The sequence below is a fragment of the Sarcophilus harrisii genome, chromosome 1 (assembly GCF_902635505.1).
Source record: "Sarcophilus harrisii chromosome 1, mSarHar1.11, whole genome shotgun sequence".
In the NCBI taxonomy this organism is placed as follows: domain Eukaryota; kingdom Metazoa; phylum Chordata; class Mammalia; order Dasyuromorphia; family Dasyuridae; genus Sarcophilus; species Sarcophilus harrisii.
Window position 1 is genome coordinate 260,639,407 of NC_045426.1, and position 111,552 is coordinate 260,750,958.

Sequence of the window (111,552 nt, forward strand, 5' to 3'; positions counted from 1 at the left end):
AACCAATCAGTAGCAGCTGATAAATGTACCTGTCTAACTTCAGCTACTTAGCCAAATCTAGGAGAATCCAGACTACCATGAAGCACTTCATTCATACCCCTGAAATACTATTGCTCTCTTTCCTGCTCCTCCTCCTCTGGCATAGATTCATGAAATCCCAGTTTCTTTTCTATGATCTTGTACTCCTGATTGGTGCAATGCCTCTAAGCACTCCTAGATCTATCAGGCTGCACTCTGGGCATTTCCCAATTATAATAGCCTTGTACATCTACCTGTTATTTTGGAAGCAATAACCAAGCAATGCTACCAATATATGACCCCACTTGTCATTCCTGTGATTTGCCTGACAAAAACATCTCTTCAGCCACCATTCTGCTGTATGCTGGGACTATCTTGCTTTTTTGGATTTATACTCCTAGAACTTAGCATAGTGCCTGGCATATAGTAAGTGCTGCATAAATGCTTTTGCAACCCTTTCTCCTTTCCTTTCTCTCGCATTCCCTCCTTTTCTTTCTTATTTTTTCCTTCCTTCATCTAAGTCTCTTCCCTTCCTGATTTCCTTCCTTCCTTTTTTCCTTCTTTTCTTTCCCCACATTAGTCTCTTCTGAACACCAACTGTCTCCTCAAGTCATCCTCTACTCTCTTCCCTCACCCAGGAAGAGTAGTGATGAAGGAATATTAGCTCAAAATATTACATCAAAAATTAGGTACAAATATTTTTCCATAACCCCTAATTAATACAATCACACAAATAACACAAAAACAACACAATGCTTTAAAGAGAAAAAAATAATTGGTAACTAACAAGAGATAGGAGAGCATGGATTCTTTTGCCATATGTCTTCCTCATCAGATTATAAAGACACAATGGGATAGTTGGTTGAAATGAACCAACCTGGGCTTCCTCTTTAGATCAAGCTGTGAATGACATCACAGGGAGGCATCTAGGTGGTTCAGTGGATATATTGAGAGTTGGGCCTTAAGTCAAATTTGACCTCAGATATTTACTCACTGTGTGATCCTGAGCAAATTACTTAACCTTTCTATTTGCAGTTCCCTCAACTGTTAAAGAGGGATAATAGATGTGGAACCAATATGGTGGATTGAAGCCAGGAAACTGCTTGAGTTCTCCCAGTTTCCCTCAAAAACCACATGAAACCAAGCCTCTGAACAGAGTCTAAGGGAATGAAACCATTCTCCAACTCAAGATAGATTGGAAAAACTTCAAGAAAGGTCATTCTCACTGGGGTGAAAAGAGTGTTCAGCTCAACTCAGACAGAATCTAGGAAAGCCAGTGAGTGGGTCTTAATCACAACAGATCAGCCACTGAACCCTAGACCCTCATTTAGTAGTGAAACAAACTAGTGGGGCAGCCTTCAGTCCCCACTCAGAAAGCAAATTCTTGGAAACCAGACTGTTTCCTGGAAAGAGTAGGCAAAGCTACCCCCTGCAAACCCAAGGGACCCTATGCTCAAAGCCATGGCTCAGAGTTGCACAGAAAGCTTGGGATACTATCTCCTTTACTCTAGGAGCAGAGCTGGACCATAAAAGTAAGCAAAAAAAGAAGAAATACCAAAAAGAAAGAAAGAAAGAAAGAAAATGAGAAAAAAACAGAAAAGAACCTTGGCCATAGAAAGCTGCCATAGTGACAAGGAAGACCAAAACATCAACTCAGATGAGAGTGATATGAACTGGTCTCAACCCCAAAGAAACTTCTTGGAAGTACTCACCAAAAAAACTTTAAAAGGCAAATAAGTAAGGTAAAAGAAAAAATGAGAAAAGAATTGAGAGATATGCAAGAAAAAGTCAACAGCTTGGAAAAGGGAGGCAATTCCTTAAAAAAATACAATAGACCAAATGCAAAAAAATCTACTGAAGAAAACAGCACCTTGAAAAATAAAATTAATCAAATGGAAAAACAGATACAAAAACTAACTGAAACAATCACACATTAAAAATTAGAATGGGGCAAATGGAAGCTAATGATTCTATGAGACATTGAGAATCAATCAAATTAAAAAGACTGAAAAAGTGAAAGAAAATGTAAAATACCTCATTGCAAAAACAGCAAACCTGGAAACTAGATCCAGGAAAGACAAGTTAAAAATCATTGGTCTACCTGAAAGCCATGACCAAAAATAAAAGAGCCTGTATATCATTCTTCAAGAATCATCAAGGTTTCTATACTAGAAACCAAGGGAGAAATAGTCATTGAAAAAATCCATAGATTATCTCCAGAAAGAGATCTCACAAGGAAAACTCCAAGGAATATTGTGGCAAAACTCTGGAATTATAATCTCAAGGAAAAAAATATTGCAAGCAGCCAGACAAAAGCAATCCAAGTATCAAGGAGCAACAGTCAGGATTTCCCAAGATCTGGCAGCATCTACAATTAAGGGCCTGGAATACCACATTCCAGAAGGTGAAGAACTTGGAGCTACAGCAGAGGATTAATTACCTAACTAGACTGAGCATCATCTTTCAGGGGAGGAGTTGTATCTTCAATGAAATTAAGGGGGATAATAATAGCACCCACCTACCAAGGCTGTGAGAATTAAATGAAATATTTGTACATCATTTAGCACAGATATCAGGTGTTAATTGGCACATATTAGATGATTAACAAATGCTTATTTTTCTTTCTTCCATCTATCAAGGCTGTCACCCACTCTTAACTATTTATGGTTTTAGATATAGTTGCTCAGCATCTAAATTGAAGCCTTAGAAGTGACAGCCTTAAAAGATTAGCTTTTCAGCACCTTTGGTATTCTGCATCGCTATCTATTTGTTATTTATTATTGATAAATGTAAGCTTCTTGAAAAAGGGATGTTTCCTTTTAATTTTTTGTACCAATATCTAATGTAGGGACTGACACATGATAGGCACTTGATAAATACGTGCCAATTGATTCCTCCTGATTGGAGATCTCTGAGCAAAAACTAAATGAGCACATGTTGGCTATATTGTAGAAAAGATCTATTGGTTGAACTAGATGGTCCCTGAGATCCCTTCTAACTCTAAAATTCTGTGACTCCTCTTGACTTTCATTCCTATCTAATCATTTTTCAATCTCTGATGGTTCATCCTTCTCTTCTACTACAGAACCACTTCTATGGCTTCAATTATCACCTCTATGCAAATGCTTCCCAAATCTATGTACTGAGCTCTAACCTCTTCTCTGAACTTTATTCCACAATTGCCTACAAAACATCATCTCATTCCTGCCATAACTTCAAATCCATCATGTTCAAAATTAAATATCTCCCCTTTTCTCTTCAAACCTCTTTCTCCTCCCCTTTTTTTGTGGAAAGGAGACGCTGTGATTGGAATTGGCGGGCATAAGGGGAGTTATCACAGCAGCAGTTACGGATCTCTTAGAGACAGCAGGGAGAGAGAGGTTGGAATTGTTTCAGGTGCCATTTAATCTCCTGCAATCAAGAGAAGAATCTGGGGACCGACTTAGAACATTCTTCAGAGCGCCCTCAAGAGAAGGTACGAGGCTTCTCTCTTGAGGTAGAGGTTTTTGGAACCATGGCTGGGGATGATGGAATTGGGTAGCGCTCAGCTTTAGTGGAAGGAAGAGGGAGCTGTCCTTTCAGTACTAGCTGTTCCCGTTTGACTCCCGCCCAACTAAGTGGATTTCTCCGAGGGAGGGGGCCGGGACCTCAGGGAGAGTGTCGGTGAATGGCGAAAGGAGAAACATTTTGGGAGCCTTCGAAGCAGTTCCTTCCACCCTTATTTCTGGCTAGTGGAGAGGGCAGTGAATATAGGTCTTCATCAGCGGCTCCACCCATTAAAGCTGCGGACCACTGGAATAAAAATTGTCCCCACCCTACCACTCTTCCAGAAGGCGGGTAAGGACAACAGAAGCTCAGACTTCCGCAAGGAATCCAAGTTTCACCTTCTGAGACAAAGCTCTGTCCCCCCTTAGGAGCTACTGGAATGAATAGGTAAGCGGTTAACCCTTGAGAAGACCGGGGTTGGGAAGGAGGCAGATAAAAGAATAACTCCCTCATCTAGGAACTTTGCGAATGGGTAGAAGTCAGGAAAGATTGGGAAAAGACAACGCCTAAGGAGACGGAGGTGGTGTAGTCGCAGCAGCCCAGGACAGGGAGTATCGTAGGGAGAACAGTTTGGAAAAAAAAAAATAGTCGTAGGAGATGGAAATGGATTGTACGCCGAGATGGAAATGGATTGTACGCCTGTCCCGAGCAGAAAAAAGAAGGATCTGGAACCACACCCTTTTGGTGTGAGGGTGGAGGAAGGAAGATCTAGTGATATTTCCATCTGAAATGAAGAACGATAAGGAGGGATGGGAAAATAAACCGTTCGAGGCAAGAAACGTGCCCGCCCCAACCCATCTCCATGTCCATAGATGATCACCAGCAAATAGATAGAGAGACTTAGGGCATCTGAGGAGAGGGGTTACGGGGACGAGAAAATCCAGAGCTATTCAGAATAAGTTGAGGTTCTGTTTCCCAGGGGAGTTTCTTGGGGTGCCAGATTTCTGATCTTCATCCTTTCCTAGGCTCGAATCAAACTCCACTGGACCCTGGAGAACACCCTGTATCTCCTAAATCCACCAAGTTTATGATGGACAGCACCTACCTGATCTCTCCCGACGAAGGGGAGAACACCACCCTGCACGGGGTGACTGCAGGCAACCACAGTTTGGGAGAACTGAACTGGAAGGAGTTGGAAGAGCTGTTCTTCCTTTTCGCCAAGGAGCCTGTGACCATCAGCCTCACAGCACTCTACCTGCTCTCTTTTTCCGTTGGGTTAGCTGGCAACACCGCTTCGCTATGGTTTCTGCTGTCTGGGGAGAGGCGCAGGGCTGGACGCTCCGGGACAGCTCCGGAAGGTCCCAGTCCCACTCGCCGCCTGCTAGCCAACCTAGCGGTGTGTGATCTACTGGTGGTGTGCATCTGCATGCCTATGACCGTGGGCAACTTGCTCTACAAAGCCTGGGTCTTCGGGGACTTCCTGTGCCGCGCTGCACCCTTCGTGCAAGCGCTAACGGTGGCCGCCAGCGCCCTGAGCCTCACCGCCATCAGTCTGCACCGATACTACGGCGTCCGGCGGCCTCTGCGAGCCCGAGCTTTTTGCACCCGCGGCCGCGCCCTCGCCACAATCCTCTCGGTCTGGGTAGTGTCGGCGGCTATCTGTCTGCCCTTGGCCTTTGCCAACCGGCGGGATGAGATCCGGCTGGAGAAGGGACTGCCGCTGGCCTTCCCCATCTGTCGCGAGGTGTGGCCTAGGGCGCTGCTGAAGCAGGTCTATAGTTGCGTCCTCTTTGGATTGCTCTACTGCCTGCCTGTGATCTTCAACCTGGCCTTGGGCTGGCTGACAGTGAAGAGACTCCAAGATCCCCCTGGAGCCTGGGCTCGACGCCCCAGGGAGGGTTCGGAGCCCTGGCCAGAGCCACCGGCCCTGCCGGCTTCGAGGCTAAAGGTGAGGCAGCGAGTGGCCCACATGGTAATTGCTCTGGTGGCTCTGTTCGCTGTAACCTGGCTGCCAATCTACCTGCTGGACATCTGGATCGATTTCCACATGCCGGATTTGTCCCCCGAGAAGCCTACTGCACCCTGGGTTCTGCAGCTCAGGCCTTTTGCCCAGTGGCTGGGCCTCACCAACTCCAGCCTGAATCCATTCTGCTACTGCTTCGTGGGGAACCTGGCCCGCACGGCCCGCCAGGTGAGGCACCAGTACCGCAAGAGACTCAGCTCCCTGTTCCGACCTTCGATCTCAGAGGGAACTCCCTTGAGGGAAGGGGGTAGAGAGGCAGCAGGCAGGGATACAGCTCCCTCCCCCGGGTTTTCCCAGCAAGAGGCTACTGGGGGAATGAAGGAGCAAGTTCCCTTTTGACAGTTCCCCCTTCCTACCAAAACCCTTAGACTAGAAGAGAGAGTGAGGCTGCTGATCTTGGGGAGTTCTCGACTCTGCCTGGAGATGACATGGAGGGGAGCTACCCTCAAGGTTTTACCCTCTCCACAATCTCATACTATTTCTACCGGTTTCTCTCCTCTAGCCATCCTTTCCATCTGGTAAATTTATTCTATGTCTGAATCTATACTTGTGTTCTTAACTAGCTAGAGTTTCAAGGAAGTGTGACATTTAGTTGAAGTTGAGGTTTGATGGTCTTTGGGATTAAGAAAATGTGGGAGAGATGTGTAGAATACTTCCATTTTGGATAGTGTTGGAATCTCTTACCACTTTATCCATGTTACCCACACCCCAAGGTTCATGGGACCTCTGATCACAGGACCTTCAAGCAGCTCTCTGAGAGATTAAGACCCATAGAAAGGGGAAAGGGGAAGTTGGAAGGATTGTCCTATGCTCCTTCCTCTTGTGGTAGGAGTCTCTTATGAAGCCCCAGTCAACCAGAGGATTTGGGAAAGCTGAGAGGGAGGAAATGTCTATCATTATCAACTCATCAAAGAGGTGAATCTAATAGGATCCCAAAACAATGGTACAATCAATTAATAAAAGATCCTTTGTAGTCAGTGACTCTTTGCCCAAGCATTGAAGCTAGGAAGATTAAGACTGAGCAATACAAGAGTGATTATTCTATCCTACAGGAGTGTGTATTGGGGTGGGAGGGAAGACAATGGCCAGGGGATAAAGTGAAAGAAGCTTTGGACTCAGAAAAGGTGTTGTCAAGCCCCTACACTTCCACTTACTAGCTTATGATTATAAATAAGTTAAGTCCCTGGGCCTTAGTTTGTTCATCTGTAAAAATTGGAATGCCTTCCTCACAGGGTTATTAAAAGGAGAATGCTTTATAAAATCTGAAAGATCATAGAAATATGAATCACTATTATTAAGAGCAAACCCCAAAGGATAAGTTGTCCCTTAAGAACTGAGATGGGTAGGCTGTTCTTTGCAAGATGCTTGTTAACCTAGTCCCTAAATCCTTGACCAGTTGTAAAAAGTCCCATGGCAGTTCCAAGAGCCTTTCAGATTGATTTCAAAACCCTGCAGTCTTATTAGCATGCATTAATGTAATTATTAGTCCTGGATGTTAATGCTGGAAAAAAAACTTGGAGATTATTTAGTCCAGGGGTTCTTAAATTTTTCCCACTCTCAACTCCTTTTCATCCAATAAATTTTTACATGACTCTAGATGTAGAGATACATAAAGTAAGTATGATATCAAACATTTATTGTTATAAATCATAATTTCATGATGCCCACATTCAATCATGAGATCTATATGGATTTTGAACCATAATTTAAAAAGCTAGGATCTGTTCAAAGTGTTCTTAACCTTTTTTGGGTCATGGATCACTTTGGTCATTTGGTGAAGTCTATGAACCCTTTCTCAGAATCTTTTTTAAAAACCATAATTGAAGAAAATGCTGGATTTCAGTTTAATGTTAGCAAAAATAAAGATGTCATTTTTTCCCGATCTAAATTCACAGACTGCTCGTTAAGAAACCCGGATCTATTCACATCTTTGCATTTTAAAGAGGATATGGAGATCTAGGAAGAAATAACTCATTTAAGGTCTCACAACTAGTTATTGGTATATCTAAGACTAGAGTACAGTTCTCCTGACTTCTAATCCAAGGCTCCTTCCTTTATACCAACAGCTTTTCAAATTCAATTCAATTCCACAAGTATTTTTTGAATGCTTGACTAGGAGCTGGAGGAGGAAAAGGGAGAGCGCAGAGGTACAAAAGCTCTATTATTCATCACTCCCATGTATAACCAAATGCATCTGGGGCTCACCTAAGTCCAAACACTTGTAGAACAAAGACTGCTATTTCCTTTCTTCTTTTTTTCCTTTCAGCTTTTTGTCCATTGCTTCTACTGTCATTTCTTCTTCCTTCCCTTCCTGTTCCCCCTCCTGTTCTTTATCCTCTATTCCTTTCTTTTCCTCCCTCCACCTCCTCCTGCTCCAAGGAAATCTTGCCAGATTGCTTCCACACTGCTAACCCTCGGTGTCCAAAAAAGAAAAAAACACCAAGTTGGAGTCCTTTGTAATATGATATACATAAACTTCACATATGAAAAGGTCACTCCTGTATCGGACAATAAGATTTTAAGAGGGCTGCTTGACTTGTACTAAGCTATATTCATACTTCTCTAACTATCACCACTTTGATCAATGAAGTTTATTTGCAAGTCTTCGGGCATATATCTGGGGGAATGGAGGAACCAATATGGATAGAAATAGATATAAATCTCCTTTAGAGAGAGCTCCAAGACTAGGTGTTGAGGATAACATGTAAGATAACACAATTATGTTTCTACATGACTTTTTATAAATTCACACTCTAGAAAATGCTGTTTCTTTTAACAAAGAGGTATTTATTTTGCTAATAGTCAAAGAATAGGTACACTAATTTTTTAAACAAAATTATTTATTTTTATTGTTTTCTCAAATTTATTTTATTTTAATAAAACAGAATAAGAAAAAACAGAAAAGGAACATAAAACAAAACAAAAGAGAACATTTTCATGTGCCTAGTAGAACATCAGGGAGGATTCAAAATATATAACAAATTACCAGTTAAAGTAGAAGAAATTATATTCATGAGTATCCATCTTTTCTTTATTTCTTTGTAAATAGGTGTTACCTTAAAGGCTCCAAAGAGCTCATTTTAAAATCATGTCTAGATGATACACACAGTTTCTTTTTGCAGGTTCAGTGCCTTCTCTTTAAACAAAAAAGATGTTTTACACACACACACAAACACATCCTCCCTATCAGTCTCACACACTTCCTCCCTATCAGTCTGAGAATCAGAAAAGAGTCTCTTTCAGATGTCGCAGTTAACTTCCTAACTTGGGAAGGCTTCTTAGCAAGTATCATGGACTGCTTGTGTGCAGCTGGCTGCCCCTCCAACCAAATGACTCAGTGAGCCAGAGGTAAGAAGGCTGGGCTGGGAGCTCCAACGTAGGGGTCCTTTGACTATTTAGACATTCACTCCAGGTTGTCGAAGTAATTCAGTCACCTAGAAAGATTTCAACCTCTGTGATTCCCAGCAAATTTCATCTCCCTGTTGTTATTTTCTCATTGCTTTCTCCTCTCTCTGCCATCCTCCTCCCTGCCCCATCCTTTGCCCTCATTACCACAGCTCAGGAGTGTGTGTATTTGTGTGCACGTGTCTGTCAGGTTGACATGAGCTTCACCGTGGAAGAGAGCAGAGAATTAGGATTAGAATTGCTCCTCTTCCCCATAGGAAATTGATCTGTCTCCCTCCCCCATTCCATTCCCATTGTCAGTCCCACTCTCCTACTAACCGGCTACTACAAAAAGATTAGCTGAGGAAAGGCAAAGAGGATTATATGGGGGAGGATGAAGAGGGGGAACATAAAATTTTTGAGGAATTATCTTGTACCCATTTCATGCACCCATCACCAGCCTTATGTTTCCTGCTAATGGGCCACCTATGAGAAGAAAAGATGCTAATAGAAGGAAATGTGTGTGTGTGTGTGTGTGTGTGTGTGTGTGTGTGTGTGTGTAGGGATAGGGATGAGAGTGGCCATAAAAACCCTTGAGCAATGGTCTTGCATCCATTTCATGCAACTAGAAACATCTCTGGGTGGGTTTTTTGGTATAATGGCAAGAATCTTGGAATCATAGAGAGGGACCTGAGTTAAGGTTCCATTATTAAGTGACTCATCACTTAGCTCTATGACCTCAAATGAGTTTCTCTACTACTCACTTTCCTCACCTGTTTAAAAAAAAACCAGAGCTAAGAATATTTTAAAATGTTGCATAAATGTGAAGTATAATTATTGTCATCAGTGCTCAACCCCCCTTCTTCCCCCGGGGTCCCTCAAGAGAGAAGCTATTGGGTAGAAGGACATGGACTGCAGTTAATGGTTTCCAGGACAACCTCCTAGCTATCCTGCCGTGCTTCCAGCAAACGTATCAATGGGCCCCAATCATTAACTGGCTGTGAGCTTCAGGGTAATCCTGGGTGGGGGTTAGGGATGGAGGATGCATGAAGGGGTTTGGGAACTCTTTTGTCTCCAGGGCCAGGGAAGGAGAGGCTCATCTGATTCTTACACAAATCACCCTCTCCCCATTTCCCTATCATCACCATTAGAAATTAGGGATCTGCTTCCCAATCATTTCTGTTGCCTCCCAGACTCTCTCTGACTTTGAAAAGTTGGAGTCAAAATAGGCAAAGAGATACTACTGTATAAAGAAATGGAGAGAGTGCTGGCTTTATAAGTTCCAGGATCTGAATCCACAGGGACTTTAGAGATTTAGTCCAGCTCCTTCATTTTACGCATGAAGAAAATGAAGTTCAAATTGAGTGTTGTTTTGAATCTCAAAAAATTACAGAAGCAATAAATGGAAGAGTAAGGATTGGCAAGTTAGATTTAGAAATGGAAGAGATCTTCAAACTCAGCCAAGCCAAGCCCTTATTGTGACTTGCCCAAGATCATGTAGGTGACTGCACCCTGGCTTTATTCCTATTTGTGGGTGGGACTTTGACCTTCCCTTTCCAGGATCTTTTCTCTTAGCTATAAAATGAAGTAGCTGCACTATATGGGAACTAAGGTCCCTTTAAGCTCTACATACTTTTGACCCATCTCCACTTTTGTCATTTGTCCTAATTTCTCAAAGAGGACCATGATATCAGGGAAGTGATGGCCATGACATGCAAGTGAGTTAGATTTGAGTGAGGGAGGGCTGAACAAGATCACCTGCCTCACTTTCCCCTCCAAAGTCATCTGGGTCCAGAGATGAGACATAGATCAAGATGACTGAGATAGCTCTGGATGAAATGGGAGATTTTGGCCTTTTTAAACTAAGGTCTTCAACAGATCCCATTTTGACTGAGGCAGCATCCATTCAGTGATTAAGGCTAAGTAGCAATTGAGGCAAAAAATCTTCCCTTTCACCTAGTCCCCCCCCCAATATCTAAATAAATAAATTAACTTGGAAGGGGAATACCCTCAGAGTTTCTGGTCAAAGCAGAAATGATTTCTAAATTGCATTCAATCAGAATCAATCAGGACCCAAAATGACCAAATGGAGCTTGGCCTAGGACCTATTAGTGGCCAATTAGAATCAGATTGGTTTGGTTTCAAGATTCACAAAGCCAAAGGCAAGGTGGATTGGTCTAGTGAAAAGAATATTATACTTCAGTGAGGCAACCTCTGTGTATGGGGGAAAAAGAGAAAGCAACATTCCTCTTTCCCCCATTAAGGGAAATATGCTGCTGGGAAAGACAAAGAAAGAAGGGGATTCTCAGTCATACCCCACTTTTTATTCCTTCCTGCTTCTCTAATCTTACCCTCATAAGGAGAGAACTGACATTCTACAGGAATTTCCTCAGTTCTCTTCAGTAGTCTCTCTACTCTTCACCCTTTAGTCTTAGACTTCATGGCTTTCTTTCTTTGCCTATCCTCCTCCTTTCTAGTCCCCTGAAATCTCCTTCCTAGAAGTCATAATCTCTTTATCTTTCCCTTGTTATCCAATCCTTTCATCCTTTTATAAAGTCCTATGAAAATCCTCTCTTCCTCCATCCCTGTCTCCCTCCTCTCCATTCTATTTTCCTAGCCTCCAACCTCTCCTGTTTTTTTCCTTCTCTCTCTCTCTCTCTCTCTGTCTCTCTCTTTCCTTCTTTAATTCTCTTATCTCTCTCTTTCCTTCTTTAATTCTCTTATCTACCCTTCCTTACCATCTTGTCTCTCCTTACATACTTCTCCTTTATCTTTTTTTCTATTTTATTCTTTTCTTCCTTCTACCTTTTCCTAACCCTCTCCCTCATCTTTCTCCCAGCCTGAGTTCTCCTTTCTTTCTCTTTTCTTTCTTGGCTTTCTTAATTCTTACCTTTGCCTCTTCATCATTTTCCTTCCCTCTTTCTCTTCCCTCCTTCCCATCATTAACCTTATTACTACTAACCTCAGCATATGGACTTTGCTAAATGATTTGATGCCCATAGATTCCTATTGCCAGGTGTCATTTTTTTTTCCTTCCACAATTTTGTTGCCAAGAATCAGGGGTAGATGAAGAACTTAGAACCTTCAGGAAAGGGGCTCCAAGTCTTTGTACATTTGACTATAGTTTAACACTTATTGAACCCTCTTCCAGGTAAATACCAGGGATCACTCCTTGCTGTTGAATTTTCAAACATTTAAAAATTTTCTAAATCCTAAAAGGGAAGGAGTTAACCACAGGCAGGTTCTGTGCTTCTCCTCAAAAGACCTCTGTGTAAAGGCCCAAGGAAAGGTAACTTGAAGAAGACAAATCAGTATCTTTACAAAAGGTTCATTTCATCACTAGCAATTTGGAGATCAAAGCTGAAGGGAGAGTGCTTTGTAAACCTGGAAGGATTATACAAATGAGTGATTAGAATAATTATGATTAAAGGTCACCTAATCTGACCCCTCATTTTTCAGAAGGGGAAACTGAAGCCCAGGTTAGGGGAAGTCACTCACCTATGTTCACACCCCTGATAAATACAAAGCTAAAATCTAATCCAAATGTAGTCCTCTGCCCAAATTAAAGACACCATGGTTCCCACTTCTTTTGTTTCCATCACCAGTTTTGTTTCCCAAAACAAGAAGTACTTTCTCATCCTGCCTTGGAGTCCTAGTTTGTTATTGACTCTGACATTAGTCAGTAAAGGTCACAATAATATCATGGTTTTCAATAGAACTTTGAAAAAAAGAATGAAGCACTGTGCCAATATGGATTATTTTAAGCAATACTTGAATATTTGTCAGGGGCTACTGATAAAACTGGCACTGTAGTTACCATCTTCCTCTTCACCATGATTAAGTTTCTCTGCATTATTTTACAACATCATACAGGGATGAGAAATTGAGGCCTAAAGAAGAACGATGACTCACTCATAGTCACACAGTAATTCTTATTCCTCATCTAAATTTGATGTGATCATAAGGGACTCCACAGGACATCTAATCCCTTTTGGGAGCCAGGGTAAAGGATTTGCCAAGAAAATTCATTCTCAGAGTGTTAGTCTTATAGAACTTTTAGGGCTGAAAAGGGATGCCTATCTCCCTCTCATTCTTAAGATCCACATTTAAAAATATTTTTAATTGATGCAAACATTTTATTTTTTTTCCTAACTTAAAAGTTTTAATTTTTTCAATTCTATGTAAAATAGTTTTCAATGTTTATTTTTATAAGATTTTAATTTTCTTTTTCTTCCCCTTCTTTCCTTCCCTTTCCTCCTCCATAAGACACCAAACAATCTGATACAGGTGATACATGTACAATCTTACACATATTTTATAGACTAGGCTACCTAAGCCCAGAGAATAAATCAACTTGCATAAGGTCACAGATCTATTTAATGGAGCCAAAACTGAACCCTGATTTCTTATAGCCCAATATCCTTTCTATTATGCTAAGGCATAAAGTCATAGAGTCATAAACTCTTAGGCCTAAAAAGACCCAAGAGTTTATAGGATCTTAGGGGGATCTCAAAAACCATTAGATCAAAGGAATCCAACCCTTCATTTTTTGATAAGGAAACTGAGGCCATAGAACATAAGTGACTTACCCAAAACCATACAGCTGGTTATCTCAGACTATCTTGTCCAATTGCTTTCTTTTACAGATGAGGAAAATGCAGCCCAGAGTTACTATACCAAGTGTCTTGTTTAAGATCACACATCATTATTTCAGACCAAATTCCAATTCAGACTTAGACACAACCATATTTTTTCCTAGACGGGAAACACTATATTTAATTTGTCTGGTTTTCAAAGGCAGGAGCTAAAGGTGAGGTTAATATAGCTGTCAGTTCAAAGAGCAGATGTTTCTGGGAACTTCAGGCCTTTTTTCCCAGCACAAAATGGCTATACATCCCAGTCCCTTCTCCATATCGTGGAGATTCTTAGCTCCAAGGCAATAAAACAAAAGATCTTCCAGAATTCAATTATCTCCAAATCACAGGATCATAAATTTAGAGACAGAATCCAATCCCCACTCCATTTTACAGATAAGGAAATTGAAGCTCAGAACTATTAAGTGAATTGCCCAGTGGCACATCACTAGTAAATGTCTGAGGATGGATAATCCTTTTCTTTGGTTTTTCTCATCAATTATAAGTAATTAATGTCAAACACCTTGACCTAGATCGACACAGTTGGGAAAATTGAGGGAAAGTCAGGAGGGGAAAGGGTAGAATATGGAGCTGAGGAGTCTGATTCACAGCTGAAGTAGAAAAATTAAAGTGAACCCTGGAAGTCCTATTGGAGGATACATAAACCCCTATCTTAGTATAATTGAAACAAAAAAGTGTTGTATAAACCTTAAACACTAAGTGCATGTCTTGAAGACTTGGAGCTGGAGGACCTGGATTTGCTACTAACTCTGCAAGTTTGAACAAATTCTATCCTCTCTGGAGTTCATCCTCACTTGAGGGGGTGGGACTAGGAAGAACTTTGAGGTCTTGTCCAGAAATAAAACTATGATCCTCTAAGTTCCCACCCCCATGCTGGATTGCCCTGTGAGTTTCACTCTGCTCCATCCAAACAAAAAGTAGTGGAAGATTTTAGTCACCAGTCACTGCTTTGGATAACAGAGCCTGCCCTCTGAGGAGTGCCTACTGTAGCCACTAGGTGATCTGGGGAAAGATGAGTATTCTGGGAGATGGGGTCGACTTTTCCCAATAGCATCTTTGCAACTGCTGCTGCTGTGGGTGCTGGCGTAGACCTGAGAGTCCAATTCCCAGCACAAAATGGAGTGGAGCGACTTTGCACAAAAGAGGGAGCAGGCAGAGAAGTGGAACATTGGGAGATAAGGGCAGGAGAGAACAAGCCCCAGATTAACTGTTCAGTCATTTCCAGTCATGTCTGACTCTTCATAACCCCATTTTCTTGGCCCAGATTGACTGTTCTGTTGTTTTTCAGTCATGAAAAACGGACTCTTCTAGTCCTTTTCCTTGGCAAAGATGCTAGAGTTGTTTGCCATTTCCTTCTCTGACGAAACTGAAGCAAACAAGGTTAAATGACTAGTCCAGTGACTTGCATCAGCTACTCTGAAGTCAGATTTGACTCCAGGTCTTGTGCTCTATTCACTTCGACACCTGCTTGTCCTCCATATTGGCCACTGAAGGCTATTAATTGATCATATAAAATTAGTGTCAAGCCTCAACCTTTCACCTTCCCTGCCCTCCACTACAAAGAGTGCAGAGCTATATCATTCTGCTCCTCATTTTAAAGAATTAATGTGAATTATCAATGAACAATCCTTGATTCTTGTCCTATCTGCTTACCTGAGCACAAAACCTTCTCTAATTTCCCTGAGCAAAGAAGAAAAATTCTCATCAAAACCTAAAGGCAGTCTACAGTATGAAAAAGAAGAAAACTATCTGGATTTGGAGCCAGAGGACCTGAGATCTAATTCTGGTTTTATCACTAACTATTGTACTTTGGGCAGATCACTTCATTTCAACTATTAAAAGAGGGTGTTGATACCTTCCAGTTCTGAATCCTAGGATCAAATAGTCCAAAGAGGCCAAACTCTCCAATGCCTTCCCTGAATTGTTTTTCATGCACATGATTTCCTTCTGAAACGACCATTTGACTTGAACTACTAGCTTCACATAAAGACAGAAATTTGTCCTGAAGTCAGCATCAGGACTGGGAGTAGGCAATGTAGGCCTCTGCTGAGTGCTACCTACAGAGACCAGAAGAAAAATTTTTATGTTCTTTTTTTTAATGCACATTTAAAAAGGAATTTGGCTGATGATTTCACCCATTTGGATGAATCCCTGTATCAGAGGCCACCTGCTCTCCAACTTAGTTTGGGATACAGAAAGGTTAAATGACTTGCCTAACATCATACAGTAATATATGTCAGAGGCAGGATATGAACCCAGTTCTTTGAGGCTGCCTCTCTTTCAATTATATCATGCTATATTTTGTACATAGATATATAAAATGCAGAAAATCCTGCTCTCCATGGCAGGCAGTATTTTGTTTGTGATCAGTCATGTCTCGTGTATTACAGTAAATCTTCTGGCAGATGAGAACACATGCTCCTAGACACACTACAATCAAGGAAAATGGATTGTCAAGAATCTCTTTGTCCATTGTACACTTCTGTAAATTATGCTTTGTTGTTATGTACTGGGGGGGGGGCAGGGAAGGGATATGAATAGCAGAGTTCAATACAGAATGCCAAGTACAGATCACAATGCTGGAGTTAACTACTGTACCTTAGTTAAGTACAATACATTGATTTTGAGATGGTGATCAATGGCTCTGCAGCCAAAGAAGCAAGAATTCAATATGAAATGTGCAATGTTGCGTATAGGTAATGATTCTGTGATGTCTTGCTTCTGCTCTAAAATAAATAAAATAAATTTTTCTCTTATGATGTAAAATTGTGTCCATATGTAAAATTGTGTTCATACTTACCAGAGAGAATCAATTCACCTATCTTGCTTAGGGCACACAAATGCCTTAATCAGGCTTTTGACTACTGCCATCTTATCTCCTCAGAACCTCCAGGAACCAAACTTGCTCTCAACTTCTTCATCTTCAAAATGTTAATACATCTTATAGTTTTAGTTTTTATTGATATCTTTTGTCTTCACATCATCATTTATCTTCTTTCTATTTTTTCCTTCCTTCCTTCCTTCTCTCCTTCACTTCTTCCTTTCTTCTCTCTCTCCCTTTTTCTTTCCTACCCTCCCTCTCTCCCTCCTTCTTTTCTTCCTTTCTTTACTCATTTTTTCTTTTTCTCTCTTTCTTCCTTTCTATTTTCTTTTCCTTTCTTTCTCAAAGGCTGGGCCTTTTTATATTGCCCAGGCTGGAAGTACAGGGACCACTCACAGACTGAGTCCCATGCCAATCAGCTCAATTGTTTTGACCTGCTCTATTTCCATTCTGGGCCAGTTTGCCTCTCCTTAGATAACCTAATAGCCGCCCATTCCCAGGGGGTTTAGCATGTTAATACTAAACTCATTTTATATATCTAATCAGCATAGTCAGCCCTCTGCAGTTCAGAATTACCAAGCGCTCAAAAAGATCTGCCTGTCTCAGCCTTCTCAGTAGCAGAGATTATAGGCCTATGCTGCCATTCCTCCCCTATTCACTGAGACTTCCCTTTTAGGAAAAAAAAAAAAAAAAAAAAAGGAAGTCAGAAAAACTAACCAACGCATCAACCAAATTTGACAGCATACACAGAGTTATAGACCCACAGTTTCCTACCTTTGTGAGAGACAGAGGAAGGTGCATTCCTTTGATTCTTCTTCAGGGCCAAGCTAGATTATTATAACCATTCAGTTTCAGGGTGCGGAGAGATTTTTGTTATTATATTCATATTGTTATAATGATTATGTGTATTGTTTTCCTTGTTCTGCTCATTTCCCTGTGTTTGAATTCATAAAAGTCTTCCCATGCATATCTGAATTCTTCATATTCACAATTTCTTGTGGCACAGTAAGAGTTCATTACATGCATGAACCACACAATTTGTTCATTTCTCAATCAATGGACATTTATTTTGTTTCTTCTTTGCTACCACAAAAAAGTCTTGGAAGAATATTTTTAAAACAAAACTCTCATACAGATCATTTGCATGCATAATATAATTTGAACCTTGAGGGAGGCAATGTCACAGGATTACTATTCTCTCCATTTAAATAGAGAAGCTGTCTTAGAAAGTGATGTGACCATAATCAAATAGTAATAGATATGACCCTGGAATCCAGATCTCTTCCCTTACTCCTGAGATTTTTTTTCCAATAGAACCCTTCAGCCATATTCTATATGGTATCTATGGCACAAATAATTAGTCATCTTTCAATGGTTTTGTAAGAAAGACAGTAAAAACCTAAGTATCAGGTGTTGGTCTGTTGGCTGATTTCATTTATCATGCATCATTCTTTGACAAACATCCCTCCCTTCCCTTATGTCCACCGAGGGATAAAAACATCAAGTGTGTATGTGTCTATTAGCCTATTATCCAGCAGAGTTGTACTTTCTTCCTCCCTATTCCACCCCTTAGCATCTCCATGGCCTCCAGACCTGCTAAGCCATCTGGCTGACAAGCACTGTTCCTTTTGCTCCCTCCACATTCAAAACAGACATTGTCTGCTCTTTTCAAATAGATTATCTATGGACAACTATTCTAGAACTTGCTCCAAGAAATGGACTCCCACTGACAGATGGGCACCTAGCCTGTGGATTGGATGTTGCCTGGATAAGAACATCTTGAAGTCCCCCATGGAACAGGTTAAGGAGGAGTTTTCTGGCAAGGACAGAGAAACAATTCTTATCTCCAGTCTCACTTCATTAAGAATGTGTGATTAAGAGTGTCCCCACAGAGGAAGGGGATTCAGTGAGTAGGCACAGACTGTTCTCGAGACTGACAGAAGCCCCCTTCAGAAGTCTCATCTCAGCTGGGTAACAGCCAAAAGCACACGGGAAGAGGTTGAAGAGATGCTTCCATGAGCATAGGGACTAGGAACAATTTTGATCATTAGTAGTTGATTGATGTAATCTGAGGCTACCTCCTCTCTCTTCCCATTTTTTTTTTCTGCAACGTATCTACCTGCCTAAAAAAAACCCTAAACAAACAAAAACAAACAAAACCAGTGTCCTCCACAGGTTCACATTCTAATGGGGGAATACAACATGCAAACAATTATGTATATAAAAGATGTCCATAGAGCAAATTAGAGGAAGTGTCAGAGAAAAACCATTAACATTGGGGATGGAGGAGTGAGGGGAGTGGAAGCAAGGTAAATATTCTCAGGGTAAAATCTTGCCCTCTTCCTACCAATTCTCTTTTCTTTATTTACTCATTCAACAAGCATTTACTAAATACCTCTGCTTATTTCTGGGGATACAAAGATGAAGAAGAACTGCTCTCTGCCCTCCAAGACCTTACAATTTAACAGGGAACATGAGACATAGATTCAAATGAATATAATACAAAGGATGCAAGATAAATAAAAAGTCAGAGAGTTTCTGGGTAATTATTAATCAATTTATTGATTAGACTAGCAAGTAATAAATTGATGGTCAATTCTTTTTCTCAAAAAAAAAAAAAAGAAGATGAAATCATAGAGAGACTGAAAGACTATTTAATATACTTTTGGAAAAGGGGGTGCCCCAAAAAGTGAAAACTAATATAGATTGGTGGTCATTTAGATGAGAGGTGGGCTAGAAATTGTCTTGATCACTTGACTCAGCCTCCTCTGGCAATTTGGACAAAGAAATTCATTTTCACCTAGGCCAGTTTGGTAGGTTTTCTCCTTCATGAAATGGATTGCCCTAAATTCCAATGGGGTAAGCAGGTGTGAAGACATGAACTTAATGCTTTGGGACTGGAATTCACCTAGATTAGATTCTATTTACATTCTAAACAGAAGTAAGGTCTTCAAGTTAGGTGGAATTTGGTCTAAGATCTAAGAGCATATACTTAGTGGATTTGAACAATCTCATCTATCAACCATATCCTTCAGAGACTGACTGACTTACAGGGGCTGATCCTTGAATGAGGAAATGGAAAAAATGCCTTAATCTTAATTTAATAATCAGTTATTAACATTATAGAAAAATGATTTCCTTCAGATGTCTCTTTCAACCTTAAGACTTTAGAATTCTTGGAAATGTTTAGGACACTTGGGTGCTTCTGATCCAGGAATATTAGTGAAAATGGTTCAGAAATAAACCAAAATGCAAGAGATGAAAGGACTAACTGTGTTTATTTCACCCTTTGGAACATAGACAAAGCTTCCTGTTCCCAACTTGAGTAGCTCAGGGGGATGAGTAGTTCAGGGGAGATATGAGTCTGCAAGTAAGGTGAGTCTAGTTACCTATAAGATCTCTTCAAGTCAAAAATTCAACTTTATAAAAGTTAGAGTAAATTTATGGGATTTATAATTTATGGGATTTTAATGTGGCCCCTCACTTAGAAGTCAAATATCTTACTTAAAATTGTACAGATGGCATTACAGTCAGGATGTATTCATTGGATTTTAGAATCTCTTCTCTTTCCTCAGTACCACATTATCTTCTTCTCCCTTTTTGAGAGACAATTGGGGTTAAGCGACTTGCCCAAGGTCACATAAGTAGGAAGTGTTAAGTGTCTGAGATCAAATTTGAACTCAGGTTCTCCTGATTTTAGGACTAGTGCTCTATTCACTGCGCCATCTAGCTGCCTCGACATTGCCTTCTTAAGGCAAGCCCCTTCTTCAAGTTTCTGCCTTACCAAGGAACTAGAAATGAAGTGGATGCCCATCAGTTAGGGAATGGCTGAATAAGTTATGGTAAAGGAATGTAATGGAATATTATTGTTCTGTAAGAAATGACCAGCAGGATTATTTCAGAGAGGCCTGGAGAGACTTACATGAACTATGCTAAGTGAAGTGAGCAGAACCAAGAGAACATTGTACATAGCAATAACAAGTTTATGTAATAATTAACTCTGATAGACATGGTACTTTTTACAAATGAGGTGATTCAGGCCAATTCCAATAGACTTGTGATGGAGAGAGCCATTTGTCCAGAGAGAGGACTATTGGGACTGAATGTGGATCACAACTTTTTGCTTTTTTTTCTTTCTCATTTTTTTCCCTTTTTGATCTGACTTTTCTTGTGCAACATGATAAATATGGAAATATGTTTAGAAGAATTGCACTTTAACCTCTATTGGATTACTTGTCTAGAAGAAGAGAGTGGTGGAAAGGGAGGGAGGAAAATTTGGAACACAAGATTTCATAAGGGCGAATGTCAAAAACTATTTTTGCATGCATTTTGAAAAATAAAAAGCTATTATTTTTTTAATTTAAAAAAGTTTCTGCCTTACAAAGGATTCCTCTAGAAATGCTCACCTGCAGAGTACGTACTCAAGACTCAGATCCAAAGGACAGCCTGAATGCCAGGTGTTCATCTTGGTAGAGTAAAAAGAAAGCTGGCTCTGGAAAGAGAGAACCTAGGTCAGATCTTGCCTGTGTGATTTTGGGCAAATCAATGGGTCTCAGTTTCCCCACTGTAAAAACAGGGAGTTGGATTAAGATAGTCTCTAAGATCCTTTCCAACTATAGATCTTTGATCTTTTGGCATATGGCCTGGGTTTGAATCCTTTGTTATTTACAACTTATATGACATTGAGCAAGTTACTTCTCTTCTCCATGGCCTCCAGATGAATTTTAAATCTATGATCCTATGAGCTCAGGAAATAACAGAAGCAAGAAGCAAGAAAAAGCCTTAGATCTCATTTTACAGATGAGGAAGCTGAGTACCAGAAAGAAAAACTGATTTGCTTGAAATTACAAGTAAATTCATATTTAGTGGGAGGTCCCAATTAAGTGAGGAAAGAGAAAAGGGTAGTTTCTCTTTTCATGCAGAACTAATAATTTAAAGAGCCCCTGGGTCTACCTCCCAGCTCTACTACTTCCTATCAGCTTCCTTCAGCAGCCTACAGACAAGGGGGGTAGGCCCCCAGGTTTGGTTCCTTTCCTAGATGAAAGGCAAGATAACATAGTAGGCCCAGGGGAGTCCCTGAACTAATATTGGACAAAATCATCTGACTTTCTCAGACTTCAGCTTCCCCACCTATACAACTGTGACAATAATCCCTGCTCTGCTTACCTCATAGAGTTTCTGGGAGGATCAGCTGAGATCCGTATGTGAAAGTCCTTGATGATATAAAGTTCTGTGCAGATGCAATGAATTATGGTCTAATTCTCCCTCGCATAGCACTGGTCCCATAGAAATGCTCAATAAATCTCTGCTAAATAAAAATGGATTAAACTGAATTAAATTTCAAGTTCCAGGTATTTTTCTGTGCCCTGGCTAATAGGTGAATCCAATGCTGCCAAGCACAACAAATGTGTCACTGTCTCTGATGGCCTTGATTTGACCTCTTGGGCTAGGAGCACAAGTTAGAGCTTTAGAACCAGGATAGCCTCTAGAACCCAAACCTATTGAGAACATTCCATTAGGTATCTTCTCCAGACTTTGGGCTCCCCATCTGCCAAATGGACAAACTCCAAACTGCTCTTTCCTTCAAATTTTAGAATTCTTAGAGCTAGAAGGGACCTTGGAGACAATCTATTATAGATCCTTAAAGTTTAATTAAAAGAACTGAGACCCAGGTAGAGAACGTCAAATGACCAATAGGCCCACAACTATCCTAGTTGCATCTGCATCTTCTCAGCTATTTAGTTAGATTAGCCTTTATCAAATGTTCTTATATATAAATTCCTGGATTTCCTTTAGGAGATAAGCTTCCCTAAGTCAGAGTATGTCATCTATACTGTATACATATAAATACCAATATTCAGTTATTCAGGAAGGAACTCAGAGGTCTTCCAGTCCAATGTACTCACTTTCCAGTTGTGGAAACTGAGGTACAGAGCAATTGGTCACACTAGGTCTTCTAATCACAGAGCCAGCATGCTTTCTATTCTCCCATAGAGCTAATATAGAAAGAAAAAAAAAACCTTGGAAAATAACACATGTGAGTGGATCAGCACATCATGAGTGGAAAGTGCCTTCAACTTACATGAACTAATGCATTAGGAAATGAATAAAATCAGGAGAATGTTATAAACAGTAATATCAATATTGTACAGTGAAGAAATGTGAATGGCTTAGCTATTCTCAGGCATATCCAAGACAATCCCAAAGGACTAATGATGAAGCACTCTAGTCTTCTCCAGAAAAAGAACTGATTGTTTGGATACATATTGAAACATGTAATTCTTCATTTTCTTTTTTTCCCTTTTATTTGAGTTTTCTTACACAAAATGACTAATGTAGAAATGTTTTACATAATTGTATATGTGGGAGAGAAAAAAGAAAGAAAGTGCCTTAAACTAACTAGCGGTTAGATGGTCAGTGGTTTTCAGTGTTGAACTTTCAAAGCATATACTTATTTCAGATCCCCATGGCTGAAGAAGAGAAGGTAATGGTTTTCAGTTGTCCAGTAGAATTTTGCGCAGCCCTCCCTCACTTAAATCCAATTCACTTTCAAGTCATGGTATCACCTTCCTAATGCCATGGTCCTCTTCAAGAACAAAGGCCAAACAACAATATGATAGTAGTACAAGCTGTCCCACTGAGGATTCTACTGGTTCCTTCCCTTCCCTAAACACAAATCACTCTGACTCTCATTGATTGGACCAAAATAGGTCCTAGCCCAAGACCCAGCTAGTCTTTGTTAGAATCCTGATTGCTCATAATAAATGCTAATTGTTACTTTTTCTATTTTGGCCAAAAACTCCGAGGGGCTTACCTTCTCAGATTGGGGTGTGTGTTGGTGTGTGTGTGTGTGTGTGTGTGTGTGTGTGTGTGTGTGTGTGGTAGGTAAGAGAAGCCATTCTCTGCCTCATTTCTTTTTTCTTTTTTTGGAGACATAATTTTTTTATTGAACATTTGTAAGACTCACTTCTCCATTATTACAAATACCTTACAATTTAAAAAAATCAGCTTTAAAAAAAAGGAACATTTTCCTGGATTTATTATTGTATAGTTTAAGCAAAAGAATATGATATCTATATATGAATGTCATTTTCCAAGTTTCAATGCAGAATATTCATTTCCACAGAACAATCAAATACAATAACTATGAAGTGCCCTGCTCATATAAAATCCTACCAACATTTATTGGCAAGATATTTCTGAGTTTTTATAATAGAAGGTAACCACAAAAATCTGGAAACAAAGTATACATTTTCCATAGAATTTAAGTCTTTTGCCAACTTTACTCTCTAGGGAAAGTGGCCTAAGACCAGCCAAATATTTATTTTATGCTTCCTGTGTCATCTTGGAAAATCCCATACCTTAGGGGACTTTCCTAGGGTGTCTTTTAAAGTAGTTTACTATATGTTCATTTCATTAGTGCATTTTAAAAGATTTAATACATCGTAAGTACAAACTGAAGTTAGTACCTGAAAACTTATTTGGACACAGTGTGCCAGGTCTGATAATAAGATTCTTGTCAAAAATTAACAATTAACAATCATTGTGTCAATTGAATAAACAAAAATTAACATTCAATAAAGTACCTTTTCTTCCCATACTAAGCTATTGAGTTATGCACAATATCTCTTCAACATTAGGGCAGAAGAAAATCATAACCAAATTAGTGACTCCACATGAAGCACCTTCCTACAGAAAAGGTACTGTACACATTTATTCCTTGATATGTTTCATTTTTTACCTAGCCTTAATCATTGAATAATGATGCCTTGGTCATACTGAAATCAGGGAAAGACCTTAGTTTTAAAAGACCAAGATCTTTCATTGCATCTGGGGCCATCTCCAATCATTTTGATCGATTTCTTGCCACTGGATCCAGATGGTTTTGGAGGAGAAAGTAAGACTTTGCACAGCTCTCTCTCACTTAAATGCAATTCATTTGCAAGTAATGGCATCACCTTCTTGATGCCAATGGGGTCTTCTTCAAGAATGATGGACAAATAACAAGAAGAATTTTTACCAATTTGAATGCAGCTACAAGCACATAACACAGAGTCAAAGTCATAGTAGGCATATAAGAAATACTTGTTGATTAATTGCTTTAAGGGATTTCTGGGGTCTCAGAGTAACTTATTCAGAGGTAATCGGTGACTTCAACTAGTTGGAGACTGCATGATCTCATATTTGGAAATATATTGGAAGAACATAAAGAAAAGTCAATGAAAGTGTTTGTTAGAATATTGAATGAGACAGAAGAGAATTGTCAATTGCTATCAATTCTGCAGAGGGTGTATTAATACCAGGAGTTACAAACTGCCTCCACAGAGAGGCATAAGACAGAAGCATTTGTTTTTGGACATATTCATATTTTTCATATTGCTAAAGACTTTTCTTGGTTCTAGTGGTTAATTCCAGAAATTTGAAAAGAACACGGTTATCACCGTGAAAGCTCTTGGTAATCTTCCTTATGGTTATAAAATTAAGGAGATTTGGAAATATAAGGCTTGAACCCTCTGATTCGATACATAGATTATTGCTATGAGACAAAGAAGAAGGCCTTAGTAACTTAGTCAACTGTAAATACAAATCTTGGAGGAATCATAGATTTATATATTTTTGAGAAACATTTTCAGGTTATTTTACTTAATCCAATTATGAGATTTATGTACATCCTTAATAATGCACACAAGGAAGGTTTATGATTCATAAGTTTTTGCCAGTAGAATGGAGATTAAAAATGAGCACACCCAGTATTATTTCTTCCCAATTATTTTCCTCATAAGTTATATTTATAATAAAGTCATAAGGCAATCTGCATTACACTGGTTTATTACATACCAAAGAACAAAGCAGGGATGCTCAAGGGTTGATCAGAGGCCCAGCACCCATTTTATTGGGTTTATATAGTTCTCATAAAACAAGCTGCCTATCCTATATATCCTCCATATGTATAGTAAGAATAAAACATTTTCCAGGAAGACTCAAAGAGACTAGAAAGCTTATGAAATACAGGCTTCTTTAGGAATAATACCTACTGGAGGGGGGTGGGGTAAGCATTCCACAGTCTCTTTTCAATGGGTTTTGGTGCAAGAAACTCAGCAGGAGAATCATATTTTGGGGAAGTCCAAGACTCTTAAGGCCTGTGAAAGTGAGCAATAGGCGAAAAACCATGTCTTTAAGAAAAAGGCAAGTAGGTGGTATAGTAGTGCATAGAGCACCAAGTCTGGAGTCAGGAAGACTCATCTTGAGTTATGTTTCTGACTATATAGTGTGGCCAAAAAATCCTAATGTATTTTAAGCTATTAGCTATTTAAGCTAAACAAGCTTTAAAAGGTACTAAGACTTTTGGGACACCCCTGCATTTGGTGATTTTTCTAGAGCAATGACATTGGATGCCACTGTTGATGTCCCACCAGATCGATTAAATTTCTTCTACTAAGTTGCCACAAAAGTAAAGTGGAAAAAGACTGCACAGATGGAGTTGGCCAACTCCCATCCTGCCCTCCAAGGTTTGTCACACTCTCTTGCAATTCTTTTGAAAACACTTTACTTGAATCTTTTAACCATTTATCTACTGTGAATGGCTCTTAGTCTGATCATTTCCAACACAAATTAAAGATGGTTAATAAAATTTTGTCTCATGATGTCTCATGAAAAGACTTTTCCCCCATTCTATAATTTCTCTTTTTATTCTACACTGATTTATTTCATGTAAAAACTTTTCAGATTTTTTATGATAGAAATTTTCCACTTTTGATAAGCCTCTATTATTGATTGGTTACAAGTTAGCCTCACATAAGCACCATTGTGAAAAGTTAGTTTTCCTTAGATCTGTCTCTAAGTTTTTAAGTCACCATTTATATTTAGGTTTCTTTCTTTCAGTTGGAGCTCCGATGGTACAAGTTGATAGTTTAATCAAAGGTTTTATTATGATGCTTTTCAGTTTACTGAACCATTCTCGTCATATCCCAAATACTTTTCCAGTAGTTTGTGGTTTGGGGTTTCATCTAATCATAGAATTGTAGAGTTCTCTGGGACTTTGGTAGCTATATACTTTAATCTGTACCTACAAAGCTGCTCTGGAGGACATCTACTTTTGTCATTCAAGGGCTTCTCCTTTCTCAAAGGAGAAACTGACCAGTTCTATCTGGATTAAAAAGGGCAAAACCTAGGCAGATGAAGTCCTTATGGTTCTTAAGAATCATCTCCTGGTACAGCCCTTTCTGAAAAAGGGCTACATGTCCCAACTCTTCTAAAGGACAGTCTACTGTCACATTGATGGATGTTACCGATTCCTGGGTGGCTGCAGTCAGTTGGAAGATGGGGAAAGTGGGGAAGAGCCATCTTCCCTGCCTACCTTCTAAGTAAGCCCAGCTATCTAGAAGAGGAGTGGAGGGAAAGAGAGAGAGGATGGAACCAGGAATGGATGCCTACCCATAGATTTAGTGTATGATGGGATTATAGAAAGCTAATCTTTCACTTTTTAGATGAGGAAATTGAGATTCAAGTAGCAGAATTGAGGTTTGGTACCACATTGCCTCTCAAGAAGAATGTTTAATTTTTAATTTTTTAATTTTTATTTTTTTTTGCTGAGGCAACTGAGATTAAGTGACTAGCCCAGGGTCAGACAGCTAGGAGGTGTTAAGTGTCTGAGGCCAAATTTGAACTCAGGTCCTCCTGACTTCAGGGCTGGTGCTCTAGCCACTGTGCCACCTAACTGCCCCAAATATTTAATTTTTAAAATCTATTCCTACCATGCAACATATTTCCTGGATCATAGCGGGCACATATATTTATTGAATTTAATTATAATACGTATATGTACTAGTTCTGGTTTACAGAGATCCAAGTACACTATTTGTGTACTTGATACTAACTTAGAATGTTGTAGGGCAGATTTATTTCATGAAAACAACTGTCATAAGAAACCTGGATTTTTCTAGTAGAAGGCTCATTGACAATGAAACTTTTGATTCCATACATAAATTGAAATTTTCTTCTTTGAATTGGGTTATTCCTGATAGTTCCAAGATAATGTATATGAGGCTTAGCTTCAATTTTGGATGAACAGAATGCCACTGATAGGTTTTGACGATGGCTAAGTTGGATATTGACTGGCAGAGGATGATTTGAGGCACTAGCCAATTCTGAATTCAGTTTTGGACAGGGACTATTAGTATGGATGCAGATGTTTCATCTTAGAATATCTGTGGGTTCAAAGTCATGGTAATATTCATAGAAATGATGAAGACAAAGAGAGTCAAGCCATTACCACACAAAATGCAGTTAAGACTAAGTCTGAGTTTTCTATTAGAGTACACCATTAGAAAATGGCATTTCCAAGCACTTGAGTCCTTCAACTTTGAACCACAAATAGTCAGTGGTCCAGGTAGCTCTGTTCTATACGTTAAAAAAAAAACTATATTTTCCCATATGTATTCCAGGACCTGTTTTGTTCCTTGAGTTCAGAAATATATCACACAATCTTTAATAATCCATCTCCCTTCTCTTTCCACTGCTCATACATACCTGGTATCTTTTTTCCCTAAGCATTTTCTATTCTTACTCCTTCTACTACATATTCTAGACTACTAAAGTAGGCTTCTTATGATTTATTTACACAGGAAAAGAGAAAACACAAATTCTGAAAGAATACACCAAAGTAGCATAATTATAATTGAGTGCATGTGTGTGCGTGTGTGTGTGTGTGTGTGTAAAGCCAATTTCTTCATCTCTGAGTAGGAAGATGTACAGGATGTTTCAAAAATCTTAGTGCAATTTGAGAGAAATTGTTATTTTGTTATTATGTTAACAACTAATTATTAAATTGGTTTTAAGTATTAAGGCTTTTTCTCCTTTATTTCCTCATTTAGGGACCAGTCTCTGTAAGGCAATCAGTCAGTTTTCAGATTGGTGAGATGTCCCTCAACCCTCTGGAAATATGCTCCTTGATCTTGGGTTAGATACTACCCAACTGGGATACCTTAATGTAAACAGAGTCTAGTCTTGGTGAATTCTCACTCCAAGGAGAATACCCTGTCTCTGGAGTTGTGGTTTAGATCTTAGGAGTCCAAGATTATGAAGGAGAAAACCAATCAGAGTGGTATGGATGGAGATAGATTTCTTCTGTCCGAATGATCAAGTCACATTCTCAGGAGGAGGAGCTGAAGATTTCAAATCCACCTCCTCAATTAAATGGCCACCAATAAAGGTTGATTTTTACTTGTCAGGGGCACCCGGTTTTCTAAAAGTATATTAAAACTTTCAGCTTCTCCATGATTTTATCTTTGGTTACCAAGAGAAACCACTAACAATCAATTTGATTATTAGCTAGTCTAATTAATAAGTTGATTGTTAATTATTCAAAAGTTCTGTCTCAGGTTTGTTTTTTATTCATTATAAATTTTATATTTTAGTAGTTTAAGTAGCTTTAATGATGTGCAAAATATAAAAATACTTAAGTGGCTTAAAATTGCACAAAGCATTTGGACCATCTGGTATACATTTTAGGCCATTCTATCTAGATTTCATCAATAGCCTGACCTAATGTTATTCCCTCTGGACTGTTAAGAATGATGTCTTTCTGGAGCGACTAGATGGCTCAGCAAATAGAGGATCAGCTTGGAGTTAGGAAAAACCAGCCTTAGCATCAGTTCACCTAGGTGAACATCTGCCAGTTCTGGCTCTAAAATCCAAGATTCACTTCCAATCCCAGAAATCTCCTGGCACCCTACACTTCATAGTTAAGAATCTGAGAAAGCTCTACAACTAATGGCAAAGGTTCTCCAGACTAGTTCTCAAGAAGCTTTGATATTCACCTAAGATACATCTTTTGGGGTGACAGCAATAAGATTCTCCTGTCCCTGAGCTACAAAATATTTAAAAATAATAACAAGAGACATTCATAGCTCACAACCCTTTTTTCTGGCATTGGTCCAACAAGAGGATTCCACCACTTCAATCCAATCTAACCCACCCATATATATTGAGTGTCCTTTATTTTACAACATGTACAAAGTTCTGTAGGAAGTGCTCCATTCCCTAACTGGGTTCTCTGCTGTTCAAAGGGAAACTGCCAAGGACCCTGTCTGCCTGCCTCAACTAAAGAAGAACAGAGAAAAGGCACTGCTTTAATTGGCTTCTGGCTTGCTTTTGAGCCAGGCAGCATAGCAGTCTCTCTCCTACTGTTCTTTTAATAAGTCATATGTCTGGATACCAGTAGCTCTAATTGAAGAGAAGACAACAGATTCCTGCCTCTGTATACTCTCTTTCTTCTTCCCTATGTGGAAGGAAAAAAGGAAGTATGTCTAGTGCAGTTCTTTCTTTAAAAGTCACCTTACCCCAAATTCAAATCTTGACCAATTATTTTCTATATAACCTTGGGGAAACTGCTTAACCCTTGGAAACTGCTTCCACATTTGTAAAATTAGTTCAGACTAGATTAGTTCAGTAAAGATTCTTTCTAATAATAAATCTATAATTCTATGATTTTATGACTAAAGACTCTCACTCCCCTTCCACATTTATGGGGAAAGGTGGAAATTATTGGTCTGGTTTTGGTTTTCAAATTTTATTTTATTTTCAATTCCAAACTCTTTCCTTTCCCTTCTCCTTTTCTCCCAACCATTCAGAAGGCAAGAAAAATTAAAATCCATTATAAATATATTTAGTTATTCAAAACATTTTCTACAACAATGTAAAGTTGGAAAAATAATCACAAAACAATCAAAACTGAATGTTGGGAGATTATAAAATTTAAGCTTGGTTCCAAAGAAGAGATAAGAAAAGATGTTTCCTCTTGTTTCTTGGCAGGGGTCAAAATCTACAAGATTAATTGAATTTAAACATAATTTCTTTTATTTGTTAATCAGGTTTACTAATTTTCCCCTAGTCTTCCTATTTTTCTTTCTTTAAAAAAAATCCTTTTTCTTTTAAAGCATGACTGAGTGTGGAGAGATATAGGAGGGAATCTAGGTAATATAAAAACAAAAAAATTAATAAAAGTCTATTTTAAAAATTGACTCACCCTAATTTAGCTAACAAAATGAGTTAAAGAATCAATCAAAGGTTTTAAAGAGATATGGACAATTGTTCACTTTTAGTAAATCAATCAAAAGCATAAACTAGATGAGAAAGAGTCTTAATTAATTTGGAAGGACTGAATTCCTTTGAGTCATTGGACAAAATTATATGAAGCTCCACAGGAAGTATATAAGGACTGGAAGAGACTCATTCATACCCTATAGATCTTTTATAAAAGAGAAAAACATTTTGGAATCCAGTATTTCAATATCAGGCCAATTGAATGGTAAAAATAAGTTTACCCAAGTCCCTGAAAAGAAACCGATTGAGAGAGCAGAAGAAAGAATATCTGTCTTCTTTCCATCCTTTAGCCCAGAGAAAAATTTTGTGACTTCAAAAGGTTAGAAGAGTTGGGCTTCCCATTAGTTATATTAGCACTACAGAACCCAAAACTGCAGCCTTTGCATCTAAAACAGACGACAAATTAGAAACACTGAGAGCAGACAGCACGAACTCTACAATGACCCTAACCTCAGGGCTCACCAAGTTGCTATATATACCTTTTGAGGAAGTTCATGTGTGAAGGTTTTCTGGAGGCAGCCTTAGTCTCAGTTGAAATAAATAATTACTCCAATATCGCAACCAACTGGTAAAAATGCAAACGTTTATCTCTCCTTCCAAAATAGCCGGGTTAGTTGAGGCCTAACTCTCTGCTTGAGCTCGTGCAGCTTTGTCCTTGGCTTCTGCCTCTGCTTTCTTCAGCCTCCAGCCAGCACCAAGTTGGAAGATGCAATGAATCTCTTGCCTCAAAGATAGGGCTTGTAGGCTTTCTTCCAGAGTCTCTCTCTCCTAAGTCCCACAAGAAGAACTAAGTTCAAGCTTCAAAAGCTCCTTATATATGTGATCTCCCAAAGGTTAACTCCGCCTTCTGGAGGGAGAGGGATTCTGGGTTATCTACCAGAGTGCTCTCTGGCCATAAGGGAGGTATGAATTTGGACTAAGCCCTACTAAGCCCTGCATCTTCCCACACGTGTGAACTCCATTGAGTACTTAGATACTTATGAACTCTCTAAAGGTGTGAACACAAGCATTGTTCAATCAGTTCCACTTAGTACCTTCTTTCAAGTTCTGGCCCAAAATAACTCTAAGATTAAATCAACTCCAATGGCTTAACACTTTGTAAAGATTCTAACATTCATGAGAACTCCACAAATAGAGAAAAGGATTTCCATGCAAACAGAAGCTGTTAGACCCTCACCATGCATGTCTTCTAAGTTTCCCTTGAATTCTGTGTGTACTTATGAAAAACTGTGCCAAAGTTTTGGGAGACTGTTTTTACATAAGTTTTTACTGATATTTTACCCTATTATTTTTACTATATATGTGATACTATAATGTAAGTGATACTATGTATGTGGCACTATACATGTTAAGAGATAATATATATCTGATACCATGTATGCAATACCATTATGTGGGTGATACTATGTAACTAAGTGATACTATGTATACAATACTATGTAAGTGAAACTATGTATGTGATACTATATATGTGATACTACACATATAAGTGATACTATGCATGTATGCTATGTAATACTATGTATGTAAATGATGCTATGTATGTGATACTATACATGTAAATGATACTATGCATGTATACTATGTATGTAAGTGGTGCTATCCATGTGATACTAATACTATATATATAAGTGATTCTATGTATGTGGCACTATACATGTAATAGTATGTATCTGATACTATGTATGCAATATCATGTATGTGAGTGATATCATGTGATACTATGTATCTGATACCACGTGTGTGATACCATGTATGTGGGTGATACCATGTATGTGGGTGATACCATGTATGTGGGTGATACCATGTGTGTGGTACTATACATGTAAGTGATATTATATATATGATACTATGTATGTGGTACTATGTATATATGTGATACTATATATGTGAGTGATACTATGTATGTGATACTACACATAGGTGATGCTATGTATATAAGTGATATCACTTATATACACTAATGGGGAACAAGTGGTTAGGGTTCATGAGCAGCAGTATTGGGGGAAAATACCCAGAGCCTCATGGTTACCCTATGACTCTAACAAAAGAAATAGCTGAGTTTCCATTTAGCTCTGGAAATATTTCCATTTATTTTCCATTCCATCTGGACAACCTTCCATTTCCCCCTATTCCATAGCATGACTGTGATGACTTTCACTTTGCCTCTCTCAAAGATGGGAGATGATATCCAATGTGTATATGGATGGAAGGGGAGAAAGATGTTTTGGAAAGAGAAAAGACATGTAACTTTCTTTTTTAAATTAAAGTTTCTTATTTTCAAAACACGCATGGATAATTTTTCAATGTTGACCCTTGCAAAACCTTGGGTTCCAAATTTTCTCCTCCTTCCCCCCATCCCCTCCCCTAGATGGCATGTAATACAATATGACATGTAACTTTTTGACCCATGAGGTAATGCAGAGAATACCCATAGCTACTCATAGTTGGGAGAGAATATTGATGAACATGTAGAAGGAAGGAGAGAAAAAGGATTTGGAAAGAGGAAAGACATATAACTTCCTGGCCCATGAGAAAATGCAGAGAATAGCCATAATGAATGGACCAAGAGGTCTTTGACATTCTTCCCCACTTTTTCCTTCTCTATAAACAGATATAGAGGCAAAAACATAGCTATACTTGGAGAGATAGGTATTCCTTTCCAAAGAATAAAACATCATGCCTGAGCATGATGAAGTGATGGAGACAGCTAAATGGCATTCTGAAGCTGACAATTAAAACCAAGCTGAATAAGATTGGGCAAGATTGAGTTGATGATCTAGAGAGCTTTTGTCTGTGCTTCTCAACAAAACATTTGGGGACCCTGGGAGGAGCTTTTCTGGTAGCTCTTCCCAAAGCAATCAGCCACCACTACTAGCATTTTTTATAAGCTTTAATAGGCTGCTGCCAGTCTAAAGTGAATTCTGTGATCAGTGCAACAAACCTTTCCTTGAATTTAGCTTACAGTCTCTTTCCCCAACCCACGTGTACCCTTCTTATACACACAGACATGCTCATATCACATGGGCTCTGACCTAGCTCATACACATTAACGTTGCTATCTATTAGGAACTCCTGTCAATGCACAAACACAATCACACAGGAATAATCACACTCAGCTCAAAACAGACATTAAAGATTTTCTCTCAGCCTCTCTCCCTGCAATGCATGAGAGGTCCATCTTGTAAACACTTGACAGTTTCTATGACCTGACAATGTGAAGACGTATAGAACTCTGAGGGATATCTAATCTAGTAAAATAACCAGGCAAAAAATAGTATGAAACCATAAACACTAGAACACAAAGAAATCAGGCTTAATAAAAAGGAAAACATTTAATTCCTAGGACTGGAATTGTCTTTCAGGGGACAAATTCAATTCATTAAGTATGCTTTGAATAGTTATTGATGCCAATACTGTACTGGACACTGAGGAGCGGGGGGGGGGGGGAATATAAAGAAAAACCAAACATAGATTCTGTCTTCCAGAAGCCCCCAGTTTAATTAAGGAGATAAGACAACTGCTACAGCTACCAAAGAAGTAGAGAGGTTGAACCTTAAGTTGAGTCATCCAATGCTTTCAGCAGCCTAATGAGGATACCTACTTTTTATTCTGAGACGAGTAAATAATAGAAAAAGCAAGATGACCTAGAATTTTGGGGCTAGTACTCCTAAAAGGACCCTTATACATTATATTTTTACATCTGATTTTGTTAATGGGGGGGGGGGAACAAGAGGATCAGGTGGGATTTTTATGGGTGAGTTATGCAATTTTGAAGGATCTATTGTCCTAGGAGTCTTCCTTTTAGTGTCTGTGCTATCTTTGTTCTTGATGTCCCCGGGGAAAGTATCATGCACCAGACTGTGCTGCACATGGCTTGAGATCTTGACCACAGAAAACACTAAGGGATTTAGTCAGTACTAATCCTTTATTTCAAGTTTAACAAAAACTGCTTCCTTGATAGCACTTCCTGAGTTTTGTGTTGCATCAGGGGTTGTAGGTTCTAGCCATTATGAACTATAGCACCGTATTAACTCCCATGAAACAGAGGATAATACAAAACAGTATGTCATCAAATATGCCATATAGATACAAAGTACAATAAAAGTTTAAGTGAGGAAGAGATTAGAGTGGGTCAGAGTTGTTAGGGAAGACTTCCTAGTAGAGGTAGGCTAAGTAGGCTTTGCATAAGGGAGAGGTATGAGAAGTAGAACACCTAACATGATCAGAAAACAATAGAGGAGTACTTTGTCTAACAGTGCAAACAGAAAGAAGAATTGAGAGAAATTAGATAATGAGAAGAATTTGTCACAAAGCCAAAATCTAGCAAAATTGAGAGAACAAAAGTCTCAGAGATATATTAATTTTAAAAGCTGGAATAATTATAAGTATATAAATTGCTTTTGCTTCTAAAATTTAAGCATATAATAATTTAAAATAAGTAGAAGTACTAGGAAAAGGCCACTCCCTCAATGGGAAATATTTTCATACCATGAAAGTACACTGTGAAAATTCAATATATGCAAATTTGAAATTTCTAGCAATAAGAAATCAGAGACAATTATTTGCATTATTTTTCAAGATATTTTTGCCTATATAATTGCATTTTTCCTCATAACTCTCTGCATGTAAAGGTTGTATAGGTATCCATTAGTATTCAATGCAAACTCAGTCAACAAATTTTACCATGTGCCAAATTTCAATCTCCTATGTGTCAGGAACTGTGCTAAGCCCTGGAGATATAGTGTTTGTGTGTGTGTGTGTGTGTGTGTGTGTGTGTGTGTGCATATACTCATTTGAAAGGTCCTTTCTCTCAAGACATTTATAATATATTGGAGTGACAGGTATAGGAAATAAGCAAATAAAAGGTAATTTATATCGTGAGAGCATTAAAAACTAGAGCAATCAGAAAAGGCTTCCTACAGGAGGGGGTACCTGCATGGAATCTTTAGGGAATCTAAGCATCCAAGATATTGAACTAAGGAAGTATTACATTCCAAGAGGGAAGAAAGGAAGGAGTTAAAGTGATTGACCTATACAGGAAATTGAGTAGCTTCAGCTCAACTACACAAAACAATAAAAAAGAAGCTCCTACCTCCTCTTCTCAGCAATGGAGTGAACTAGATTAGATATGGGATTACTTGTGTTATGATGTATATAATCCTAAAATGTAGACCCATGTGATGCAGGGATCATTTCATGAGGTCAAATCCTCTTTGATTGGATGGAAAAGGGAACAGGTAGTTGGCTAACCATACCTTTGGGAACTTTAAATAGCTAAAGGAATTCCAACAGTTGGCCAGTCCAATGGTGAGGCAGTTCAGTGGTGAAGGATTTCACTTTGGAAGTTAGGAATTCCAGTTCAACAGTAGAAGGGAGTCTAAGAGGGTATCACTTTGGGATGGAAGGATAGGAAGAGAAGGTATCTATCTCTTCTTTTCCACCTCTACTGATCATGTCATCAGAGACAGGACCAATAAAAAAACAATATCTCTTCTAGGAGCAGAAATATACACTGAAGACAAACATATGGAAAAGTCTTTCCAAGGGGAGTTGTGTAAAGACTCTTTAAAGAGAGAAAGGACCTCCAGTATTAGGAATTATAAAATAGAAAGTTTCAGGAAGTGTGACTTTATAGTGGGGTCCATAATTATGGACTCTAAATAAAGTCACAGATCTTCATGGGATTCCATGAAAGACTCTCAGTATCAGAAATTATGAGTTATTCTTTTGCTAGGAATGTTCACATATACCCCCACTATATTATACTTTAAATTTGAGCCTATTCTCCTCTTGGATGCTGCATATATTAGTAGAGGAATACATACTAGACATGAGGAGCAGGAGCATAATGTTTTTATAATTGTTCTTACTATGCCATCTAAGTGTCTTTGATAAAATGCTTTTCCAAAGACTAAATCTGTAAGATGACAGTTAGTGAAAAGTATACCAGTAGGGGCTCATAGACAATAATGTTAGCAATATATATTCCCCATCCCCAATCTCCAGAATATCTTAAGAGTTGTGACAGTAAGTAATTACTTTTTGAGAACCAGAGTTAGAGCGTTAGATTTCAGGGAGTAGCTTAGGAAGAAGTGTTGATATTTCAAAACAGAATAGCATGAAACAAAATTGAGAATGTTAAAATGTATCTTTGGTGCCTCTTTTCCCACTCTATCCATTCTCCAAGTCCTTATTAATATTTTAATTCATGAGACATAAGCTTTCAAGGCAGTTCTGAAAAGGAAAAGATCTCAGCTCACTTTTAGCAGTAATTGGCATCCACCCATATTGGGCAAGATTGGGAATTCCTGACAGCTCAGGATTAGAGCAATCATACATTCAGAGGATCCTGAGTTTTAAAGTTGGAATGAATTTTAGAAGTCATCTAGTGCAACTTCTTCATTTTACAGATGAGGAAATTAGAGGACAAGAGATCAAGTCACTTGTACAAGGACACACAGGTGTTGACTAAGACAAGATTTGAATTCAGGTCTTCTCCAAAATCAATGCTCTTTCCACCTTAACATACCTGCCTCTGAGTCCTAGAACTATAGAATGTCAGCATTAAGGACCCTCAGAGATCACTGAATTTATTCTCTTCTTTGCATATTAGGAAACTGAGGCAAAGAAAAGGGAAATTTTTTCTATTTTCTTCACCCATCACTGTTTTTTTTAATTCCACTATATTTTTTCAAATAAGAAAAATAATTTTCTCTCCCTCTTACCTTTCTCTTACACACACACACACACACACACACACACACACACACCCTTGTAACAAACAAAGCTAAACAAAGCAAATTCCCACATTGGTCAAATCCCCAAAAAATTATGTCTTTTGCATCTTAACTCTAACATCTCTCTGTTAGAAGGAAAACAATATGCTTCATTCATTGGTACTCTGGAATCATGGTTTGTCATTGAGATAAGAGTTCTTCATGCTATTTGTCTTCACAATGTTGTCATTGCTGACTCTGTGCACTTTGCTCTATCAGTTTATAAAAATCTTCCCATGTCTTTCCAAAACCATTCTTTGCATTATATTTTATAGCACAATATATTCCATTACATCCATATGCCCTCATATATGTTCATCCTGAACTGATAGTCATTCCCTCAATTTCTAGTTCCTTCCTCCTGAGGGAAAAAGATCTGCTGTAAATAATTTTGTGCATTTGGATACTTTTTCTTTCTCTTTGATCTCTTTGGGGTATAGACTCACTGAGTAGTAAGTAGTACTTGATCAAAGAATAGTATGCAATTCAGTAACTTTGAGGGATTTTCAAATTTCTTTCCAGAAAATGTACAGCTTCATCAACAATGTATTTGTGTGCTTGTCTTCTGAATCCCTCCTCCCCGCATAACAACAATAACAACAACTACCATATTCTTTTTAATCATTTTTACTAATCTGATAGGTATGAGATGGAACTTCAGAGTTGCTTTCATTTGCATTTCTCTAATTATTAGTGATTTGGAGCATTCTTAACAACTATAGATAGCTTGAATTTCACTTGAAAACCATCTGATTGCAGTGCATGCAAGAAGGGTAAGGGAGAGGGGGTGCTATGACCCTGTATCAATTAGGGAATGACTTCTAATCCCTAATTACAAGTCACAGATTGCAAATGAGAAGGCTTATTAAATATAGCCAATTCTTGGTTTATTTATGCTTAAATCAGGGAAGAAGCAACATAGATAATCCCAAAGACATTTAAAAGATCAGTTCTGGAAGGGACCTTAAAGATCAACTTAATTCAAGATCTTTATTTTCCTGAGGAGGAAACAAAATCAACCCGATGGAAAGTTTATTAAATCAGTTTTAGTATCAGGCATTTTTCCTGGGCAAACACTGCCCTCTGGTGGCTATGTCACTGTAGCCAAGACAACACAAAGTAGTCCTTTTAATCTGTCAAAAATTTCTTTCCTTCTTTCTCCTCAGGCATTAGTGAGCCAAAGGTTGCTTTGGTCTTTTATTCCTTTCTTTTCCTTTCTTTTCTCTTCTTTCCTCCTTTTTGAATAAGAAGGTTCATAGATAAGGGAACCTGGAGTCTGAAGGCTGGAATAAGGTGGTTCATTTCTTTTTAGCTTCTCAAAGCAACACTTCAATGGGGCAATAGTGCAAAATTGGAAGTAAGGTCATACACCTTAGGACTAAAAAGGGACCTTTAAACCCCTTGTTCCTATCAGGAAAGACATCCACATCTTTATTTTATTTTTAGTTGTTATATTTATTTTTTTATTTTTTTCTCAATTACATGTAAACGAAAAATTTTAACATTCATTTTTTTAAAATTTGAATTCTATATTCTCTCCTCCTCCCCCCTTCTTAAAAAGACAAGCATAGATTATACATGTCCAGTCACGCAAAACATTTCAATTTTATCCATGATGCAAAAAAAATAGAACAAAAAATAAAAAATTAAAGTTTAAAAAGTATGCTTTAATACCCTTTGATCAAGCAGTGTCTCTACTGGGCCTGTATCTCAAAGAAATCATAAAGAAAACACAAGGACCCACAAGTGCAAAAAATGTGTATAGCAGATTTTTTGTAGTGGCAAGGAACTGGAAACTGAGTAGATGCCCATCAGTTGGGGAATGGCTGAATAAATTGTAGTATATGAATGTTATGGAATAATTATTGTTCTATAAGAAACAATCAGCAGGATGATTTCAGAAAGACTTACGTGAACTGATGCTAAGTGAAGTGAGTAGAACCAGGAGATCACTGTACACAGCAACAACAATATTATGTGATGATCAACTCTGACCAACATGGCTTTTTTCAACAATGAGGTGTAGTCCCCTGAGACTTGTTGCCTATGGGAGAGTGGAAGTATAGATGCAGGGAGAAAATTTTGGAATGCAAGGTTTTGCAAGGGTGAATGTTTAAAACTATCTCTGTATGTATTTCAAAAAATAAAAGGCTACTTAAAATATCCAAGTTATCAGTTATAATTATGCAATAATCTGTATGTTGCTATGTAATTATAATGATGAAATTTGGCTCCAATGGATTGAGAAAATGTGCCTCCCTCCTGTCTTTACATAGGGATATGTAGTATGTAATATTGCACATACATGATTGGTGTGTTGGTGGGATTTGCTGAATTCTATCTTTTTTTCTTTCTTTTGTCTTTTTTATTCATTGTATTCATTAGAAGGGCAAGTAGAAAAGGTAAAAAAAAAAAAGTGAGAAATGAAAGTGATGTAAAAAGAAGAGATATAAATCAAAAGGTTAAAAACAAGAAGAGCATGATAATAGTCTGATTCCATGAGAACATTTTTCCTCTATTGTTTTCCAATCAATGTTTTTGTAAGAAATAACATCAAAAGCAAAACATAACTACAAAGAAGATTCTAAACTGAAAAGGAATTGATATAGTACATATTCTAGAATTCCTAACCAGAGAGTTATAAGACATTTCCATTTCATTTTTTTAAACTGGTTTTTTTTTTTTTTTGGTATGGGTGAGGGGAAGACTAGGAAGTCCCCTTTCCAGGTCCCAGGTAATTGTGTATTTCATTACAGGTCTTCTGAGAACAACATCCTACCTTTATTATTTAATCCATTAGTAACTCTAATATTGTCTCACATTTTTACTTGATGTGCGACCCTGACCAAGTCACTTAACCACTCTATGCTTGTTTTCTCATCAAAAATGAGGGGATTAGACTTAGTGGCATCTAAGTTCCCTCCCAGGTTGAAATCTATGATCCCATGTTGAAAATTGCATTTTGAGAACTTCGAGTGGCCAAGGCAAATAGAGAGGCAGTTGAGCTGGAAGCATACATAACGTTTTGGGGAACAGAAAGAAGGAAGAGCACAATAAAGAGTGGTCAAATCAAATTAACAAGCATTTATTACATGCTTGTTTATATGATGGGCACTATCCTAAGAGGATCAAGCAAAAAATTAGCCCTTTTCCTTCAAAAGCTTACAATCTAATGGGGGAACCTTCCAATTAAAAGAGAGCTGAAAATCTCTGTATGGTTACCTGAAAAGCCTTCTTTGATGGCCCCCTCCCTCTTGGACCTCATAAAGAACATGATTTTTACTTTATAATTTATGAGTGAATATTATAATTTTCTTTATTTGGATCTATTCCCCTTACTAGACTATAAGCTACATGAGGGTATGAACTGTTCCTTCCCCACCTTCCAACTAGGGCCAATCATAAGGCCCTCCATTCAGTAATTGTTTAATCAATGTTTAAATGAATGGATGAATACAGACATGAGTGAATCACATGCATTCTGGCCTTGACCATTATTATTCATAATCGGAAATAATGACCCTTGCCTGGAGAAATCTACAATTCAAGAGAATGCTTTTGACAAGCTCCCCAGAGTTCATATTACTCCCTGAGAGTTGGGCTCTGCCAACTTCTAAATGGTGGCACAAAGATGCTTTTGAGTTATTTGAGTACAAAACTGATTCAAAACAAAGTACTCCTCACAAACACAAAATACGCCATTTTCCTTCCAGCTGAGTTCATTCAAAAGTGGCAAAGACTCTGCCAAAACTACAGAGAAGAACTTGGCATTGGGCTGCAGTGAAAGCATGACTCACAGGAAGCCAGAGAATGGAATTTCCTTTGTTGGAAATTTGAAGCACCTGAAAAGGTTTGGGAATACTTTGTTGGTGTTGTTCTGATGTGACACTCTTGATGACCCCATTTGGAGTTTTCTTGGCAAAGACACTGGAATAATTTCCTATTTCCTTCTTTAGTTAATTTTACAGATGAGGAGACCAAGGCAAACAGGATTAAGTGACTTGCCTAGGATCATACAGCTAGAAAGTGTCTGGGACCACACATGAAGTCAGAAAGATGAGTCTTCCTGACTTTAGGTCCAAGAATCTATCCACTGCACTACCTAGGAATACTTAGGTGTGTTTTTCCTTTAAAGCTACCTAGGAAAGAGTCTTATGTATAGCAATGCTTCCAGCTGAATGCTATTCTATGGTCACTCACTTTCCTGATGGTGAGATCATAGGATTTAGAAGTAGAATTGGCCAGAGAATCAGAGTATTTTGGCAATGGATGGGGCCTTAGAAGGTAACTAATCTGACTCACACTTGAACAAAAATTCCCTCTTATAGCATACTTGATGGAGGAATCCATTACCTCTCCAAGATAACCCCTTGAATTTTTGGATATTTCTAATTGTTATGAAGTTTTTCCTTTACATCAAATTTAGATTTGCCCCTTTGCACTACTACCTGCTATTCCAAGACATGCTTCCAGTAGTCCATATCTTTTCAACAGATCAGCCTTTCTGATATTTGAAAACACCTATTGGGTTCTTGCTCTCCTCCCATGTCTGTTTTTCTCAAGACCAAACACACTCCATTCTTTGAATAATCCCCATAAGGTGAGATCTGGAATCAACATGGGTTGTCCTCAAAGATATGCTGGTATAAGTTAAACAATTGGCACTCTAGGGGAAAAAAATTACATGGCATGCTTTTAAATGAAATCTCCATTTATTGACCACCTCAGCATTACTTTAAGTACAGACAATCAACAAAACAATAAATTAAGAAGTTGGGGAGGGGGGGTTCCCTTTAGGCAGATAGGCTATTTCCTCCCATTTTACATATGATGTAGTTGGAGCTTGGAGAAGTTAAATGAATCTCCAACATCACAAAATAAATAAGAAGCAGAGTCTCCATGGAGTATACAGTATAGAGGTGGAAACAATAGTAATAAACTTGTGAAACAAGAGTGAATAATACAAAAGAGAATGTGATGCTGTAAGGCTGGATAAGTATTACAAAAGTATGCAGAAGGGAAATCTATATAGAGAGAAGCAAATGTCTGCAATTATCTGAGAGGTATTTAGGAATATCAAGAAGTGGCTTGAGGATGGTGTAAGTCATTTGGTCACAGGATCATAGATTTAGAGCTAAAATGAACCTTAAAAGCTATCTAGTCCAAAATTTTTGTTGTATAAGGAAATCGAGACTCTGAAAGTTTAGGGAAATTTCCCATGATGACACATGGTAGTAGATTTGAAATCACCAAGTGATTTGAGTCTAAATCTTGGCTCGATTCTTTACTAGTTGTGCGGCTTGTATGACCATATCACTTAATCTCTCTAAATCTCAGTTTCCTTACTTATAAGATGGGGATAGTATCAGTTGAACTACTACTACTTCACAGTGGATAGAGGGAGAGGCTTGCTTTATAAAATAAGTTTTAAAATATTATTAATATTATTTAGGAGCCAAATGGGCGATGACCAAAAAATAGAGTCCATGTAAGTAAAGAAATATTGTACTATAAGAATCAATGACTATAAGAAATACAAAGAAGTATGCAAAGGTTTAATATGAACTGATGCAAAGTAAAGTAAGCAGTACTGGAAAGATAGTAAACATAGTTGCCATGATGTAAATGGAAAAAACAACAACAAAGTAATGAAATAGCCTCGTGTAATAATAACCAAGTTTGGACCAGGAAAAGAGAAAATGCATCTCATACATTTCTTTGTAGAAATGGGAGGCTATGGTGTAAAACATACCATAGACCATCAAGCCTGGTTGATATGTTGATTAGTTTTGTTGAACTACTTTCCCCTTCCTTAAAAAAATTCTTTATTACAAGAAATCTCTCTTGGAGGGATATATTTGAAAATGAAGATGATATAAAATAGAAATTTTTTTTTTATTTAATAGCCTTTTATTTACAGGATATATGCATGGGTAACTTTACAGCATTAACAATTGCCAAACCTCTTGTTCCAATTTTTCACCTCTTACCCCCCCACCCCCTCCCCTAGATGGCAGGATGACCAGTAGATGTTAAATATATTAAAATATAAATTAGATACACAATAAGTATACATGACCAAAACGTTAAAATAGAAAATTATTAATAAAATGTTTTAAATATTATTTAAAAGCTTAGAAGGAATCAGCAATAAAGCAGTTGCTTCTTGGATTTTTCTTTTTAGAAGGAGCATGCCTAAGGATACAGGAAGCAGAACACTGAGAATCTTGGGGAACTAGGCACATTGAAATAATCTATAAAGATGGAGGACTTGGGATAAAAGGGAAGTCACCAACCTTGTCTGTATACATATGCTAAGAAGCTAAGTCAAAATCTAGACCTTGCTTTTATCAGATCAAAAGAAAAGAATGGAGCCTATTTTGAAATAGAATGTGTATTCCCCATCATTATTCCTCATACACTTTATTTAGCTGGTAGATCTCTACATCTAATGCTTCCCATTTTCCTTTTGCCAATGAAATCCCAGAGAGACAGGGTAAAGCCAGGAGGTGTCCGAGTCCTTCTTTTCCTCTGGTACAGGAGATAATTATATCTAGAGCCTTTGGGGTTTTAGTTCCCAAGAAAAGCTAATGGAAGATAGAAAAACAAAGTGGGAGAAATCAGAACTCTAGATCTTTAATAAGCCCAAGTAAAGTTGAGAAATTGGCACAAGAGAGACTTCTTGCAAATAACAAAATGCAAATTAAGCTGGGAGAAAAAAAATTAGGTAACCTAGACTTGGAAATATTCAGTACATTTGAAATACTGCCACAGAAAAAAAACTTGGCTGCTTTAAGAAAAAGTTTACACCCTGTGCTCAGAAAGCCACATCTTTTCAGTGCAGAGAGAAATAAATGCTCCTACTCAAGAGATTGAACTGATATTTTTTGTTGATTAATATCTGAAATTCAATTGATGCTAAAGACAAATAGGGAACAGGATGCCTTCCTATTCCTATTCCTATCCCCATTTTGCAGATGAGAAAACTAAGAATCATGGAGATGAAGAAACTTGTTTCAGGTCATACGCACAATAAGGGTCAGAGTCCAGTCTCAAAGGTATACATTTGACGTCCTAGGGGAAACTTCTAGGCATAAATGACTAGGGGATAAAGGGACTGCATTCTAAGGTGACAGTCACTTTATTAACTGCCGAGTTTATAATTCAGTAGAGCACTGAAAAAAGATATTGAAGCTCATATATCTGCAACTCTATAGGTAATACCATGTGATTCCAGTAAGTGGAGAGAAAGGACAGATTATCTACCCAATATTATGGTGGTCCCATTGCCATTTCCCACACAGAATATGGAGTCAACCAGGGAAGCTTGGCACCAGGTCCTTGGGCACCTTTGCCTCTTTAGAGTTTTCTTTTTCTCTTGATTTTAAGCAAACAAATATCTCAAAGACTTAGTGAGGTCAAAAGGTACAAAGGGCCCACTAGATATCCCACTGGTGATTGGAGCTGATGCAGCCGATGTCCACATTACCAAGAACCTGATGATTCTACAATGCAGTGTCCAGATGAAGTTTTTTTTTTAATGCCTAATTAGAAGTTTTTCTTTATGATCCTGATAGATTTAAGTATTAGGCTTTCAGCAGATGATACCAATAGTTATAAGTTAAAATACAAAATCCTGTTCTGCTAATGTATGGTAGTAAGGTTTGGGTTTTTGTGCATATCTGAGGTAAAGTAAGAGAGTAGATCATGACTTTTTTATTGTTGTTTGCTTGCTTTTTTCTTATTTTTTTTTCCTTTTTGATCTGATTTTTCTTGTACAGCCTGATAAATGTGGAAATATATTTAGAAGTGTATGTTTAACCAACATTGGATTATTTGCTATTTAGGGAAGAGGGATTGAAGGAAGGGAGGGAGAACAATTTGAATAACAAGGTTTTGCAAGAGTGATTGTTGAAAACTATCTTTGCACATATTTTGAAAATATAAAGCTATTATTAAAAAATTTTTTAAGTAAAAATAAATAAATAAGACAGTAGGTCATGGAAGTTGAGTAGACTTCGCTAACTGGTATCTAGCTATAGATTTAGAAACTGGAAAGGGAGGTAATTTGTGGTAACATGAACATGTATGTTGAAGTTCCCTTTAAAGAGAAAGTTGAGGTGGAGAGGAAGACTATAAAAGCCAAGCACTGAATTCATTGAAAGAATAGTGACAATGTCCTGGTTGGTCAGTAAAAGGATATTTAGATGTAAGAATCTAAACTGATCAACAAATTTAGAAAGTCACCAGCTGCAGAGTCATGTCACTAGAAGAAGATTCCATGGTGGCCATGGAGATCAAGTAATATCTGATTGCCCCTGGTTCTAGAGTAACCAGCCCAGGAAAGGGTGGTCAAGGATGCAGTATCATCAGAAGGGAACAAGACCTTAATGAGTATCAGAAGATGGGGAAAAAAATGAGAAAAGAAGAGGTTTAAGGGGAGGAAAAGCATGTTAATTATGAGGCAAGCATTCCAGAGTAAACAATAAAGGAGCTGGCAGAGCTGGAGCAGGAGATTGATGAGATATAATTATGGGGCAAACATATTAGGGTGAACAGTAAAGTAGCTGGCAGAGCTGGAGTAGAATGTTGGTGAGATATAGTTAAAGAGATTATTTGTTGTCTTGGAGAATGGAAAAGAGAGGGATGTAGAGAGTAAAAATTTGGAACACAAAATCTTACAAAAATGAATATTGAAAATTATCTTTACACATATTTGGAAAAATAAAATACTGTTGAGAAAAAGTTAAAGAGAATGATAATGAGGTAACAGACAGATGAGGATGGGGAGGAAGGTTTATTCTTAGGCAGCTTAATAGGTCAGTATCAAAGGCATAGTAAGGGAAGGAGGTAAAAGTATGCTAACCATAGAAGAATGAATCCAGAAAGAATAACATGAAGATCTGCTGATGAAGACGGGTGATTAGAAAGGTTGCTGTTCATTATTTTATGCCAGAATAGGACTCAAAACACCTGATTTGCCTGACTGCTATGAACTGGGCAGCATTAGGATCTTTGGGACACAGAAAGATGGCTTTTCACCTTCCTTGTGCCCTTAAGTCATCAGAAACCTCGAAGGAGACTAAGATTGGTTTGTTCTGATCCCTCCTCATCAGACAAGAAAAAGATCTGGCTAAGGCAATGACTACCAATCAGACTCAGATGCACAATATTAATAACTGTGTCATTTATTTCATTTTCCTAGAGAGAAAGAACAAAAATCATTTTGGGGAGGAAGAAACCTCTAAAAACTCAAGTAAGTTGATAGGATCCAAGATTTAGAGCAGGAAAATACCTTGGAAATATTTTATTCCAATCTCCCTCACTTTTCACATGAGAAAATTGATGATCAGAAAAGTTAAATGATTTACCTGAAGTAACTCATTAAGTGGCATAGCTGAGATTTAAAAACAAGTCTTCAGACTCCATTGCTCTTTCGAACACAACATACTACCTCTCACATATTTTGCTCATCCTTTTATCTCTCTCCACTCCACCCCTAAATTAACCTTTGAAAAAGTTTTGGTCACTAGACCATGAGCAAGTAAGAAACTAAATCAAACCTGGAAATAGAATCTCATTCTTGCTCTAGAATGGGATAATTACAGGCTTCTTTTCAACAAAGATCAAGAGAGGCATGAAGTGAAGAGATGGACAAGATGTTCACTGAAGTTCCTTTTAATTCTAATTACGTTCTAATGAGGGAGATCATATATAAATAAATCTTTTTGAAAAAATGTTTGTTAATATGTCATAATGTATAAAGAGTAGGCCAAGAAGAAGTGGATCTCCACTTCTGACATATATTGGCTATTTCTGACTTGAATTGGTTAGAAAAGGTTTCCTTACTTGAGAGTTCTTTACTACTAAAATCATAAGTCCATAAGTTAAAAATCTTTTGTTTTCACATAACCATCATTTCTGAATATGCCCCTTCCTCTCCCCCTACCTAAGAAGGGTTTTTATAGAAAAAGATGCAGAAAAAGGGGTAAAGTTCTAATTTGTATACTTATATCTCCAACCCAAAAATTGAGTGAGAAGAAAAAAAAAGGTTAAAGAAAAACATTTGTGAAGCTTGGATTTTGCATTAAACTATCATAAACACATAACAGGGCTATATATTGGGTCAATTACAAATTAGATATTTAATCTGTCCCTTTCCCCCTATTAAAACATATATCTCAGATATTTTTATAGCCACTTATGGATGTTTTTGGATGACTGTCTGCTGTGTCCCCCGAGTTTATTCCAATTGAAAAAAAACACATATACAAAGTCACATGTAACCTACTGTGGCTAGAGAAATACCTACTAATAGTACCCACTCATAAACAGTCTCATACTGACAAACTCTCATGCCACTGTAAACAAAGTGTTCAGGCAAAGGTTAGAAAATATGAAAGCTTTCTGTGTATACTTTTTTTATATAATGCATGAGATGTCTATTAAAAACAAGGCATATTTCCATTAAAGATATTACTAACCAGCTAGACTCCACAACTTCAGCCATTGTGAAAGGGACATAATAGGGATAGATTAACCTCAGCTCTGCTCTAAGTTCACATCCAATTATCACAGGTATTATTTTCTCAATAAAATTGAGATGGGATCCTCTAAACAAAGAGTACCTTCTGAAATTATTGTATACAAAAGATAATCCATCATCCTTCCATAAGGAAGCTGATTGTTTTCCTGAGAAAAAGAAATTAGGTTATCTCTGAGAATGGAAGACCCACTTACCAATAATATAAACTCCTTGAAGGCAAAGATTGTTTTGTTTTGGTGTAGTACTTGAGCACTCTAATACATGCACACATACATGTACGCTAGCAACAGCAAAAGATAAGCTACACAAAGTTTGAGATATTTTATTGATACATTTCCACTCACAAAACACAATTTATAAGCCTGCAATAAAAAGCCATCCAGAGAATACAATTTGTTCAAAGAAAAGGTATTTAATGATTAAGCATAAAATGTTGGACATGTCCTCCAACAAATAGACACACCCTCAGTGAAAAGAATAGATATGTGTAAGGAACACTTCAAGAGTATGGTTGACATGGCATAGAAGGGCAACTTGCACTATCATTATGCTATCATTATTGATAGGGTTATCATTATGATAGTGGTCATATGTTGCATGTAATTTCTTCTGAATGTTGCCATCTGCATGTTTCATGAACCTACGTACAGATCCTATGGTATTGTTATTGTAGCCATGGACTGTTTCTTTTTTTCCAACTTGTGACTTCAGTTGGAATCTTGTCCGAAATTTCTTTTAGCTGAAATCCCAAATATTTCAATTTCAGTTTTTTAAAGAGGTAGGTCTTTCAGACACACATTACCAGATAAGAGAAAAATCAACTGCTTTTCTCTCCATAAGGAGGAGATCTGTTGATTCTCATAATTTTTGCCTGTAGCAACCAAGTTTCTTTGAAACAGAGAACAACCAATCAGTCATCTGAGTCCACAGGCTTTTATTCTGTCTGAACCTACTATGTCTGGGGCTAAATCACATTTATTATCCCTGACAACTATCTAATTTAAAGTTAAAAATTCTTTGTAACTCCTGCCTAATTTCCTTATAAAGAGGCAATACCAAGAAACTATTTTGGGAGGGAGACATGAAAAAATGTGGTCTGAGACACTTAAGCCTTTATTTCATCAGAAGATTCTTTTAGTCTTTCACAAATGAAAGGGGGAAAGTTTAAAAAAAAAAAAAAGTACATCTATGGTAAAGCCACTGTTATCTACCTCAATACTTTGTTTCAAACTTCAGCCTTTATTGAGTATTATATGAAATATTGGATTATGTGACCACTGAAATTCTTTCCCATTCTAAGATATTATAATTTGTTCTATCTTTCCGTTAAAAAAAAAAAAGTACAAAGTGATAAATGAGTGTGTTGGTATAGTAAAGATTTGACATGTATAAGCAGGATGTGTATGGTGAAGACCACTTTATGTCCTTTATAATTTGCTCTACCCCAAATCCTGTGAAGCACGGCACTCCAAAAACTAATATATGTTCTATCCATAAAACTAGAACAATGCGTAAAACCATCAGATAGCTACAAAGATTACATGTCCTGAATATCTTTCACAATCTTTCTCCAAGAAACTTCAAGAATTTTGTAAGTACCCTTCTATATCTAGTTTATCCTAGGGAGGAAAAGCTCAAGGAAGTAGTCAAGTACAAAGGACTTTTAAAAATAGAGAAACCAAAACATTGGTCATGAAAAGTACTTTCTAACCATCTAGACCCAAATCCTAGCATTTCTAATTCTGAATTCAGTTCTGCAGCTGGCCCACGAAAACAGCTTCTATTAGTGGATACTTAGAATCAAAATCATTCCCTAACCCTACATTGGGTTACCAGCTGCATAGTGATTGGATTCTGAAGAAGAGAGAATATAGTTAACAAATATAAGGAAGTACAACAAATAACCCTATTCTCTATTACTTCTCCATTTCTCCTGTCTATACTTGCTCACTACATATTTGTTTTCTAATTCTCACTACAGGCCACCTTCTCCTTCACATTGCAAAAGAGACACCTGGTCATCTCCCCCACAACTATTTTTGAATATTCACTGTAAACAAATTTCATTTATAAACTGTTAACACAACCAGTAGTAATAAAGTCAGATATTCTGGTTCTCTAGTATCATTAGGAATGGGTCTCATCAGTGCTCAAGAGGGAAAAGCTATGATTAAGGACCTTGATGAATTGATAAGCTAAATTCCTTACTACTTAACATCTTCCACAAAAAAAGTTTCAGTTTATCTCTACTCTTTGGATGCTAGATTCTGGTAGTGAATTTTTGTCTTATCTTGCTCAGAACCAGGTTCTCATATTACTTTCCTGACACCATTTCCAACCATGTCATATGTGGACCTCTTTCCCTACTCTACTTGTTTCATTGTCTATTACAACATAAGTACTTTGTAATCCATGTTTAGCACAGTGTCTGGCATATAATAATTGCTTAATAAATACTCATCTTTTTATCTCTGACCATGGATAAATTGCCTACACTGATTTACAGACCGTAGGGCTAGAAGTCAAATAGGTACAAAGTCAGGCCACACAAAAATTTAATTCACTATTGATGGATAGAGTACTGGGCTTATAGTCAAGAAATGACAAACCACTCCAATATCTTTGAAAAAAACAAACCCAGATGGGATTACAAAGAATCAGACATGAAATGACTGAACAACAAATTGTATTTTTATTTATTTTGTTAACTACTTCCATCTGAGATGCCATCCACATTTTGAGAGAGAACTATGGAAACTGAATGTGGATGCAAAGCATAGTACTTCTACCTTTGTTTAATTATTTGCTTTTTCTTTCTCGTGGTTTTTTCCCCTTTTGGTCTGATTTTTCTTGCACAACATGACAAATACAGAAATATGCTTAAAAGGATTGTACATGTTTAACCTATATCAGATTGCTTGCTGTCTTGGGGAAGAGAAAAGTAAGGGGGGAGGGGTAAACGATTATTGCTCTTGAGACTGTTACCTAAAATTTAGGCTCTTCCAAATCTAAATTCCATTAACCTAAATATTACTGGAAGAACAAAGAGATTTAGCTGACATTATACTTTTGTGTGAATTAGCTTTTCTTAATGTCCTTTCTAAACACCACTAAGCTTGGAGTAGGTAGATATAGGAGTCCAGAGCCACAGGTTGGCATGCCTGGGGATGAGTCTTAATAGTCAGAGGGAATGATGTTAAGAATGGGAAGGAAGATAGGAGGGAAGATGGAGTAATGAAGTGCTTAATCACAATTTGATTACAGATCAGCTATCCAGTCTTAAATTGTACTTTTCAATACTTTGGACACATTTTCCTGTACTCAATCCGTAGGAGCAATGGCATGAAAGGGATGTAAGGGAGTCAACACCTTGGCTACTCCACTATATTCATTCTTTGGCTAGAACTGTTTTTAATAAATTGCTGGATTTTTCCTTTCTCCTCCCCTCTTGCTTTGGACTTTTCCTCACTGGAAAACATGCTGTCAATCACCCATGCCCACAGTGTTCTGTGCCTCTAACCAGAGCCTACTGCTGGCTCAGGGCTCAGTGCTGGCTGTTTGCACTTTCCAGTCAACCTCTCACTTTTCCACAGTGAACTGTCCAGCATCCAAGCCAAACACCAATCTCAGTGTTGTTGTCTCTCTTCAGACCTTTTCACACTGCTGCTCTAACAGTTGAGAGCAAAATCTAGGGATAGCTAAGTAAGCAGTAGCTTAGACAAAAACATGCCTGGAGGGTTAGAGGAGGAGACATGTAAAGTATATATATGAAGAGATAATTTTATTTTTCTAAAATGTATATTGATATATTTAGTTTTTACCACATCTCTACTTCTAATTTTTTCCTTTTCCTTCTATTCCTTAGAGAGCCAGTTTTTGTAAGAAAATGAAAAGGAAGAGGAAGATGAAGTTGGAGGGTGGGGGGGAAGAAAAGTCAGCAAAGCCAACCAAACATATCAACCAAGTCTGACAGTATGAGCAATATATGCTTTACATCCATAGTCTCCCACTTTCAAAAAATAAGATAGATGCAATCAAGAAATACCTTTTTATATTATATATTTATAAATGTACATATTTTTAAGCTAGAAAATTCTGTCTTTGAGATATGATAGATATCTGCCTTGAGTTAAGTCACATATTTTATGGTGAAAGTTTAAGGACCACATTGGAGACTTACACAAAAAAAGGGATCAATTTTCAAATGGAGGTGAAAGTGACAAAGGGATATAATTTTGAAATCTTGCCTACACAAATACCTTGTCTTAAATAAGGTTAAAAGGTCTCTAGGGTAAAAAATGATATTCCTATATTAGAGCATTATTGGTAGAGCTGTGCAATATAACTAATTTGAAATTATACAAATAAAGTGACTAAAATATCCATATGTTTTGACCCACAGATTCCACTCTAGGCTCCCAATCAGATGAATAAGAAAAATTCTCCATACACACCAGTAAAGCATATTTATAACAGTATTTTTTTAATAACAAAGAATTAGAAACAAAGTAGATGACCATCAATTGGGAAATGACTGAACTGTGGTACACGAATATAATGGAATTACATTTTTACTCTGCTATAAGAAACAATAAATATAAAGAATATAGAGAGTAATCAAAGAGAACTGAAATGTAGTAAAGTAAATAAAACCAAGAAAACAATATATACAAGGACTACAACAATGTAAAAGGAAATAATAATCACAAAACAAAAACAAATCAATGACACAAAATTACAAAAAACTAACAAACCACAAACCAAGCATGGCTACAAAGAAGAAATATATGAAGACAGTCCCCACTGAACTCTTTGCAGAGGTAAGAACTCCACAAGTATGGTGTATTAAGCATATTTTTAGATCTTTTCAATATATTGGTCAGCTTTGCTGATTTTCCCCCTTCTATTTAAAATTTGCAAATATTATTGTGTTGACTGGTTCTCTAGGAGGGAGAAGGAATAGGAATACTAGGGAAAATATTAGTGTTATAAAAAGAAATTAATAATATTTTACTTAAAAAGAAAAAATATCTGAGAACAAATTCAGGTATAGGTTTCCTTGTTAGGTTTACCCTCTAGTTCTTCTAAGGATCTTCCATGGAAAATCATACTTGGCTGATCTCAAGGACTTTAAAATCCCAAGACCACTAAAAGACTGCATATGACCTTGTCTCTAGGTATTTCAGAGGTTGATATAAAGTCCTCAGGATAATGATTCAGTGTTTCAGTTACAAAATAAGTATTTTCAGGGGGTTTGAGGTATACCTTTAAGTAAACCCTTTAAAGAGTGAGGCTAGAAAAACCTAGATGACACTATCAAAAACAAAAGTGGAGGGGGAAGGAAGGAAGGGTCAGAAAAACCTTGGATTGGGAGTCACAAAACTAAAAATGAATAAATTATTTCCTCCTTTCAGGTTTCTCTTTCCTCTCCTACAAAATGAGAGGATTGGACAAGATACTCTCAAATCCCTTCCAACTCAGTGGATGTGGAAAAACTGGGACATTGATGCATTATTGGCGGAGTTGTGAATGAATCCAATCATTCTGGAGAGCAATCTGGAATTATGCCCAAAAAGTTATCAAATTGTGCATACCCTTTGATCCAGCAGTGCTACTACTGGGCTTATACCTCAAAGAGATACTAAAGAAGGGAAAGGGACCTGTATGTGCAAGAATGTTTGTGGTGGCTAGAAACTGGAAAATGAATGGATGCCCATCAATTGGAGAATGGTTGGGTAAATTGTGGTATATGAATGTTATGGAATATTATTGTTCTGTAAGAAATGACAAGCAGTATAAAATAAATCCACATAAGCCATCAGCACTCTTATAGATCACTAACAAAATCCACCAGTCACAGTTACAAAGAGAAATTCTATTTAAAGTAACTACTGATAATATAAAATATTTAGGAATCTATCTGCCAAGGGAAAATCAGAAACTTTATGATAAAAATTAAGACCACTTTTCAACAAATTAAGTCTGATCTAACCAATTGAAAATATTAAATGCTCTTGGATAGGGCGAGCAAATACAATAAAGATGAAATATTAATTTAAACTAATCTATTTATTTAGCGCCATACCAATCAGACTTAAAAAACTATTTTAATAACCTAGAAAAAATAAAAAAAATTCATATGGAAAACAAAAAGGTCAAGAATTTCAAGAGAATTAATGAAAAAATCAAATGAAGGTAGCTTAGCTTATTAGATCTAAAATTATATTATAGAGCAGCAGTTACCAAAACTATTTGGTATTCCAAGGAATAGATTAGCTGATCAGTGAATAGGTTAGGTTCAAGGATAAAACAGCAAAATATAGCAACCTGTTTTTGACAAACCCAAAGACCCTAGCTTTGGGGATAAGAACTTACTGTTTGATAAAAATTGCTGGGAAAATTGGAAACTAATATGGCAGAAAGTAGGCATTGATCCACACTTAACACTGTACACCAAGATAAGGTCAAAATGGGTTCAAGGACCTAGGATAAAGAATGAAATTATTAATAAATTAGAGGAACACAGGATAGTTTACCTCTCAGACCTTGTGGAAGGGAAGGTCTTTATGACTAAAGAGAACTAGAGATCATTACTGATCACAAAATAGAAAATTTGATTATACCAAACTGAAAAGTTTTTGTACAAACAAAACTAATGCAGACAAGATTAGAAGGAAGAATAAACTGGGAAAATGTTTTTACAGTCAAAGATTCTGATAAAGGCCTTCATTTCCAAAATACATAGAGAATTAACCTAATTTATAAAAATCGCCATTCTCCAATTGATAAATGGTCAAAGGATATGAACAGAACCTCAGATGAAGAAATTGAAACTATTTCTAGTCATATGAAAAGATGCTCCAAGTCATTATTAATCAGAGAAATAAGTTAAGACAACTCTAAGATACCACTACACACCTGTCAGATTGGCTAAGATGACAGGAAAAAATAATGATGATTGTTGGAGGGGATGGAAAACTGGGACACGGATACATTGTTTGGAGTTGGAATGAATCCAACCATTCTGAGAGCAGTTTAACTATGCTCAAAAGTTATCAAATTGTGCATACCTTTGATCCAGCAGTGTTACTACTTGGGCTTATATCCCAAAGAGATCATAAAGAAGGGAAAGGACCTATGTGCAAGAATGTTTGTGGCAGCCCTCTTTGTAGTGGCTAGAAACTGAAAATGAGTGGATGCCATCAGTTGGAGAATAGCTGAATAAATTGTGGCATATGAATATTATGGAATATTATTGTTCTGTAAGAAATGACCAACAGGAAGATTTCAGAAAGGCCTGGAGAGACTTACATGAACTGATGCTGAGTGAAATAAGCAGGGCCAAGAGATCATTATATACTTCAAGAACAATATTATATAATGACCAATTCTGATGGACTTGGCCATCTTCAACAATGTGATCAACCAAATCACTTCCAATGGAGCAGTAATGAACTGAACCAGCTACGCCCAGCGAAAGAACTCTGGGAGATGACTAAGAACCATTACATTGAATTCCCAATCTCCATATTTTTGCCCACCTGCATTTTTGATTTCCTTCACAGGCTAATTGTACAATATTTCAGAGTCTGATTCTTTTTGTACAGCAAAATAACGGTTTGGTCCTGTATACTTATTGTGTATCTAATTTATACTTTAATATATTTAACATCTACTGGTCATCTTGCCATCTGGGGGAGCAGGTGGGGGAAAGTGGGGGAAAACTGGAACAATAGGTTTGGCAATTGTCAATGCTGTAAAGTTACCCATACATATAACCTGTAAATAAAAGGCTATTAAATAAAAAAAAAGAAAAAGAAAAGAAAAAAGAAATGACCAGCAGGATGAATACAGACAGGCTTGGAGAGACTTACATGAACTGATACTAAGTGAAATGAGCAGAACCAGGAGATTATATACTTCAACAACGATACTGTATGAAGATGTATTCTGATGGAAGTGTATTTCATTGACAAAGAGAAGATCTAATTCAGTTTCAATTGATCAATGATGGACAGAAGCAGCTACACCCAAAGAAAGAACACTGGGAAATGAATGTAAACTGTTTGCATTTTTGTTTTTCTTCCCGGGTTATTTTTATCTTCTGAATCCAATTCTTCCTATGCAATAAGAAAACTGTTCGTTTCTGCACACATATATTGTATCTAGGATATACTGTGACATATTTAAGATGTATAGGACTGCTTGCCATCTGGGGAGGGGTGGAGGGAAGGAGGGAAAAGTTGGAACAGAAGTGAGTACAAGGGATAATGTTGTAAAAAAAAAAAATTACTGACCAACAAGATGATTTCAGAAAGGCCTGGAGAGACTTACACGAACTGATGCTGAGTGAAATGAGCAGGACCAGGAGATCATTATATACTTCAACAATTACTATATGATGACCAGTTCTGATGGACCTGGCCATCCTCAGCAAGATCAACCAAAGATTTCCAATGGAGTAGTAATGAACTGAACTAGCCACCTAGAGAAAGAACTCTGGTGATGACTAAAACCATTACATTGAACCCCAATCCTATATTTATGCCCACCTGCATTTTTGATTTCCTTCAAGCTAATTGTACAATATTTCAGAGTCTGATTCTTTTGTAAAAAATAAGGTTTTTATGTATACTTATTGTGTATCTAATTTATATTTTAATATATTTAAATCTACTGGTCATCCTGAATCTGGGAGGGGGGGGGGGTAAGAGGTGAAAAATTGGAACAAGAGGTTTGACAATTGTTAATGCTGTAAAGTTACCCATGCATATAACCTGTAAATAAAAGACTATTAAATAAAATTTTAAAAAATAAAAAAATTTCCCAGGCATGGGTTCTGTCAATAAAAAGTTATAATTATTTTTTAAAAATCCCTTCCAACTCTAATATTCTGAAATTTTATGATCTTACGATTAAAGACACCTCAAATGATTCATCCTAAAACCATCTTCATGCATTTTTCCAAACCTTAAAATGGTTTTAAAATTCCTGGCCCAAGACCATTTCCACATAAGAAATTCATAAATTTGGAGATGAAATGATCTCAGAGATCATCTATTTTAATCCCTTCATTTTACAAGTAAGGAAACTCAGGCACAGAAAGGTGCATTGATTTCTCTACAATCACAGAAATAATTTTGCAGCAGAACCAGGATTTGAACATAGTACCTCTGATTCAAATTCATTGCTCTTTTCACTATACTACATTTTTTCAGTTCTTAAATCCCATTCTTATAAGCCTACAAGAAAAACAAGGAAAACTTACTCAGAATAAGTCTTCATCCTGGGAATAGTCTGCCATCATTTTCTTCATTTCAGTATCTTATCATTACCCAACTACCAAAGCATATCCAAAAGAATATGTTTAAAAAAAAAAACACATTTTGGAGTCAAAACATTTTTCAACCAAACCTTTTAGAAATCCAAACCATTCTAAATTCAAGACAGTTTGAAACCTAAACATTTTAAAAATTAACTTTGTAGCTACAAAATTTTTCAAGCAAAAATATTCTGGAAACCTCATTGTAGTCAAAATATTTTGGGAAAAGACCAATTTGAAACAAAACCTTTAATGTAAATTATTTTTAAAAACCAAAATGTTTTGAAAACTGCTTCAAACTAAAATTTCATTACAACACTTGGATTGCTTGGGGACAAATATCTGGATTATAAAATACGTAATAACAAATTTGATGAGTCAGACCAGTGACCTGTCCAATCCAGTATTCTGTTTCTAACAGCTGTTCTGATATCCCAGGGAAGAATATTATGGAAGAAATGTTTTCTTCTAGTTGACCAAAAAACAAAGAGAAGGATGCCATACTGAAACCCCAAAAATTATTTGGGGTGTACATGATATCCCTAAAAGTTTATATGGGAGTTCCAGGAATTTTTCAACTTCAAGCCAAGGAGCCATCTAAAATCATAGACTTTTGAATTAGCATCAGGCATAGGCAATCAAGAATTGACAATCTCAGTCTAGGGCACTTCAACTGGCTTTCCTGGTCAGGTAGTCATAACAGTTATGGCTATTATGGCTCTTTTCTGGGAAAGGTTGTCTAAGCACTATTCCTCTGCAAATGGAAATCCTCGCAGGTGGCCCTGAAAACAGGAAGCCCAGAAAATGGTAGCAGAAAGAACAGCATGGAGACCACAAAACTAGAAGGAATAATGGACTTAGAAAAGCCTATAACACAGCAGATAGCACTATGATAATACTACCAAAAGACACCAGCAACATCTCAGAATCAGAGGTATGAGCCACTCTGGCAAGGTACGGGCCCTGGCCACACATGTCTCCTATTTGTATGGTAGTCATCTGTATTCCCTGTGTACATGTTCTCTGGTTACACATCTCCAGTCTATGCTATTGGGGAAAATAGTAACTAATGGGAGAGAATATTCTCTTGTGTTCCAGCTTCTTAAACTGTGGTTTGTGATCCCATATGGGGTCTTGTAACTAAATGTGGAGGTTACAAAATTATTATCAGTAAATGTTTGATTTGTGTACCTATTTTATACATTTTTTACCCAGGGTCACATAAAAATTTCTTAGACAAAAAGTCGTTTTAAATGGAAAAAAATTAAGAAGCCCTGCACTATGTAGAGGTGAAAGGATGTTTTCGTATCACTTTATTATTGTTATGCTGTTTGTCTTTTTGTTTAATCTATGTTCTCTGGTAAATAAAAGTAAACACATTGAAGGAAGCATGTGAGTTATAGTTTTGAGAGCACTATAACCCAACGAGAAGCTTTCTGAGGAGCTTGAATATGAGAGATAACCGTAGATGGGTACATCTTTTTTAAAAAAAATCTGAACTGAAATCAATACAATACAATGACTAGACTGACTCCAAAGGACTGATGGTGAAATATATCTCCCTTTTCTCCACAAAGAAGAGTAAGACTATAGATATGGAATAAAGTATATACTGTTAGATATGGTCAATGTGCTGGTCTATTTTACTTAATTGTGCTTCTTTTTATCAAAGGGTTGGGAGAGCTGGCATCAAGAAATTTAATTAATATTTTAAAAAATCAATATCCTTAAAGTTCCAGTTATACTTCTCTACATATGCTCCCTCTTATTTACTCCCTTATAATAACTATGCTAATAACTATTATATCTGTGTATATGGCTCCAAAATCCATTTCTACAACCCTGACTTCTTTCTCAAATTTCAGATTTCCAACTGGACATTTCCACCTATATATTCCAATGACAAATATCTAAAACAAACCTTATTCTCTCTTCTCTAACACTGCAAATCATTTCCTCTTGATTTATCAAGTTCTATAAATGAAAACATCATTCTTCTGGAAAAAAATTTATTCTGATCTTAACACAAAACAAAATTAGCATTTCCATATTCAAAACAGAGCAGATTATAAGGACTTAACATAAAACAATTATTATATATAGTTTGCTTTTCTTTTTAAATACTTAATTCAATATGTAATTTTCAAAACTATCCTGTTCATCTGTTTCTGAACTTTTTGTTCATTTTTTGTGTATTTTAAAATGTTAAAAATTCTTTCTTTTCTTTTCTTTTGAGGCTCTATTGTTAGCCTTCTCTCTAAACTGGAGGTGGGGGAAGGAGAAAGACAACCCAAAATTCTTGTGCTAAAGTTGGCATAAAGAACTATACTCAGACAAAACACTCCCAACATCCTGAAATTGAACAGGCATGTCTCATTCTATGCCTTCAATCACTTTGATTCATCATCATTGTAATTCATCATTTGCTCTCTGAAATCATGGTTGATAATTGCATCTCATTGGGGTAATGATCTCAAAGGTATTGTTGGGTCAAAATATATGCAAAAATTGGTAATTTTATGGGTGTGGGCAAAGTTCCAAATTGTTTTCAAGAGAGGCAGAACCAATTCAGGTTCAAAAACAATGCATTAGTATACCTGTAATCCCACAACCCAATTATCTTTCTTATTTTTGCCAATCTGATGAACAAGACATGAAACCTTAGAATTATCTTAGCTTACATTTATTTAATTATTGAGTTGGAGCACTTTTTTCAGATAACTTGACAGCTTGAAGTTCTACCTGTTCATGTCCACTGACCATTCATCAATGGAGAATGGCTCTTATTCTTATGTATTTGAATTGATTATTTATCTTAGATATCAGACTTTAGCTGAGAAATTTGCTGCAAATTTTTTTTTCCTAGTTAACTGCTTCCCTTTTAATTTTAGGTGCATTTTGTATCAAAAAATTCATCTTTATGTAATCAAAATTGTCTGTTTTGTTTTCTGGGATTCTCTTATTTGGTCATGAATTCTTCTCTAGTTCATAGTTGCTACTCTAATTTATAGTGACATTTCATAGTTATGTATCCATTTGGAACTTATCTTGGGATATAGTATAAGATGGTGGTACAATACCAACTTCATTTCCCAGATATTTTTTGTCAAACAGAATCTGAGATCTTTGGATTTTTATTATTTTTATTAGAAGTAGCAATAACAATAGCTAGTCTTTATATAACATCTTGTGGTTTGCAAAATGTTACAAATATCTCATTTTATATTCATAACCTTCAGAGGTAGGGGCTTATCATTCTCATTTTGCAGATGAGGAAATAGAGACAGTAAAGTGAAGCTAACTATTCATTTACTTCTGTGTATTGTGTAACTAATCTATTCCACTGGTAAATTTTGTTTTAATCAAATATCAAATAGTTCCAATGATCATTACTCTGTGACATAGTTAAAGATGTGGCATTGCTAAGCCTTTTTCCTTCACACCTTTTTCATTATTTCCCCTGAAATTCTTGACCTTTTGTTCCTCTAGATGAATTGGCACTGAAGAAGCAAATTAATTTTGTAGTATTGTCATTTTTATTATACTAACCTATCAATGAGCAATTAATAATTCCCTAATTATTTAAAACTATCTTTATCAAATTCAAAGTAATCATAGTTTCATTTTTCAGGTATTCAAGTCAAAGTTTTTCAACACCATAAGCCCCGCAAGTAAAGAAATTATATTGAAATCTTAAATGAAAAAAAGATAAATGACATTACATTATGTTCTAAAATAGTGGTTCTCAAAAAGTGTGGTCCAGAGAATCTAGGGGTTCTCTGAAGGTCTTTCGGGGAGTCTACAAATTCAAAATTAGTTTTTATTTCTATGGTAAATACCTATAAACTTAAAACTGTTTATGCAGATATCCTCAATAGTTTTTAATAGCATAAAGATACTGAAAACTAAAGTTTTAGAAACACTATTCTGAAAGGAAGGGGGAAAAAGCAGATTTGCACAACCTTTCTTATCTTGGGTACTAGAATTTTGTACATGAGAAGCAGCTTGATAAAATAGAAAGAACTTTGAATTTATGACCAAGAGACTCACATCCAAATCCTGCTTCTGGTTATTTATTACTCATAAGATCATGAATACATCATTCTAACCTCTCTGAGCCTTGGTTTACCCACCCATCAAGTAAGAAGAATATTTTTAGCATCTCCCCCATAAGGAAGTTGTAAGGTTCTAAGAAGATAATCTATATAAAGCATTTTACAAACTTTAAAGGGATATATGAATGTTTATTATTATTATTCCTGCAAGAGAAGATTAAATTTTTAATCATTTGGCTTTCACTGAGCATTTAAAATCTCTATAAATTTGCTTTAAATATGTAACTTTAGCATTGTAATAGAAGAATTGGAAAATGAAAGACTAATTTCCCTTTGCTCTGTTAACTGGAGGTAACAGATAAACCAAAAGCTTCCTGTTACTCTTATAAAACAGGGAAGAAAGATCACTCACCACTGGGTGAGAACATAGAAAAGCTGCAGCTGTTTTGTTTTTAACATCTGGGAGAGTCTGGATGTTGGCCCAGACATCAAATGCTAAATAAAGCTCTGACACACATACAAACATTCTTTCCTTCCTGGTTTGGCTTGTTCTCTGGGGACTGTGGGAATTCTTGAGACCTCAGTGGGCTGGGCTTTCTTTTGATGACCAAGGTTAACACACCCTCCTAACATGAGCTCTTGATACTTAAGAGCTTAGACATTCACTTTTGGGACATATAAGCCAGGCTAATTGACATCTATTATCCACCACTAAGCTCAGTAGCAGGTAATAGTACTATACAGAATGAATTGGGAAAAAAAAAAAATAGAAATGTTAGGTAGCAGTCTTAGATAAATATCTCTGCTTTGCAATCCTGATTTCTAGATGATGTTGGCCCTTTTTATTCAAGGCTCTTTTAAAGGGAGAATAACTTTGTCTCTTACAGTATACTTGTGAAGTATCCCTGACTTTATCAAAAGAAGAAAATGGAATCACAAAGAAAAAATGAATAACTTTCCTTCAAACACAGGAGGAGGCACAGAATTTAATATTTAAAGTCTATTATGCCTTAGTGACTAGATTGGTCAGTTGTACTTGGGCTATGCTTTTAAAAAGTAATTCAAGTTCCCCTCCCATTGCCAATATACAAACTCTTTAATCCACAGCTGTTGCCCAATGCTTCAAACCTCCATTCTAAAAATAAGCAGCATGTAAACAAGAAATGAATTCTGTTCATACATCATTTTCAAAATTCATTTAACAAATATTAATACAAAAAGTCTGGTAGTACTGTTAAAGTGGATAAATATAGCCCAGAAGGTAAACTAAGGCAATCAAGTAAAGTAACTTAAACCAAGATGCACAAGAAAAATCATTCTCTTTCCTTAAAAAGATGGATAATGCCTTGCAGAAACAAACAAGGTTAAAAAAAAAAAAAACATACCTGAATACAAACCAAGTGTCATCTTTCCCCCATTACTTGGGTCTCATGGCAACTCTCATCATTTAAAATTTATGAGCCAAACAAGCCAACAAAAAGTACAGCATCCCAAGGAAAGAATGGTCTACTATTTATTTAATCCATTTCTCTGCTCTGTTGAATCCATTGAATGGATGGTGTTTGGAACGGTGCTTGGGCTACATTTGCTCTAGTCATTAGATTTTGGCAAAGGAAGGAAATGTTTATGACATTTCATAATACTAAGTAATTGTCTATATATGTAATTATATATATATTCACAATGGGCACATAGTTTGGATTTTTTACTGAAATATCTATTTATATAACCCTGTATATCAAACAAGTCAGAGGTTAGTCTCTGAATATTCATTTCTGTAAAATGGAAATGATAGCACCTCCTTATAGGGTTGCTGTAAGGGTTAACTGAGAATGTAGATGAAACACTTGCACACCTCAAAGCACTGTATGAGTGCTCCCCCATTAATATTATCATACACAGTAACCCCAAAAGCTAATTCATGAAATGTCTGAGCCACATTAAGACATATATGTCCAGGAGAAAGATTATATTCTCATATTATGCTACCCTGTATACATGACATCTGGAGTACCATGATCTACTCTGGATTCGTCTTTCTTAATAAGGACATTGATAAAATGGAAGGATAGTGAAAGGGCAACAATCATGCTCAACATCATGCAGCTGAATGAAGACTTAGGAGTGATATGATGGCTTGCCTTCAAAGTGTTTGAAGGGTTGCCATGCACAAGGGGGATTACAGCTATCCTGTTCATGTTTATAGGACAAAAATAGAAGCATTAGGTGAAAATTTCGATGAGATTGATTTCTGAGTAAGTAAAAGTATTTCAATGATTAGAGAGATCCAAAAAAGGTAGCCTTGGTAAAGAATGGATCTCCCTCACTGTCATTTTTCAAGGCTAGAAGAGTACTGATCCTATATGCTATAGAGTCTTCTTTTTCATGTATAGGTTGGTCTAGATGACCTCTGAGGTCCCTTTTAAATTCTGATTCTCTTCATTAATAAATGTTCTTTTAATATGTGTTTATTACTATTTATATAATGCTTTTCAGTTTACCAAGTGCTTGTTTCACTATCACCCTGTGAGGGAAGCTATGTAAATATTATCATTATTTTAAAGATGAAGAAACTGAGGCTCAGACTTATCCCTTATCAAATCCTGAAATGAATCAAAGCCATGAGTTGAGGAATAAAAGTATCTTTAATTGAGATGACAGATAGAAAACCTGCCAACCTGGGGAATATTCCATGAGTACAAATAGCACTATGTATTTTCCAATTCCAAGACCCATACAAGGGGAGGAAGAGGGAATATGAGGTAGCAAGGCCTGGTCATCAGACCCCCCCAATGGCCTTTGACAATCTAGGCAAGGAAAACCATTTGTTCTGACTGTTCTGCCCTTCCTGCCATGAATCCCAACAGAAAGGGGCAAGGCCATTAAAAGCTGAGATCTAGTTTAAGGGAAGTTCCTTTAGCTCTCTTCCCCTTTCTCCTCTTCCTCTTCCTCTGTTCACGTGGTAAGTCATACCCTTATATGTGGTGCTCTATCCTAAGAAATATAAATTTAATTAATAAATTATACCTCAACAAGGCCTCTTGGGATTTGAGAGCTAGATTTTCCTCCCTACATATTCTTTTTTAAACTGGAAGAATTACTCTTTTGTCTCATGTAGTATCCATTTATGATTTCCTGAGCTGTAGCTCTGGAAAACAAAGCTTTGATAAAGCCCATTGGGATTCAAATAGAACTCCTTGACTATTCCTTTTCATCCTATTCACTCTGATTAATAGTGAGCTCCATCCAGCCCAAGACTCAAGAGTAAAATCTGTTGAAGACCTTAGCTTAAAAAGGCCAAGGTCTTCCATTTCATCCAAGGCCATCTCTAGTCCTCCTGATCTATATTTGGCCACTGGACCCAGATGGCTCTGGAGGAGAAAGTGAGGCAGCCCTCCCTTGTACAGCTTTCCCTGACTTAAATCCAATTCACTCACATGTCACAGCATCTCCTCCCTGATATCATGGTACTTTTTGAGAACAAAATTCAAACAACAACAAGATGGCTCAAGGTGAATATAGATAGCAATGTTTCTGTTCTGATCAGAAATTCTGGAAGATCTTGTTCTTCCTAATTGATTCTTTCATGCAGGCAGAGTCAGTCATTTTTACCTCAATTCTTGCCTAGCCTTTAACTACTGGATGCGCCTTGCCTTCAGACAAACAGAGATGCTGGAAAGACTGTAGTTTCAAAAAGCCAAAGTCTCCTAGACCCTGTCCAGTTGTCTTGCCACTTAACTTGGATGATTCGGGAGGAAAGAATGGGACTGATGATTTTGCACAGTTCTACCTCATTTACATCCAACTCACTTATAAATCAAGACATCATTCTCCTGATGTCATCAGTCCTCTTTGAGAAGGAAGGATAAAGAACAACAATAAGGTTTTCTCTGGTATGGGGGATGTCAGATTTAGTTCAGCTCAATCTAATCAACAGTAAAAATTGTCAGAATCCAAGACCATCCCTCTCTTTTTACTATTAGGAGACACCTTGTTTTTCAGAGTTAAGGCTCAACAAGCAAGCTGTGTTTGGTATAACAACAATCTTTTGCACTCATCCTCTGAATTTAGTTGCAGTGCTACAACTAAATCACAGACTGATGGTCACTGAGTTCAGGCAAGTACCAACAGGCCCAGATATGAAACCCTGCCATGAATGGACTTTTTGTCACTAGACAGCCTTGTCTCATTATTGCTGTTATGACTTACCACTGTTGCTATACTACATTATTTGATACTTTGTCTAACCACAAATGTATAAATCAAGCGTTAGTCTTACTGCCTTGGATCTCCTACTAAATAAAGGAGGTACTGATACATATCTGATTTCCTTCCCCCAGTGGAATAAAGAAAGCTTTTTGCTTATAACCTATGTTAGTTCTTTGGTATCTTGGAGTTAACAGCAATTACCAAATCTCTTTGACTCTTTGGTTATTAGTTTCCAGAGTTTACAATAATAGAAACATAAGACATTACTGAAATTCTGACATAATTATTAGGATCATTAAGGGTGTCACACAAGTAGCATTTGTTATGAATAATTTTCTCTCATTTTTAAAAATAATTATATCCACAATTTTCTGTCACCCTCTAATTATACAACTACTAAGTGATTAAGCTGAGACTTGAATTTACCTATTGTTTGTTCATCTCTAAGATTACCAAAATGACAATGTTGAGTAACAAAGTAATCATACACACTAAAGCAATTATACTTCTGTTCAAATCTTATATTAAGTTTAAAGAATTATTCTGGGGATGGAATATAGCCCTGTAACCCATTTTGAAAGTAATCAGAATTCCACAATTTAGCTGGTAGCATGAACTTCCATGTTGTTTTTCAGGGCGGGGTAATAGACCAAATATCTCCCTTTACAGTACAAATCCTACTAAACTATCTGCCAAAAGTATGATGTGGTTCCTAGGAGCAGCCTCTGCATTTCATTCTCAGGGAGGGAATGAAACTCCTAATGGAGTGGGGGAGCATTCTAAGAAGCTCAAACTATACCAGTAAAACCTCCTCATTTTCCTTTGAAGATGGGAATTCAGAGGACACTACTAACACTAGTAGTTTGCCCCTAGTGCCTGAAGAGTTTCCATGGTGAATTCATTAAACAAAGAAAATTAATGAGAAAGGGTTACACAACTGGTCTACAATAGGTCACCATAATAAATGTTGTAACAAAAGCAGCTGATGTAATACAACCTTCCCTTTAGGGACCAGAAAAATACATGTACTAAGCAGCTTCCAAAGTTGCCTTCTGGTAAGAAATTGGGCCAATCAGATGCAAACATCTATGCTCTCACAGTAGTTTAAATTTTCGTCTACTGATATCAGAAGACAAAAATCTTCCATAATTAATTTAATGCATAGATTTCAAAGATCATCTAGTCTAAACCTCTCATTTCACAGAGGAAGAAAATAAAGTATAAATAAGTTATGTCCCCAATATCACTAACAACCTACTAACCAGGACTAAAACCCAGATCAAACCACCAAAACATTCTTTCCCCTTCATCTTTCTCTGATCCAAATGATTAATCCTTCTCCCTTTACAATTTACTAACTTGGTTCCTTTAAAGCAAAGTAATCTAATTTAGAACAAAGAAAATATTTTGTTTCACTAATCCTTCAGTTATATTGCAACTCTTAAGTCACCAACACTGCTCAGCATCATAATTCAGCACTGAAAACAATCAAAGAGATACATATCTTCATTAGATGAAACTGGATTATTGAAATGAATGATTCAAAAATTATACAGGGAATATAAAGTCAAATTTAGTAAGTAACAATTCCTAATTTTATCAGTTTTTTGGAGGATGGCAGAAATTTGAAGTATCCTCTAAAAATCTCAAAAGAAGAGAAAAATAATAACTAGAGAATACTGAAATGTTACCTGGATTAAAGTTCCAGTTCTCTACTTACTAGTCATTCAACCTGGAGCTCAAAGTCTCTCAAAACTTATTTTCTCCCCCTATAAGATGAGAATATGCACACCTAGCCAACCTACCAGAGTTGTTATGAGTAATCAAATTAGATAGCGGATGTGAATGTATCTTATAAAATTTTAAAGTACTATATAAAAGATGACCAGTAAATAAGGATATAATTTCAATTCATTATACCAATAATGAAAACTCTAACAAACAGTTTCATCCTTGTTATCTGGGCAGGGTCCTGATTTTCTCCTTTAAGGATTTTCAGAGTTTCAGGGTCCCCTCTTCAATATCAGTTTTTAAATCAAAAAAGGGATATTTATACTTATTAATAATAAATTATATTCCAAGCTTAAAAAGCTGCATCCTTTCATGATATTGTCTATCAGTTTCATTTCCCATATTATATCAAATTCATTATGTCACTAATGACATAATGGGGAGATCTATGACTTATCAAGGAAAAAAAAAACTTCTGATCCTAGTTTTAATACTCATTGTGGAAAACTGGGAAAATTGATCCCCTCTTAAGAACATCAGCTGCAATTGTACAATAATTCAGAGTCTGATTCTTTTTGTACAGCAAAATAATGTTTTGGTCATGTATACTTATTGTGTATCTAAGTTATATTTTAATATATTTAACATCTACTGGTCATCCTGCCATCTAGGGAGGGTGGGGGGTAAGAGGTGAAAAATTGGAACAAGAGGTCTGGCAATTGTTAATGCTGTAAAGTTACCCATGTATAAATCCTGTAAATAAAAGGCTATTAAATAAAAAAAAAGAAAAAAGGAAAAAAAAAAGAAAAATGCAAATTAAAAAAAAAAAAAAAAAAGAAGAAGAACATCAGCTGCTTCTTCTATAAAAGAAAGGATTTGTTCTGTAAGAAATGACCAGCAGGATGAATACAGAGAGGCTTGGAGAGAATTACATGAACTGATACTAAGTGAAATGAGCAGAACCAAGAGATCATTATATACGTCAACAACGATACTGTATGAAGATGTAATCTGATGGAAGTGGATTTCTTTGAAAAAGATACCTAATTCAGTTTCAATTGATCAATGATGGACAGAAGCAGCTACACCCAAAGAAAAAACACTGGGAAATGAATGTAAACTGTTTGCATTTTTGTTTTTCTTCCCGGGTTATTTTAACTTCTGAATCCAATTCTCCCTGTGCAACAAGAAAACTGTTTGGATCTGCACACATATATTGTATCTAGAATATACTGTAATTTATTTAACATGTATAGGACTGCTTGCCATCTAGGAGAGGGGGTGGAGGGTGGGAGGGAAAAATCGGAACAGAAGTGAGTGCAAGGGATAATGTTGTAAAAAAAATTACCCTGGCATGGATTCTGTCAATAAAAAGTTACTATAATAATAATAATAATAATAAAAAGGATTTGGGCTTGCCCTCTTATATCCTTCCAAATTTGAATCTTCATATTCCTTAAATTCTTTACCTTCCCTGTTGCTATTTCTTATTTTATCTTTATTTTTCTTCCTCTATCCTGAGTTTCCTAGTAGTTTTCTTATCTTCTTCAAACTTGTCATCCACTCACTGATCTTGCTGCTAGCCCTCCAGGGCAAAAATTCTTCAGAGATCATCACTGGAGATACAAATATGGTGGTGATTCTGATAAAGTGAAATGAAGACTATGAGTGCCACAAGTATGCTTATATTTCTTACACATAATCTGCCTTTTCCTCTTGCTTTTTCAGTGTAGTCACCATTCTGTATTGTAATTAAAATCACTTTTTTAAAATCATACTTAAAAGCTCCCAGGTTCCCTAAATAGTAAGTTGCTAGAGGAAATTATTAACACCCCATTGATTGGATACACTACAATGCTATGCTAACTTCAACTGAGCCTTTGTTACAGCATGTGAATCCTTTAATTTATATATCTCTTACTATTACATTCAACTGCCACCAACTCCTGGAGTAATTAGTTGCAAACTTTCCCCTCTCAAGTCTACAACATTCTCACATCTCCCTCTTATTCTCAACAGCTGAGTCAGAAGAATGTAGTCCTCCTCTTTGCCACAGTTAACCCCACTGTCCATGCCTTTTATTCCATACTCTCTCATCTAGAAACTTGTTCTAGCAATCATTCCCTCTTTTTCATGCATTGTCAACTTCTTGCTCTCTACTATCTTCTTCAGGCTCCCTGACAATAAAAACAGGTCCAAATGTTTCTAGCACATTTCGAGAGAAAAATCACAAAACCCCACTCACTGAGTGAACTATATTACCAATCTTAAAAATAAACAAAATGCAAAACCACAGCTTTTTCTTAAACATGGGTTTCACCCAGGAATCTTGCTTATTCCTCTTCTCTTTTCATTAACTGTCATAGTTTCCATTTAAATTGCCATCTTTATGCAGATGACATCAATCCAAATCTTTACATCCAACTTCTCTCCCCCAGAATTCTAGCTCCCAAGTTTCCAATTGCCCACTGGCCATGAGATTAAAATTAGAAGGAATCTTAAAGATCATTTCTTTCATTTTTATGTTATTTAGATTAAGAATTGAGGCCCGGAGAGTCACAAAGGAAGCAAAACTATAAATCAGATCTGAACAGTACTCCATCCACTGCCTAACCAGCACCACAGCCTGAAATTCAAAATGCCAGATAACTTATCCTTCCACAAATGAGGGTGTCAGTCTGAACAGCTTTCATTTCACTTGCAGTGGATAACAAGATTCATAGGCTACTTATACATGGTGAGGAGATAAAGACTTTGAGGACTCTTTAGAATCTGGCACCATCACAAAAGTCATTAAAGGTACAAGAACAAATTGCTCCACTATTTTAGGAATACATTGTGTCAGAGGCAGCCAAGTGGCACAGTAGATAGAGCATCAACACTGGAATCGAGAGAATCAGAATTCAAATCCAACCTCAGACACTTGACATTCACTAGCTATGTGATAATGGACAAATGACAACCTCAACTGTCTTACACACACACAAGAATACATTGTGTCAACTGATGGAAAATAAAGAGTGACAACCCTTTGAAAAAACTTTTATAGGGAGCCAAGAGGACAGCATACAGCCTAAGGCCCATCTGAACTCTCCCAACATTCCCCTCCAAACAACTTTAAAATACCTCAAATAAAATTTTGGAGCAGCAGAAGCAACCAAAGGCCACTGGAAGACATTTTCCAGCCAAAGACACTATGAGAAATCTGGAGAAGGATCTGCAAGAAGGGTGGGCAGAGACCTCAAGCAAGGCAAAAGCATCAGTGATGGACCTTGGAGGCACTTATGATCACAGCAACAGCAGCAGCTTCAGAAGCACTCAACCCAGAAATGGTAAGGGGGTTGGACAACTGGTCAGAGATTACTGGTCAGATGAGTTAAATATGAAGAGATATATAAAAAATAAAACTAAGTGTTGAGAGTGAGGATAAATGGAAAGGGAATGATAAAATTGGGTAAATTATCTCACATAAAAAAGATAAGAAAAACCTTTAACTATGGGGGGTGGGGGTTAGGGAGAATGAGTGAGCCTTACTCTCATCAGAATTGGCTTAAAAAGGGTATAATATAGATACTCAATTGAATATAAAAATCTATCTTATCCTACAGGAAAGTAGATGGGAAAGAGAGAGGGGAGTGATAGAAGAGAAATAAATTGGGGGAAGGAGTCAGAAGCAAAACACTTTTGAGGGAGGGACACAGTGAAAGGAGAGAGAGAATGGAATAAACGGGAGGGGGATAAAATGGAGGAAAATACAGTTGGAATCATAACTGAAAAAAATTTCGAAACAAATTTTTCTGATGAAGGCCTCATTTCTCAAACCAAATTTATAAAAAAAAAAAAATAAATGCTATTACCCAATTAATAAATGATCAAAAGATACGAAGTTTTCAGATAAGATAATCAATGCTATCTATAGCCACATAAAAATGCTCTACCTCATTATTAATTGAAGAAATGCAAATAAAACAATTCTGAAGTACTATCTCATATCTCTTAGATTCACTAATAGGACAAGAAAAAATGAAAATGTTGAAAAGGATATGGAGAAAATTAGACATTAATGCCTGTTGATGGAATTGTGAACTGATTCCACCTTGCTGTAGAGCAATTTGGAACCATGCCCAAAGAGATATAAAAACATGCGTCATACCATTTGATCTAGCAATACCTGTATCTCAAAAGAGGCGTAAGAAAAATAAAGAAAAAGGACCTATATATATAAAAATATTTATTGTAGCCCTTTTCTGGTAGCAAAGAATTGGAAATTGATGGAATGCTACTGTGCTATAATAAATGAGAGAAGGAGGCTCTCAGAAAAAAACCTGGAAAGACTTACATGAACTGATACAAAGTGAAATGTACTGTGTATAATGTAAGAGCAATATTTTAAGATGATCAGTTGTAAATGACTTAGCTCTTCATAGCAATACAATGATGCAAGACAATTCTGAAGAACTTATAAAGAAAAACACTGTCCATCCCCAAGAAAGAACTGATGATATTGGAGGACAGATTGAAGCATACTTTTTTACTTTATTTTTCTTGAGGGTTTTTTGTCTGTGTTTTCTTCTAAAACATGACTGACATGGAAATGTTTGCATGACTACATATGTATACTCTTATATTGAACTGCTTGCCTTCTCAATGAGGAGTGGGGAAAAGGAGAAAGAGAATTTAAAACACAAAGTTTAAAAAAAAAAAAAGAATGTTAAAGCATGCTTTTACCAGTAATTGGAGAAAAATAAAATACAAAATAAAATTTTTAAAACCCAGGAAAGTAGGGGTGGTTCTCAATCATAGTTTCAAGAGAAGAGCTAATACTCATAGCTACAGGGAAATTGTGGCTTTAGCCGAGTCAAAACCAGAGCACTTACCAGGAGATCTGTGCCCACACTTCTCTCTGGATAACTCCACCTTAGGAGCACCAAAAATTTGCAGACCCCCAGAATTAGCTCTGAAAAAAAGCAGCATGAAAAAGTTTAGCACTGGGCCTTCCCAACTCCAGGTGAGCAGAGTTTAACCTCAATATAAAGATCAAAGTAAAGAAATAAAGAAAACAAGTAAACAACAACAACAAAAAAGAACTTGATCATAAAAAAGCTGTCATGGTGATAGGAAAGACCAAGGCATAAACTTAGAAAAAGACAATGTGGAAAACAGCTACAAAGAAAGCCTCAAAGAGAAATGCTAATTGGTTTCAATGTCAGCAAGAATTCCTGGAAGTGTTAAAGTAATGAGTGGTAGAGGAAAAATTGAGAAAAAAATTAGAGTGATACAAGAAAATTATTAAAAGGGAATTAACAGCTTGGTAAAAGAGGCACAAAAAATATTGAGGAAAATAACATCTTAAAAACAGAATTGGCCTAATGGTAAAGAGGCACAAAAATTCCCTGAAGAAAACAATTTCTTTAAAGGCAGAATTTGGCAGAATAGGCAAATGGAAAAGGAGGTATACAAATTTACTGAAGAAAAGAACTCTTTAAAAAGAAATGACCAAATGGGAAAAGTATAAAAAACTTCCTGAAGAAAATAACTCCTTAAAAATTAAAATTGAACAAATAGAAGTTAATGAATTAAAAAGAATTAAAAATAGAAGAAAATGTGAAATATCTTACCAGAAAACCAACTGACCTGGAAAACAGAGGAGATATAATTTAAGGATTATTAAACTACCTGAAAGCCATGATCAATAAAAGAACCCAGACACCATATTTCAATTAATTATAAAGGATAATTGTTCTAATAGAAATTGAAAGAATTCACTGATCTCCTGAGATTCCAAACTGAAAAATCTCAGGAATATATAGTCAAATTTCAGAGCTCCTAAGTCATGGAGAAATGTTGTAAACAGCTAAAAAGAGAGCATTCAAATATTGAGCCACAGTCAGAATCACACAAGATTTAGCTGCTTCCACATTAAAGAAGCAGAGGGCTTGGAATATGACATTTCAAAAGCCAAAGGAGCTAGGATTACAACCAAGAATAACCTACCCGGGAAAAACCGAGTGGAATAAATAGGTTTTTGATGAAACATACCTGTTGAAAAAAATCAGAGCTGAATAGAAAATTTAACATTTAAACAGAAAACTCAAGAAAAGCATAAAAAGGTAAATATGAAAGAATCATAAGGAACTCAATAAATTACTTACATTTCTAAAGGGGAAAAAAATGCATTGTGAACCAACTCAAAAAATTGTTTTATTCCCTAAACCTTTCTTACTTTAGTATAGAAAGATATCTTCCTCAGAACAAAATGCTAACCCTCTTCTGCTCCACTACATAGTGGTGTAGGAGCCCAAAAACTCAAGGTAGCAACTACTCAAGGCCTTTGTATAGATGTCTTTCAATGGAACATACCAGCACCTGCAGATGGTTAAAATCTGTTATAATTCATTATTAGTAGCTACTACCATCCGATCTTCTATAAGTAACCTTTAAAATACAACCCTTAATGCCCTTCTAAGATCAGTGAGCTCATCATTTTCTATAGCACAGTGCTGTATATAGTGCTATAGCATAGAGCATTTCATCACAATCATATACAACTTGTTCAGCCATTCCCCCACTGATAAGGATTATCCTGGCAATTTTCAGTGATTTGCCACCACAAGAGAGCTGGTATAAACATCCCATTCACATTCAAAATTAGAATTATCATTAAGTTATCATTACTATTTGTGAATATCCTTCCATCTTATTTTTACTCACTGTCTCAGATATTGATTAATTGTATGACCCTGGATGGGTTACCTAATCTTTGTCTGCCTCAATTTCCTCAACTATAAAATTGGAATAACAGCATGTACGGCTGAGCAAAACAAACAGAACCAAGAACACATTATACACATAAGATTTTGTGTTGATCAATATAAAAGCTTGGTTTTTCTCAGCAGTTGGGTGATTCAAGGCAATCCCAATAAACTTTGGATGGAAAATGTCATCTGCATCTAGAGAGAGAACTATGGAGGATGAATATAAATCAACACATGCTATGTTCACTTTTTTTTTCTAGTTTTTTCTCTCTCATGGTTTTTCTCTTTTGTTCTGATTTTTCTTTCCCAACAAGATTCACGTGGAAATGTATTTTTAAAAATTATACATGTATAACCAGAAAATAATAATAAAAAAAAGTAACAGCATCTACCCTCATAGAGCTGTTGTGAGGATCAAATGAAATATTTGTAAAACACTTAGCATAATGCCTAGAATATGGTAAATATTATAACAATAATAATATTTACTTAAGACTTACTATGAACCAGGCACTGTACTAAGCACTTTAAAAAAATATCATTTCATTTGATCCTCAAACAATCCTGGAGGTGGATGCTATTATTATCCCCATTTTATAAGTGAAGAAATTGAGTCAAACAGAGATTGACTTACACAGTATCACATAACTAGTAAATATAATGCTATACTCCCTTCCCTTTCCCCCTACTAGTTGTATGGCCTTAAGCAAATCATTTAACTATTCTAAACCTTAGCTTTTGCAAAGATAATGATACTCTACAACTACCTCTTTCACAGGGTTAAGAGGATTAAATAAGATTCAAGTAAAGCACAAAAAGTTCTATATTACAAATTATGACACTATTGCTTCTCAAGAATAATAAAGTCTTAATAAAATTAAAATTTTATAAAAATGTTCCCTTTAAAGAATTAATCCAAAATGTAAACTTTGTGATGATTGCTTTACCATTATCCCCATCCCTCCACAAATATTTATCACATCAAATCTAAATTATTCCTTATTCTCGAAAACCATGTCCCATACTTTGCCCCATTCTGTGTCTAGACTTTTGCTTATGCTGTTCCTTTCTTCTGCAACCTCTTTTCATCTCCATAAAAATTCCATCTACTGGAAGTATAATACATTAAATAAGAGTCAAACTCAAATTCTTCAGTTGTAGTACAAGTTCTCACACTTTGTAGTTGTGACTTACATTGCATTTATGTATGGAAGTAAATTTATCCTTCCAGTAGAATACAAGTTTAATGACGATTCCATTTGAAGATGAAAGTCCAACAATTCCTTTTAAAAATAGTTTTAATATACAATTACATAGCATTTTAAAGTCCATAAACTGCTTTAAAATATCATCCACGTGATCCTCACAACAACCCTATGATATAGATGCTATCATCATCCCATTTTATCACTTCAGAATCTGAGGCTTTTAAGTGGCTCAGATGAAAACCTACTTTAGGTTTTCTTGATTCACTTTAGTGCTTCATCCATTAGACTACTCTGACAAGGACACAAAAAGTGAAATATGGTATAAGGTAAGTATGCCATTGGTTGTCACTTTCTTGGCTGGGATTTAACAAAATTAGCACTCTGAAGGCTACAGATTCATTTTCATACTTAAGACAAAGAAAGACACAGAACAAGACATGGTGATGATTTACTTTGACATCCCAACTACTAGCTGGCTTTGAAATTCAGCAACATTATCAACCAACATAGAGGTGATTATGATATTACATTTCATCATATGCAAAATTCCAGTTAGTCAATGATTTAAAATTTTAAAGCAATCAAGAAATTTTTAGTCTTCTTTTTAAAAAAAAAAACCTTCTTTTAAAATTTAATCAACATTATTTTCAGTACAGGAACAATATTATTGATAAATGATCAAACTTAATGCTTGAAACCAATCAATTAATAGAAAAAAAAAAATCCCTAGAGTCAATTAACATGTAAGTTTTCCCACCAACTGAGAATGCTCATTTGTGAAATTTATTTTTTATTTTAGCATGTATTCCTATTGTTTTATGTCAAAAACAGTAACATTTTGGTGAAGTTTTTCTTTTGGGTCTGTTTTTTTCCCCTAATATGCAAATGTTTTGCATGATACACATATATAACTTCTATCATATTGCTTACAATCTCAGGAATAGAGTAAGAAAAAAGGGAACAAATTTGGAACTCAAAAAATTTTAAAAACAAATGTTAAAATTATTTTTGCATATAATGGGGGGGGGAATATTCCTCAGAAAAGGGCAACATATCCTGAAGTTTTGCAATGGAAAATAGGTCAGAAGGCAAAAGTCCTGTTATAACACTATGGTCAAATTTCATAGTTCAATAGTTTCTTCTTGTTAAACTTTAAGTTAAATTGTTCACCTTTTAAGGAGCTGGCTTTTTTGTTTTGTAAATATAGGTATGATATCTTGACAAGATAGATATGACAGACTTGACTTTAGCTCCCTTTTCATTTTAGAAATCTTAAAAAAACTAATTAAACTTTAACCTTAGGTTTCCTAAGGGCATTTCAGCAATAAAAATTCTTAACTTACATATGCATTTACTATTTAGCTGGAAGAATGACCACAAAAGGCAACAAAAAACCAGACAATATTTTACTCCATCATTTCCTTTTCCATATTTCATATTAAATATTTGAAATATATTAATTTAAAAACAATATTAACAAGGAACTCAAAGAACACAGGTAATGGAGTAAAGAATGAGTCTAGATTACAAAGTCTTAGGTCATTAAAGAATAAAAATTAGATTGTTTGCAGTGAATTCCAGACTTTCCTGTGGCTCTATTGGTAGGAACATCCTAGAAATGTGCAAATGGGGAGAGAAAAGCAATAGGGAGAAAATATATATGTGTGTGTATATATTATATATGCATGTATAATATATACATACACATACACACACATATATATATTCATGACACTTAATTGTTCTGTCTCCAGTAGGAAAAAAATCACGATATGACAGATCGTTATTTTATTTTAAAATAAAAATACAAGTGTTTTGGGGAACTTTTCCCCTGTTGCTTAGTCTTTAAGTAGGTTCTCAGGCTTGGGGTACCCAAAGAGAACAAAGTCAGCCTCATAAAGTTTATAAAGCTGTTGTCTCCAGGCTAGAGGGATTTTGGCAAACCAGTCTTCCTCCCAACTACTAGCAGTCCTGTTCCGATAACTAGGGGGGAAATGAAGGAGTTTGTCCACTTTGAGAAGTTGTAGCAGTTGAGCTGCATCTTCATCCAAGGTCTCTAGCTTCCCCACAAAGTCATAGTCAATCTGGCAAGGATGGCATAGGCGGTACACCTGTCTCCAATGCTCATTGAAGGGTGCCAGTTTTTCTGTCCGTGGATCAATTAAGTATTGAATGAAGTCAGGAAATGAGACCTTCAGTCCTGCACTGAAGGCCTCACTGACAGAGGTGGGGAGGCTAGTGTGGTTAGAATACAGTTTCAGCATGGGAACTGCAAATCTCCTGTAGAACTCATCATTCTCCAACTCAAACTTGCTCCGAAAAGCTGAGATGAGACGCACAAAGGGGTCACGAACAAACAAAAATTTAGTATACTTCTTCAGCTTGATCTTCATAAGATGGCGAGAAAATTTCCCATATCGACGCCAGAATTTATTGAAAGTGAGATGAGTACTAGTGTTGTGAACATGTTCCCTGGGAATGTCTAGGGGGTCTTTATATGGGATTCCCTGATCCAGGAGGCTCTCACTTAGAACAATCATCACTCGTTTCCAATTGGTGCAGGCAACCTTTGGCACATAGCAATATATGATTCCGTGGCGGTCATCCACAATTAGGTGATTCAATTCATAATTGGGAATATCATCAAATGAACGATTCTTGGTAGGGAAGACAAAGCTAGAGTTGGCACAAAATTCCCGCAACATATTTCTCCTCTCTGCCTGAAGTTTTTCTTGATCTGGGTTCTGCTTAGTATCATGGGTAGACCAATCATAACCTCTAACATTCTCTTCCATATTACGAAGAATAGGTTTGCTAGAGCCATGAAGAGGAGGCTGCTCAGTCTTTTTTTTCAAAGGGTCATTCTGTTTCCCACTAGAACTAAGTAATTTATCAAGAAATTCATCTACATCAGATACAAATTCTCTCTCTTCATCCTTTCCAGTGGTGGGAAAGGCCCCTGGAGGATGAGGTCTGGAAAGTGATGTGTGCAAGTAGAAATGTGCTGTACCCACATTATCCCAGTAAACAATTATCAAAAGGATCATAAAGACAGATCCCAGGACAATCCAAAGTCTCAAGAGTCTCATCTTGGTCATTCTGTCTGTGATGGTAAGAGGAACCTCCCCTCTTTCACTCAGGTTCACTTCCACTTACACAAGGATCAGACATTGTACTGTAGTGAGAAGCCTAAAAGATAACGAAAAAAAGGTTAAAAATTTAAAAATTAAATTCTCTCTTAGGTTCTCTGAGTCAGATTGGAACCTTGAAAAACAGTAGCTTCCTTTTAATAGATCCTCACAGTTTAATATCAGTCACAAATTAATTAGATTCTTAACAAAACTCAAGTTGAAACTGATAACAGATCGACTTTATTTCCACATTTTGTACCTAATATTTGGGAATAAGGAGGAAAATAAGCCTACTCTAAAATCCCTTTAATCATAACACTAAAGAAGAAAAAGAAAAGGCATGTAAAGAACTGATATAATTACAAATACTAAAAATTGCAGGAATCAGTTACATCTCATAAGTTGAAATTTTTGATATACAAAAAAAGGAAGGAAAAATATAATGAAAATTATAAAAACTGAAACAAACCTATAGAAATAGTGTCAAGGTTAAAGACCAAAATAAGCTGCAGCTGTCAAAAAAAAAAAAAAAAAAAAAAAGGTAAGAACAAAATGGAACTTTTTTTTTTTTTTTTAAAGCTCCATTTAGAAGTTTAAAAGAGAATAAAGAAGGAATAGGACACTGTCCTGGGGGAAAGGCACTATTTTAACAAATGATATACAGAAATCAGAACTTGGAAAGTTCTGATTTTCCAAGTTTTGGTTCAGTATTTTTCTTCAACCAAAAAGAATAAACTTCAAAGCTGGAAGGAAAAAAAAAAAAAAAAAAAGAATACACAGCTGAGAAGGAACTGAACTCCAAAAAGGGTGAGGAGTATGAGAACTGTTACCTGTTTTAAGTACAGGATACATGTTGCACTTCTCCATCATAGAGAAGTAGAAGAAATCCTGACAATAGCTCTTTGATCACATAATCTTCAAGGAATTAAGAGAGATGGAAAAAAATAAAAGAACTCAAAGATTAGAGATAATCAAATGTTACTTTAAAAAAAAAAAAGTGGATCCTCCAATATCCAGACCATTGAGCTTGATGTTAATACTGAACAAAATTTCAGAATAGATTATTAAATATATTTTGAGCACTTAGAAAAGGAAGCAGGAATTACATCTGCATGTGTTTAATAACAGTGAATTATACTAATTAAACCTCATTTTCTTATGTGATAGGGTTATTAGAACAGTAGGTTGGAAAATGTTGAAAGGTATGAATCCATTTGAACAAAATATTTCATAAAAACCTAACAAACAAGGGGAGGGGGTAAGAATGTGGTTTGAATGATAGAATTATGTGACTGTGAAAGCTAAGGATTTGGTAACAACCTAAAAGAATTTTCTAGTAGCAACACGAAGTTCTAGCTTTGGTCCTGTCCTATCAACCTTTTTATCAATAATATGGCTAAATACTTAAGATTGAAAGCTAATCAGATTTTCAGATTATATAAAATTAAGGAGTTAGCAAATCTTTTTCCCCCCTGAGGCAATTGGAGTTAAGTGACTTGCCCAGGGTCACACAGCTAGGAAGTGTCTGAGACTAGATTTGAACTCAGATCCTGCTGACTTCAGAACTGGTGCTCTATCCACTGAGGCACCTACCTGCCCCACAAATCTTTTTAAGGATATCTTTATTATATAGGAAAAAAGAGAGGAGAGAAAGAGAGAGGGGAGAGATTGTTTTGTTTACTTTGTTAGAAAAGTGGCTGGTAATGATAGTATACATCAATAATATCACTGCTATCAGGGAAAATGAAGCCAACAGGTCAAATGAACTCAGGAACTACTTTTACTTTATTTTTAATAGGGTTACTAAGGAATATTGTAAAGTTAAACTAGATTTTAGCAAAACATTTGACAGACTCATACTATTCTTATGAAAAATAGGAAAAATTGTGGAATAGACAGCAATTACAACTGGGGAGATTTGGAAATGGTTAAATGACTAAACAAGTTCCTTTCTCTTCAGCAAATCTGAACCTTTCCTTGTAATAAAGAAAAACAGATATGCAAAGAAAATCCAGGAAGTTACTGCATCTGACAATGAATAAACATTCTTCTTTCACAGTCCCAAAAAGAAAAAGACGCATTTCATTCACTATTTTTCCAAAATATTCATTAATGGTTCATGTCTACTTAGATTTTTAAGTAGAATGTTCCAGGGATCTGTGCTTGGCCCTATGCTGTTTAACAGTTTTATGAAAGACTTAGACATAAGTATGGATGGCATGATTATTAAATTTACAGATGATGTAAAGGAAACATAACATTATAGTAGATGACAAAGTAATGATTCAAAAAGATCCTGAAAACTATAACATTAGATGAAATCTAATAAGATAATATTTAATGGGGATAAATGTAAATATATACTGGAGTTTAAAAAATAAAAAGACAAACACAAAATGGGGAGATAAAGCTAGACAGCAGTTTATCTGAAAAAAAAAAAAAAATTGGCAATTTTAGCAGACTAATGTAAGTCAATGGCATGATATGGCAGCCAAGAAAGCTAATAAGTGATCTTTGAAAGGAAAGAAATAGCTTCCAGGAAGTCTGTCTTACCCCAATCAGACTACATTTGGGATAAACTGGAGAGTATACAGATGAGCTCAATTAAGATAGTGGGATACCTTGGGCCATAAGGATAAAATGAAAAAACTAGCAATGTTTGGTTTAAGAAAGAGACTTAAAGATAATATGATAGTTGTCTTCAAGTATTTAAAAGACTGTCCTATAGAAGGATTAGCTCTGTTTCATTTTGTGTTGGTCAATTAATATACTTTGCAAAGAAGTAATTTTAAGTAAATTTAAGGATCCCATAAAGAAAAATTTCCTTACAAAAAGAACTATCCAAAACAGAAAATGGGTTGCCTTGAGGGAGAATAGTTTTCCCTTATTGAAGGTTTCTAAGCTTAGACTGGGTGTTAATAGAATGGAAAAACATTTATTAAAGCACTTTCTATGAGACATGCCCTGAACTAAGCATTAGGGATACAAATAAAAGCCCCTGCTCTCAAAGAGTTCACATTCTAATTAAGGAAGAAAACACATAAAAGTATAGAGACACTAAAAGACAGTAAAAGGTACTTTAAACAATCTCATTTCATCCTCACCACAGTACTATGAGGTAGGCAACAAAATCTCATCTCCATTTTACAGAGGGGAAAACTGAGTCTCAGACTTACTAAAGACCACACAAACTAGTAAGGGGCAGAGCTGAACATCAAACTCAAATCTCTTGATCTTAAGTCTAATCAGATTTCCAATATGTCACAATTCCTTTAGCTTTATTATGCTTTATTTTAAGAAGTAAAACAATTCAACAACTTCAGGATTTTTTTTTTGTTGTTGTTATGTTAATCAATCAAAAAGTCAGTCAAAAGCATTTAATCAGCATCTACCCATATGCCTACACTGCTAAGTACTGGGGATACAAAGGCAAAGGACAGTCCCAGTTCTCAAAGAGAGCTCACAGTCTAATGAGGGAGACAGTATTCAAACAACTACTACAGAGGAAAGATATTAGTATTCTTTTTAGTTGACAGTTTTTATTTTTTCTTCAATATCTATATTTTCTGTTCTTGTTCATTTACAATGTTGAAGTAGTATTATTGTTTTGTACTATATAATCCAAACTACTTAAACTTCAAAACTATGTATAGTGTTCATTTAAGAAATGTAAGAAAAACAAGAGTTTAGGGGATCATCTAGTCATTCACTTTAAAGATGAGAAAACTCAGACTTAGGAGAGATGAACTGACAAACCAAGCTTGTACAGATAATTAATGGACTTAATATTAAAATCAATACGAGACTCAGAGTTATCTTAAATACTAATTACTGAAACTGATAAGTCCGAAAATCCCATTAAAATGTTATATTCTTTAATTTGAACATGCAATGAGATACCTTTATGAAAAATAATATAAGACTGGTTTTCTTCTCCCTTCCTTCCTCTCCCCTTCTTTTCTCTGTTTCTTTTCCTCAACTTCTGGAATATTAGTTTTAAACAGGATCAGAAAAGGCCCCTTGTAATTATAAGATTTTAAGTGAGACTTAAGGAAGCCAGGGAAACTAGGATGTAAAGATGAAGAGGAGAGAATCTCAACCATGGGAACAGTCAGTGAAAATGCATGGAATGAGAGGATGACTTGTCATGTGCTAAGATCTCTCATAAATAAAAAATATAACACAACATAACGCCGATTTGTGGTTTTCTAAATCAATTTGTGACATCTAGAGATCTTGTTTCTATTTCACTTGGACACCACTAATATAGAAGAAGAAAAGAGGGACCAAGACAGAAAGGGACATCCTCAAAGTTGTGACCTGGATGAAGCTCCAGAAGAGAAAAAGCCTTCAGATAGGTGAGAGGAAAGTTAGGAAAGAACAGTATTCTAAAAAACTAGAGAAATACATTATCAAGTAAAAGAGGGTGATCACTAATGTCAAAGGTTGTAGACAGGTTGTAAGGATGAAGAATGAGAAAAGACCATTAGAACTTTTGTCAAGAGACCACTGGCAACTTTCAAGAAAGCGGTTTCCATTGAATGGAATAACTGTAGACAAGTGGAGAGAAAGAGGCAAATAGAGGCTTCTATTGTAGACAGCCTGCTTAAGGAGTTTAGTCTCAAAAGAAAGAGAAGATATGAGACAACAGCTATCAGTGATGGTCAGATCAAGTGGAGGTTTTTTGAAAATGGGGGAGACATGAGCACATAATACACATCAGTAGTCAGTTGGGAAGTGACTAGAAGAGATCAAAGATAAGTGAGAGCAGAGGGGGTAATCTGCTGGAAAGGTCACTTGTAAATTATAGATAGATTTGCCTTATGATGAGCTACCTCTTTCAATGACACAGAAAAGACAATGGCTAAAAGCAATTAAGAAGTGTGAGATGAAGAGCTTATAAGAGAGCGCTATACATATTTAATCATACAGAAAATACTACATATATTGAACACCTTTTCTAGAAAATCAATATGCCTTCAACTATGGATGTACCCCCCCAAGATTCTGTACTGAACCCTCTTTTCTTTTCTCTCTATATTATATTCCCACTTGGTAACCTTGGGTTCAATTATCACCTCTATAAAGAATACTCCAATTTATAAATTCAGTCCTGTAATTTCTCCTGAATTTCTGCCCACCATCACCAACTACCTACTAGACTATTAGATGCTCTATAGGCATCTCAAATTCAGGTGTCCAAAACAGAATTCATCATCTTTCCCCCAAAAAATCTACTTCTCCTCCAAACTTCCCTATTTCTATGGAGATTACCACACCATCCTTCCAGTTACCAAAATTCATAACTCATTCTCTTCTCTCCACTCTCAACCCAGATGTCTCACATTTCTATTTCCACAATATCCCTTGCATCTATCATTTTCTTCTTTCTAATCATACAACCACCACACTAATTCAGGCTCTCACCACTTCTCATCTAAACTATTGCAACAGCCTTCCAATTGGTCTACCAGTCTCAAGTCATTCCCAATTTCAATTTATCTGACAAGTCATTTCTCAAAAGAATGGAAGCTCCAGAGTCAGAGGAAATGGGTTAAAATCCTACTTGTAACATTTACTACCCGGGCAACTTTTGGCAACACCCTTCTCAGGGCCTCAGTTTTTTCCTCTATAAAGGTTTTTAACTAGATGGCCTCTGAGAACCCTTCCAACTCTAGATTTATGATCTATGATAAATAAATATTTCTGACTTCCTATTACCAGACATAAACTATTCTTTGCATATTTAAAGTTTCTTACAACCTGGCTCTATCCTAACTCTAACCTTAATACAGTTGAATTCCTTCCACATATTCTCTCATCTAGCCCTACTCACCTCTCTTTGCTCATCCCCACAAATGATATTCTATTAGCCTTTTCACTGGCTGCCCCTCATTCCTTAAATAATTCAAGAATTCCTTGATTCCTCCTCACTTCAGATTTCCTTCTTTCCTTTCTGGAATATCTAGTTTCCTTCTTTAAAGACACAGCTCAAACACTACTTTCTGCATGAGGTCTTTTTATTGGTGCCTTTCACTGCTCTTATCTTTTATCCAATTTATATATTGTATAATCTGGAGACAACTGATAGGGTAGTGGTTACAGCAGCAGGACTAGAATCAGGAAGATCTGAGTTCCAACCCAACTTCAGATGCATACTAGCTGTGACGTGGACAAGTCACTTAAAAGTCCTCTAATTTCCTCAACAGTCAAACAGGGACATCACCTATCTCACAAGGTTTTTTTGTAAGGATCAAATTGGGAAGAGGGAGAGAGGGGAATCCAGAAGGAGAATCTAAAGGGGGGAGGAGGGGAAGAGAAGATAAGAAAGGGAAGGGAGGAAGGCAGGAAAAAAGTGGTTAACAAAGTGCTATATTCCCTTATTCCCTCTCCTTCCCCCCCCCCCCATTTAGGTAAATATTGTCTCCCCCATTAGGACCTGAGTCTTTTGAAGGCGGGGGCAGTTTTACTTTTCTCTTTGTATCCTTGGTACCTAGTTCAGTGCCTAGAACATAGCAGGAGCTTAATAAATGTTTGCTGATTGTGACTTATAAAGTAATCATTAATTTAAACTTTTTGCAAAATTTTGTAGAAAATTATTAAATTTTTACTTTTAATTTAAATGCAAGAAACAATCTGGTCCTATTCTTCTAGATGAATTACTAAGTAATATAATAAAAACTTCATAGACAGGTCCACAACTTTTTTGGTAGTAACAGCTGTCCCATTCCAACAGAAGCAATCTATTTTAACAGAACTTCATGGCCCATGTTTTTCTAGCTATTCTCAGGGATCTTATTCACAGGTGGCAATATTCTTATTTTTTCAGAGCTGAATTTAGTCAAAAACAAGGAAGGAAGACAAGTTTACTTGTAAGTTCAGCTGAATTGTGCTTCTTTGTTATATGAAAATCAAGTTGTTTCACTTCCTGGCAGTTTCACATTTACCAGATGCCAGGTCTCTGATCTTTCAGTAACAAAGAAGACACAAAATTGCACAATTACAACTCTATTTTGATACAATAAGTTCAGTTACATTCTTAGAACTTAAATCTAGCTGGAACTTTAATAATAAATTTTCCCTTCCTGTATTCAATTCAATATTCATTTATGAAAATGGACTATGCCAGAGTTGAGTCATTTGACATTTCATTGTTTATTAAAAGTGAGAATACAGTTCAAAGCTATGTGTTTTCTTTTGTTTAAAAGGATGATGCTTATTGTGATTTCTTTAAGTTATTCAAACTTTTTCTCCTTTACATTTGCTTTATAAGCTATTTTAAATCTTTTAACCCATAGCCCATTCTAAGTGTGCTGGAAAGAAATTTGAATAAAGAATCAAAATGACTCGGTTTTTAGTCCCAGTTCTTCAACTTATTTCTGCCACTGTGTGATATTAAATATCCTCCAGACATCAATTTCTTCATTTTGAAGATGAAAAAAGTTGAACTATATCTACAAGTTCCTTCCAGTTCTAAAATTCCATATAGCATTACAATATCTTCATTTTACTCGTGAAATATTGATAACTCTATTAAAAGTATTTACAAAATAACCTAAACATAAGGTTTATGTAACACAGTGAAGCTATGTGTAATCAGAATCCTAAAATTAAGAGGCTTTTCTTGGAATCACAGCTCATCTTCATGCCAAGAACAAAGTAAATTACTAAAAATATTATTTTGTCTCATTTTCTTCATATGTGTGTAGATATAAATGTATGCTGTATTTCTGCGCATGCACACAGACACACACACACACACATATACCCCTGTTTGGTCCATACATAACTACATACATACATAATAATAAATAAAATACGTAAAAAAGAGGCATGAATGAAAAGGAAAGACAAAAGGTCTTATGGTTTTTAAATAAAAAGACCTTACTAATACAATTGCAAAAGCCTTGCTTGTCTAGCTAATCAACTTTAAAACCTGAATTTCAGCAGCTGAACCAGTTTTAACCAAAAAGCAAGGGGGGTGGGGGAGAGGGAAAGGAGATCTAGCTAACATTTATAGTTCCTGACTTTTCAAAGCTAGATGATAAGTATTTTAAAGCATTGTTCTGTATCAAAAAAAATTTTTTTAATTCAATTTTTGAAAATTAAGTTAAAAAGGCAATATTTTACATTCATATTTCTGTAGTAATTTCTAATTTCAAAACAAGTCACATAAATAGCAGTTACAAAAACAAAACTACTGAATGTATGAAACATACCTGTGAAAGGAACCTTTTTTTAAAGTAGTCTGGTTGCTTTCCTTCCAAAATACTTATATAAAATATAAATTAGCTTGTGGTCAGTTTGAAAATAGCTCACAGAATTGGCAACAGATGTAGAAAGTAAGAAAAAGAGTATGGGTTAAAGAATTTCATCAATTATCAACTTCATTAAAAAAAAAAAACAAACCCACAACACTTAAAACATCTTAAATTACTGACATTGAAGCTTAAATGGCTTAAAACTGCCATGCTGTATTTAACACCTTATCCCATTATAAGGTAGAGATCTACCATAGGATCAAGAAAAAAAGGACAAGTTGAGAGTTAAATTAATGAACTTGTGGGTTTCAAAAAAAAAAAAAAAAAAAGCAAAACTAAGACCCTGCCAAAAAAAAAAAATTTATTTTTGTCATCCAAAATCAGTCCACAGTTACTTCCAACCAGAACTCTAAGGGGAGGGAGTGAGGAGGGTTGGAGGGAGAGAGACAGAGAAAGACAGACACAGAGAGAACACGAACTTTAGCTAACTTTATAAATGAAAAAGCAGTCAACCTTTTGTATTTCAATCAAATATGATCATTTGAAAGATTTACAGGGAAAAGCCTATCATTTTTTTTTGATATTTTACTACAAGAACTTATAATAATAAACAAATATCAGAATTTGGAACTAAGAATTTATGCAATCCCTTTTACAAGAGTAAAATACATAAAAAATTTAAGATCAAAACTAAAATGCCATAGTTGGAAAGTTAAGGTTGTTTTTGAATATGGGGTGGGACTGCTTATTAAGACTCACAGGGAGGGGCAGGCAACATTACAGGATTACAAGCCAAAGGCTGGTTTGGCAGTCCCATAGAAGCATTCTGTGCTGCCATACAAGGCCTCGTGCTTGTCAAATGACTGTTCAGACCAATAAGGGGTGGAGGAACTGTTGAAGAAATGTGTTTGTCTCTGGTAAGCAAAGGACTATAAGCACTGCTTTGGTGCACTGAAGAACTCTGTATTGTTAAACACAGAACTAAATAAAAAGATAATTGTGTTCAGTAAATCTTGCCTGAAAAAGATGTCCCCTAACTGATAGATTTAAAAAAAAAAAAAAAACTCTCCAAAGTCTTGTCATTTACTCTGATTCTATATTAAAATCCTTATTTAAAAACTGATTTTCACATCATATCAATAGTCTACTTGATGATTTCTGTGAAAAATTACTTGAGGTATATTTAGTTCATCCTGTGAACATTTTGAAATAGCTTAAAAAACATAAGGCAGGGAGCAGCCAGATGGCATAGTGAATAAAGCACTAGCCTTGAAGTTAAGAAGACCTGAGTTCAAATCTAGTCTCAGACACTTAATACTTCCTAGTTGTGTGACCCTGAGCAAGTCATTTAACTCCAATTGCCTCAGCAAAAAATAAAAATAAAAACTTAAGACAGGAAATGCATGAGAAGATAAATTAATAAACATAGTGACAAATAGGTTGGATGTTTAACAAATACCCACCAAAAATGTCAAGACCTACAGAAAGACCTCTCATTACCTGGTATAGATCCTCTGTACCCTGATGACATGGATGAGAATTACAGAGGATAAGAAGGGAGAATGGGTGATCAGCATATGGTTAAATGGCCAACCTCTATCAGCAAGATTACAGATTCATTAAATGCATAGTTTTCTATAATCAACCAAATAATAGAGAACTGAATTTTAAGAGAAAGAGTATTATGTTTGCCAAAGAGAAGCAAAGTTTCAAATGAAAGGAATTTCACTGAAATTCTAGGGCAAGAGAATAATTACTGCATGTTGATTGGCATTCTTCACTTAGGAGCATATCAATATAACTGGGGAGCTTCTAAAACATAGGCTGTCAAGTTGAGATTCTTTTAAAGTGAGGAAATATTGCATAAGAAGATAAACAAATTTTTCCAGCTACATGTACTGAAGGGTCTGAGATGTATCAAAGTGACTATTATATGAAGACACAATACTTCTTAGATGAAACTAAGCTTAGCCAAGACTCAGCAAGACTTGTGTTCTATTCCAACCTCTAACACTTACTAGCTATGTGATCCTGGCAAATCACTTAACCCATTTGCCTCAGTTCCCCCAACTGTAAAATTAGAGTTAATAATTGCAACTACCTTGCAAGAATGTTGGAGGATCAAATGGTAATATTTGTAAAAGTGCCCCACGTAGTGTCCAGCACATGGCAGGGACTATATAAAAGCTTATTCTCTTCCACTGCCCCTCTTTTTATTTGAAGATTTACCAAACTGTTAAAAATGCTATTGTACTAATTAATAATTCATATTAGCAAAAGACTAACAGATTTACAAAGAATCTCCAAGATTCAATTTTTCTGTTTTAATAAATTCAATGTTTCCAGTGTAACTACTCAGATCCTATATGCAAATTTTCAATTAATAACCAGCTACTATCAGCCTAAAATCATTTTAGCTAACTTGACCTTCTTACTCTTGCTCACTCAAGCCAATGCATCTCCCATCTTCAAGTCTTTTCACTGGCTATCACATGCCTAGAATATACTCCCTTCTCATACCTACCACTTTAAAATCATTCATTTTTTCAAAACTGACCAAATGCCACCTTCTATATAAAGTCTTTCCTGATAGCAAAAGGCCAATAATGCCTTCCCCACCAAAAACCAAACAAAAACACTCTTCTATTTACTTTGATTATATAAGTATATATGTGTCTTCCTTGATAACATGTAACTTTTGTGGGATCGGTGTTATTTTTTTTCTTTGTATTCCCAGCGACTAGTCCATGGTAGGTGCTTATTAAGTGCATGTGCATTAATTCTATAGTACCAGGAACTGCTTGTTCTACTAAGAAACAGACCTTGGTCATCTCAATTTCCGAAAGCACTGGATTTTTTCTACCAAAAGCAATTCTAGCTTTGGGGTAGGGGAAAGAGGGGGCTGGAGGAGAGAGGCAGTTGAGGTTAAATGACTGGCCTAGGGTCACACAGTTAGGAAGTGCTACATGTCTGAAGCTGGATTTGAAAGTCAGGTCCTCTTGACTTCAGGGCCAATGCTCTATCCATTGCATCATTTAGCTGTCTCCTCAGAGCAATTAAAAAAAAAAAATAGCATTGCCAATCTTGAAAACTGCATGGCATTTTATTTATTTATTAAATTGGCAACAAAACATGAAAATACACACTTGTTTGCAAGTTTCATAAATATCACATAGCTATAATGCTATTCCCATAACTGTAGCTGACAATAATCTATAGTTTCTGTTACTGCTGTCAACATTTGCTCTTGGATCCACTATGTCTTATCTGTAATTTACATTATGGTTCTATTAAAAGAGAATAACTAAAGCTGACTTTCATTGAGTTGTAGCAGAATTGTATCTGGAGATTATTTCCCTTTTTTTTTTTCCGGATCCAGAACTGCAATTTTCATATAAAGTTGCTTAATTAGTATTTAAATTGATCCTGGGAACAATTTATCATAGATTTATAAGAAGAATAAATAGTCAGCAACTAAAGAACTAAACACTTAACTTCTTCCTGCAATATTATCAATTCAAACCACCCTTTTTCCTGCCCCATCCCCATTAGCAGCTAGAGCATACCTTTTCAACACCACCTTGTGTTCATTTTGTCCATATGCTAAATATACTTAAATGTTATCTCCATTAAAATGTAAGCTCATTGGGGACAAGGACTTTTTCACTTTTGTCTTTGTATCCTCAGAACCACTTAATAAATGCTTGTTCATTGATTCCTGCAAAAACTAAATGAAAGTCATATATGTGTATATACATGTAGACTATGGGCTCGCTCCCTGGAGTGCCTTGGGGTCAGCCAGAGTCAGGATAAATTAAAGTCCTTGGTCTTTAAAGGGAGAAGTGAAGGAGGCAGACAAGCAAAATCCTGGATTCTGGAGTCCAAAGTCGCCAGCCTCTCTTCTTCTCATCCTGCAGCCAAGTGTCTCTGGCCTGCCTCCCTCCCTCCCTCAGCCCTCCAATTCTTGCCTGTGATTATCTTAACACCAAACATTCAGCAAGCACCAAAGGTGAGAAGAGCCATATATCCAAATATATGCTAACAGAGTCATTGTCCCACATTGAATAGGTAATTAGCCTTAAGTGCTCAGTTGTCTGATACCTTTTTGGAGTTTCAGCCCTCTACATATTCACACACACATACCCATATGCACATATTGGAGTTTCAGCCCTCTACATATTCATACACACATACCCATATGCACATATGTATGTCCCTATATGTGTGATTGTATCTATATTTATATATTGTGTATTGGTTATATATATTATATACGTGTGTACATTATATATATATATATATATATAATACATATATATATTTAGCCTAGTTTTCTCTTTTTTACACTTATTTCCAAGGAAATTTCATTCATTTTCATAGTTTCAGCTAATACTTTTTTGCAAATGATAGAAAGACATCTTCAATCAAATTCTCACTAGTCCTCCAAACTCCAATTTCACCCCATTTCCACTTGAATTTTACCACTATTTCTTTAATTGGAATATAATCAAATTTATAACCTGTGATTCTTCCCTAGAAATTGGCTTTCCTTCCCGTATTCTCCAATTCATTAGTGTCTTCAGCCTTCCAATCTTCTAAGTTAGAAATTATCTTTTATTTTTTTTTTCTTCCCCTGGATCCAACAGAACATAAGCTTCCTAAGGGAATGAACTAATTCCTTTTTGTCTTTGTATCACTAGGGCCTAGAACAATACCTTACATAATTCTTTTTGGAAGAGAGACAATGACATCATGGTGATGTCTTGACTTGTATGTGAAATGGATTACCTAAGGCACTTGCACAAAATTGTAGCCTCACTTTCTCTCTTCCTCAGTTATCAAAGTCCAAAAGTACAACAAAAGTCAAAGCCACTGGCAAGGGCCTGGAATCCAGTGAATGACCCTGGCGTCCTTTGATGTCTGTTCAAACTCTATAATACCTGCTTCAGTTATCTTGATGGCTGTTGGAACAAACAGCTGTCTACCCATCCACTCCACCATATGCTTATGATAGATATCCCTCTAACTCTACGAAGTCTGAGACCTATTGGTTATCCTCAACCTGGTTTACCAGCATGTGGTCACTGAACATACTACAGCTTCTTACATAGTTACATAGTACACTGTACAATCTGAACATTATCTCCACCAGGAAAACAAAACAAAACTCTAACTGCCTAAGATTCTCAGTAAAACTGCTAGTATTTAATACTTACAATAGGAACTAAAGATAAGTAGAACTGTTTTTTTTGATAGTTTGATTAGATTGCTCCTCAAGAACTTAATACTTGAAATGAATCTACCAATGTTATCAAATCCTGCTGTTTCTTCTTCTGAAACTTCTCTTGGCTTTCCCCTACTCCTGTTTCTGCTGCACCGGCTTAATTTGATCTTCCTTATCTTATGTTTGAATTACTTGCATTAACTTCCTAAATTGCCTATACCTAGCCTTTCCCTTTCAGTTATCTCTGTAAGTTGACAAATTGGCTTCTGCTTCTAGGCTACCATTTGCAATGGCTCCCAATCTCTACCACATCAAAACCAAATTCTTTCACCTGATTTTCAAGACCCTCCAGAATTTGGTCCTCACCTATTTAATTTCCCACCTTTACTTAATCCTATAGACAAGCCAGGTTAACTAGGCTCAGTATCCCCAACCTAAACCAGGCTAATTTCCAACCTCTAGCCTGTGCTAATTCTTCTTCTTCATAGAATACTACTCTGTGAATCTTTTCAAATCCAACTTACTCTTCAAGGTCCAATTCAAAACTCCACTTTCATATTGAAGGTGGCTTTATTAATATGCTTTTGTAAGCACAGAAAGTTATAGATAGAAGAAACTCTGAAATCTCATCCATCATATTCATTTTCCAAATGAAAAGGAATACAATGACAATAACTGATTCATCCAAGGTCAAACAGCAAAATCAGGGATAGAACAAAAGTCTACAGATTTTTCTTCTGAATATCTAGAGCATTTTCAATAAGAACATCATAATTTAATGACTGAAATAATTGTGAAACCTTCTCTTCTAAGAAGCAAAGATGAGGCACTATAAGTGTGTAACTTTGCATATTCTGTCAGAGTTGGTTGACAGTTTGATTAGTTTTGCTCAATTTTTTTTGCCTTATCATTCTTTTTTTTAATTTTAATAGCTTTTAATTTACAAATTATGTGCATGGGTAATTTTACAGCATTGACAATTGCCAAACCTTTTGTTCCAATTTTTCCCCTCCTTCCCCCCACTTGCCTTATCATTCTTTGATACAAAGGGGGACTTATTAAATAATGAGAATGGGGGGAGATATATTCACAACAAAGATGATATAAAATTTTTGAAACAATTAAAATTAAGTAATTAATGAGAATTGTTTCAACCAGACTGTAATCTCCTTGAAGGTTAGGATCTGGATTTCTATACACTTGGTAGAACCTATCACGAGTGTGACTGCTAAATATTTTATTGATATTTGACTTGCAAATTTTAAGGGAAAATGAAATAGCTTCTATAAAAAAAAATTACAAAAACAATTAAACTCGAGTCAAAAGGATAAAGTAATAATAGATTACTCAGACCAGAGTGATTAATAATCCAGTAGTAAACAAGTCAATGACATATAGACTAGATGATAGAATGTAACACAACAATGAATACAATGAAGATAAAACTAGAAAGCAATTAAATTCTCAACCCCACTGAGAAATGGGGCAAGCTGATTGATCTGTCTGGGTGTGGGAAGCAGCAGCAGAGCCAAAATTGGCATCACCTGACAATAAGAATAGAAAGCCTGTCTTTCAGACATTCTATTAATCTATGGATGGCAATTACTATGGATACAAGCAGGAAATACTGTCAGTTTCAAGATAAGCCAGAAAAGACAACTACTAACACAAGTAAACGGAAACTTCCTGACCAATCTAGACACATTGTGTACAAATTGTGTATGAAATAAACAACCACCTTCTGTTTTTCAAAATACCAGAGAGTAAATATACCCCAAAATAATTTAGAAAACAGCTGGAATAAATAATGTAACATAAAAATAATTACCTAGCACTATCAGCTTTAATATTATTTAGCATGTAAATCTCTCTTCTGCTAATAACAAGTACAGCATTAAGATTTCAAGGAAAGAAGAGGATTAATCAGCAGTCTCAAATAGTTCAGGATAGAACAGAGGGTAACTATACTACTCATCTCAAGCAGTATTCTTGCTCGCTCAAAATCTTATTCTTAAAAGCAATAATGATAAATTTTTAGATGTCCTATTTGTCAAATCAACTAAAGTGGGATTAAAATAAGGTTTTTTAAAGTAATAGGCTCCCAATAATAATTTTCAATGACATATCTAATAACTGGGTAACAATAATTGTATGTAAATTTCAAAAGTCTTCACAGGTGTTATGGTAATAACATAAGCAAAAAGATTTTCAGGCAATTTTCTGGATATAAGTATTCCTACTTTTAAATTATGATTTATTAATGTCTCTATTCTTCCTTTCTACCTAGATACTAGCACTGACCTATTCCCAAAATCAGACTGCAGAGGCAACACGAAGTAGGAAAACACAGCACAGAGTTGGAAGGAACCCCCTCTCCTCAAGGTCATCTAGTTCAAGTAATCCCAGAACAGGAATCCCATCTATAATATACCAACCTTTTGTTTGGAAAACTACCAGAAAAGGGAGCCTACAAATTCCTAAGCCAACTCACAGCTCAAAAGTTTTTCCTTATATTGACACCAAATCTGCCTTTCTACAACTTGCTTCTTACTGGTCATCTAGTTTTATCCTTGGAAGGCAAACAACAAATCCAACCATTTTTCTACCAACAATCCTTCTTGAAAGAGAAGAAATAATTCAGGGTACATGAGAGTTATATATGATGCCTACCCTGATCTCTCATCAAACCAAAGGAAAGATTAAGGAGGTTAACGAATGCTACCTGAAATTCAGATTCTGTCATCTCTAGCATAGAGTTTAGGCAGTACTAACTTATAAAGCCACTAATGCAACCACTTTGCTTGCCACTCACATTCCTATTCATACTGAGTCTTCTATGTTGTTGAATATAAAATAAATAATTTAATAATTACAAAAACACTATGGTTTGTTGTGTTTGGTGCCAGACAGAATCTCCACAATTGCCAACAGTCTGCCAGTGATGTCTTAATGGCTGAAAGCCCAAATGGAAGATATAAATTCTACTATTAGCAACTAATACATGATTTCCTTTAACTGAAGAGGTAAAACTGTTTCTGGAGCAAAAGGTCACTTATGAAACACTATTCTACAACCTAAATACATCATGCTAGAATCTACACAGTAGCTACTTTACCAAAGTAAGAAAGAAGAAACATTATCATTTGAAAGTACCTTAACAGAACCAAGTAGATTTAGTCAATTTAGGTAATAGTAATAAGATTAGTAGTACAAAAAAAAAAAAAAATCTATGATGGAGAACAGAGTCCTTTCTCTGCTGAAATTAAAAATTAACTAAACCAGAGGGAGGGGAAGAAAAAAAAAAAAAAACTAATGAAAGCATCTATAATACTGAAGCATCTTTGTGCTATTGAATAAATACTTTTTCCCCCTTTCCAGCTCAAAAGCAGCAAATGAATTAATAAATGTACAAACAAAATCTCCACAGAATATTAGCTTTCCAATCTCCAATCCTCACTCCCAAAGAGATTTGACTTTTTTCAATGCAAAGAACAACACAATTCTGTTAGTACTTAATAAATTCTTTAAAATCAGGCTGGTAATTGAGGAAGAAGAAATAAAACATAAAAGCAGGGTTAGGGTTATTAGCTCAAAGAGACAGGGTTTAAAATTAATAAGTTAAATAGTTTCCTGAGTGGAAATTCTATCAGTTTACACATATATGCATATGTATGTGTGGATATCTACGCACATATATATGCTGTGTTGTTTAGTTATGTTAAGTCTTTGTGACTTTTTTTGGGCAAAGACACTGAAGTGATTTGCCATTTCCTTCTCCAGCTTACTTTTTAGATGAATAAACTGAAGAGAACAAGGTTATGTGACTTGCCCAGGATCACACAGCTAGTAAGTGTCCCAGGCTGGATATGAACTGAAGTTTTCCTGACTCAGCACTCTATCCACTGCACCACCTTGATGCCTCATAATGCATATACACAATGTATGATGTATGTATATATACATGTATATGCACAGTCGTATAGCATATATTGCATATAACATGTATGTGATGTATTATATGTTTGCTATGTGTTGTATTATGCCTATACAAACATATATATATACATAAACATACACAGGTCTATAGATATATACACACCTATAACATGTATATATGTGTTATATAAAACATTGTATATGTGTATATTTTATATAACATGTTATACACATTTATACACGTGTATATATATAGATATATACATATATGCATGCATATCTATACATCTATGTGTGTGCATTTATATAAATGCAACAGTTTCCCAATATCCATTTTTAAAGGCACTTGTCTAAGTAGCAGCTGGGTGGTACATTAATTTGAATGCAAATTACAAAAGGTTTCCACAGATGTTAGAACAACTGTACATCTACATTCATACGCACAGTCCTGATGGGACAAATGGAGCCTAGAGCTCGTCATTCGTCCGAATAGGGAACTAGGATACACTAAAGCCGGTGAAGCAGAAGCGGTGGGGGTGGGGGAGACAGCTTTCTCTCTACATAACTTTGAATCCAAGCTTCTTACCGATACAAAAGGAGGGTTCCTACCACTTCCTCCATTTCCCCTTCCTTCTTAGGGGAAGCCCAGACCCGGTGTGTTAGCACTTTTCCCTTTCCACGCCCTCCTACGTGCCGATTTCCGAACACCTTAGAGAGGGAAAGAAGGAGGGAGGGAAGAGGATTAGACCTGAAGAAAGCGAGAAAGGTGGGTTGGATGGAGCACCTGGCCGCGTGCCATACGCGCTCGCAGGGACTGAGTGTTAAACGACTTAAGGGTGGAGAGGGGGCAGCCGGAAAGGTGTCGGGCCGCCCCGAGCTCCGGGATGGTCCCGAGAACGTTCCCGGGGCAGGCGGGGCGGGCGGGGCGGGCGGGCGGCTGGGGGTGCGAGGCGCTAGCATCCGCTGGACCCTGCGCCTAGTGTGTGAGTGTGTGTGCGAGCGTGCGAGTGCAAGGATGAGGGGGGATGCAAGGGTGCCCGAGTGAGGGGGGCAGACCTGCGGCTGCGAGAGTCACGGCAGCCCCCGCCGCGGGGCGGCCCAGGCGAGCCCGAGCTCCAGCGCCCCCCGGAGGACCCGGCAAACGCCGAGAGCCGCCGGGCAACAAGCGGACCGTTAGGCAAAAGCTCCCCGGTCCCGGCTGAGGTCCCCGGCCGCCCGCCCCGGGCCGCCCCGCGCCGCCCCTCCTCCCTCCCGGCCCCGCATCCCTCCCCCGCCCTCTCCCTGCCCCGGACCTCGCCTCTCCTCTCCCCTCCCGTCCTGTCCCAGCCCCGCCGCGCCGCCGGCCGTTGCCGCCGCCCGCCCCGCGCCGCCAGCCTCGCCTCACCTCGCCTCGTCAGTCAGTCGCGCCGCCGCCCCGCGAGTAGCGGATCATAAAGAGGCCGCCCCATTTCCCGGGTCCCGCCCCCCCGGCCGCCGAGGGGCACCGCCTCCGACTCCGCACTCTCGCGAGAAAGAGGCCGAGTTGGAAGGAATTGGGTCCGAGGGATGCAGCATCGCGCCTGCGCTGATAGCTCTAGCTCTCTCTCGCTCGCTTTTTTTCCCCTTAAAATCCCTTGCGTCTTTATTCCCCTCCTTTCCCCTGCCATGTGGCGCCTTATTTATGATTTGAGATGAGCTCCATCCACCTGGTTTACCAAGCTCCGCCCCCTCTCTCTTCAACCAATCCTCTAGGGTTGTTAAGGCCCCGCCCCTTTCAACTCCGCCTTAAGCCGCGTGCCTGCCTTCCCCAGTCTTAGAGCTTGGAAAGAGAAGGGGGGGTGGGGGGTGTTGAGGAACTAGCGTAGGCCGACAGCTGTCTGCCAGTTCATAAGATAAGCCCTTCACTAACTTCCTCAGCCCAGAAAAAGACCCGCTGAAATCGGCAATCAGTTTATTTTCCGTTTATTGTAACGCCAGCTCTCAGTTGCAATCTTTGCTGATTTAGAAACATCCATTGCAACCGGAGAAATGACGAAAATGAATTCGAATGGGACAAGACTTCTGAGAAATACCAGCTTTAGCTGAAGAGATGCAGATATCCTATGATCACTAAAACCCAGGATTAAATCGTCCCTTTCGATAATGAGCACTAAATCCAATGACCTTTTCTTCAACCTTTCCGCAGAATTTGACACCACTGATCATCCCCTCATCCTTGAAACGCTTTTTCTCTAGTGTCCACACTACACTGGCCTTAACTTCTATTTTCTAGCTCCTGTTTAATTCAGTGATTCTTCTTTCTTCTTTTCCTATCTAATTATGTTTATTCCTTAAAATGTAATTTTTGGCCAGTGCTCTTTTCTTTATGGTCTCGTCCTCAGAGAATCATAGCTTCAACTATATCCTTCCTATTATCTATTGACTTCTTCCCTGCAGCTACCAAGCATGCTAGGAGACCTATAATAACAATTAAAAACAAACAAACAAAACTTGACCCTACTAGTCCCCTACAGCTATTGTTCTTTATTTCTCCTCCCTTGGACACCAAAACTAAAAAAAGCAGTCTAAACTCATCGCCTTAACTTTTTTTCCTCTCACTTTGTCATTCACAAGCAATCTAACTTCTTACAGCTGATCTCTCCTATTCAGGGCTTCTCTAAGAATCCTATTGTTTATCTCGCTTGGAAAGCGCATCCATTAGATTGACTACAAATGCGTTAGACTGGTTAGAATGAGGACTCATCAGATCAGTAACTAAAAATTAGAGCCTAGGTCAGTCCTCCTCAAAGTCAGACTCTCTCTTCCCAGCCTATCAGATCAGTAACTAAAAATTAGCGCCTAGATCGGTCCTCCTCAAAGTCAGACTCTCTCTTCCCAGCCTATCAGATCAGTAACTAAAAATTAGAGCCTAGGTCGGTCCTCCTCAAAGTCAGACTCTCTCTTCCCAGCCTATCAGATCAGTAACTAAAAATTAGAGCCTAGGTCAGTCCTCCTCAAAGTCAGACTCTCTCTTCCCAGCCTATCAGATCAGTAACTAAAAATTAGAACCTAGGTCAGTCCTCCTCAAAGTCAGACTCTCTCTTCCCAGCCTATCAGATCAGTAACTAAAAATTAGAGGTCCTCCTCAAAGTCAGACTCTCTCTTCCCAGCCTATCAGATCAGTAACTAAAAATTAGAGCCTAGGTCAGTCTTCAAGAGTTAGACTCTCTCTTCCCAGGCTATCTACTTCGGAGTTTTAGGGTGTCACACTATTCAGAGCAAGAGATGGATTCTATAGGATCCAAACCTCGTGAGAGATGCGAAAAGGGGAAAGAAGCCCTAGACAGCCTTAAAGTCACATCTAGGGAAGCTTTCATGAGGAGAAGGGGATAAAAAAGAGCTGAATAGTGCTGCATTGAGAGGAGCTCATTGGGGGTGTAACTGGTAGAAAGGGGAAAGTCTAAAACCTTATAATTTTCTATTTTAACTAATTCTTTTAAGGAAGTACTAAACTTGTTTCTATACTGTATTGTGACTGCCCCAGTTGCCTAGATCTACTTGGCTCTGAAATATGCTGATTGAATGTATCATTTGGAGAAAAGATTCTGAGAGGAGTGGGGAGGAGCGGGGTTTGAATACTATGCAAGATTATAATTCCTCAGGCCAGAATCTGGCAAAAAAAAAAATTATAGGTTGTGTAATATCTCCAAAGGTTGCCTTTTTTTCCCATCTACCATTCCTAAAGGTAATGATCTGCTAGAGGAAATAGCTTTGTTGATCTATATTCATGGATGTAATGTACGCCAACATATTATGTCTTATGTAATATATACATCTTATGTATTATGTACTATATGATATATTAGGTAAAGATATGCATGTATTTAATGATGTTTAGTCTTTGAAGATAACCAGTTTCTCTATGATCTTTTACGAAAAAGCTGCTGTGGGAAAAAGTCAAGCCCAATCTGAAGCAGAAAGAGAGATAGAAGAACAAATAACATTCTTCTAGTATGTTGGAAAATTGACATTGTTGATGTGGGTTTGACAATATCTATACAGTTTGAGGAAATATTTTATGTAGGGAAATTGAGACACTAATACACTGTTGGGAGATTTATGAATTCAACCATTCTGGAGAGCAATTTGAAACTATGCTCAGAGGACTATAAAACTGTATATATACTTTGACCCAGAAATACCACTACTAGGACTATATCCCAAAGAGATAAAAGGAAAAGGATTTATATGTTCAAGAATAATTATAGAAGCTCTTTTTGCAGTGGCAAAGAATTGGAAATTAAGGGGATTCCCATCAACTGGAGAATAGCTGAACAAGTTGTGATGTATGATTGTGATGGGATACTATTTTGCTGCGAAAAATGATGAGCTTTCAGAAAAACTTGGGAAGACTTAAAATGAACTGATGCAAAGTGAAGTTAGCACAACTAGGAGAATATTGCACACAGTAACAGCAATATTATATATAATGATCAATTGTGAAGCAATATGAAGATCCAAGGTAATTTTGAAGGGTCTAAAAGACCTATGATGAAAAATGCTCTCTACTTCCAGAGAAAGAACTGATAGAATCTGAATGTAGGTTGAAATATACTGGGTATTATTTTTTAATTTTTAAAAATCTGTCTTGGTATTTTTTGTCCATGTTTTCTTTTACAACATGATTAATATGATACTATGTAATACTAATATGACACTAGATAATTTTGCATGACTGAACATGTATAATCTTTATCAAATTGCTTGCCTTCTCAAAGGAGAAGAGTAGAAGAGATAAAAGAGAAATTGGAATTCAAAATTGTAAAAAAAAAAAAAAAAAGTCAAAACTGGTTTTACATGTAATTGGGGAAAATTCAATATTTAATAAAAGAAAGGAAAAAAATTAAACTGAGGAATAGAAATGGTGGTTTCAGTTGATTTCAGAAGGCACTTAACTTTCTGAAGCTTTAATTTCTTCATCTATAAACATCCAAATTAATTTCTGCCTTGACTGATTATTTTGAAGACATATAGTCCTCTCTCTCTTTACTCTGTCACTTTCTCTTTACTTAAAAAGGAGTTTCATACACAGCTCATCAAGAATAATAGGTTCAACTGGAAATTGAGTGGATGGGCATCAGTTGAGGAAAGGCTGAATAAGTTATGATTTATAAATGAATTGGAATATTATTGTTTTATAAGAAACAATCAGCAAGATGATTCAGAAAGGCCTGGAGAGACTTATATGAATTCTAAGTGAAATGAATAGAACTAAGAGAACATCGTACATGGCAACAAGATTATATGATAACCAATGGCTCTTTTCAACAATGAAGTGATTCAGGTCGTTTCCAATAGACTTGTGATGGAGAGAACCATATGCATCCGCAAGGAGGACTATGGGATGGAATGTGGATCAAAGCAAAGTATTTTCATCTTTTTTGTTGTTCTTTGCTTGTTTTTTTCTTCCTCATTTTTTTCCCTTTTTGATCTGATTTTTCATGTGCTGCATGATAAATGTGGAAATATATTTAGAAGAATTGCACATGTTTAACCTATATTGCATTATTTGCTGACTAGGAGAGATAGAGAGGGAAAGAGAAAAATTTAGAACATGAGGTTTTGCAGGGATGAATGTCAAAAACTATTTTTGCATGTATTTTGAAAAAGAAAAAACTTATTAAAAAAAAGAATGATGGTTCAAAAGAACCTATGAAAAAGCATATTTATTTGTCTATTCTATCTTCCTTTGCATATTTTCCCTCCAAGTTGCAACCTCCCCAATTTCTGTTTATGGTTACATGGTACTTTTTGATGTGTGTAGACTGTAAACTTACTCTTTTCCTTTATCAGAAAGCTGCCAAACCTGCTATAATCAGGAAAAACCAAGTCCCAGACTATCCTGTTTGTATAAGTAATTGAGACAATGGAACTCTTTATCAATCTCCATTGTCTATCCCTCAAAACTCTTAGCATCTTTAAATAATCTTTGAGATTAGCATAGACCCATCTGGGACCTGGTCTGTTAGATGCATTCCATCTGGTTCTTCTTTGATGCCTCCCTCTGAACTACCAAAAATATTTTCTTAAATCCTTTTCGGTACTTAGCTCATTATGAGGTATTCATTCTCTCTCTCTCTCTCTCTCTCTCTCTCTCTCTCTCATTCTCTCCTTCTTCCTCCTTCCCTCTTTCTCTCCCTCCTCCATGCCTCAAGGTGCCTTTCTCTTTCTTATAGCTAACTCTTTTCTGATGCTTAATCCCTTTTAGGATTTAGTTTGTCAGTCAATGACATACTCTCACTTCTTTCTCCTGATTGTGAATTCCACAAGGGAACTTTTCTTTTCCATCATTAATTGTTAGAAACCTCTTTCCTTGCTAACTATATGCTCTTTCATATTTACTATTTCTTGTGTCTATGTATCTCTTCATTTTGTCTGTAACCTCTTCTCCTAAATAAACTTACCTTTTGCCAAAGAGAGTGGCCATTGTGTAATCTTCATCTGACTCAAACTAATCATTTGGTGCTAAATCTCAAACATATTATTCGGAATTAGAAATTGCTATCTTGAACACATCAGATCAACTAGCCCAATCTTAGTCCAAAATAGTATTCTACAACATCTCTAACTGGTGATCAAACAATCTCTGCTTAAACACTTCATACAACAAGTAACCCAACCTATGTTTGACAGTTCTCATTTTTGGGGAATCTCTTATATTAAGTTGAAATCAACCTCCCTGAAATTTCTACTCATTGATCCTACTTCTGCCCTCTAGGTCTACATATAATAAGCCTATCTAGAAAAAGAAAACTCTAGAGAAGAGATTTTTTAAAATCTTTTTTTTATGCAATGGGTCCCTTTGGTAGTCTAATGAAACCTTTGAACACCTTATTAAAGGGGTTTTAAACTAAAAAACAAACAAACAAACAAACAAAAAAAAAAAACCACATAGGATTACATAGGAAACCAATTCTATTGAAGTATATAAATCTGAAATCTATACATAGAACTCTTACAGATCCATGAACCCAGGACTAAGAAGCCCTGTGCTAAAGATGTTCCCTTTAATCTTGGCACAGATCAAAAAACAATAATATTGGCATCAGGCCAGAATTCAAATCCCACCATTGCTACTTACCATCTGTATGACCTTTAGCAAGTCACTTTACATTTCTGTGTCTCATTTTCTTCCTTTGTTAATTGAGAAAGTTGAACTAGATGCCCACTAGAGACCCTTCTGACCCTAAATTTATGATAAGTCTGTGTGAGTTACATTCAGATTACTTCACAGAATTTGAGAGTTGGAAGGAATCTCAGCAGTGATCTAGTCTGATCTATATACAAAAATAATTAGTAAATAAATAATAATAAATAATCCCTATCGTGTAGTTAATAGTATGAACCATACCAGAAAGGTCTATGATATACCCATTCATCCTCATCAAGTAGTCCATCCAACCTCTGCTTAAAGATTTTTATATAGGGAAAACATACCACTTCTTAAGGGTCCCTTCCTATTTTTGTACAGTTCTGATTGTTAGGAAGCTGTTGAGCTTTTTTTCCCTCCTTCATCAGTCTTATATTTTCCTCTTTATAACTACAACATAGCATTTGGAATTAGGAATTGCTCTTAGTCTGTCCTCTGGGGCCAAATGAAGAAAGTCTAATCCTTCTACTTGAGAATACTTCAGATACTTTTCTTTTTTTAGGATAAATAAACTCACTTCTTATATCTGGTCCTCATATGACGTGAACTCAAGATCCTGATCCCCTTCCTCTAAACCCTCTTCAGTTTATTAATTTCTCTCCTCAAAACCACACTGAGCACAATACTCCAGATGGTGCCTGATAAGGGTAGAGCACAAAGGTACCGTCATCTCCCTGTACCTGGAAGCTATGCTCTTCTGAATGTAGCCCCAAATCCCATAAGTCATCCTGGCTGCCACATCACACTGCTGACACATACTGAGATATTGATGCACTAACACTCAAACTTGTTATTTTTTTTTTTATTTTCAAGTAATTTATCCACACAAAAATAGAAGATATTCAAATACCAGTAATGGAATTCAAGGCTCCACAGTCTAGAATAAACAAAAAAATTGGGAAACAAATGGTTTACTTTGAGAACCTCAGTGGCGTAATTGTTGAATCCATAGAGAAAGGTTTTAGAATGTTGACACTACACCATTTTCTGTTTGTGACCATTTGCTTCTGTGCTCTTGACTCCACTGGTGTTCATGGTCCCTCTGGAGGCAACTGGCTTAAAAAAGCATGCGATGGTAGTGCCTTCCCCTTACTGAAGGAACAGATGTGCCTACTGACTGTCTGGATTCATGGCCAGCTTTCACCAGATGGCAGTTAGCATCCCTAGATTCTCAGCTGTTTGGACCCCAGCTGGATCGTGATTACAACAGCTGCTGCGTCTCTTGAAAACTTAATTTCCATTGGTGGTAAATAAATTTGTCTCCTATCCAAGTACACAACAGTCACCTATCCAAGCCCAAGAGGCTGCTTTGTGGTTCCATGTGCTAAGCTCTATGGAGCCAGATTCCTCCATCTGGGTCCTCTCCTGGCCTTTGCCTTTTAGGGAGAACTTTTGTCTCTTCTGAGATCTTTCTACATCTGTTTCAGGATGGAAACGTTTCCTCACTGAGCAGAGTTGTTTTCTCCTCTGTGGTTTTCTCCTTCACAGTTCATTTGCACCCCAAGAGCAAACAGTCTTCTAAATTACCATAGTGGGGCTTCAGGTAGGGGAGAAGGGTGTGAACATTTTCTAAAATGGAAGCTTGTCCATCGGACAGCAAGTGAGTTGTTTAGCCTTACCCCTCCCCTTCCCTCTGCTCTCTCTTGCAAACCAGCTTGCAAACCCAAATTATAGTTGGAATCTGATGAGAAAGAGCTGTTTCCACAACTGTGATCAGTTGCTTGCATCCCAGGTGCCAACAGAAACAGGCCTCCACTTCATTGCTCTAAATTAGCTGAGGCCGGGTGGAAGCCAAGGATTAATCATTTTAACTTTTGTGAGATATAAAATTAACAATTTTCTGGCAACTATTATATACTACATTTATTCCAATGTATGACATCTCACATTCTTACTTAATCCTGAGTGATGATATCTTTTACTTGCCTTTTTTTTTTTTGGGGGGGGGGTGATACCAATATACCTTTCAAAAATAGTTCTGTTCTGGTGTTGTTCTTGTAGTGTTCACTGATCTCTGTGGGCCACAAAAAAAAAAAAAAAAAAAAAAATCTCTCTGAAAGTGCCAGACACTATTTTGAACTTTTAAACCCAATTTCAAGGATTGGGTTGAAACAGACACAGTGTCCTGCATTTGTTAAAAACCTCAACCAAAGCTCCCTTGGGAGTGATTCTGCTTGATCTTTCCTTGAAAGGGCTAACTGATCCCAAAGCATATTATATAAATTACTTGGTCCTACAAAGTCAAGGGGAAAAAAAGGTGTAATAAACTCCATGGCGTAATTTCTATTGTCAATTTATCTGTGTCTGTGTGGATTACTATATAATATTTCTAATTCACCCTTACAAATAATATCTCTCCTTGGTCCAAGGTAAAAAAAAAAAAACAAAAAAAAAAAACTGTGTTGGTTTTCTTTATTTACTATTCCTCAGAAAAATAGGAAGTACTGAAAAATGTTATCAGTTGACTTCTCTCAGTAGAGATCATACAAAGCTCATATTTTTTCTTCATATAAAACTTGTTTTTTAATTGTGCTTTTAATTAGCTCACACCACCATTGATCATCTTTCACACAGAGCTATTCATTCATCCAATCTAGTCGAATTTATTCAGTGTTTACCATAAACCAAGCACTGTGGGAGGTGCTGGGGATAGAAAAACAAATAAGGAAAGCTCATCTACCCTTAAGAGTACACAGTACACGATAAGTAAGTACATAATATAGGGTCCCCCAAAAGTCTGAATGCAGTTTTCACATTTAATAGTTTAAAATAGTATATCTAAGACCTTTGGGAGACCCTAAATATACAATGTGATTGCTATGTGCAGGAGGGCTCAATCATTGAGAGGAATGAGGAAAGGTCACTTGTAGAAGTGTCTATTGAAGGAAGCTAGAGATTCAAGAATGAGATGTAAATGAGGGAAGAGTGTGCTCTGAGCATGGCAGAATAACTTACAAAAGATGGAAAACGAATGCCATATATGGAAAATAGAAAATAAGCCAGTTCGACTGGAAAATAGATTGAAAATAGATTGAAGGCTAATGTGCAAAAATCCTGGAAAGGTAGGCTGGAGCCAAGGCTTTAAATTGCCAAATAGTTTATATTTGATCCTAGGGGACTTACTAAATAGCAGAGAGACATGGTGCCAGATTCGGGTTTAAGAAATTACAAAATGATCTTATACAATTGTTTGCTTGGGTAGAGTTTGATTTCCAAAAAATCAAGTCATATAATATATCTTGGAATCATAATTAGGGCTGTGTAACATGGGTCTTGTCTCCAAAATAACTGAATCTACCTTTTACCCATTATAGTCCAACATTCCCCCATTCTGTCCCCCAGCCATTGCTACATAATCTCCCATTCCACTATGTTTTTGGAATAGCAATCATCTCCTCAGGGCAGTTATAACCATTCATCCACAGCAGCAGCTGAACAAGAGCCATTGGGAAAATTACCCCTACCCCGGCACAATCAATCCCTGCCTTTTGATTTACCTATTGGTTGTGGCAAGTTCCCCCTCTGCACGCTGGGGCAAAGATGTTCACATACCCCCTTTCATTTTGTATAAGAGTGAATCACATAGAATATAATATAAATGGGAGGGTGTGGAAAGAGACGGACAATTAATGCCTAATTCTGGGGAAAAACATAAGCAGCTCTCCTTAGTGCTAATTCAAGTTGGGGAACCTGCTTCTGAAAGGCTGTAATGACTTAAAAAGGAAGGTCCAAGCTCTTCATATCAGAGCATGCACAATCTGCCCTGCCTGGTAGCAGGTAGAGTGAATGCTTGAGGAGTCTGCTCAAGTTGAATGGTGGCTCCTGCCTTCCACATTAGAGCATGTGCAGGTATTCTATGATTATTTCCAGTGTGTTACCTATGTGATTCTAGAATACCTTTTAATTGGTGGCGTATACAAAAAAACATCAACCTGCCAAATCTCTTTTCTTCCTGCTGGCTGCAAAATATAATGATTTGCTGAGTTCCAAAGGTCCAAAGAGGTAGGGAAAAGGAGGATATATGCCTTTCTCCCCAACCAACATGGCTCATGAGCACACGTCTCCCTAAGCAAGTCCATATTTGAGATAAGTCCACCTCCTGTTTCCTCTGGTACAGGACTTTGTGCAGTTATGAAAGGCAGGAAAAACCACCAGATGCTCCTTGACAAAATACAGGAAGGAACCAGTCCTGAGAAGTGACTGTTTTGCCCAACTCAACCATGAGTCAAGCCAAAAGTAAAGATTTCATGTGTAACAGCAACTGAAGAACTCATGTAATAGTTATGCAACAATTGGAAGTGAAATTAATAAAACAAATGCTTTCTGATATGGCATTAAATCTGAGACCACTCTTCTAAAGGGAAGGATATGTCCAGTTTGGAAGGATGTACTTTGGTTGTTGTTATATCTTTTCAATAAATATCCTCTCTTAGACTTACATAAACTGATGCTAAGTGAAATGAGCAGAACTAGGAGATCATTGTACACAGCAACATCAATATTATATGATGATCAATTCTGATGAATGTGACTCTTTCCAACAATGAGATGATTGACCCCAGTTCCAAGGATCTTGTGATGAAGAGAGCCATCTATACCCAGAGAGAGACCTGCAGGAACTGAACATGGACAAAACATAACATTCTCACTCTTTTTGTTGTTGTTTGCATTTTATTTTCTTACTCATTAACTTTCCTTTTTGATCTGATTTTTCTTGTGCAGCAAGAGAATTGTATGAATATGTTTACACATATTGGAGCTAACATATATTTTAACATGTATAACATATATTGGATTGCTTGCCATCTAGAAGAAGGGGTAGGGGGAAGGAGGGGAAAATCTGAAACCCAAGGCTATGCAAGGGTCAATGTTGAAAAATTATCCATGCATGTGTTTTGAAAATAAAAAGCCTTAAAAATAATTTTTAAAAATTGTTATATGGGATAAATGGATAGGGTGATAGAAAAAGGAGAAAATTATGAAACACAAAAACAAAAAAAATCAATAAAATTTATTTTAAAAAAAGAAACAAAAAAAATCCTCTCTTGTAAAAACTTTTTAATGCTAATTGATTAGATGATATTGAGTCAATGATCACTGGATATTCACACTGGGGAGACCACTCTAGAATGAGAACTCAAGCATTAGGGCATTAGAACCCCATTGCTTTTCACAGGTACCCTTAGAACCTTGAGGTGAAGATATCACTAGTACCCTGGTTCTGTGAATTCCCTTTGCCTTTTAAGTTGGGAAAATGAGCTCATAGTTTATAATGGCTATAAATAAATAAGTATATAAATAAATTGATTGATTCATTAGATATATAGATATACATAGAGAAGGAATTCATTAATAAACAATTACATATTAATAAAATACTAATAAATTCAATAAAGAGTGGAGAGTTTGCTCAAAATTTTTTACTAAGGGGTATGTGACCAAAAATGTTTGTAGACTATTTTAGAAACTAGATAGCCCTTCTAGAGCAGAACTTTTTAAACTTTTTCTCTCACTATCCCTTTTCACCTAAGAAATTTTTACATGATCCCAATATAGAGATATATAAAATAAGTATACAAATCAAACATTTACTGATAATAAATAAAAATTTTGTAATTCCCACATTCAGTTATGAGCCTCATATGGCGTTTCAAACCATAATTTAAGAAGTTCAGTTATAGAAACCAAGGTGATTTGAGGTTTTTACAACTTGGGAAGGAGGAAAAAAGGCAATAAGCATTTTTACAGTGCCTAATATTTGCCAAGTATTATGCTAAGAATGTGACAAATGTTTCATTTGATCTCAATTATTTTCTCAGAAAAACTTGGGAAGACTTATATGAATTGGTGCAAAGTGAAGTGAACAGAACAAGAACATCTTACACAGAAATAGCAATATTGTAACAACCAACAACCAAAATAAAGACTTAGTTATTCTGATCAACACAATGATCTAAGACAATTCCAAAGAATCTAAGATTAAAAATGTTATCTGGCTCCAGAAAGAGAACTGATGAATTCTAAGTACAGATTGAAGCATACTTTTTCCATTTTATTTTTCTTGTTATTTTGGGGAGTAACAACTCATATGAAAATGTCTTCCATGACTTCATATAAGTAACAAATACGATATGACTTGCCATCTCAATGGATGGAGGAGGGGCTAGATAGGAGGAGAGAAATTGGAACACAACATTTAAATAATTAATGTTCATTTGATGCTATTATTGTCCTTATTTTGCAACTGAAGTAAATAGAGGTTAAATGCTTTACCCAGAGTCATATAGCTAGCAAGAATCTTAGGCTGGATTTGAATTCAAATCTTCCTGCCTCTAGATCCACTGTTCTATTCATTGCACTACCTAGTTCACAATTTGGGAGTTAATGACAAGCAAGCTGTATTAGACTACTTGTATGAAAACACTAAGTGGTCTAAATATCCAATAAAGTGGGACAAAGTTGTTTCTTTTATCCCCAACCAGCCAATGTGCTTGTGATTAATCCTCTTATGCCAATTGGCCATTTGGGCCAATCTTAAATCAGTTATACTATTATCTTTACTTATAATTGGTTACTTATGAGGCTGAAGGAGATTTGTATTTAAAGTTGGTTAATGGGAGTATTCCCCCTCCCCTCAGTGCATGACTTTTATAAGAACTGAGGCTATATATATCAGATTGCTTGCTAGTGGGGAAGAGGGTAAGACAAGGAAGGAGGGGAAAAAATTGGAATTCAAAATCTTACAAAAATGAAAGTTAAAAAGGATCTTTATATAGAAATGGAAAAAATAATATACTATTAAAATAAAATTTTAAAATAAAGAACTGAGGTTAGAGGAGAGCAATGTTCCTGCTTACTCCAGCATTCATAGCCCTCATAAGTCTAAGACAGAGGTTTACAAAGTTTAAACAGAAGTTTATATATTCAGGTTTATAAGACCTCTCGTATGTCCAAAACCAAACTCACAATTTTTTACCCACATTTTCCCCTTAATTTCTGTATTTCTGATAAAAAGCATCCCTAGTCCCTCAGATTCAAAATCTCAGGTTCACCTTTACCTCTTTCAGGGTCCTCCCAAAACCATTTAGTTCTGTCAACCACAAAGGAACTAGCCTCTAACCTTGCATGGCTGGAGACAGAACAGAGCAGACTAGAGAAAGAAGAGTTAGAAATCAAACAGAAGTTTAATTTCAAAGTGGGAAAAATGATTTGCAAGCAAAGAAATGTGTGCTGGAGTCCTAACCCTGGTGGAGGAGACCCAGTCAGTGTGGAGAGATCCCAATATTCATACGATGGCTGCACAATGAGCTGTAACCCTGACAGTGAGGGATAATAGCAGTAATGAGATAATTTTGATTCATAGCAAGGCTTCATGACCAGAACTGGTCCGAACTCAGGGAACACCTAGTGCTGCTCAAAGCAATACAGTAATTATGTGATTTTTGCCAAAGGGTGAGATCATCCAGAGAGTTAGTACAAAGGATTCAACTTAGGACACAGCTTGTTTGTTGGGCCTTAACTCTGGAAAACAGGGTGTCTTCTAATATTTTGAGAACTGCTAAATTCAGATCTCATCAGATTCTACTTCCCAAATTTGTTTTGCATCTATTCCCTCAATTCAGTAAATATTTATTGAATACCAATTAGAGATAGGTCAAGTGGAGCAGTGGAAAGAGTGCTTGGTCTGAAGTCAGAAAGACCTGAGTTCAAATCACAGCCCCAGACATTTATTTGTTGTATGATCCTGAGCAACTCACTTACCTGGTGTCTGTCTCAGTTTCCATAACTCTAAAATGAGTATAATTGCACCTACCTCGCAGGGTTTGACTTATGTTCTCCTGCCAATTAATCTTCCTAGCACCTCAAAACACAGTTTTAATTATGTCACTCCTCTACTCAAAGACTTTCAATGGAACCCTGCTGATACCCTAGCTCCTCAGACTGGTATTCGAATCCCTCTATAATATATGGCTTTGACCTATTTTCTAGCTTTTTCTCCTGTTTTCCTAAATGCACTCTTCAAGCCTTAACTAGGTCTTGGTCTCTTTCTATCCACTATATCTATCACTCAGTCCAGGAAAAGACTGTATAGCAGACCCCAATCCTACATGTTTGGGGTTATATTTTTATACCATATCTTCTTTGTGAATCATTGTTACCAATGTGTATTCTCTCAAAATTGTTTTTTGATTCTACAGAGTTTATGATATTCCATAAGATAACATCCCTGTGGGGGAGAAGGCAGGAAATTGCTTCCATAGAGATAAGATTACAGAGTGAAGTTTGGAATGATTGAAAACATGTTACACAAAATTTATATTCTTCCAATATTATCTCAACTCCTCGGCCAACAAACAAAGAGTATGTTTAAAGTATCAATAAATTAATATTTACATATAGTATATACTTTGTGTGATTCTTAATACTTTTGTTCCCCTGTCATAGGAGGAATTGACATTAGACTGAGGGTGAAAAGAAGGAAAGTATCATTAATTAAACACCTGAGGGCTACTCTGTATTTTTTTTTTCTTGGTTTCATGGGTTTCATTATAGCAAAATAGCTCATCATCTAGAGACAGGCCTATTTGTGATAAATCTATCTTAGCTAGGTAAGCCTAACAGAAATAGTTCTCTAACTATTTAGGAGGGGAAAATTGTTTCTAAAATATGGATTCTATTATTCCATTTCCCTACTTAATAAGTTATAATAGCTCCAAAAGTACCTAGTAAATCAAAT

General features: G+C 36.5%; 2 protein-coding genes and 1 long non-coding RNA gene across 6 annotated transcripts; 2 read left to right on the forward strand and 1 right to left on the reverse strand.

The window, feature by feature from the left end:
• Positions 1–4,125: 4,125 nt before the first annotated feature.
• Positions 4,126–5,992, forward strand: LOC105749497 (neuropeptide FF receptor 1-like). Its single transcript, XM_012542820.2, has one exon. It carries the CDS (start codon positions 4,592–4,594, stop codon positions 5,864–5,866), a length of 1,275 nt encoding a protein of 424 aa, XP_012398274.2. The 5' UTR covers positions 4,126–4,591; the 3' UTR covers positions 5,867–5,992.
• A 2,508-nt stretch (positions 5,993–8,500) lies between these two features.
• On the reverse strand, positions 8,501–97,306 carry CHST12 (carbohydrate sulfotransferase 12). 4 transcript variants are annotated; one of them, XR_004229986.1, is made up of 3 exons: positions 97,032–97,306; positions 96,234–96,355; positions 8,501–8,961 (listed from the first exon to the last, which is right to left on the reverse strand). XR_004229986.1 is itself a non-coding variant. In XM_012542826.3 (3 exons), exon 3 carries the CDS (start codon positions 78,191–78,193, stop codon positions 76,934–76,936), a length of 1,260 nt encoding a protein of 419 aa, XP_012398280.1. In that variant the 5' UTR covers positions 78,194–78,284; positions 96,234–96,355; positions 97,032–97,129; the 3' UTR covers positions 75,168–76,933. The 4 variants fall into 4 exon arrangements, 3 of the variants coding, with proteins under 3 accessions (XP_012398280.1, XP_031797074.1, XP_003761585.1); XM_012542826.3 differs by lacking the exon at positions 8,501–8,961 and adding an exon at positions 75,168–78,284 and having other exon boundaries at positions 97,032–97,129; XM_031941214.1 differs by lacking the exons at positions 8,501–8,961; positions 97,032–97,306 and adding exons at positions 75,168–78,284; positions 96,940–96,975.
• LOC116419695 lies at positions 70,047–94,194 on the forward strand. Its single transcript, XR_004229987.1, has 2 exons — positions 70,047–70,464; positions 93,999–94,194. It is a non-coding gene; the product is annotated as an uncharacterized LOC116419695 (long non-coding RNA).
• Positions 97,307–111,552: the final 14,246 nt, after the last annotated feature.

What these genes read in the sequence shown, in the direction of transcription:
- LOC105749497 (XM_012542820.2), top strand. Translation starts at nt 4,592, where the DNA reads ATGATGGACAGCACCTACCTGATCTCTCCCGACGAAGGGGAGAACACC.
- CHST12 (XM_012542826.3), bottom strand. Translation starts at nt 78,193, where the DNA reads ATGACCAAGATGAGACTCTTGAGACTTTGGATTGTCCTGGGATCTGTC.